The sequence below is a fragment of the Colossoma macropomum genome, unplaced genomic scaffold (assembly GCF_904425465.1).
Source record: "Colossoma macropomum unplaced genomic scaffold, Colossoma_macropomum, whole genome shotgun sequence".
Classification (NCBI taxonomy): Eukaryota; Metazoa; Chordata; class Actinopteri; order Characiformes; family Serrasalmidae; genus Colossoma; species Colossoma macropomum.
In genome coordinates, this window is record NW_023494799.1 from 13,398,939 (window position 1) to 13,543,117 (window position 144,179).

The following is a 144,179-nucleotide window of genomic DNA, read 5'->3' on the forward strand; positions in this document are numbered from 1 at the left end:
ATAATTGATACCTCTCTTTTTTCCATTGACATACTACATAAAGTCATTGAAACAGTAGGCAAAGCCATGTGTTGCCTATGAGCAGAATAACAAGCTTAAAATAGTCATAACAAAGGCATCCAGATTTTCCTACAGCTCGGATCATGGGGGATTTTCTGGAATTACAATTGTCAATTGTGTTTGGTGCCATCTACTGGTTAACTGTTCACTGTGCATTATACAGTCTCAGAAAAAAGGTGTGAAACTGTCACTGGGGCAGTACCTCTCTTATTTTAGGTTATAAAAAGGTACAAATACATAATTTTCACCTGGAAAAATTTATTTAAGGTTCACAATTGGACCTTAAATCCACTGTTGTACCTTTGAGGGAACATTTATATTGTTTGTACAAAAAAAAATGCATGTTCACAGAACCTTATTGAGACAAATCCTACAAAAATCAATAAATACATAAATAAAAGCCTACTGAGGAGGGATTTAAAAATAGATGGCTTTCCTCTGTATCCTCTAACCTACCTTGAGACTGTCTAATTCTAATGAAAGCAATCTTTACAGTGTTGTGCAAAAGTCAGAGACCACCCTACATTTATTTAACATAATCTACTTGCGTAAGCGATGCACAGAGAAATAAGTGAAAAAAACAGGGGTTTCCAAAAACTGAGTTAAATAATTGTTAAAAGTTATCCTGAAATGGGACTCCAAAAATCAAGCTCCACTTTTGCTTTAGATCTGAAAAAATCCACAGGTGTTTCTGTGCATCCTTCCACTGTGAGAAGCAGCTCAACACTATGAGTCTGAACGGATGTGTAGCTGTCAAGAAGCCCTTACTGAGAAAAAGAAATCAAACAAAGAAGCTGCTGGTGCTCTCAGAACAATGGACTGACCATCAGAATCTGGCCAGAATCCAGACCTCAACATCACTAAATGTGTTTGGGATTATTTGGATGGTAAGAAGCAGAAAAAAGCAACCAACTTCTGCGACTGAACTTTGTAGGTGTGGAAAAAATATCCCTGCAGAGTGTTTTGAAAAACTCAGAGCAAGTCTACTGAAAAGAATGGAAACTGCAATAAAATCAATTATATAAAAAAATGTAAACACAGAAGAAAGCTTCTATGTTTTTTTTCTGTTACATATATATATGTTTGTCTCCCTGGGCTGGTTCTGCTGCCACCCTTGATCCTATTTTGAGTTGTCAATTTACCAGATTAGCCTGTCCAAATAATTAAATGATGTGATCTGACAGGACTGAAAATAGTCCAAAGAATTAGCCTAATTTAAAAAAGAAAACAAAAATCCTGAGTCTTACAGTCCTGCAAGTTTTGTTTGGTGTTTCTCCATGGATTCAGTAGCAATGCATATAGGCATCACCAATTAGATAGCTGGCAAATTAAACTCTCACTGAGCCCAGTTGGGAGAGGAGTCAATTACCACAATCTGGAAAATATTGAAAAAAAAACAACGGCAATCTAACAGGTCACAAATTGAGGTTCGTTGTGATAATAATGTGCTGAAGATCTCAGAGATGATTTGGAAGATGTGAGACTTGCTCCATGATTCAGTGTTAATGTATTCAGTGAAGATAGCGATGCAAATACATGACAATAATGTAAACAGATTCATCTGATGTACTATGTCATGTGGTTTATTTAGCATTTGCAGAAGTGCTTTACTAATTATCATACAGGCTACAGTAACATCAGGACAAGCTCTGGTAGTGTGGTGTAATATATACATAAAACTCATTGCCCTATTGCTGAGATAATAGCCTTTTATCTCAAAAGAAGTGAGAAATATGATCCTCTTGTAGAGAAACAAGAACAGATGGTGTGTCATATAGACTAATTGTCACTGGTTATTTTGGGGGTAATCTCTCCTGTTGAGTTAAATTATGCTGAGGGGATGGGTGGAAAAGAGGAGGCAGCAGGTGTCAAAACTGCCTGAAGGAAAAGGAAAGAATAGCAACGGAAGGGGAAACAAAATAACACAGCAGTAAGTATTCATCTCAGGAAGAGAGGCTTTTAGTCTGTCATATAATAGGATCTAACCGTCTGAGTCCACTATAAAAGCTGTTTTCAATTAGTTATGAAAACATATACAATTCTTCTGCCAGATTCTTTTTCCCAATATTATTTTTTAAATAAATGTAAATGATTATGTAAATAATTATGTTTTTATTGGTTCATTCATCATAAAGTGTAAATGGCAGCTGGCATCTTCAAATGTTAGAATGATAATGATAATAACTATACAATACTGTAGAAAAGTCACAGAGCAGGCTTCATTTGTTTAATTTCCAGTCAAAATGGCCATCAAGTACAAGTTATTATTTTTCAGCATCAGGAAAAAAAATCAGAAAATATATTTAACAAAAAATTACACACGCTTTAGACAAAAAAATATCAATGCCAAAGTATGATGTATGATAAACACCACCTTTATTAGAGAAATTTGTTTTTTGACCAAGTGCGTTAAACAGCAGCTGTTATTCTTTTATAGACTGATACACTGTATTTTGTATTCTTCACCTCTAAAAATAAACTTAACAAGATTAAGTCAAGTTACAGGCAGCACCAACATAAAATAGGGTGCATCCTTTAGTCAGTGAGCATTTCAAAATGTATTACATGTGTTCAAAATCTGCACATTCTCAAGTATTCTCAAGTGTTCTAATTTCAGTTACAGATGAATTTTCTTTGGCTGTCTGCAATGGTATTTTTTGTTTGTTTACACCGCCTCAATTTGCGTTGCCGCTGCTTGAGACTTTTATTTTAAAAAATTAAAACCATTATTTTGAAATGTTTCTAAAGCTTGAGCTACATCACTGTCGTCCGCTTCATTGTGGTAATTCGGGCTGATTCATTGTAGAGCCGCAGAGGCTAAGCAGAAACTCTGAGGAGGCTTCATTCACTTTGTACAGGTACATTTCCAGCTAATGTCATGTGTAATTTAATGTTTTATTTGTCACGAATGAACTTTAATATAGACTGAAAAGATTGAGTCTTATGCTGTTTTTTAAACTTTAGTCAGTACCTCCACCTCTGAATTAGCCAGCTAGCGATCATAACATTGCTGTGTGGGGCTAGTTAACCTAGCTAGGTTAGCTAGCTGGGGTAGTTGGTGAATTAAATGAGATTAACTAGTCGGAGAGTTACCAACCCACACATAGGAGCAGCTGAGGCTTTGTGGTTAAAAACAAAATCCAGAGGCAGCTTGTTGTTTCGCTGTTTTTGAACATTTTACTGGTGAGTTTAGCATATTAGCTTCTGAGGCACTGAAACTAGATTAACGTTAGCTAGCTTGCTATCCTTTTCCACTTACAGACCGAAGCGTGATGATGCGGTATCTGCCGCTATCAAACTGGTTAGCTATAGCGTGTTTTCTACATTGACATGTCACTGAAACCTTGTTATATTCGTGCGATATAAGTTGGCTTGCTAGCGAACAATTTAAACTGAGTTACGTAGCCATTAACGTTAGCTAGTTAGCTTTGAATGGCAGCTGCATAGCTAGGTAGCTACCAAACGTCAGTAAACCTAACCGCAGTGCTCTTGTCAGGAGTATGGCTGCGTCCAAACCCAAATACTTCCACAGAAAATAGTATGTCATAAATAGTACACCGCCAATAGAAGTCCGTTCTTTAGTGTAGCATGTGTAATATGTGGTTTTGGACGCAGCCTGTGTCTCAGACCGCCTGGGAGGATGTAACTAATATACTTGGGTAAATTTAAATGAACTTTTATTTACTGTTGGGCGATGTAAATAAAATTCAGTCTCGTAAATATACCAGATAAATCACTTTATAAGATATTTGATGTTGTGTCAGTAAAATTAAGGAGCTTATTTTTCATGAGTACTGGTACTCTATGTGGGAACATTATCTTTCGAAGTTGTTATTGGGCTATTTTTCTTTTGTTTTGTTTTTTTTGTTTTTTTGTTTTTTTGTTTTCTTTTCCTTAACTTATGCCAAAGGTAACATTGCACAATATTGTTGACAAATTTCCAGAAAGGAGCCTTAGTGTTTAGGTTTTATGTTTTTATGTTGGCTTTATTTGTTTCTCTCAAAAGTGCCTGCAAATACGTTGCAGCTGATTAACTTTTTGTTTACCTATAAATGCAGCAAAAAAATGAAAAAACATTATTGCTGTGGTATGTATGATTTATTGCCCAGATCTGATATTATTAACTGTTTATTCTTTTATTCATGGGGGTGTTTTTGTTTAGAGAGACAAAATGGACCGGCTGCTGAGGCTCGGAGGTGGGATGCCTGGACTTGGACAGGTAATAATATTGTATTAATGCTGGAGTTGGAGGGCCACAGTCAGCTCATATACTGCAGAATTCTTTTGTACCATAGCTTATATCACATGTGTCATGTGATGACGTTTGCTAGTTTGTTTCTGTACAACGTACCACAGAGCTGATTTTCACACACTTAATACATTAGTTGTTTCTTAGATTGACTGATTCTGATGTTTCAGCTTCATGTTGGCCTAATTTACTGGCTTTGGATTACATTTAAAGGACTGTTAGTCCTACACAGTTCAGCTGATATGGACATATACACTCAGTGTCCCTTTAACTTCATACTTATTTTTCAATTTTAAGTCTATGGTGCTGTGGTGCAAAGCCAAAACAATAGAAACTATCACTGTCCAATTGCTTATGGATTCACTTATGTATATAGGGGGCTTCACACTTATCACATTTATTGTTTGCTTCTTTTAGACTAGCAGATGATTTATTTTAAAAAGCTGCACAGCAACAGTAATGAGGCGTATAATTGACATGCTCCATTTGATGTTAAATTTGACTATAGGATCTAAAGCCATTCTCTGAATCCATAATAGCTGCTTTCCGGTGCTGTGTGTATGGTATGCTTTGTCATGACATTTCTTGAGGTTTGTGAAAGCCAAATGTTTTTCTCTGTGCTTCATAGATACAGTATGTTTAAGTTGGAGTTCTGCTTTGTAACCCAGGGCTCCCCTTTTCATTATTTCCTCTTCTTTTCCTTCTGCTGTGACAGTAAGCTTCCTCAGGATAGTTTGGAAATGAACATTGATTAGTTTAGCATTCTGCCTTACTATGAGACCTTTTTCTGCTTTATATATTTTGCAGTGGTGGCCTGCCGCTGCTTCCGAATTTTATGCCATGAAGTTGCTATTACAAAACTCTGCCGAGGGCATATTTTCATCTCACTCACTCATTGTGACTGACGTTCAGGCTCTTCTACCTTTATAACAGATTAACATCTGTTGATTAAATGAAAATATTAGCTGCATTGTCTGTGTTTTATGTTTAAATGTCCCCATTACACTGTCACAACATACTGAAAATGTTGCCCCCACCCATCTCTGTGAGTCATTACGGCATGTTCGCGATAGAAAGTGGAGAGTAGCGTCCCTGAACCCCACAGCTGGTTAGAATTGGCAAAAGGTCTTCTCTATGATGAGCTATATGTATATGTTATTGATTGTGTCATCTGTATGACTATTAAACACATCACTCCTGGTAGGTCACATTCTTTTTAGTCTTATTTTTATTTAAACTCAGTTTTCTCCCCAATTTAGTTATCACACTTAGTTACCGCATTTTCAAACTGCTGCTGACGCAGCTTTATTACACAGCTCCACGTGCTTGGAGGAGAACGCTAACTGCCAATTCTGTTACGTTAGCTAAGAGGTGCCCGCGTTAGCTAGCAATGCACAGAGTTGTGGTGGAGAGGGTGGGCCATCTTACTCACCCAGAGCGCATGAGGCTAAGGCATTGCCGGCCGTAGATGCCTGTGGTCATTGCCTGTTTACATGAAGGGGTCAAACTTGTCAAAACCTAGACAGCACAACTCAGGAGCCCCACTTTAGTCTTTACTCAAATTAGCTGGCTAGCCTAGTACTGTTTTTCTTTGATTTGAGTTGTAGTTTGATTCACTTTTACAGTGCTTCCTTAGTATTTTGTTCTACCTGAGATATTTGTTTAGTCCTACTTTACCCCAGTCTTTGCTGGCATGTATGGTATGTGAGGCAGAAGTCCAACTCATGGTGTTTTTTGAAAGGGACTTCAGAGACTGATCATCTTAATCTCTGTCTCCTTGGGTGTTGTGTGTTTGTCGCAGGGTCCCCCCACAGACGCCCCTGCTGTGGACACAGCTGAACAGGTGTACATCTCATCACTAGCCCTGCTTAAGGTGATTATAGATGCATGCATGCACATACTTTTAATCTATCTTTTCCCATGCACAAGAATGCACTTTATCTATTGAGACCACTTCTTGCACAGTAAAATTCTCATACATGACAAAACAGTATTTTTAGATATGAAAACAGATCAGATATGTGTAGTCCTTTTTTGCCATGTGTTTTAAGTTGCTGTTTCTATGCAGATGTTGAAGCATGGGCGTGCAGGTGTGCCTATGGAGGTTATGGGTCTGATGTTGGGCGAGTTTGTGGACGATTACACTGTGCGTGTGATTGATGTGTTTGCCATGCCACAGTCTGGCACGGTGAGTTCCTGCAAGCCAATTACACTCACCTGCATACACACACTTATATACAACAATTAGTTATCCATTTATACAACAGTTAGTTATAACGGCACAATATGATTGGTTGAGAAGCATTTTAGCCACATTGTTATTTGTGATAACAGCACATTTTTTTCCACAACAACTGTACCATTCTGCTGAGCACCAACTGCTAAGTAACGAATGCTTCGCAGCTAACCATGCGTTTCTGCCTTACAGAAACAAAAATTAATACATTAGATATTTTCTGTAATATTTTGTCAGATTCTAAAGAAGAATGAGCTTTTTGATTGGCAACTGTCACAGCAGAACAACTAGACAAACTTAAAGAAGCCAGAAAGTAACACAGTTATTATTGTTATTACTGAATACAGTTAAGCAAATTCAAATGGGCTATCTAATGCTTTACATGTGGGTTGGAACAAATCATCATTCAGGTTAATCTGGAAAGTAACGAAAGTGTGAAAAGGCTGAACTTAATCTAATGTTGTTGGAGTTATCCATGACAGCACCATAAGTTTGGTTTTATATTGGACATGCAATGGATATTTGCCTTTTTCTCCTTGTTTTCTCATTAAATAAACATCCAAAATCTATGGTACTCTCCTTTGGCTTGGGTCTGCGACCATCATGATGGTTATTCATGATTACACACCCTCTTGTTCTATTGCTTAGGTAAACCATAAAGTTCTGTCACACTTTTGGAAATGTTCCATTTGTCACTGTCTACATAGTGAGTTTAAGGTGGTAGTGATTAATGCGAAATATTGCCATATCAGGTATGGAGATGCTTTTCTTGCCTGATAAATTGTTGTGTTGACAGGGTGTGAGTGTAGAGGCTGTGGATCCTGTTTTTCAAGCAAAAATGTTGGACATGTTGAAGCAGACTGGACGGTAAGAGTGTGAATACCAAAAGAAACATTTAAATGTAAATAGTAATAGTAAACTCATGTTAATTTACATACTACTAATGGCAACTTCTCAATAGTGCTGCACAGTGTTTTAGAGTTATAAATTCTGTTTGTGGCAGGCCAGAGATGGTTGTAGGATGGTACCACAGTCATCCTGGTTTTGGCTGTTGGTTGTCTGGTGTGGACATCAACACACAGCAGAGCTTTGAGGCCCTGTCTGAAAGAGCTGTTGCAGTGGTGGTCGACCCCATTCAGAGCGTCAAGGGAAAGGTAACACCAACCGTGAACAGATTTAACTAACAGATTTAACCCCCTGCTGATGCTGTCTTGAAGGTGGGAAGAACTGTTTGAAAAGCTAAAAGTAATACTCTATGACCGGGAGGGTGAGGTGGTGGTGTTTAATTTACAATTTTATACTTTTTGTTTTGATCCACCAGTGTTGTCTCACTACAACGCCAAGCATACATTATGCATACAAATGCCTTGCAAACATTCCCAGTGCATTCTGGATATTGTAGTGAGAGAACATTGATGGACAAAATTATGAAAAAGATTATAATGAATGTTATATAATATAATGAATGTTATAAAATATAATGAATGCTAAGTTCACTACAAAAATAGTGAATTGTGTCATCTGTGACACTGAAGCTTGCAGTGCTGCTTAAAAAAATCACAAAGCATGACAAATAATATTAAATACTAGTTTTAGGCCAGAATGATCCTTTAAGCACACACACGTTTACACTGGCTATTTTAAGTAACGTCTGCTTCTTGTAATCATGTGTCCTCTCCTGCTCTCTGCCTGTTTCACTGTTCTCCTCTGCTCTCTTCTGTCTTGCAGCTCTGTCTTACTGTCTTGCTTTTGCAGTTTTTCCTTCATTTGCTGTTTCACGTTGTTGGTTGTGTAAGCGCATGAGATAGAGAGAGAGATTTTCTGGTAACGGGATGTAGTTGCTTTTTGCATTAGCATTTTATTTGTTGTGTGATTAAGCAATTCCATCTCATTCTCGATTCTGTGTGTGTGAGGTGAGAAGAGGCTGCAGCATAATTACAGATGTGCAGGTTATTTTTAAGTGCAGAAAAATGGGCAGACAGGCTAAGACCAAGATAATGTTCTTTTACCTATTGAGAAAAGGTGTATTCATTGTAAACACAAGTTGGTATTTAATAAACCGCTTATGTAAGCTGTGCCATGTCAGATTTCCTCTTAAAATTGAAACAAGTAGCATTACTGAGTCAAGAGTATTTAAGGTCCAACGTGCATCTAACATGCTGCCCCCTCCCAAAACCTGCACTAATGCATTTGATTCACCCAATCAGGGACTTCTGAAAAAGTTAATGAGCTGCAGGTTCGAACTACGGTCCACTGGAATGTAGATCTACAGGACCAGGGTTGGTGACCGCTGCAGTGAAGCGGAAAAGAGTGGGTCGGGTCAGATTTGGCGGGAATATTTCATACATGATATTATATTAACATCATAGTAAAAGGTCCGGCTCTAGGGCTGGTTGAAAGTTCTCAAATACAAAGACAATATTATACTGATTTAAGATATAGTGACTAATGATAAGTATATAATTCACTTACATCTTTGAATGCACTAGCAATCATCACATTCATCCACTCGGTGAGGATCCGCACCACAACTGATTTAACAAAATGTTTCTCCACACATTTTGTGCAGTTATTTCCACCACTATTCCCCAGACTTAAATAAGGCAGCTTTAAATTGTCTCTCTAACAGATGTCTTCTCCTCTCATGGCATCACAATGATGTTTATATATCATGGATGTTGCCTGATTGTAGTCGCTCACTTTTTTCTCCTCTGCTTTTTTTTGGTTCTTCAAAACATGTCAGTTTCTCTCCCCATCTTCGTTTTTTCCTCTGTGTATCACTACACTTCAGTCCTTCTTTCAGTTGCTTTTTTAACTCTTCACCCAGAGCTTTGTGTGTGTACACTCAGCTGTCAGGTTCTCTCTCTAAATGAAAAGACATTGTCAAACAAAAAGACACTGTCAGTTTGTGACTGGATATCTCTTTGTAGCTGTACTTTATTTCCTAGTGTCAAGCTTGACCTGAGCGTATACATTGTGTGTGTGTGTGTGTGTGTGTGTGTGTGTGTGTGTGAGAGAGAGAGAGAGAGAGGGAAAGTGTGTACATGCTCAGTTGTCCTGTTATTGCATACCTGATGTGACAGCTCAGACCTTTAGCAATGGTCCCAAAGCTTACCCTCTCAGTTTCAGTCCTCTAAGTCCTCTGCTTTTTTCCAGAGAGTGACAGACTGCTATGCTGTTCTATTTGATGTTCTGGATTAGATCAGGCCACATTTAAGTACTACAGTTGAAATTTATCCTCTCAACAGCTAGAAAAAGACTGTTATCTGGTGGAGAAGTCATGGTGATCCTAATGACCATTTAACAGTATGCATTTATTTAAATCCTAGGCAAATATTGATAAGGAAAAATGTTGAATGGGGTTACTGTTCATATTTTCTATAATAGTGTGTTGAATATTCCTGATTGTGCCTTTTTTGTTTTAGGTTGTGATTGATGCCTTCAGACTGATCAATGCTAATATGATGGTCTTGGGACATGAACCACGGCAGACCACTTCTAACTTGGGACACCTCAACAAGCCTTCAATTCAAGTAAGAGCTCACACATTTGCACGAAGCCTGATATTCCATCTACTTTGAATACACTCAAGCATTGTTTGCAGGATGTTAAATCATAGAGGTATAGTAGTTTGTTTAGATGTAACTCTGATAACACTGGAATAATCCTGATTGGCCTCAGGTCTTTTGTAGCTTGCTGTTCTACCCTGCCTCTTGATGCTGTTAGGGTTACTCTGTCTTTACAGGTGAAAAGGTTGATTCACATCTAACAGAATTAAATAGTCTCTGTGTTCATCTTGTTAGTGAAATTACTGATGAAAATACTTGAATTAGGATTTTTTCAGTAACAGATGAAAAATCTGCTTGTGGTAAAATTAAAATGATTTTTATTTTAATGTTTTGATGATGATGACATGAAAAAACAAAAAAGCTCCATTTGGCAATGGCACAATGCAGATTTTGTGAAGTTTTATTTCACTGTAGCTGGTACAGCAGACAGAAAAAGTCGTATGCAGTTCTTTAAATTTGCCTCTACATCATCATAAACATCCTACAATATCTGCTTGAATTCTTTGAAGGGGGAGAACACAGCCAGTATACAAAGTCAACTTCAGCAACAACTTGCAGATATTTATAAAACATTACATTTTATAGATTAGCCAATGATGTGGACAAGATTAGTTTACATGGGAGCACCTCTAATAATTCCAGACTTCAAGAAATCCAAAAAGGAAAAAGCATTACACACAATTGCACAATTTTAACAAAAATGATGACCATTTGTCATTTTAGTCAAAGCAAAATTAGGCCAAACCTAATCACTATGATATAACTAAAATAGGCTAAAATTTTCACCAAAAGACAAAAACTGTGTCTAAATTAAAAATACATGAAAATTACTGCAGTGCTCTCCTCATTGAGCTTCCATTCCACGCTTTAAATAAATTGCAACTACTGCAAAATGTAGCTTTGCGGCTATTTACATCTACCTATGTACCTACGGCATCATATCACACCCATACTTCAAGATGTGCACTTGTTACCTGTGGCTCACATGATTACTTACAAGGTACTGGTTCTTGCTTATAAGGCAATGCATGGCACTCTTGCTTGTGGTATCAGCTCCCTGATGGAGGAGGCCATTTGAAGGCTGTAGTCTTTTAAATATTTCGTTATTTCATTAAGGTTTACTTTTAGGGACACATTGTTAATTTATTTGTGTACATTTTGGAATGAAACTCTTCCAAATTGTTATTATAATGTTTATAATGTCTTCTTCAATTGTATTATATATAATGAATGCTCACGTTTGTCTTTATTTTGTATGTATTATGGAGGTGTGTAAAACGCTTTGAACTCTGAGAATAAAAAAATTATATTATTGTTGATGTTGCTTTGTATGTAAACAAAGGTGTCTTGCAGCTTTTCATGTCTAAGCATGTTTTGTAATGGCTTTTGTTTTCCTTTGTTTTCTTTTAGGCCTTGATTCATGGACTGAACAGACATTACTACTCCATTACCATCAACTACAGGAAGAATGAACTCGAACAAAAGGTTGTAACTTTATATTATATTTGGCGTATATGTCTAGAATCATAAAGGCATTTGACTGTTTTTCGTAGTCTTGATGAAGTTTAAAGATACTTCAGTGGCATCTTGTCTCATGAGTTATGTCTCCAGATGCTGTTGAACCTTCATAAGAAGAGTTGGATGGAGGGTCTGACCCTGCAGGACTACAGCGATCATTGCAAGCTTAATGAGACCATCGTAAAGGAGATGCTTGAGCTGGCCAAGAACTACAACAAGGTAAGCAATATGAGTGGAAACAAGGTCTTGGCAATGGTCTGCCCTGATGGATTGGATTTTTTGTTCTAGAAGGTGAACCCTCTAGAATTAAGCTGGGGTAGAGTGAATGCATCTACACCCTGTGACACCTTTGTACTTACCAGGTGTGACAAAATTGGTCAAAATCTCGTTGTATGCACGTTGATCTATTATCCAAAACTCCAGTGTTTCACTTCTCTAGTTTTGCTTCATTTACACACACAGCATTGAATTGCCTTGTGAGCTGTTTCCATCTGCATTATTCACAATTGAACATGACTGCCATAAGTCAGATTTGCCTTAAGTCAGCTTTAATGTGGTGTGTTTGCCTTTCTTAAGAGCAGAGCTGTGGCCGTCTGACTGTCTGAATGCTGTGGCATCTCTGTAGACGCAAGAATGCAATTTGTGTGTAGTTCACGTGAATGGTTGCTTCACAACAATTTAGAATAAGTTTTGTTATTTTGCTGTTACAAATGTTGTTTATGTATTGTCACTGTAATATCTTCTTTATTGTACTTCCCTACTTTTTCACTTTTTCATGATTTGAACATTTCACTTGGTTTTACATTGTATCAGTATTTGATGATAAATTGACCAATAGAAATTGTCCAAAATACTTGAAAAATCATGTTCCATTAACTTTCATTACAAGTTAAAATAGTTTTTTATTCTCTTGTAAAGTGACCTTTACAAGATACAGGGTTTTATTCTGACAGCAACGATATGCTGATTATTAAGTGATTAACTTTTTATAGGCCATTCATTCATTTAAATTCCTGTTTAATTTGAGATTTCTCTACACGTCTTGGCTGTCCTGCTCCCACCCTACACTGAAAATTAGTCCTGTGGGACCACAATATCTGTTTGGCACAAATGCAAACCTCTACTATATACAGCACATAAAAACGCACACCAAATACAGGAGCTGTTTTTGGTATTTGTATATTTCTTTTGATAACTTATAAACAACGTTTATTGCTACGATTTAGGTGAGAGTTCTGTTTTGCTGGAGAGCATCAAAGTGGGCTTATGTAGTATCCATGGTAGTGTGATCATTGATATATCTATGGCCTATGGTAGGTATTGTTTGCCATTTTTTGTACATTTCTTTGTTGTTTTTCATCCTCTCTTAGGCTGTAGAAGAAGAAGACAAAATGACTCCTGAACAGCTGGCTATTAAGAATGTTGGAAAACAGGTTAGGAACACTTCTTTGGATACCACTTTGATTACAGCATTTTCATCTATAAAGATTGCTCATTCTCTGTCTCTCTCCATCTGCAGGATCCCAAAAGGCATTTGGAAGAGCACGTTGATGTCTTGATGACATCCAATATTGTGCAGTGCCTCGCCGCTATGTTAGATACTGTTGTCTTCCAGTAATATCTTTTGCTGTGCATCATTGTTCATATTCAACGTCTGTTTTGTCTTTTTAACAAATAAACCTATATAAAACCAAATTTTTATATCTAAGTGCATGTTCATGTACAGGAATACAGGGACGCTGCATCATTAATTTGACCTTTTCAAATCCAATCGTGAATATGAAGTCACATGTTTCATAACATAATAGCCTTGCTCTGCATTTACGTTACAGCAGAGCAAAGTGATTTATGTTTTGTACATTGATTTCTATGGTGACAGGCCACAGAAGTTTACAGATTGTGGTTACAGGTTGTGGAAGCAGAAGCAGCAGCACAAACGAGTAGAAGAGGGCAGTTTAACAAATTGAGCATTTCTCAGCTTTATGTAAATGAGAAGCCACGTGTTTTCTCATGCATCACATCTATATTAAAACCATAACTTTTTGTTTGATTCCACATAGACCTTTTTAAAAACTATATTAAGCATTCTTCTCTCCTGTGTTACAAATAGCCCAGAATTGTGCATTCATTTTTCTCTGGACAATTAACTTTTCAGGCCATTTTTTTTCAACATGGCAAGCGATTTACTCTGCTGTAATGTAAATGCTAAAGGTGCCTTGTCTCTTAACACTGATTTAATGGCACCATTAAAGACAGAAGACATATTTGTAACTTGTTCCCTTGCTTATCCTCATATATCTTTTCATGAGGAGCATGTGGGGCAAAGACCCATGAGAGAGACGTTCTTTTCTTGAATTTCCAACAAAAACATACATTTGCCATTGACAATTATGATACACAGTCGCATGCAAATGTTTGAGCACTCTGGGTTAAATGACATGTTTGTTAAATTTTTAAGTGGTAAGTTAACAACATGAAACATTTAAACCCAAATAAACAGAAAATGCTGTTTTTGAATGATCATTTCATTAATTGAAGGAAAAATGCTGTTCAGCCCTACCTGGCCCTGTGTGAAAAAGTAATTATCCCTTAGCTACTAAATCAACCAGTTAACCAAATTTGATTGACTATTAGGTTCAATTTCACTAGCGCTACCCAGACCCAGTTTGCTGCCAGGCCTGTTGAATCTAAACATCACTTAAATAAAACCTGTCTGGCAATGTGAAGCGGCTAGAAGGTCTCAAAAGTGGCTGAGTCAAAGTCCTGACTTGAATCCCTTGGAGATGCTGTGGCAAGACCTTAAACGGGAAGTTCATGCTTAAAGCCCTCCAATGTAGCAGAATTAAAACAATTCTGCAAAGAAGCCAGGCTCAATATGGAACCAATATTTTGTCTGACAATTTTACTATTATCAACATTAAATATGAAATGTAAGAGATGTCTATGTTCACCTGTCATTTTGGATAGTAAATAAAATGGCTTCAAATTTTACTTTGTATACATCATAACCTGTCTAACACTTCCACCACCACTGTAAAGAAAATCTGAGACAGTAAGTTTCTCTACAGTGAACAATTTTTAAACAATCAAAACACTCAGAATGACTGTTTACATCTGAACCGGTGAATTATGCAGAACTTTTTTTGGTCTCAAAAATTGTGGAATTCTCCTTTGAAGGGAGAATATATAATTCAGTGGTTGATGTGTAAACAAATATGGTGGTTAAGTGAAATGATTCTTCTGCAGAGAAACTTACAGACTCAAATTTCTTTACAGTGGTAGTGACGGGAACCAGGAGTCCTGATGTCTACAATGCAAATATAGCCATTTTATTTACTATCCAAAACCACCAGTGAACCTACATGTGTCTTCTGAGGTTTTGATGTAACTGATGATGGTAAAATAATGGACAGTCTAAAAAATAAATTTTCTTTGGGGACTTTTTAAGTCCACCATGAAAAGATTAAAATAAATTGATTAAAATGCATTTTAGACTAAAACGTTATCACAAAACTACTGAGAAACAATGTCTCAGACATCAGGCAGTGGATTCACAACCATTTGAGGCGCAAGTCCTTATAGTCACCACAGGATGGCGCCAGCAGCTCTGAATTGAGCTGCGGCTTCAAAGCGGCACAGTGCGACTGTGTCCTTCAACACGCAGTATAATAAAATATAGACCTGTGTGTGCGGTGGTAGGTATGGTAGAGAATACTTTAGTATTTGCTCTGCTGGGTGTCTGTTCTGATCTTTTCGATGTCTTAAAATATGTAAAACCGACCTTTTTTTCCTTTTTTTTCTTTCCTTCGTTTTTTTCATTTCTTTTTTATTTTCTTTAAGGCTTCTTATTACTTTTTTCATCTGTTGAGCCAAACGTACCTAGTTTACATCTTTCCATGCTCAAATACTGATATACTTTTTCCTTTTATTTTATTCACCGTCGGTTTCCCCGCTCTGTTAACTCACGTGCTGCGCGCGCTGCGTCACGCAAACACGAATTCCACGCGAAAGGAGCTCTGGGGTGCGCGAGGCACGAAAAACGCGCGAGGGTGCGACGACTCTTTAACGGTTGACGATGTAAATGTCCAGTTTTCCCAGCTCACAATTATCAGACGCATCCCTCCGGTCACTGAGTACAGCGAGACGCGCCGAGTGGAGAGTGAACTGAGCTGTAAGGCGACAGGAATGGACATTAAAGACCAAGGAGCGCAAATGGAGCCTCTTCTTCCGCCGGTAAGAACATGTTCGTGTCTTCAGCAGTGTTGCCTCAGTGTAGCATGTACGTTTCTTCAGCAGTGTTGTAATATACCACACAACAAACTGATACCGACTCCCTTTTCTGGGACAAAAAGAAAATGAATTCTACTGGGACTGAAACGTTGGCTCCTTCAGTAATGGTGCGGCGTACGGAAGCCATCACTTACCCCACCTCGAACAAAAGAACGTGTTTCAATTATTTATGCTCCTTTTACAATTGGCTGTAAGAAGCGTGGGAACGGTATCGTTTTCCGTCGTGTTTCGCCATTACAGCAGCGTTTCACACGAGCCTTTCATCCTCTCTCTCTGTGTTTATTGGCATCTACATAGTAGAATTTATTATACTGCAGCCATGTAATGTAATACAGGAATCGCCTACATGAAACAAGTGGCTTGAATAAATGGCAGCCTAGGACAGGCAGCCAGTCAGGATCTCCTCTCACGATTGGGAATACCCATTCGAGCAGAAAGAGACTCTGTTCATCTTCCTCTCTAGACGACAGAGACAGCACTCACTGTTTCTTTTGATGAGGCTCCATCACGTCAGCTAGAGGCTAAAATCACCCATGCGGTGGTGTCTTACATGAGACCCAAGTCTCTTGGACTGCACATGAATGTAGGGCTGGGCGATATAAATAAAATACACTATCGTGATATTTTCTAATTATATCACGGTATTGCAGTATCAGATCATATTCACGTTTATATTAATAAAGATAAAATTTATTCTCTCTGAATGCGGTGCTCAAGGCTAAAATAATTTCTTATGAACCTGGCAGAGCTTGTTTTAATTTGACTGTTTTGTTCCATTTACTTTTCTTAAAAATTACAGGCAAAATCAGATTTCCAGAAAGTATATTTGGCGACCCTTTTTTTACTTGTGGCCCCCTCCCTCTCTAATCAAGTCGAAAAATTCGGAAGTGCGCTCTCTCCTGGCGACAGCAGAGTAGTGTCGCTTTCCTTGCAGTAGAAAACGCCACCAGGGCTTTCGCTAGAACGTGGAAGTGTGAGAATGGTGTATTATATCGAACATTTATCGAACCTGTCTTATCACTCTATCGAGGAAAAGTTATATCGCGATACTTATCGTTATCGTTTTATCGCCCAGCCCTAGCTGGTTATCAAATATATTACTAAAGTATCGCTAAAACTGAATAGCAACATCACAGTAACCCACCACAGGTACAGCCTAGCTTCATGTTAATTCTCAAAATAATGCCTAGAATGTATTTTGGATTGTGAAGGCCTTGGATTAACTGAAACTGGCCAGCGATGGCATGAGTTCTGCAATCTGTAGCTTATTTGATGGCCATGTAAATTCATAGCCTCTTGAAGAAATTGCCTCTGTATCCCTGATGAGAAGCTTAGATGAGAGGAAAGAGCAGCCATTTTATTCCAGGCGACGTGTGTGTTATGAAGGAAAGATAGATGGTCGGTAGGCCGTGTCCAATGCCAGCTTAAGATCCGTTGTAGCCATTTGGATATCACCACAGCCAAGAGCAGGTGCACCCTTGCTCGAGAGTCTCGGTCCAATAACGAAGGAGCCAACAGACCTTTAGCTGCCAATTACATGACAGTTGACGGTGAATGTCACTTATTTGTCTTGTCCAGCCATCAGGGCTATGAGCAGAGGGTCAGCTTAGACCTCTGTGTAACATGTCAGACCCAAGTCCTTATTTGCTGTGCATGGAAAGTATAGACTAGGGACAAGTGGTTGCATTTGATGAAGGGGAATTCTACCTTTTTTCAAAATTCTGCACAGTTCAATCATTAGGATGTAAACAAAGTCATTCAGAGTGGTTTGATGTGAAATGGTCCTTTCTAGAGAAACCTGCAGAATCAGAATTGTTCACAGCGGTGGTGATAGGCATTAGACATCTGGTGAGTTTAGAGCCTCTAAAAGCTCTCTCACAGAAAGTTATTACATTAAATGCTAAAAATATGCTGCCTGATGTCTGAGACATTGCTTTACAATAGTTTGGAGATACAGTTTTGGCATAAAACATAATTTTTTTTATCCATTCACCGTGCACAGGTGCATCACATCAAACCCCTCTGAATGAATTTGTTTACATTTCAGTGACTGAACTATGCAGAACTTTTGAAAAATCGGTGGAATTCCCCTTTAATTACCTCTGTGTATCTGAAGATACATGGCAATATTTTAATTAAAATATTCTGTACTTAGTGACACTGAAACAAGGGAGGACAATATGACTATAGTTATTATTATCATCGTACTGGTACTTAGAGAACACTGAAACACTGCATGTTTGATTATAAATAGAGTGGAACTAGTAGTCTTGTTCAGTTGGATTTAGTGCAAGACAGCTTGTGAAATTTTGATTGCACATCACATAATGTGAAGAAGTCTTGAAGTATGGTGATGTTATATTTTTTGCCCTTTTGCCTACCTCTACTCTCATATATTGACAAATTCAAGTATTGTAGATTGACTCAGGAACGATTACAGGGTGGATGTATTTGTTTTATGATTTTTACAGCTTTTTAAATATTGGGAGTCGGTGCAAAGACGCTGAGTGGCAAGATGTTACAGTTTAGTGATAGAAGGGGGATTTTATTGCATGGCCCGAAGGGGGCAGTATATCAGATTGTACAGAATACAGCTCTAACCACTCTGCTTCACAGTTCTCTGCCTGGAGCACAGTTTTAATGTTTTGTTTGATGCAATGAATAACATTGTCATGCTTATTCAGTCATCCTGGGGGTTAAAAGAGAAGAAAATTCCTATGCACACGTTGTAAAAGGGTTTGTTCATGCAGGCTTATGCACAAATTTGGGTTTTGTTGTTTTTTTTTAAATTGAAAATATATATTATGTATATATAATACATGTACATAAATAACATTTTAATGCACAATTACTGATTATTTGCTGAATTTAACATATTGGAAAAAAATCGAAAACATATTTTTTTATATTTTGCATTTTTTTTATCTTGTGTGTTAATGTCAGCAAATAAATAAAAAATGTGCACTAGAATTAGCAGAAAATTGACAAATTTAAATGTATCTACTGTAGACTGTTTTACTTAGGAAATCAACCAGACATGCAGTCTGATCCAAGGTTGTTCAAACATTTGCATTGTATGTCTTCAGAATAAGGGGAGTTTTTCTGTTGAAAGGTGAGTTACACAGCTATTTGCCTTTGTTAAGGCATGCTGCTGAATGGTTGCTGCCTATTGCATCCCCTGTGATTGGCTGTAGCAGTCAGTGTAGGCTGAGTGCTCCCTGTGCTCTAAATGCCAGAGGGCTGTTCCTGACCATCGGAATCCAGTGTCTGTTCAGGGGCAGATCGTGTCCTGAATCCTGAATGATTGTGTTCCCAAATGTGTGTGTGTATGTATGTGTATGGTAAAACAGGGTCATGCAGAGTGAGTAATCTCTCCTTTTTCTCATCATTAGTGGAGAGAGAGAGAAAGACTTTTTATGGTCATGATATGAATCAGTGTGTTCCTGTTTCTACACGATAGTCCACTCAGTTTTGCTCTGACCTCAGATGGTTTGCTGACTCAGAATATTGACTGTTTGCATGGTTTAGGCTGCTGTCAATTGAACCTGGCTTGGATTCATGATAGCTGCAATGCACAAGTGATCAAAAGGTTCCAAAACTGAAGGGTTAAAGGTCAAATATTTGATGCTTGCGCTATATTTAAGTATAATCATTGTGCTGAGATACCTAGCCATAATCAGTGGTTATAGCCCTGCTTATCTCACAAATAAACATTATAGGACAGTCTGTGTAATATGCTCTTTGTGACCATACTAAGTGTATTTTGGGGATGCACAGGTTCATTGTGTTCCCTCTGTGTTCTTCTGCAGGTTCAGAGCCCTGTGAGCAGTGAAGGGGTGAGTCTTAATACTGATTACATCCATGTCTTGCATGGTGCATGCCTACTGTGCAAGGGGGAATGAGCTCATTTGGCTGACTGGGTCCAGTGTATCACATTCATGCTCTGGGGCTGGGATTCAGTTGAAATGAAGTGTCATTGCTAAGAGGTCAGTGGTTTTTGCACGGATACTGGTGGAGACAGATAATGTAAACTTGTCTCCTGCTGTAATCGTAAATCTGTGTCTAAGTGGTTCTAAGAACAAGATGTACCAGACAGACAGACACAGAGAGAGAGAAAGAAAGGAAGAGGAGAGCATTATGTGAATGTAATGGATATTTAACAGGTGGGAAGAAACAGCTTATGTGAAGTACACCCTAGTTGAGCATTTAAAGGGGAATTCTGCTAAATTTTGAAAGTTTCTAATTCGGTCACCGAGATGTAAAAAGTCATTCAGAGTGGTTTGATGTGAAATTTTAAATTTGTTGAGAGACTCGGATTTCTTGACAGTGGTGGTGATAGGAACCAGGGGTCCCAGTGTCTACAACACAAATATATACATTTTATTCCCTATCCAGAATAACCAGTGAACCTTCATGGGTTTTCTAAGTTTTAATATGTATAGTAAAATAGTGTTAAATTTGGAAAGGTATGTTTTCTTTGGGGACTATTGCATCTCACAACACCCTGCATGTACCTTTCCGCCAAGAGCAGATTTAGGCCAAAACCTTACCTCAAGTCAAAGTCTCAGGCATCAGGCAGAATGTTTATAACATTTTGTGTGATAACTTTTTTTGAGGGAGCTTTTAGAGATTTGAAGCTCTTCAGACATGTGGAATTATCTTTACAGTGGAATTATGCATTCCATTGTAAAGATGAAATTTTTTGTAAATTGTGGAATTTTGGAAAATTAGTGGAATTTAAGGAGGTTAGAAGTGCATGAGTGTAGAGAGAATAAGCTGATTATTGTCATAAACTACATGTATTGTAAGGAGCCATCACCGATTTTATATGGTCAAAAGAGTAGGAGATGCTATAAAATGCAGGTTTGTAAATGAATTGGGCTGATATGGTGTTTGCATGTACACGTCATGTATGTGTGGCAGAATGCGCCACCATAGGGCTTGGCTGATATATCAACCAGCTGTTATTAAGGTTCCACTTACTTAGCGTTATTGCCAGAATTCCATCTATAAAGCACTGATTTGAATTGAATTGATTTGGGTTTTTTTGAAGTTGCTTGTAATGAACTGAATTCTAAAATGGGGATAATTGCTCATGTCTCAGGATTGTAATTGTCTCATGGTCTTTTATCACTTTTTATTTACTCTTTTGAGTTGAATTTTTCGAATATATAAAATTGTGTTGGCTGACATTACCTGAATTTTTAGCTCCTATAAAAGAAATTGACATTGATGTAGGGGACAAAATGTAGAAAGCGGTCAGGCCCTAGTTGTGAATGTGGTGTGATGAAGTGGTTGTGATGTTGGTCAATGGTAGAGCTGGACTAGGGCCAGTACGAACAGATGGGCACACAGGGGAGGTGGGTGCTGCTTTTGTGGTTGTACTGATCTGAGATCTGTAGGGAAGCTTTTGCCTTTTCTTTATCACTCTGGCAAGGTTCTCACTCAGTTAGACATAGACATGGCTCTTTAAATCAGATCAGCCTGGCCTTGAATGTTAATGTGAATGGGGTTTACAGACTTTTTCCTGCTGAATTGTCTCTAGCCCATATTTTGTAGGTTCTGAAAGATCAAAGTGCCAAATGCATTTCAAAGAGATAACTGATGGTATTGTGAAGAGGCACAGCATGCTGAAGAAGCATAGTTATGATTTAATTTATTGTTGAGGAGCATTAGAACTACATCCCCCAGAATGCATCATTCTCAGTAATGAGGATGCTGAGACATCAGAAGGCTTTAGCTAGGACACAGAGAGGAGGGAGCTCAGAAATGCATATACCACACACACAGTTCAGACACTGTTTGTGCCAGATTCTCACACACACAGACAGAGCTCGCATCATGGTGTGTGCTCACAGAGCACATGAGCTTAGACAGCAGTCCACGCAGTCAGTGATGTCGACGCTCTAATCTCTCCTCCGATTGGCGGACGGAGGAGTGTCAAAAACACACAGGCTTCGTGGCTGGGTCTCACAGTCGGACTGGCTTGCCGTACGGAAAGCTTTGCCGTGGTTTAAAGCTCAGGTCCGCTGAGGAGTGCAGAAGACCCCCAGCCGAGCCCCAGCTCTGCCTGGAGCTCAGAAGCCCCCTCCTTCACCTCTTCTCCCCGGAAACAGCATGCAGCGCCGTGTGTCTGAACACAGCAGCTTTAACTGCCAGGTAGGACCCAGACCTTTGGAGCTCCACTGAACTTTTTACAGCCACCGAGACTCCCTGACCATTAGATCTAGCTGCTGTGTCTTTCAACCAGAGGGGTGTTTTTTGTTTTTTTATTGAGTGTAAGGTTGTACACTAAGCTGATGGAAGTGCATTGAAGACATTAGACTGCACTGTTAGTCTGGCATTGTGTTGTAATTATGTAATGGAACACTTGCTAATGTATCAGCTAGCAGTTCAGGCATCAGCACAGGTCATACAAATAATGTAGCTGAGCAAAAGGAACAAAGAGCTTTACTCCATCTCCTCTTCCTTCCCTCCCTCTCCTACTGTTTTCCTACTGCCTCTCGCTCTTTCACCTTCTCTCCTCCCTCCCACATCACTCTCTGTTTTCTCCTGTGCCTCTCTTCTCTTCCTCCCTTCCAACCCCTCTTTCTTCCTTGTCTTTCTGTCTCCCTCGCACTGTGTTGGGGTGAGAGAAGGCGGAGAGATGACTGACAGATGGGGTGCTCAGTTCGAGCTCTCAGAGGCTGAGGAGGATGGAACACTTCCTGCTGATTCCACCTTATTGATCTTCAGAGAGAATGAAAGAGAGCAAATCACAGCCGGGAGGTTGTGTGTGGGGGAGGCTGGGAGTGAGTGAGTGTTGAGAGAATAGGCTGGATATTGTAATGAGCTACATGTATTGTAAGGAGACATTACTGATCTTACAAGGTCAAAGGAGTAGGAGGTGTTTTTATTGTTATTTCAATTTGAACATTTTTGTAACAAGATCCTATAAATGCAGGCTTGTAAATGACTTGTACTGATATAGCACTGGCATGTACGCTGGCGAAGGCGCCGCGTCATATTTGAGTGGCGGAACGCTCTGCCGTCGGCTCTCTGGAAGGATACTGATGCTGATCCTGCCATCGCCATGGTAACCATGGCCATCTGTAGGGATCAGACCCACAGCTCTCCACCAATCACGTGGCTTTGATCCCACCCCCCTCCATTCCTGATAATCCACCCCTTGCTTCTCTTGGTTAAGGCTACTGCACGCTCACGCGGTCCAGGCGCACAAAACACTCACACTTTCACACAAACACACACACACACTCTCACTGGCACATATGGGAAGCTCCTGGACAGATGTATGTTGGTGGAAAAGAACGTGACATTATGCACTTTGACCTGAGCTGTGTTTTGTCACGTGCTGTGTAAATGTGGTCTCCCTGATGGGTTCCTGTGTTCTAGTATTGTAATTTGGTCCTACATTAAAGCTATCGTTCATGTATGGAAATTAGCTCCATGTACATGTTACTGTTCCACATGAGATAAATCTACAGAGCCGTGTAAAAATTAGGTCACAAGGCATGTGTGTCCTGGAAAGCTGTGGAACAATCTATGTTGCCTCCTAGAGAAGATTTGTAGGAACTGTTGGTGTTGTTGTGAGACAGATAGATGTAGGTATTGTTACAGAAATTATGGCTTGTTCAGAGTGACACCATATAAAAATGTACTTGCATCATGCAGGCATCAATAAAAGATATTCACACCCTTAGTATATCGTCACTGTCATGACAAAACCTTCTACCAAAATGGTAGCATTATAGGAGAACAAAAAAATGTCATTTTAATGCATGTTCATGTAATGAGATTTTATTCTGGAGAACTGTACCATTTTTATTGCCCTAGTCATTATGAAGTGTTTACACAGCATAAAGGACAGTGTTTCGATCTAAAAAATTAACAATGAAAAATAAAGTTAGGAGGTTTTGATATGATTCATGATCATATTTATTACCACACAGACCTCTATGCGCTCTTGTTTTTCAGAATTATTTGTTTGTTCTCCACTACTGTCCCAGATCTTGGTTGAGGTTTGTTGTGATGATATCATAGTGTTGTGTAAATCTCTGTGCAGACGTTGGCTGGCTGACTGTATTTTGCCGATTACTGTTTGCACTAAGCCTCTGTAATCAGTGCTGACTTAGCTCTGAATGTGGGCTCATTCAGCAGCTATCTCTGCAAGTGGTCAACATCAAACTGTATGCCAAATAAAAATAACATGGCTGACAGTGGCAGGGTTAGTATACACGCACAGTCTGGTAATGTTGTAATGAGAATGAATGTAAGGCAAAGCAAATTACATTTAAGCCATTTAACTGCTGTAATTTAAGACTGGATCTCATTAAAGGTCTTGCATGGTGATGACATGAATTTTCAACCATGTAAAGACAATATCAAACTCACAGTATTACAGCAAATGCTTGTGCTTGTCTTATTATAATATTAACAGTTCATAAGTACTTCCATCACTTTGCTCTCTTCTTCTTTTCTAAGGGCGATGAATTGACTGAGGTCTCCTTAGATACACACAGAAATGTGTAAGAATTTGTGGTTCACTGGAAACTTTCTCAGAGACACCTACACTACAATGAATGCAAGGCTGTAAGTCTTACTGTGGAATGTGGAACAGCTCTGAGATGCCTCATTCTTCAGGCTAATGTCTAGTGAGATCCATTCACATTCAGGGGGAGGTGTATATACCCACATTTAGACACACTGAAAGCTACATGTATTTAAATATGCACTTGGGTTTTGTTTTGGTGTATCACTTAGATTTAATAAAAACATATTTGCCAATATTCTCAGAAAATCTGCATTTTAGTCAGTGGATACACAAAATAAAGAGTTTATTTTTAACAAAATTTCCACTGTGGCTCTCTGATGTGTTTGATGAATAGGTGGAGAATGCGGGCATGGCTGATATTAATGTTCATTTCTCAATGCCAGAATTTACATCTACTTATTTTCCTTTAAGCACTTTCCTATTTGGATGAGTGTGTTTGTTTTATTGTAGATATGCACTTCATTTCTTTATCAGGGAGAGCAATGGTAGAAGTCAAATGAGTCAAATTGGTAGGGGAAAGATGGAGTGAAGAAAGCAGGAATGGTCCTTGTCATTTACTCTTGCACTATGCTTCCGTTTGTACTTTTTCTTGCTGCATTACTGTTGCCGCTGGTGGACGTTTCTATGTTGTTTTTGCCTTGGAAATGAAGGAACTATGTCAAGCATGCCAATGGAAGTTTCTTATTTATGGTAGTACAACACAAAAGGTAGCAATCAGAATAAAAAGCAGACTTTGGGTTTTTATGCTTTATGATTTTCAGAATGCGTTAGTCGTCCACACATGTTAGAAAGTTAACTTGCTCAGTCACACTAGTATGCTCGCTGTTTTTCCAGGTAATCTTAGAGCTTCATATCTATGTATAAAACCAAATATTTTTATTATTAGGCCAGAAATATACTTCACAGAAGTATGCGCACGCAAACGCTTTAAGCTATGCAAACGTGGTTATGTGCATTGTCGCATTTTGAGCGTTGCAGCAGGGGGCTCTATAGCAACAAGCCAGACCTGGTCAAGTTGTCGTGTACCACCAGCGTGCTTTTGTTTGTTCAACTGTAATGGCATATCACCTCGAGTCTCTCACAGAGGTTCACTCATATGAACATATATATAATACATGATTGCATTTTCACTTTTATATAAGCTGCACACACTCCTCTGCCGTCAGCATGTTTAGCTCTAGTGGCTATTGGAAGATTCTTTTCACAGATGCTATTATTTGTCCTCTGTTGCCCACTTGAGTACTGAGTTTGTACATAAGGACTGTGCGTTTGCAGTGTGCTGGCCGGGTGTTGTCATGTGCATTTGCATACTTTTTGGCCCTATGCTAAACTGTCATAGATTCAAAAAAATTAACGAAAGCCATTGTTTCCCCTGTTTTTCCTCAGAATAAGTTTTGTTTTATATGCTGTTTGTAGCAAAGGCAGGTCTTACTTGCATAAAGTTGAAATTTGCATAAAACTTTTTTGTAGCTTGCCGAGGCACATTTTGCCACAACACAAACCGTCATGCACCACACAATGTGGCAGAACTGTCCAGTGGAATGAACAGGATGTGGTGAGGTAAAAGTTGCAAGTGGACATGTACATGTAGTGCGCTGGAGAACTTACTAGGCCTGTTGGGCTTTTTAACAACTATATAGAAGCCCCAATCATTTTCTGTTAACCCATCACTTATTCAGGTCATATGTCCATTTTGTCCTATTTATATTACCTTGTCAGGTGCGTTAAGGGAGGCGCATACTAGTTTATTCTTAAGATCTTGCAGTGAGTACACAGTATATCTGACACAAAACTGTCTAACACATGCCATCTACAAAAGTGTTACCTTTCTTTTCATTCCTATGTTCATCACTTGAACTCTTGATGGTATTAAAGTGGATAACAGAACAATTCTGAGAAAATTGTCCCAGTAGTGCAGATCAGTTTAACCTGTCATGGTTTCCCCATAGGGATTGCTTTGATCAGACTACTTAAATCATAAAGAGTAGGATTATATAGCATTTTCTTGACTTCTTCATATGAGTGGGCAGCTAAAATGGATTAAAACAATGACAGATTAAAGACTGATTTTACCTTTTAATCCCCTTTTAATGCAATGTATGTATGCACTGTATGTGTGAGAGGAGAGAGAGTAAGAAATCTCTGTAAAATGTGCTTTGACATGTAAAAATAAGGGCAGTGAATAGGTCACGCTGTGCTGTGTGTATGCATGTTTAATGTTAGAAATGGGCAGTGAAATGCATAGCTATTTCAGCATGAATACACACACTGGTGCTGTGTGTTCAGTCTCCTGAACAGTACTTGCAGTGCTGAAACATGCATGTGCCACAGCATTTAGCTTGTACACAGTCAGTAGAATGGCCCACTGTTAGTTGTTACATTTTAATTGTTTTTTGCATAAGCAACACTGACATTAATGCAATTAAAAAACCTGCATCCATGATAGGAAAAGGTCTGTAGCAAGGAAGCTGGTCCCATATACAGCAACGACCCTGAATGTACGACCCCTCTGTTTTCTTCAAGGGTAATGAGTGTGAGTGTGTGCGTGCAGGCTGATGAATGTGCGTTCGCTTGTGTGAATCTGCTTCCATCATAATGCAGCCCTACGGGGTCCTGGTCACATGACGCTGAGCAGTGCAGTCTGGGTAGGACAAGTGGGTGCAGGGAGGAAAGGACAGAAGAAACGAAGGAAGAACAGGAGAGAGAGGGTGATGGGAAAGAAATACTTATAAATCTGGTTAAGTCCAGAGAGACAGAGGGCAAACAGCACATAGAGGAGCATGACAGAGAGAAAAGGCATATCCAGCATTTTTATTGTGTTTTAGTTTTTTCTCTGAAATGGATTTATATATCAAAAAAGTGAATATAGTAAGTTAATAATACATAAACAATACATAACCATTTCAGATCTTTCTTTATCTCTTAGAATTAAACACATTGTTTTTTTTGTTTATGTGCCTTTAAGAATAATATGTGTAAATGACCTCTGTTGTGATTGATTACCCTGTAATGTACCTCACTGACAAACCGGACTGAAACGCTGTTTATAACTTCAATGTGTGGGTGGACTAAACTGCTGTTGGCAAAAAGGGGTAGGAATCACTAGGCACCTCACAATTCAGGGTATACTATAGGCTATAGACATATTTTTTTGACATTAACAGGTCTGAAAATCTTTGATGAAAATAACTTATGAAATAATATAATATTGAGTAACAGCATTTGAAAACTGTTTGAATTCATGGTATTTCTTCACTTTAAATGATGTACTTTTACAACTAATCTGAATCATCTGGACACTTAAGCTGAAGGGAAAATCTGTCACACTCTGGGAAACCCTAGTATTTTTTTTACTTCATATGCTCCAAATTTACAGTTAATTTTTCATGAAACAGTTCTAGTTAAAGCCTAACTCTGAATATTACTGTATTAGCCTGTTAGCTGATTAGCATCTTGAAGGTCAGGTTTCAAACTTTTTACTTCACATGCACAAAATCTGTGACCAGTTTGTGACTGCAGACATTAGCTAAGAGCCAATAAATAAAATGCAGGGCCTATATAATAATCTGATTATGATGTTGCATCTTAGTTTCTAATGGTTTCCATGCTTAGGGGAGTGCATGTTTTTGAACCTTTTTAAATCTATGTTTACATACTATATTAAACATAGGAACATTTATTTTTTCCATGATATGGGGCCTTTAGGACAAAAGTCAAGATATGTGGATGAAAGGTCAGAAAAGAGAAGGAAAGGTAGAAGCAATGTGCGTGTCTGTACATGAGAGAAAAGAGGGAAGTGACAAGGCTTGTCCTTTCATATATAATGTCACATGTCAAGGTGCAGGCAGGAAGCTCCTCATTAATAGAATATTCAAACCTACAGGATGTGTTCTGAACTTTGAGTTAAGGGTGTATTTGAGTGTAGGTGAATGTGTGCTTGAGTGTTAATTTTAGTGTATTTACTCATTGGCTATGAACAGATGTCACCGTTCTTAACAGTAGCATCAGATCAGTGTTTTCAGTGTTGTGTATGTATTACAGCAGGTGTGCAGGAGACAGTGGCAAAAGGCTCTCAGCAGATCCATAAAGCATTACCCTTCATGTCCTTCAACTCTCCTCTGCCAGCTAGATGGAATTAAAGATAAGGTCTCAGTTTGATGATGTCATTCACAGACTGGAAAGAATTTCCCAGGGGTCTCGGGGGCCTGTGTTTCCATGGCAATCCAGGATTCTCATTTATGGCTGTGTCACAGACATGACAGCCCAAGCACCCACCGCCTCAGCCGGTGCGCAGACACACACACACACGTGCGCTCGCATGCAAAATCACACTCTTGACACAGTGCCTGAGAATGCTTCACATTTCACATCTGAGTCCTGCGTTTTAATCCATTTGCCAGTGAATCTCATTTCCCGCTAGCCTTGCAGGGGGGGATGTTCCCGAAATGGAGCACAGGTGTTATTTTAGGGACGATCTGGTTGTGTGTTTCGTCTATATTTGTAGCGTTTTTACAAATCAGATGACCAACAGACTGGAGGAGGGACTTTTGAAAAGCTGCTTGTAAAACAACTGGACCCACTGTGAGAAATGTTGGTCAGGGTCACGTAAAAAGATTGTAGCCGGTTTTACATTTAGTGCTTTTTGAACATAGAGCTCCTTCACTCTGCACCTTTTAGATAAGGACAAATGCAGTGTAAAAAATGGTACTGTGTATGTCATATACTTACCATTAAAGTGCAATTTATTTAGGCGGGTTTAGATCTGATACAGTATAACGAAGATGATGTAATGATAGTTAATGCTCAGATTTATTTATGATTTCCGTCCACAGTGTTTGATGCTATTTACGTTAGTATTAGCAAGGTTAGTGACCCAGTGTTCCATGATTACTGGTAATCTGTGTTAACAGTCTGTAATAGTTAATGTAGTCTGATTCAATTTTCTTCACCTAAAATGGCACTAAAAGAGGCCTTACACAGTATTGTAAACCATAAACAGACAGAAAGCATATTTCCATTGCATACGTTGAAGTTAATAGTCAGGCCCTGGATACTATGTGTAAAGCACTGAAAATATAATAAAAAACTGCTTTGCAGCAGGCACATCCTTCAGTTTTCCATCCTTCCATCCTTCAGTTTTCTAATTTCCAGTCAAAACATTAAGTTCAAGTTATTTGTTTTTTCAGGAGATGTTTCTGATGAGATTAGATATAAGATAATCCACTTGCATAAGGAAGGGTCAGTCTAAGGGAAATAGATGAAAAACAAGAGTTTCCAAGACTGCAGTTAAAGAGAAAAATGTAGAGAAAATTGGACTCTAACAACAGTGCAAGACCTGGTAGAACATTAAAATTGTCCCCCTTCAGATAAACAGCTCAAGGCCCATTCTTGCTTCTGATCTGAAAATATCCACAAGTATTTCTGTCCGTCCTTTCAGTGTGAGAAGACAACTCAACGCTGTGGGTCTGAAAGGGTATTTAGCTGCCACATAGCCTTTACTGATAAAAAGAAAGGAAAAAAAACGAGAAAATTTGCAAAGTAAAGAAAGTCACTCTGGAGTCCAGACCTCAACATTATTGAATGTGTTTGGGATTACTTGGATTATAAGAAGCAGAAAATGCAACCAAGACTGAACTACAAAAATATCCCTGCTAGTTTGGTCACAGTAATGAAATTTTCCTTAACCATAATTAATTGTCATATAAATAACTGTGATAGACAATTTTACTGTCTTTTTTGTTTACTGGATGCAACTATTGAAGTACAAGCCTAAGGTGGCCAAATTTGCTGATTAGATGTCTTGCTTCTTGCTGTCAATACATAATAACTCCCAAGTGATGACACAGCTAGAGCTCAAATGCTGTCCCCTACTGTCCCCTAAAGGTGTTATTACCAAACATCAAATAAACAAACATTACTCACTGCCACCCTCTGAAAGTGTTATAGCACCAGTATGTTGACATGTCTCCACATCTATGATTGTTAAATCTAACAACTGTGGAAAATAATTGGAATCGGCTCAAATATTTGCAATCAGGCAATTATGTAATAACTGTGATGGGCCTAATCCCTGCAGATTGCTTTGAAAAACTGAACACAAGTCTCCCAAAAAAGAAGGGAAGCTGTAATAAAGGTAAAGAGGGGACACACTACATACTGAAAAAAAATATTTCGTTATTTCTGTGTATTTCTGAGGCTTCTGTGTAATTTCCTGTTAAAATATTTGTTGATAAATATGAATAACTTGTACTTTTAAATTAAATAAATGAAGGGTGGTCTCTGTGTTTTGCACAGTACTGTTTATTGCGCTAAAAGTATTTAAACTAATACTGAATATCAGTACCACCATATGTCAGTAGCGACATATTACATGCGGTCCCTAATAGCCAAACAATTGTTCTGTTCTCAGTTCTGTCTGATCTTCTGCTGGTATTCTACATGTGTAACTGATATCATAGCAGCTTTGTTCCCTCACATGGACAGCTGTGTGCGTGGTTGTGATGTTCCACCATACTGTGTTAATCTTCCAGTGTGATCCACTCTGTACATCCTCACTTAAAACATACTTGTCATCCCACTTACAATACTACCATGAAAAAATTTATACTAGCCATAAAGTTTATACTTCCACAGCCTTTTATCATCCACATAAACTCTCTTCTTAATAAAGAAATGAGAGAGGCCTGAAAACAATACATGAATGACATGTTTCATGCCACTGGGCCTTAATCCTTCTTTGGATTATGGGATTCAGATTATAGCATGTAAACATTTCATCTAACAGGAATATTCAAAGCCAGTTTAGGGCAAATGCACCACAGGTCAGTGAATTAGTGCTTACTGGAAAAGAAGCAGTGACTCATGTTCTTAGAAGAACTTTTAATTAACTTTTGTTGTGGGGCAGATTTAATTTACTAATTGGGTTGTTGAATTTGCAAGTGGAGTTTGCAGGTGTAGAAATTTGGGCCGAGAAGTTTTTACTGGACTGGTCCCCAAAACATAACATTATTGGCTATATTGCATGAGGTGGAAAGTAACAAATTACATTTAACCTGTAATGGTACATTTTGAATAGAATTAAAGAATAGTACTTTTACATATACTTGAGTTAATTTCTAATAAAGTATTTCTACTTCGACTCTTTAATTTTTTATAATGTTACAGAGTAAAAATAAGTGTACAATTCAGCTCATAAACCAATTAGAGGAAAGTGTGGTTAAGTTTTTAAGACTCCATTTTTAAAGCCAATCAAAACAGAGCAGTTCCCAAAAAACACTTCCTGATGAGTTCAGAGATGTCAAGTTAGTGGAGAAAAAAAGAGGAGAACGTTACCAGCACACGTCAGAAATATACTTTATCATCTTCACCCTGAGCAAGCAGCCCTTTTTACTATTTTCTTTTTTTATGGTTTACCCTTATAAAGCACAGTTTTGTCAGAGTTTTGAAGGTATATGGCTGTATAAGACTGTTATATGTTATATGTGTAAGTTTCCCATAAATAATTCTGGTGCCATCAGATTTGTTTTCATTTTCTGTTTTTTTTTTTTTTATATGACTTACTGGCCTAAACAGTAATCTGATCAGAATGCAGGTAATGGAGCAGGTATACTGATATATGGAAATTCTTTAGAGCCAAGACATCTGGTCACTCGCCAGAATTGAAAAACCATTGAGCTGTAATAATCAGATCATCATTCAATCTATTTGTCGAAAATACTTTTAAAATTGCTGCATCTGGAGTGTAACTTAAAAATTCATGAGCAAAGATACATTTACTCCTTAAACTCTTTACAAGTGATACTACTTCATTAGAAACATTTTATTCCAACTCATCACAGAAGGCAGCCTCACTTTATGCTCTCTCTCTCTCTCTCAAAATATGCACTAGCAAAACATACTGTGATTAGTCTCAGGTCTCAAAACATTTTTTCTCATGTAATATCATTGGCTTTAGTCTTCTTTGTACAGATTATTTCCGGTGATGTAGCCAAGTCATCTATGGTATAGTAATATACAAAAAAGTAACTAAATTTCTCCAACTTAATTACTCTTGTGTGAGTAATTTTTTTATTAATACTTCTGCTTGTACTTATGTAAATGATCACTGCAGAAACAGTACTTGTACTGAAATATGAATTTTCTCCCCTTTATGTTATACCCCTGTATATTACAAACCTGGTAGTTAGGGTATAATCAGATAGTGATGTTTTTCCTAATAGTGGACATGTGCATGTCATATTAGACACTGAAACTGAAAGCTGAAGTAGCAGTATGTATGTTATTATACTCTGTGCTTCCTTGCATGAAACTAAAACAACGTCATCTGTGTTCTGGGGACAACTTGTGATGGGCCACACTCGTTGCTATGGTGACTGTCTGGAAATGTTAGCTTCATAGAGGCTGGCGCTTATTTTGGGATGTCTCCTTTCGGCTCCGGGAGAGGAAAGGCAGGGATCAGTGAGCGAGTTGATCCCTCGCTGTCACACTGCAGATGCCTTTTCTGATTATCTAGCCAGGAAAAACACAGCAGCACATGAAGTTAGATTAAGGCCCAGTGTCACATGTACAGAGTGCAGGCATGTGTGTGTTTAATATGTGATAGTTTGTGTTTAGAATGGTGGGTAGTTTATATAGATTATATGTTAGACTGAAGGGCTATCAAGTGTGTATATTGTCACTGTCAAGTCAAAATCTGTTATATGACTTATAAGTCTTGAAAGCTTTGCCTTTCAACATTTCTGTTGGTCCTTTTGTCATGAAGTATTTACACACCATAAAACACAGCTGGTGTTTTAAAATGGTGCACAAAAATACAAAATGAAAAGGTAAATTAGTAGATTTTTTTATGACAGTGAACATTTAAAAATGTTTTGGAAAATTCTGATGGATTTTCTTCACATCAGTGAGTTTAGATGGATTAAAACAGGAACTGGAAGACTGAAGACCAGTCAATTGCTTTAAGCATATGAAGAAGCTGTGTGTGTGTGTTTATTTGTATGACTGGGAAACCCTTAGGGTCTGAAATAAATAAAAAAACATGTACTTGTCTGTAATTTTTAGTTCATGTTTATTTAATATAATCTTCATGTTTGTTGTATTTAAACTCTACAAGTATTGTAACTTTTCTCTGGGGATGTTTGTATCCGGGTGAATACATCCAAGTTAGTTCTCTCACTGGTTAGGACTTCAGGAGAGTGACTGAAGGCCTTACATGTTAGAATAACTACCAGCATAATCAGGAGCTGACAGTGAAAGTATGTTTTGACTTCCAATGAGTAGGACAAATTTCATATGAAAAACTTCATTCTAGGCCTTTGAAAATCCTAGATACGAATACGGAGCCCTGATTAGGAAAATGAATGGTAGCCTAACCAGGTTTCAGTCAGCTGTTAGAAAAGAGCGGTGGCAGCTCTTTTTCAGAACTTACTGAAAAACTGACTTCGAAAACTGCAACGTTTAAGGTAAAATATATGTGAATCACAGTTAGCTTAGTGCTAACCAGGGATTGATTATTTACCGGGCCAGGGGGGCCAGTGTCCAGTGACTGCAAGGGTGTTGGGGGGCCTCAAATGCTTGGGATAATCTCCTGCAGATGTAAAAATTAGGTGAATAAATAGCCACTGAATATGTACAAATGATTAAATGAATTGAATAAACAAAACCATGTTAATTGTTCTCAGACCCCTCAAGTGTAATATTATTGACTTGTGAAATTTTGTGGTTGCCATTCAAATGAGAAGTTTTAGAAAGTGTGTATTAGTAGTTTTAGTGTTTAGAAATCATGATTGAGGTTTGTCTCAAGTTATTCAAGTCTTGAAACAAAGAAACAAAGTGTTATGATGTTGACATAATAGAATAATGCCAATTATGCCAAAAGTTTGTTGCTGAAAGTGCATGTAAACATAATTAATTGTTGTTAATGTCTTTTTTGCACTGTCTTGCACATTTTAGTGCAGTCTTATTATACTGAAAAAAAAATAAAATATAAAATATTCCATACATTTTGCACAGCCCATGTTTTATTTTTACCTTACATGTTAAATTCAGCAAATAAACAGTAATTATGTATTAAAGTGTACTCTCTGTAGAAGAATGGTTAGTTAATTTTTTTATGTAGACAAAACATGCCATTTGACCAGGGGTGCCAAGTCTTTTGACTTTGTTTTGACATCTATAGCCCAGACATTAAGGTGTAGCTTAATAGCGCTGTTGTGTCAGTAGAGGTCTGTAAAGATGCATAATAGAGTTTGAAATACTGCAGCTTCTCACTGCATATATTATACTTTAGGTTTGAGGTCAAGGTGGTCTCGATACCATCTGTCTTGATGTATTATGAGCATGGGATTTATTGAAGTGACCCTGAGCAGTTGACCCTGACAAAGTTTCAGTGACAACCTTGTTATGCCTCTGTGTTTTGTGTTTCACTTGGAGAAAAAGACTGGTATACTTACTATAGCTTGCATAATGTGATGTTCCTATCATATTCCCTTTTCTTCAAAAATAGAATGAAACAAGAATGCCTCGATAATGCAGTCTTCATTATCAAGTTAGTTTGTTGTTGCTTAATGTTTTATAAAGTTGTTTTTATGTAAAACAACATAATTACATGGCAGCATTATGATCCAATTTATATGATCTGCTTTGCATTTGAAATATAGGCTGAAGAATAATATATGATGCCATTGATTTACTGGGACATAGAACATTACATTTACAGCTGTATTTTTTGACCATTTTGTGCATGATCTCACTTGCTACAGTGCCTTTTACCAACATTCTGTGACTGTAAGAAAGGCTTTTAACATCTCTTTATTCGTCACTTCATAATACAAAATCCTATGTACAGAATCTTTTCTGTTGGCTTTCATTGTTGTTTAGCAGGATTGGACAAAAGTGATGTCAAGGAAACGCAGCAAAAAAGTAGGAAGGTGACTGCGTAAAGCAGAGTATTGTATAGTTCAGGAAAATATCATCTGTCCCTGGTACTAGTTTCTCAGTGCCCTAAATGAACAGTTTTTGGCAGGATAACCAGTTCAATAGGTTAGTCTCTGTCAGAATGGCACATCTGGTTACAGTTCCGCTATATAGCACCATCCAAAAAACTTTCTGCATTTGTATATGGTCAAAAGTATGTGCACATGCCTCCTGATTATTGAGCTTGGGCGTTTCAGACGCACCCATTGCTAACAACTGCATAAAAACAAACACATTGCCGTGCAGTCTTCATCACAGTAGAATGGATAGCACTGAAGGACTCAGTGACTTTAAACGTGGCACTGTCATGAGATGCCACCTTTGCCACAAGTCAGTTTGTGAAATTTTAGCCCTGCTGGATCTGCCCCAGTCAACTGTAAGTCCTATTATTGTGAATGGAAAGGGTCTAGGAGCAACAACAGCTCAGCCATAAAGCGGTAGACCGCACAAACTCACGAAAGCGGAGCTGTCGAGTGCTAAATCGTCTTCCTCTGTTACATCACTCACTGCAGAATTTTAGACTGCCCAGAAACTACCCAAGAACTGTGCATCAGGAGCATCATGAAGTGGGTTTCCATGGCTAAGCAGCTAAGCACCTGTGCAATGCCAAACAATGGCTGGAGTGGCATAAGGACTGTGGTGTAAAGCCACTGGACTCTGGAGCAGTGGAAACATGTTCTATGTAGTGATGAATCACATGTCACTATCCGACAGTTTGATGGACAAATCTTGTTGGATGACATGAGAGTGTTAGATGCTGGAATGCATAGTGCCAACAGTAAAATTTGGTGGAGGAGGAATAATAGTCTGTGGCCGTTTTTCAAGGGTAGTGTTAATGCTACTGCATACAAAGACATTTTAGACAATTATTTATGACAACAGTCTGGGGAAGGCCCTTTCCTGTTCCAGCATGACTGTGCTTCTGTGCACAAAGCGAGGTCTATAAAGACATGGTTTGACAGGTTTGGTGTGGAGGAACTCCAGAGGCCTTTACAGAGCCCTGACCCCAACCCCCCTGAACCCTTCTGGGATGAATTGGAGTGTCGATTGTAAGCCAGGCCATCTCATCCAACATCAGTGCCTGACCTCACAATTCTCTTTTGACCAGATGGGCACAAATTATCATGGACACACTCCAAATCTTGGAAAGCCTCCCCAGGAGAGTGGAGGCTGTTATTGCCGCAAAATGTCAGGAGAGGGACACTTTATAATTGCCCATGGTTTTAGAATGAGATGTCCAACAAGCTCATGTGGTGTTATTGTCAGGTGTCCACATACTTATGGTCACATAGTGTATACACATAATAATGTATGACGTATGTGAAAATTGAAAGTGTAAATAAGTGTGCACTCTGCTGTTGAATTTGCATGTGACTGTCACATGAAACCATCAGTGCAAGTTTTGTGTTTATAAGTATATGAGCTGTGGCTCTGGTATTTGTGTTTCTCTGTTTGTGTTTGTGTGTTTACCTGTAATCTCTGATCAGTGTGTACGTTCTTATGCAGAGAAATGATGAGGAGGCAGTGTTGGACAGAGGCGGCACCCGCTCAATGCTCAACACCAACTTTGAGAAAGAGGAGTTGGAAGGTACAGAAAATATGTGTCTTTCTGATATTCATCCTGAAACATTGATTGAAATTGCTTCATTAATACTGCTTTAATTGACCGTGTGTACATCTGAAACAACAAATTCACCTTCTACCAAAACTATCATAAAGGCCACATTAACAGCTAACTACTTATTTTAATATGTTTCATCCCAAGTTCATCCAGTACACTGCTATAGACGAAGCTCTGCTTTGACAGAGGTTAAAGTAAATGTGAGTAGATCCTGACGTCAGTCAGTCCTAAGGAAATATTCCATTTTGAGAACAGTCTAATCTTGGCTCAAACACAGCCAGAGGAACATGTCTTCACATTATTTTTCTGATTCCAAAACCTTGTCCTTATTCGTCCTCATCAGAGTGAAGAGTATCTGGATTGTGTACAGTCTACGATGCCTCTGACCTTGATAATATTAGATTTTTCATTTTCTTTTTAAATTATCTTCTTGAAGTATCAGTCCAGTTCTCATGTGCATCATGAACAGTCTGCTATTGAGGCTGCCTTGTTGAACTGACATATTTACAAGTGACTCATGTCCAGCCTTACCATAGGGGCCACGTACGCACCCAAACGCACATAAACATTCAGAAACAAACACGCACACAGCCTGTACCGAGGTCAAAGAGAGGTGATGTAGGTAACTGCAAGTGTGTGTGTGTGTGTGTGTGTGTGTGCAAGCACATGTGTTGGAGAGCCCCTAAAGGCCTTAAAACTACTATTGTAATGTAAAATTTCAATCTGTGGAAGCACTGTAGAAAAAACATATTCATAAACACAAAAAGCACAAAAATGGCTGCATTAAGCATCCTTAAGCTAAGCTAAACATATATATATATTTCTAAAATGCAGTTTGAAAGATAGTATGTTTTGCTGACATTTCGTATCCATTTGGAGTGTTAATATGTAGTAGAGAGGCTGCCATATAGTTCCAGGGGCATCTGTCAGTCACACTTTAAATCATCTCAGGACTTGGTGTTGAGAGCTTCCATATCAGCCATGTCAGCTCCTGCCATGACTTCCAACTCTATATGTATATATAGCACAGTGTGGGACTCATTCGTGTTTGATACAACCAGTAATAAAAAATGTTCACTGCAGAATATGTAACAGCAGTATTTAGAGAGGAGGCAAAAGTAGTGGGCAATATCCAAATAAGCACAGATAACGCACTGTACAAACAGTGCAAAACATGCTAATGTTAGCTTAGTCAATCATCTCTTACCAATTCTTCATCTCCTGCTGTGTGGTCAGTTGTAGTTTGAGCTAATGTTAGTCCAGGTTGTTATCAAGAGTCTGAAGAATAGAGAGTTGTGTATAAGGAATAGCTGTTCTCTTGGTGTACTGACAGTCTTTACTTTATGATTAAGCTTTAGCATTGAACGTCTGTCTCCTTTAGCATCACCTATGCAGCCATCTCTTTGGTCAGCAGCATCAGACAAAGCTGTGCTCTAGGGCCTGGTCCTTCCATCAAGCCAAGAATCTGAAGCTACGCAGCTGCTACTGATAGCGTGAATGACTAATATTTACCATTAATTCCTGCACATTCAACTGTGTCTTACAGTTATAAATGTAACCACAAGTGTACACCAATCAGACATAACATGATGACCACCTCCTTGTTTCTGCGCTCATTGTGCATTTTATCAGCTCCACTTACTATATAGGTTCACTTTGTAGTTCTACAATTACAGACTGTAGTCCATCTGTTTCTCTGCATACTTTGTTAGCCCCCTTTTACCCTGTTCTTCAGTGGTCAGGACCCCAATGGACCCTCACAGAGCAGATACTATTTGGGTGGTGGATCATTCTCAGCACTGCAGTAACACTGATGTGGTGGTGGTGTGTTAGTGTGTGTTGCGCTGGTCTGAGTGGATCAGACACAGCAGTGCTGCTGGAGTTTTTAAATACCTCAGTGTCACTGCTGGACTGAGAATAGTCCACCAACCAAAAATATCCAGCCAACAGCGTCCTGTGGGCAACGTCCTGTGAGCACTGATGAAGGACCAGAGGATGACCAGCACAAACTGTGCAGCAGCAGATGAGCTATCGTCTCTGACTTTACATCTCTAAGGTGGACTGACAAGGTAGGAGTGTCTAATAGAGTGGACAGTGAGTGGACACAGTGTTTAAAAACTCAAGCAGCACTGTTGTGTCTGATCCTTTTGTACCAGCACAACACACACTAACACACCACCACCATGTCAGTGTTCCTGCAGTGCTGAGAATGATCCACCACCCAAATAGTATCTGCTCTGTGAGGATCCATGGTGGTCCTGACCACTGAGCAACAGGGTGAAAGGGGGCTAACAAAGTATGCAGAGAAACAGGTGGACTACAGTCTGTAATTGTAGAACTACAAAGTGCACCTATATAGTAAGCGAAGCTGATAAAATGGACAATTAACGTAGAAACAAGGAGGTGGTCATAATGTTATGCCTGACTGGTGTATGGGGCATATGAGACATTTGACTCGAGAAATTTAGACCTGAAACAACATTTAGCACCATTTTTGCTGACCTGAAAAAGCTCCTGCTCGCATATGCATATATCAATACTATTAATAAAATGAATAAACATTTATAGGTGCTAATTGAGTAGTAAGATTAGATAGAGCTGGCTTGAGTATCAGTACTCGATATCTCTACAGGATCAGGTATCGGTATCAGAATGGAAAAAGTGGTTTGGTGCGCTGCACCAAAGAAAATTAAACTTCACTAATTATGCTAATTATGCTGTTGTTGCAATGACGGTTGGTCGGTATTCTTTAAGTACTGATGATATCCACAATATGCTCAGAAAAGCCTCTTTCTTACAATCCAGGAGCAACACCACAACTTCCAGCTAGTACATGTGGCTTCAGTTTTGATTCTAACCTTGGTCCAGTACTTCCTACACTAAAGTTTGTGCCGACCTAAGATGGAGGATTGGCCACTGGTTCTCAGTGTGAGTGCCTGAGGCCATCGTCAGTACGGATTACATCCATACGCCCCCCTACAGACACACCTTGTCAACCTGCATCCTTCAGACAGACTCAATAGTGTTGGAGTCAGGCATGAGTGCTACAGGGCTCAAAGAGAGGGAAGCTGACTGGGATTGAAACGGAAGCTGACAGTGATTAATTAATTTATTCTTATTGACAAGGATGGACGTCTGTCATATTTCTTGGTTTAGTTGTTAAAATGTACTAGCATAAAACTTGTCATGTTATTTTTGATAAACATCCAACATGTTTCTTGACGACTGTATTTTGGACTTGTAGGCCACCGCACTCTGTACATCGGAGTGCATGTTCCTCTAGGTCGGAGATCACATAGACGACACCGTCACCATGGACACCGTCACAGGAAGAGGTCACGAGAGAGAGACTCAGGAACTGAGGACGGCAGGGAATCTCCCTCATATAGTATGAGTATAGCTGAATACTGTGTTGAAAATGTCACAGTACCTCAAACCTTTCTCCACTCTTTCATGTGCTTCTATACTCTCTCTCTCTCTCCAACAGCGGACACTCCGTCTCAGAGGGTGCAGTTTCTGTTGGGGATGGAAGACGAGGATGAGGAGCACATACCTCACGCACTCTTTACTGAGCTGGATGAGATCTGTCTGAGGGAGGGAGAGGATGCTGAGTGGAAAGAGACTGCTAGGTACACAAAACCACAAAAACCCACATAGACCACACACAAAAACACATTAATTGCTTCCCATAAGTTTTTAAAACATCATTTAAAAACATCACCTGTCCTTTTACTTCATGTGGACATTATATGATGAGAAACTGAAAATGGAAACAGTTTATGGTCCAGAAAAAGTCTAAAATTACACAAAGTTTTGTTATGACAGCTATTATGTATGTGTTGAAGTCATGCTAAGGATTTCAAATATGTGCTGCTCTCAAGTCATGTCGGAAATATTGTACCTGGGAGATAAATGCAAATATCATAATCTGTAGTCAGAAACCTTTTCCATGAGCCCTTGTTTTCGAGTATCAAAAAAGCAGTAGTAGCTGCTGATAGTTATAAACTAGTTTGTATTTAACAGATGAGCATGAATATGAACACATAAGCATGCTCTAGTAATTGTACAAGCATACACTTATCTATAGTTATATAATTAAAAGTGGCTTAAAAGTAGTACATGACTTTAAAACTGAGACAGTGCTCCCTATGCGCTCTCCATTATTCTTTGGAAAGTAAACAGTGTTGTCATTGACCCGGTCTGAAAGATCGACTGGTGCGATGTGCTAGTTTCTGTTTATCCTGGGCTAACCCGTCTGAATGTAGACCTCCTGGATTAGAGCGCACAGGCCCCTGCTCTACCAGATGCACCTAATGAAGTGAATTCATTAAAGGCTTTTCTACAGAAAGACCTGCATCCCTCAGTTGTGGCTATGGGTTTAAGGGAATTTGGTCATTAAGGGGACACACATGTAGGTTAGGCAGGTTATGAGCAGAGGCTGATTTCACATAAAAACAAAGTAGCAAAAAGGCTGCTCATTACATGGAATGTTTCACACTGTAGCAGTAGAGGTGGTGTAGTACTGAAATGGCATGACAAATGAAGAATAACAGAGAAGTTTTTGTCTGGATGATGATGCTGAAATGTACAGTGCTCCCATTTCATTGTGTTAGGAACATGACCTACATACTGCACGCTTTGTCTCTCTCTCTCTCTCTCTCTCTCTCTCCCTCCCTCTGTCTATCTAACGATTGATCAATCAGTTTCTTTTTCCTCTCTGTTTCTTACTCCCTCTGTATTGTTATGTGTTTGCAGATGGCTGAAGTTTGAGGAGGATGTAGAGGATGGAGGGGAGAGGTGGAGTAAGCCCTATGTAGCCACACTCTCTCTGCACAGCCTGTTTGAACTGCGTAGCTGTATCCTAAATGGCATCGTCATGCTGGACATGAGAGCTAACTCACTAGAGGAGATTGCAGGTCTTGTATATTAGCACTTAAACTGCATTACAATAGACTTTCATACAAGCTAGAGCAATAAAAACATGTATGTTTTCTGAATATACAGACATGGTACTAGACCAGCACGAGACGTCGGTTGCTGTGGGAGAGGAGGTGCGCAGGAAGATCCGCAATGCTCTTCTCAAACAGCACCACCATCAGAACCAGAAAAAACTAGCCAATCGCATTCCCATTGTGAGGTCTTTTGCCGACATCGGAAAGAAGCAGTCTGAACCTCACTCAATGGATAAGAACGGTAATGCCACCCAATGCTCAAACTTGGCTATAGTTCCTTTATTTAATTAATTTGTGGCATGCTGGAGTGTGTACATAAAAAATTATGTTTTTAATCTACTTAAAGCTGCACTGTGTATGTTTTCTGTTAAAATTGAAAGGAGTAGCGTTGCTGAGTCAGGATAATCATTTAAGAGTCAGAGGTGTTGGGTCGGATTTTGTGGGAGTTTTCCGGACCACATCATACGTCTTTATGTATTAATGTCACATGCACAGTTTCAAAAAGAAGGTCTGGCTCGATGTTTAGGTCTTAAATTCAGAATCAACATTATACTGGTGTGTACTGGAGATGAAATGATATTAAAATTTCATATCACGATTATCATGACCAAAATTATCACGATTATCGGTATTATTGCGATATTGTTCAAATGTGTTGAAAAGTAAAATAAATAAAAAAATAAATACTGATACACAAACTGAAACTCGTTTAACCAACTTTTATATTAACACAAATAGAATTGGCAGCAGTATGCACTTTTTGTTTGCATAAACATTAAAAAATAAAGTCAATACATTTTTAGTATTACTTTTGTATTACTTACAATACTTGTAATACTCTGTAAACAAAAGAATAGCAAATGTATTATTATTACTGTTGTTATTATTATTACTGTTGTAATAATAATAATAATAATAATTATTATTATTATTATTATTATTATTATTAATTACAATAACTAGGGATTTCCCTGCATAGAGAATTAAATCTCGACGAACTCTGAGGTGGGTCTTAATGGAAAATTACTACTTCTAAGAAGTGCTGCACTCGGGGGATTTCTGTCCGAACTGTAATTGCAGCATTATTGTGCTGTTGTGGCGCTGTACCCCTAATCAATACAGTGCACCAGGAAAAACAGCCAAATCACAGAGGAATTCCGTGACAGTGCTGTGAACTGCACACAGTGTAGAACTCACACAGTGTGTCTTCACCTGTGGAGCCGCTTCTCTAAAAGCATTTTAAAACTAAAACATAACTTAAAATTAACATGCATCTGAGCTGCGACAGAAACACTCCTAAAGTTTCATCTCTGAAACTCTCTTTTCCTAAAAGCAGCATGCAGCATTTACTCGCGCAAGGTCCTGTCTCAAAGCACACTATCTTCCCTATATAGTGCACTTTGTGGATCATGAAATAGCAAATTCTTCAACCAAAGAGTGCATGAAACGTTCAACTAAGTCATCTATAATCAGCATTAACAATAGGTTACAAATTCCCTATTTAAAACTCAACTGCTTGTTAATGATGATCATCTTTGTTTGAACAGTAGCGCACTATGTAGGGGACATTGAGTGATTTGAGACAGTGTTATTCTCCTCTCAGAAAGTAAACACTGCAAGTGAGACGAGAAAGGGGAGCTGTGCAGATTGAACTTTTACTTCTCGTTCCAGAGCTTGTGTGACTGATAACTCAGAGCTCATTTTGGAGACTCTGCTCCACAGAAATATGTGTTAAAAGCTTTAGTTTCGATTCACAGTTGATGCTAAAAGCTTCATTTTATATTATTAACGAACCATAAGCATAAGTTAAACCACACAAACCATGACATTTCGTCTATTTCGAAGTCCCCACGGACTTCTACGTTAAAGTTAACCTTGCATTCTTGCAAGTAGCGGGTGGTGGTCGCGAAGATGACTCGTAAGGTTTGATGTGTTGCCCCCTTTCACTGCTATTTTCTTTCGGCATGTTCTGCAGACAGGGTGGTCATCTTCAATTAACTTTCCTTCTGCATCCTTATAAAACCCAAAATATGACCCAACGTCAGACTTGGTCTTCTTAGAAGGCTGAAATATCTCCGAATCTCCGAGTTTTTCACACCGCTGTAATCAACCGCGGTTTTAACGATACTTTAAAGTTCAAACGGTACTGCTGTCATTAATTTTACCGCGGTTTACCGTGAAACCAGTAACCGTTTCATCTCTAGTGTGTACACGATGAAAATAGTAGATAATTCACTTACATTCTCGGAAGACATGTCAGTTACCAAGTTTTTGATAATTTCTCTTTGAATGCTATGTCAACACGCTCGCAATCCGATTCATGACTTCGTGGAAGTCCGAAGGACAACTCAAGTCATTTTCCAATGCACTGGCAGAATGGCCACTAGGGGGCTCCAGAAAGAGGCTATTTCAAATGTTTACATCATTTTCAGATAAATGAACACCAACACAGTTTTGTCTTTCGGTTTATTTACTTTCAGCAGTTATTGTGGCAATTTTTTCTATGTGGAAATGATGTACATGTTTGGTTAAGTAAATTCAGTGCATCAGTTATTTTTCAATGTATCTGTACTTTACTTTTTTAATTTATGATCTTGCTGTTGCCATGTCTATATTTTCATTCTTGTTTGGTTTGTGTCATGTGTGCTTGTGTGCATGTTTCCTATTCAGCCATGACCCCCACCTACCACCATCCCAGTTCAAAGGCCTCATTCTGGTCCTCTTTGAAGGCAGGCTGTATGAGAGACACACAATCATCCTCATGCAAAACATGGCCCTTCTGCTGCCCTAAGTGTGTGTCCCCTCCCTCTAAACGCTCTCATCCAAGCAGTGCCTCTACTCCCCCAGAGCCTTCACTCTTCCGCCCCAGCAGGCCCCGATTCCCCCTAAGCAAGAGGTTCAGCCCATCCTATGGCATAGACTACCATCCCATCCCCTACCAGGACCCATTGGAAAAGCTACTATCAGGCAACTCTGATGGAAACTAACATTTAACTAAAACACAGTGTTAAGGTCTTTACACACCGAAAACAATTTATTTGTGCAATTTATTCAAAATACTTTTTTTTTCAAATATAAATACATCATTTGTGACACTTGTAAAGTTGTTTGCAGAAGCTCAGGTCCTCCTTGTCAAATTATTTGCACACTTCTGCACATTTTAATGCACAGTTATGGTTTATTTTCTGAATTTAACACATTGTAAAAAAGTAAAACATAAAATGTGGCCTCTGCAAAATTATGGCATATTTTATATTTTATGTTACAGTTTTTTAATATGTTAAAGTCAGCAAATAAATAGAAACTGTGCACTTAAATTTGTAGTCCGACCATGGATGAAATTTTGCATACCAGCTACAATTTTAAACTGGTGAAAATTGTTTATTTGCCTCCCCTGTTTGATTTTTGTAACTTTGCTAACCACATGAACATGACAAGAAGACATTTTGTCTTTTCTTTTTGAGGTATGTACATATTTGGCCAAATTCCAAAAAATTGCAATGCGTCTGGTGTGCATACTTTTGGTGCAGAAAAAAAAAAGTTTATGTTCTGTGTTGTTAATTCACATTGCCTTCAGTGTGTAATGGCCTTTAGACTGCTACAACTCCTGAGTCTACAGAGCTTTGAATCCGAACAGGAGCTGTCCAGGGTCTGGTGCTGAAACCAGAATGCTTAGTGTTCAGAGAATTGTAGTGAAACAGAGAGCCATTTAGTCTTGGGAGCTGTAGTTTGTTCAGCCTCAATAACATCTATGTAGTTCCTTCAGAATAATTATGCATTATAATGCTACTAACTCTACTGGCCAATGGACCTTTAGACATATCACTGATACCGTTCATATGCTACTTCAGGAAAGCCCTCATTCATTGCAATGCTAACATGAATAGCCTCTTCCTAAAGCATTACAATTATTGTTTAACTTCTAGGCAGTTGCCTGCTTTCACCACATTATTTATCCAAGCACTGTTGCCTTAGGGATAAATACGATTGCCAGGGAATTTATGTGATGTGATTTAGAGGGTAGCCTTAAGACCTGGTCTTGTAAGACTTAGTGGCATGTCCTCTGCTGTTCACAGGTCAAATGGTGTCTCCTCAGTCACAGCCCTCCTGCACAGAGGCTCGAAGTGATGGCAGTCGAGAGAACAGTGCAGTGGACTTTAGTAAGGTAAAACCAATTCTGACATACCCTTAAAACTGTGGAACCTGTCATATCACTAAATTTAACGTATACTTTGCCAGTTGTACCACACTTCAGTAAAAAAGCTTTAAAGGCATTGTTTTACCAAAAAAAAAAGTCCACAATTTCCCTTTACTTCAAAAAGGTTGACCAGCCAAGATATTTTCTGCAGTGCAGCTATGCAGCTAACATAGCTAACAAGTAATGAAATGGTATTACCAATTATCATTGTGTAAACCATATGCGTAAATCATCCCACACTTGCCTTAAACCAGACTGAGTTGTCAAGCAGATTTGCTTATGTGGTTTCTGGCACTGTATGACATACTACGCAAGCAAAAAATATGGCATAATAATTACTATTATAATGATCAATAATAACAAAACAACATCACTGCTAATAAAATTGATATCATTATCATCAGCCTATTATTATTATTTTATTAATATAGCCTTTTACAAAAGGAAATTCAAGCTCAAAGTGCTTTACCCTGAAAATAACATGAGAATAACTGTACGCAAATCCAGTAGAAAAGCATGAACTAGTAACACGACTAGTTGAATGCTCCTAAAAGAAAAAAAAAACAAATAAAAAACAATAAAATTAAAAATTAAAATAAAATAAATCAAATAAATATTTTTGCCAAGCTCCGTAGTTTAAGTAGACTGAAATTTTCAAGAAAGATGTATATGTTTCCAAAGATTCCATAAACAACACAGTGAGTTTTAATAATTTGGTGCATTTATATAGAATTCAGTTAATGTTTGCTGTCATCTGTGTGCAGGCCCGGCATCAAGGAGTCATTTGAGTAGCCAATCATCATGCCCAACTAAACCCACTTTTTAATATATATTTCTGTAATGAAAAGAGGCAAAAAAGAGTTTAAACTGCACTTCACATGCACTGTTGCCATACTTATCAATACTTTGGCTTTGGATTTGGATACAATGTATGTTGCAGGAACATTTTCAGGCAGATTTTCTGATTCTCTCTTGAATGTGTGAAGAAAAATGCAAACCCAATTCCAAAAAAGTTGGCACTGTAGGTTAAATGCAAATAAAAACAGAAAGCTGTGTTTCATAAATCCATTTTGACCTTATTTGGTCTACTACTATGTCTGTATAAGCAGTATAAAGATGAGGTAATAAATGTTTTATCTTTTCAACTTAATTGTTTTTTGTAAACATACATTCATTCTAAAACCAATGCCTACAACATTCCAAAAAAGCTGGAATCTAAGAAAGAAAGTCCTTTATGAGCAAGAAATCTAAGAAAGGCAAAGTGCTTTAAGCGCAAGGATGGGTCGAGGCTCACCACTTTGCCAAAAAATGCATCAGCGAAATAGTCCAGCTGTTTAAAAACAACATTCCTCAACAAGCCAATAAAGATTTTTAGCTATTTCACTCAATATATTGCGTAATATTCTTGTCAAAAGATATTATCCAGAAAAAACACAGCAGAATGCCTATGAGCTTTGACCCCTCAGAATGCACTGCATTAAAAACCGGTATGCTTCTGTGATGGATATCACCACAAGCGCTCAAGAGTACTTTGACAATTTTTGTCAATAAAAACAGTTTGTTCCTGCGTCCACAAATGCAATGGACTAAAAACAGTAGTAGCAGCTATGTTTCATATGTTTGACCATTTTTATGTTCAAAAATGTCATACATTTGTTTTTTTTTCTGAACAGTAACATTGACATTGTCAGTGATATAACTCCACATTGTTCGAAATGCGCAGATAGATCTCCATTTCATGAAGAAGATCCCTCCAGGGGCAGAGGCCTCAAATATCCTTGTTGGTGAACTGGAGTTCCTAGAGAAGCCGGTTGTGGCCTTTGTGCGTCTCTCCCCTGCTGTGCTCCTCAACGGTCTGGCTGAAGTTCCCATCACCACAAGGTGAGAGGCAGGAGGACTGTACAACATTTAAAACAAAACTCTTGAGAACACTTACCGATTGGTGAAGTAAAGAACAAATTCTAGGCATTAGAAATATCTGACTCACACCATCCTGCACAATTTTTCTAACTGCTTCCTTCATATCTAGAAATGTTCTTCAGGAAGACTTACAAAACTGAATGTAGCTAAAGTGTTTGAGAAATTCATGATGTACAAGAAACAAGCATTCTTCAGCTATTTTACAGTATAATGTCTGTATTCTCCAGGTTTCTGTTTATACTGCTGGGGCCTCTGGGGAAAGGGCCACAGTATCATGAGATTGGGCGCTCCATTGCTACGCTCATGACAGACGAGGTCAGCATCATCCCACGCTCTCTTGTCCTGAAGAACCCCAGTTTGCCTCATCTATATCCACATCTGTTTATTGTTTCTAACTGTATGTCTGCTTACTCTCTTCTTCTTAGGTGTTCCATGATGTGGCATATAAGGCAAAAGACCGCAGTGACCTGGTTGCTGGCATTGATGAGTTTTTGGATCAAGTGACAGTGCTGCCACCAGGAGAATGGGACCCCACCATCAGAATAGAACCGCCCAAAAACGTGCCCTCTCAGGTGCAGCACTCACACTCTGCCCTCTCAAGCAAAAAGTTGATTTTCCATTATACAGGCCCTTTAAGTTAGCTGTTGTTATCCATGCAAGTCTCTCCTGATATAGACAGATATGGTTAGCAGGCAGTAGAGTGATGAATTATAAGGCTGTATTAGTTTGAGAGTGTTGAATGGTGATTGAGGTTAATGAAATTGCTGTATGATGTAATTCTTCAGGAGAAGAGGAAAATTCCTCCCTTGCCTAATGGAGTGACTGATCTAGGAGAGGCAGAGGCACATGGAGGCCATGGAGGACCTGAATTACAGCGCACAGGAAAGTGAGTATGTGTGTGTATTTGAGCATGGGAAAGTTAGGCTCTGCCTGAGAGATTCTCAGTTTTTCTTGTCTTCCTTCGTCATCTCTTTTGTTTGTTTTCTCTTCTCCTCTGCACTAAATCTAGTCAGTCTTACTGAGGGTAGACAGCCCCTTTACACAGGGGATCACACTGTGGCCTGCATTTGTATTCATCAGAACATACACAGACACTTCTATAAATCTTTTTTCTTTCAGTTGACCTGTTTACAATGAAAAGCTCTCATTAATTCAGTCCTTTAGACTTCATTCAAAGAGACTGGTAGTAAACGGTTCTTATTTAGGTGTTTTCAGTTTTCAAGGTTAAACATGCATTATTTTACAGATTCTAAAATAGCAATGGATTTGGCTGATTTCATTTCCCCATTATGTTACATCTTACAACTAATGTATGTGTTAACAAGGCTGTTGAACACTGAATGTTCTCTTGGTAAACATCTTCTAATGCATGAGTAGTTAACAGATGGATGTCAGATGCAGTGGTGGTGGTATGATCGGGTGGTATAAATAAGCTAAAACTACAAATAAAAATGATCGGGCAAAATTTGTGAAATATTTGAAATTCTGTTTTTGATATTGACCAATCAAAATTACAGTTGAACTATGAGCTGTTTTCTAAGCTTTTTGACCTTGAGACAAAAGCTTGTCAAAGAAAACAAAATCCTCTTCTAGAACCATCACCACCGCGTATGGACTGGATTATTCAAAGCATGAAACTATGCACATCATAAAACGTTACAGAAATACAATAACCATAAACAGTTACTAAGAAAGTGGCTCATTATCTGAACACATAAATGCCTGAATAACAGAGAGCAGTCACAAGCAAGTTATGCTGGACATTATTGCTCAAAGTAAGTTTAGATTTTTCATTGTTCTGTTGAGAGTTCTGAGGTTTGTTCCTGTTTTTTCCTTTTCCAAGTTTAAAAAAACCCAGACGGCTCCTAGTTACAGTTAAGTTGCCACTTTGTTGTAGCCACCATCTTTGGCCAGAATAACTGGACTAATGTCTTGTGCAAGGTTGTGAACCAGCTCCTCACAAGTTTTCCCTTATTATTACAAAGTCAGGCTTATCTGTGATTCTTCTGCTTGGTCAGTAAGAATTCTTGAACCTCCATTCTTCACGGCAGCATTGCCTTCTGTCTTTGATAAATGGCACTTTGCAATAATTTTCTCACATTTGTAACTATCAAAATGTGTTATCCTCGACATTTACAGCTTTTTAAAAGTAAAACAATAAAAACAAAGTCATCTTGCTGTGAGATGAAGTACTGATGTTTTGGTGTGGTTGCCAGGTTTTTTGGAGGCTTTTTTTTGGATATAAAGCGCAAGGCTCCACACTACCTGTCTGACTACACCGATGCCATCAGCCTGCAGTGTCTGGCATCCTTCCTCTTCTTGTACTGCGCCTGCATGTCTCCCGTCATCACTTTTGGAGGCCTGTTAGGAGAAGCCACCGAGGGTCGCATAGTGAGAACATGATTTATATGCTATAATCTAAGCACACAAACATACACACATACACTTAAACAGACACAAACTGTAATGCACTTTCTGTATACTCTGCTGTAATGTCACCCATGACCTCTGTCTCTGTGATTTTCCCAGAGCGCAATAGAGTCTCTGTTCGGTGCCTCTATGACTGGGATAGCGTACTCTCTGTTTGCTGGACAGCCTCTCACTATACTGGGCAGCACCGGGCCTGTCCTGGTCTTTGAGAAGATCCTTTTCAAATTCTGCAAGTGAGTTTTGTCATTGTTTAACCCTGTTCTTAACTAATGTCTCATTGTGGATGCATCAGCATGTGAAACTGGAATTTATAGTTTAATATTTCTAAGCAATTAAAGGTGCAACTTATGTGTTTCTTCAGGGAATATGGCCTGTCCTACCTCTCCTTGCGTGTGTGTATTGGGCTGTGGACAGCTTTCTTCTGTCTGCTGCTGGTTGCCACAGATGCTAGCTCACTAGTGTGTTACATCACGCGGTTCACGGAGGAAGCCTTTGCCGCACTCATCTGCATCATCTTTATCTATGAGGCTTTGGAGAAGCTGGTGCATCTGGGAGAGATATACCCTTTTAACATGCACAGTGACCTCAACAAGCTCACACAGTACTCGTGAGTACACACAGAAGACATATTTTTGCTCCGTCAAATTTGTCAATGCCATCTTCACATCTAGTTTTTTAATATTTATAAGACGGTGGCATGATTTACTTCACTGTGATCTAAACTGATGGTGTGCATTTTCCCCTCAGCTGTGTGTGCACAGAGCCAAAAGAACCTAGTAACGCCACTTTGCGTTATTGGCAGGAGAAGAACATTACCAGCTCTGAAGTCGACTGGTTAGGCCTGGATGTCAAGGTGAGGAGAGGGCAAAAACATGGTAGTGGGCGGAAGCTTGGTCAGCTTACTGATGACTCACAACATGTATTTTGCCTTAATGCTTTTTGGTGTACGATGCTGAGTGCAATGTCCAGGGCAAACTGAAAATAGACAAATTTGAAAGGTTTGTGGACTGGCCAATAAAACCAAACTGTAAAATTTTTTAAAAGGGTAGACTGTAACGGCTATTTAAGTCACTTCAGCAACTTTCTTTTCACCAATAGTCAACTGTCATTAATCAGCGATTAATTGTTAACCGACAAGCCTAAAATGAAGCACTGAAGTCTGATTGACTGAGCCGCGTTCGAAGCCATTGTAAAATACTTGTTATACACATGCTTATGAGTGCACACTGCGCACTGAACTAAAAACGTTGACAAAATTATTTGAATATTTAATGATGGGCTACTGAAAGTTCTGTATTCTAAAGTTCTAAAGTTCTATTTACCAGTCATTAATAGCCCAAGTTCAAAAGAATGCAAGTCCACCACATCCTTCTCTGCAATTTTGCACACCCATGTATGCATCACACTTTCTCTAGGAAAACGTGAATGAAAAGTTGTCTGTCTTATTTTATGTAGATGTTCGCTTTCAATGTGGTACTTTATTGTTGTGCTGTCATCTTCTTGAAAAGTGGTCCTAAACACCATTTTTAGGTGCACACGTCATTTTTTTATAGGCCTATGTAGTAAGACCATTTCCCATGCGTACAGTCCAAAAACTTCCCTCAACTTGAATGTGGAACCCAAGTGGCAATACAAGCTTTGATCTATTCCATCCACGTTTATGTATGTGGTTGTAATGAAAGCAGATCAGTTAGTACCAGATTATTTCAGGTGTGTATGCTTCTTTACCTTTGATTGATCATCAGTCTTACAGTCAAGTCCAGTCTAGAGAGAGAATACTCAGCTGCTGGCACCTCCCAGAGGAAGAGGTGCTAAAGCTTTCACTGGATTTAGTAATCACTGAATTACAGAGAGAGATCGAGGAGAGAGAGAGAGAGAGAGAGCGATAAAGTGTAAATAGAGAGAGGGATGGAGGAACAGAAAGTGTTACACTGCATCCCCCCTCATTACTCTGCTACGGACATGTGTTTCCCGCTGGCTGAGAGCAGAAACTCAGAGCTTAAAAGTGTAAATCCTCTCCTGGTTCACTCTGGTTCATTCTCACTCCTGCTGCCTCATATTTTAGCTGCTGCACACACACACACTGCAGTAACACAGGAACTAATCCAACAAATCCCTATCCCTCCCCCTTTATTTCAGCACACTATTGTCATGATTTCATGTCTCTGTAGACAGGCACTCTTTTACTAAAATTAGTAAAGGATGTTTTTAACAGCAGTATGGTGTGGATCCTTTTTGCAGGGTTGTGTGCAGCACAGGGGAGAATTTCAGGGCAGTGCTTGTGGCCATCATGGCCCTTACATCCCTGATGTGCTCTTTTGGTCTGTCATCCTCTTCTTCTCCACTGTTGCCATGTCCTCCTTCCTTAAGGAGTTCAAGACCAGCCGCTACTTCCCCACAAAGGCAAGTGAGCATTTGTGAGCATTTTTTGCAAAATACAGTGTCCAAGTGAGCATGTTTGTGCTTTCTCACTTGCGCATGTCTGTCTGAGTCAGGCCGTGTCCTTCCACAGGTACGGCAAATCATCAGTGACTTTGCAGTCTTCATCACCATCGTCTCTATGGTGGGAATCGACTATGCTCTGGGAGTTCCTTCTCCCAAACTGCAAGTCCCCAATGAGTTTAAAGTGAGTTTACATCACACCAAAGTTGAACATGGCTGCAGTGTTTTCTGTACTGTGTTTTTCCATAACATGGTGCAGTGGGCCAGGGCCCACTGACTCGCCCAAAATGACAGCTCAAATGTACTTTAAATATTAAAGTCATATAAATAAATAAAGCAAAATCACAAATAAAAATGAACTTGTTTTATATTCATCTAGAATTCAGTTTTTGAAACTGACCAATCAAACCAGTTTTAACCAAAAGCCACAGCTATGAATGTGCTTGCTAAGCTTTTCAACGTCTGACTAGAACTAAAGTATGCAATAGGACAAAAACCTCTTCTAAGACCATATGCATTTAAAGCATATAAACATGACTTATTCAAAGCAGAAGGTTACCAAGTGGACCATATAATGTTGTGTAAATACAATAACTAGAAACAAGAGTTATCCACCTCTGAACATGGCTCCTTAAATACGAAAGCATTTTTGCAAAAATGTAAATGACGTTGGACATTTCACATCATAGATATAGTTAAGTTACTATTTACTATTTTGACCTCCTTATACTCCGCAGCCAACTAGAGATGATCGTGGCTGGATCGTCAGCCCTCTGGGACCAAACCCATGGTGGACAATAATCATCACCTTCATCCCAGCACTCCTCTGCACTATCCTTATCTTCATGGATCAGCAGATCACTGCTGTCATCATCAACAGGAAGGAACACAAATTAAAGGTAATTAAAGGTTAGTCTCATTCTTAGGATCCTAACTGCCTAACACGTCCTTAGTATGTTTACCCTCTGTGCATTTGTATATCCATAGAAAGGCTGTGGGTACCATCTGGATCTGTTTGTGGTGGGCGTGATGCTGGGGGTGTGCTCAGTAATGGGCCTGCCTTGGTTTGTAGCTGCCACAGTTTTGTCCATCTCACACGTGAACAGCCTGAAGCTGGAGTCAGAGTGCTCAGCCCCAGGAGAGCAGCCCAAGTTCCTAGGCATCAGGGAGCAGCGCTTTACTGGTCTTATGATCTTCGTCCTCATGGGCTGCTCTGTCTTCATGACCTCAGTTCTAAAGGTCAGTGATCTAAAATGTGAGATAGACATCTTTTTTTTTCACAAAAGGAATTTAGTGTGGTTCACTGAATTTGTTTTGTCTCTAGTTTATTCCAATGCCTGTGTTGTATGGAGTTTTCTTGTACATGGGAGCGTCCTCTCTCAGGGGGATACAAGTAAGTATTACTAGTACACGCACAGAACACGTCTTTGTTTTGTTGTTCAATACAGCCTTAAACATCAACAACCATAACTGAATAACCCCAAAACACATGCCATCAAAATAGCTAGAATTAATGTAGTCAGTTTTTAGTAGTCAGTAGTCAGAGTTTTATGACATGATATAACATATAACGTTTCCTGTTGTGCACAGTTCTTTGACCGTCTGAAATTGTTTGGGATGCCAGCAAAACACCAGCCTGACTTTATCTACCTGAGGCATGTTCCTCTGAGGAAGGTCCATCTTTTTACCATCATTCAGCTCAGCTGCCTGATCCTTCTTTGGGTCATCAAAACCTCCAGAGCTGCCATTGTTTTCCCCATGATGGTAAAGCAAGCTACTATTTATGTGTTGAGAGAGAAAGAAAGAGAGAAGAACAGGAGAGAAGTGAACTCTGATTTTAATGTAATAATTTTGCATGCACTACTGTGATGTCTGTGTAGGTGTTAGCTCTGGTGTTCATCCGTAAGCTCCTGGACTTCATCTTCACTAAGAGGGAGCTCAGCTGGCTTGATGACCTCATGCCTGAGAGCAAGAAGAAGAAACTAGAAGATGCACAACAAGAGGTACTGTGTCCTTTCTTTCCATCCACACTAAGATTGGCTGCACCCTTATAGCCTTGTCCAGTCACAGTAGAAAATGTTTAAACAGACTTAGTTTAAACAGATCCTCATGTTCATTCTGTTGTGTAAGTACCTAAAGTAGGCACGAAGGCAGGGATTGGGAGGAGGGAGTTATGATGAATATGTACAAGCTGGCATTCAGTTACTCAAATGTATGGTTTATATTAAGCATGTTCATTTTTATGATTTTACCAAACCAACACTAATCTCTTACTGAGGGTTTTGAATGACACTGTATGAGTGCAACACACCAAATCCAGCTTGGTGCTTACATAATTATACACTCAATCATCACATAATTTAGCCAGCTTGACAATATTACTGTTACAGTAGGCCTGTTGCAAACATGGCATTTTAAAAACTACCAGAAGCAAAATGAAAATATTTGTTACTGTGACTAGAAATAAGCAAAAAAGCTGTCTAAAGAATTTACCAGTCCTGACTTCACATCCAAGGTTGAAACTGATAAATCAAGTGATTGTCTGTTCCTTCTTAGGAGAATCAGAGTGTGATGGTGGAAGATGAGGGGATTGTGCAGGTGCCACTTGAAGGACATTACAAGTAAGCAAAAGGAACACTTTCTGGCAAGGTCTGGGGAATGGCCTTTCTGGCTTAAAACCATTTTTATGCTAGTTTCTTTGGACTAGACTTTACAAGGGAGCTCTAGAAAGTGTCTTCTGGAGTACATGTCTTTAGATGTTTTGAGACTTGAAACTGGCTCTGGTTGTACATTTCCTTGTTCCTAAAAAAGGTGGAGCAGTCCTTTAATCAGTATGCACTGCATTTTTCTGCTGTTTTAGAGATGACCCCTCAACAGTCAACATTTCAGATGAAATGACCAAGACTTCTTTTGGAAATGTCTGGAAAAGCCTCAACACAGACGATGGCAAAAAAGATCAAAGCGCAAAAAGGTTTGAATTGAGAATTCATTTTACTGTGTAATAGCAGGTTAGCAGTAAACAATCGGATTTCTTCAGTGCTGTAATCTAGGTCACAAAAACACTCTGGCACATGGTAGTGCTATTTTATCTATGTTCATATCCACTTGTCAGAAAATGATTATTTTAAGTTATCTTTGCCTTAACCTCAATATTGGAATGTATGAATAAGATTCTGAAATAGTAGTTGTGCTTTCTTGTACATCATTTTATGCTAATTTAGAACCACATTTTCCATTCAAATGAAGTCTTGCATTTTCAGTCTCTGTGCTGCTTATGTGTGAGTGTGAGAGCTAATCTGGAGCTTTATTCCCCATAAAGTCCTCTGAGCTTCCTTACTCACTCCTTGCTCAAACTTTATAAGCAGTTTCCCCAAGTATCTCTGGCATATCTTGACTGAACTTCTCATCCCATGTTACCCATTAGCTCCCTTTCCTAACCTCTCAGCAGCCGACTCTCCTAAGGTAAGGCTTGCCCCAAACTTTGTTTTTGCCCATGTATTCCTGGTCACTTTTATCAGCATCTTTTTTAATCACAATTTAGACTTTTTGTTATTTTTTCAGTTAATAAACTACTCCATACAGCTGTCCAACCCATCCAGAAGTGTGACACTGTGCTGCATTTATTCCTTTCCACCCTGCTGCGGCTGGCTGTGATTTATGTGTGGGTGTGCGTGTGTGTGTGTGTGTCTGTGTGTGTGTGGGTGTGCGTGTGTGTCTGTGTGTGTGTGGGTGTGGGTGTGGGTGTGTGTGCATGTCAAAAGTGTGTTGAGAATGTTACATGCAAAGCATGGAGAGGAAGGTGCATGAGTTTAGAGTCTAAGGTGAAGCATAAACTGTCACTCACTGCATTCATTTACTCTTAAAGGTTAACTTACCCTCCAGTCTTAGTTTATATCTCTATTATATAAAAAATACACAATGTTTTGGCTATTGCTACTCCGGGAGCAACAGAGACAAACACCAGTGTTAATTTCAGTATTGACACTGACTGACAGTTTGGTTCAGGGTCCTTGTCTACAAACACAACACTGGGGGTAGTACCTGATCAGCACTGTTCTGTTCACCAAATACAAGAAAATCCCAGACTGCATTAGCAGGGCTAAACCACAAGAGGCCAAAAACAGACAAGCTAGATGCTCAGCCAGAATATTCACATTCCAGACTTTGAATCCAGTTTCCAGTCCAGTAGGCAGCTGCCCCAGCATGAATGTAAATTTAATCTTAAGTTAGGGTGTAAAATTTAGCCTAAACCATACTGTGAGAGTAGACAGTTTAAAACTAGGTAAGGACTGGTACTACTGGCTATTGGATTTTATAATCACAAGTAGTCTGAACTGTTGATGTAACTGTTTGATACATGATACCTGACCAGAACATCAAATGACATGTTCTGCACTTAAAGCCTAAAATGTTTATACTTTTCATGTAAAAATGAATGAAAATTTGGGGTAAGTTAATCATTAAGTTCATACAGGGTAACAGGGAGCATCTTTTCATGACAATTTTGTTTGTATGTTTATTTGATGCTTGTGTATTTGAAAACGATTTTGCCTTTTTGTTTCCAACTCTCTGACACATTCCAGTTCTCCAGTGGAAGACATCAGAAGACCTGAGAAACCTGAGGAGTTCAAGGACAGGGACCTGGATAGGGAAACGAGCTTGTGACGTTTCAATAGCGTCATTTTGCTTTTTGAACACAACATAAAAGTATTGTGCCACAGTATAGCACCACTCTGTGTTTCACTGTATGTCACTTATGTTTGTGTGTGCCAGTCTGTGCTCAGGCACTTGCGTAACATTACATCTTTTATATGTACGTGTGTTCAGAGTGTTTGGAAACGTATGTATGCCAAGGAGAGGAGTGTGAGTTATCTTTATCCATTTTGATGATCCGATCCTGTGTCACCTTTAGGAATTTTACATTTTTGAAGTTACTTTTGTTTTAAAATAGTTGTATTTTGTATGTTTTGTATTTTTGGACAGTAGATTACTATCCTTTTCAAAATCCTTGTCTTACAGCATGAAAGATACGAATTGATCTATAACAGTATTTAAAGAATTTTCATTAAAACCTCATTAACACTTAGGATAAGCATTGTAACTAAATGTATTATTATTATTATTACAGTTGAAATCAAAGTTTTAAAAAAGGCTAAATCTAATATTCATTAAAAAATTATTTTCTGAGACGAAATACGTCGATATCAAGTAATTACAGTTCATGTTAATAACTGTGTAACGTCTGTCTTTGTGAATATGTTGAAAAATGAAACCAAGAATTTCGTTTACCACATTTTTTTAAAGGTATGTTGACCGATTTCTTTGTAATACCTTCCACAATAATGGTGACCAATATTTTTAAAAGTACTTTTATGAAATACTACTGTATGTTGTATTTTGTGATTTTTCTTGTTTTTTTAGATTAATGGTCTAAAATACTAAACATAATACTTTACACGTTTTGAACACCACGTAGGAGCTGATGCTGCATTAACATGCAAATACTGAGTAAACCTATATTTTGTTTAAACACTGCTAACTAGCACAATATTTAGTTATATATCTGCATTTTGCTCTTTTCACACTGGTTTAGTTTTCTGTAAAGCCATCATGTTGACGCTAAGAGGAACTTTCATGTCCTGACCAAACTGATTACATAACTGTGCAGGCAAGAGTCATACAGACGAGATGCAATAATCCTTTTCATAAGAGGGGCATTATATCATGTGTTAACTAGAGACAAATGACTATCATCTGTACATGCAAGTATGTATTTTGTTCACATGTAATATGTAATATATAAGAAAGTGTCTATTTAGTGTATAGATAGAACTAAAGTAGGGTGGGAGAGAGTGAATGTGTTGATGTCAATACTACTATAATGTCACTTGCCATTTTCCTTTGTTTTGCCATTTTTTTTTAAAGTTTTGTTTAAATATTGTCACTCACTTATGAAAAGAATCTGTGCAAATTGGAGTTAACTGTAATTAGTTAAATTACTACAAATTCAGCCTCATGTATTTATTCATTAAAGATGTATATGTATCGTTACAACTGTGGAATGTTCAGTTTTTCGTAAAACTACTTTAAGTTGAAGCAGGGGGAATGAGGATGTGCATGTCCTCTTTCTGAGGCAGCAGGAGTGCGAAGGATGTCATGGCGCACCTCTAAGCTGAGGTCTGTGAGGGCGAAGCAATACTGAAGAAGGTCTTTTGGGTGAAGCTTCACTGCTTCTTCCCAGCTAGGCATGCTTAGAGTGGCTGTAAGCCAGTCCACTGGCCTCTGTGTGCACGCTCCAGACCAAGTGTCCTGAGAGAGAAACAATATACACAGACTTCTTGTAAATTTACTACATCTATTTTATAGTGTTTTTTAGAGATTTGTCTTAGAATCTCGTGTCATAACTAAAGATGGCACCAGTCTGCTGCCAGGTATTGGTATCAGGCAGACATCAGCAGAAAATGCTGGAACAGATATTAGAGGGAAAAAAAAGAATGAATCCAATCCAGTCCTGTAACAAGTTTCACCTGAAACAGCACATATTCACATTGTGATGTCAGGTTGTTGGCTGAGTATTTTGTCCTGTGGGGCAGTAGAGTATTTGAGTAGTTTAAGCATGATAGCCTACTTTGAGGTGCTCACCTTAAATGAAACTCTTCCATTAAAAATGGCTCATTTTAAAGCTTAGTGATTTTAAAGAACAAATACTGGATCTATTGAACTTGTGTGTGTCTGTACACTGATCTAACCTGGCTCTGCCTGATCCACCTTTGGTCCAGTAGATTGCCCTGTTTCTCACCCAGCAGCAGAGCTTGCTTGAGGATGTTCTCTGCTAGCATCTTATTGCCAACCAGTAGGAACATGAAGGCCTTCAAATGCAGCACACGTGGCAGGAAGATGCAAACAGTGGCATAGTGCTGACTGAAATCTGAAAGATACTAAATGAGAAAACACATAAACATACATCTTTTTAAATATGACTAGGGCTGTCAAGATCATAGAATTATAGTATTTTAATGTGACCACATTATATGTCTCAATGAATGCATTTACTGCGTTCGTTTATTTGTATTTATTTGCATCATCCCAACCCACCTAATTCACATTTTGTTTGTTGTGAGATAAACTGATTGAGAAATCCAATGACTGCAAAATTATTGCAGTCAGTTTAAATAACTGCGATTATCTCAATTAAGTGCTTAATAATTTTGACAGGCCTAAATATGACATTTAATGATTGTTACTGAAGAATCTGTATCATCTATAAATAAAGATCTTTATCTTTAGATCTAAAATCTTTTTGAAATACAGTTCAAAGTACATTATTCAGTTAGGGACCATATAGTGACAAATATAAAAGTAACATAATACACAAAAAGAGTGACCATACACCCTTAAAAAATGATTCTCCAAGGTTTCCTTAGTAAAGGTAACAGTCATACATAAAGCCATGAACACAAAAAAATGTATACATTCTTTACATTAAATAGTTCTCGGTGATGGAGAACCTGTTGTATATGGTTTAAAATGATTCTATATAGCTATCATTACAACTTGAACCTTTTTTTCGGTCTTGTATACTCTTTGTGTAGATTTAGGTCCAGGTCATCTGCAAAGATTCGAACACTCCTTGTGAAATTACATGTTTAATTGATTTTCTAAGGGAAAATCATTTTTTATGCACAATTACTGTTTATTTTCGTAATTTAACATATTGGGGGGAAAAAAAAATTCCAATAAGGCCTGTGCAAATGTTACAGCACACATTATTTCACTTAGACAATCAACAAAACATTCAAACTTTTGCACACAACTGTATATTGCAAAGACAATGTTTACAGTCTGCCTCAGGTGTGCTGTCACTCTATAAAATTTAAATGACAGTGTGAGAAACCTTCATTGTTTTGTTGTAGATGGTCTTTGTGTGTTTGTTTTGGTCACTCAAGGCTTTCTTCAAAAGCAGGACACTGCACTCCAGGAACTTGACCACTCCACTGATGGAATGAATGGAAGCTGGAATCCCAACATAGATGCCATACGCTTTCCTATAGAAGTGTGCAACCTTCTCCCAATCGGCCAGCCGTGCATACCTGAACATCCACACACACACCTCACTCTATCAATAATGTTATCTCATTCAGCACTTCTATATTATATCTTTAAGATATTGCATGCATCAGAATGAAATGAATTTTATCTTTAAGGCTAGTTCTGAATGCTATCTGCTCATATCATATGTGAGTGTGTGTGAGGTGTGAGTTCTGACCACAGAGCAGGTGCAGAGTACAGATTTAACATCAGACTCTTGTCAGCCACCATGGTAGGATCTGACTCACACTCCTTCACGAAGGCCAAACACTCTTCAAATGGCCTGACAGCCAACCCTGAAACACACATCCACACACCTAATTACACCAGAGCAAAGAAAACATACAATACTAAAAATGATATATAATATATATATATATATACACACACAAACATATATATATATGTATATATATATATGTGTGTGTGTATATATACCGATCGGACATAACATTATGACCACCTCCTTGTTTCTACGCCCATTGTCCATTTTATCAACTCCACTTACTATATAGGTGCACTTTGTAGTTCTACAATTACAGACTGTAGTCCATCTGTTTCTCTGCATACTTTGTTAGCCCCCTTTTACCCTGTTCTTCAGTGGTCAGGACCCCCATGGACCCTCACAGAGCAGGTACTATTTGGGTGGTGGATCATTCTCAGCACTGCAGGAACACTGACGTGGTGGTGGTGTGTTAATGTGTGTTGTGCTGGTACGAGTGGATCAGACACAGCAGTGCTGCTTGAATTTCTAAACACTGTGTCCACTCACTGTCCACTCTATTAGACACTCCTACCTTGTCAGTCCACCTTGTAGATGTAAAGTCAGAGACAGTAGCTCATCTGCTGCTGCACAGTTTGTGCTGGTCATCCTCTAGTCCTTCATCAGTGGTCACAAGAGACTGCCCACTGGACGCTATTGGCTGGATATTTTTGGTTGGTGGACTATTCTCAGTCCAGCAGTGACACTGAGGTGTTTAAAAACTCCAGCAGCACTGCTGTGCCTGATCCACTTAGACCAGCGCAACACACACTAACACACCACCACCACATCAATGTTACTGTAGTGCTGAGAATGATCCACCACCCAAATAGTACCTGCTCTGTGAGGGTCCATGGGGGTCCTGACCACTGAAGAACAGGGTAAAAGAGGGCAAACATCTGCTAGGATATTTTTCCACACCTTTAAAGTTCAGTCTTATAAGTTGGTTGCATTTTTTGCTTATAATGACCGAAGCTTCTTTGTTTGATTTGCGAGTTTTTTCTTAAGAATAACTTGTACTTAATGGGCATTTTGACTGAAAATTAAGTAAATGAAGGGTGTTCTCTGACTTTTGCACAGCATAGTCATTTCCCTTTTCACCTGTACTAATTACTAGACACACATTGGGAAGTATGAGCATGTGTTGGTGATACACTTATTACAGTGCATACCAGCATAGAGCAAAAAGTCAAAGCAGGCAGCATAGAACCAGCCCTTAGCTACACTGATGGTCCCTGGGCGCTCCAGATTCTGGATCAGCTCCACACACTCTTTGTATCTGTTCACACACACATATGCCAACACAAATACTGAGTGGACATTTCTGCATTAATTTTTTTTGTTATAAACAAAGCATACACAAACACACACACACCTGTTTGTGAGGAGCAGGGGCATGTACAACACTGCGGTAGCCCACATGTCCAAATCAGGTCTGTTCAGCACCTTGATGACCTGCTGAGCTTGCACAGCTATCAAACACAAACAAGACATTAATCTTGAAGGGTGTTGTTTTTATTACCTCTTAGCTACATTAGCCTGTGACTTCAATACAAAACTAAACTCATGCCAACTCATTTAAAGCCTGTCTTGGGTCATAATGCATTTTAATGACAGAATTCACGGAATTAACTGATTTTATTTTAGTAATTGTCCCAAAAAACAAAAACAAGTGTAGGAAGTTAACTTACTGTAAGGTGTGTTTTTTGTCAGATTGTGCAATATTTCATCTTTTGAAATGTAATCATAATTTCTGAATTTCTGAATATCAATTTCAACCTGAGTTCAAAATGGCTTCACAACAAAAAATCCAATTGTTATAACTTTTTGACTCTATATTGCCTTACAAGATTTTTCCTACTTTCTTCAAGCTTTTTTCCTGAATAAGAGCAGTTATGTCTGATTAACATACCCAGAAATTTAGATGTGCCTCCTTCATAGTTTAATCATTTTTTAAACATGACATACTTGATTAAGAAGTACATCACTATAAAACAGTAAAATCTTAAACACAAAATAGCCAAAATAAGTTTTATAACACTCCAGAAGTTCTGTATCCTTTTTTGATATATAACATGTTGCTTTATTTCTTGTTGTTGGGGACCTATTATATACAGAATGTTTTGCAGCAGCAAGAAAGACTTTGAAAGTAATAAGAGCGCTTTTCATCACCCAGATGACACTTTTCAGCACTGAAGTTTTTGTTTCAGTTTTTTCATGCCTTTCCATGATGTGACCAAACGTGGCCAGGAAGTTTTGGCTAATTGATGTTTGTGATAAGATAAAAACTGTGTAAATCTGATGTTTCACTGAACTATAACCTTAAGAAAAGCTCTGTGGTGGAGGGAGGGAAGGGTTTGTGCTCACTATACTGGACAGATTGCTCCAGGTTCCCTGCACACAGTTTGACGATGGCAACACTGCGGGTGAAGTAGAAGATCAGCTCAAGTTCCTTGTCGCAGTATGGCTGTTGAGCCAACCTTCTGTACAGCAAGCGTTCATAGCGGCTGCACTTGACCTCATCACCCACCATCTGACTGTACTGAAAACAGTCTACGGTCGAGAAGAGCACCTGCCCAACACCACGGAAGAGACACATCACTTTTGGTGAGTTTAACATAATAGAAAAAATAAAACTATATAAAATGTACCATAACTTTTGCACTGGCCATATTTTATGTTTGATTCTTTCCAAGTATAAGACAAATAAACAGTAATTGTGTGTTAAAATGTGCAGAAGTTTGTTCTCTGCAGAGGAGGGTGTGTTAACTTATTTTCAACAAGAGGTGTAATTTGACGAGGCGTGTCCATTTCATCATTTACCTCCTCTGTATTTACCCCTCTGTTTTTCTGTGTATTGAGTATTTTTACAGTCAATCTGACCTTGAACTTCTCGGCACTGCAGGTGGCTGAGTTGGTCTCCATGGTGAAGGCCAGTGAGGCTCTCTTGGGCAAACGGCGCATGCAGCTGATCTGCCACAGGTGGGACAGGCAGCAGACATGCTCCTGCAGAAAGGCTTGCTCTCTCTTCCTTAACACGCACACACACACACACACATATATGTAACACACACACCAACTTCTTTCTTCAGATTCAAAATCTAACAAAATATGGTAACTCAGGGGAAGAAGCCCTCCAGTGTAATATGTTCTGCCCCTTATTTTCTCTCCTGATCAAATGATGGGGCCATTTTTTACTTAAAACATACAGGCATACATATAGGGCATATTCCAGCTTGAATGCAGAAAAGAGTATCTTTTTTTCTTGAGACAGCAGGTGTGGTGCAGTCCACAAATCATGCTGGATAGCCACTGTTTTTTTTTCTATAATAGCAGCTAATTCACTGCAGATCACATTCTTGATCTAAGAATGCTAAGCATTCTGGAGCACTGCTGTAGCTTAGCATGCTACAGATTCACAGCACAGGTTCATTCCAGCTCACTGAAAGCTTCACTGATGCAAGTTTAGAGAATCAAAAATAAAATTTTAGATTTTTTTCTGGTTTTATGTGTGTCGTTAGCTTAAACTACTTTTAATTACTTTTAGCACCAGAGGCCAACCTTAGCTTAGCGAGAAGGCCAAACCAGCAATTCCGGCTGACTTGAGGCAAGTTTAGAAGACGACTCAAATCTAAGCAAATGAAATCGAGTGGCCGGTGCTGGTAACAGAATCTTTCTGATTATTAACAGTTACAGTGCTAACTTTGTTCCTGTCCTGCCTTATCTGTTTAAACAGGGGTGGGGCAAGGAGGCATTTATAATTTGCATAATTGTGCATATTTAAAGATCTTCACGTTCTTAATGAGTGTTTAGGTTTAGGGATGATCCTATGCCACTTAACATTTTCCTGGACATAACAATGATTCATAAAAACATTTAACAATTTATTATTCAACATGAATTAGTGTGTTTTAATTTATGAGGTACTTAATTTAAAGTATGTTATCGTTTTTTCATTACGTGTCTTATTTATGTCTTGCCTCTCCCAAAATTTTTGGATCAACATCACATCTTGCATGATTTTATTCAACGCATCATTTGTAAAGTTTTACATGGCATGTTTTATATATGATATTATGATATTACTGTGCTTAGGCTAGAGATTAATTCAGTAATCACAACCTGTAAGTACACAATAGATAAATACATTCAAACGTGACTTTGATCAGAAACAACCAGTAAGTATTTATAGGCTTATTCACAGTTATATATTGGAGCAGTTTATTGATTCATAGACAGTAAAATTCCACAGCCTGTGTATGAATGTGAAAATGTTCTTATTAATTCAAACAACTGCTGGGTCTTACAGCTTTCGATTCCACTGCTCCATTAAATTATGCCTACATACAGCCTATGTTTCTGTCAATTTGTTGTAACCATGTCATGTTTAGTCATCTTATGTTGGTGTTAGAGAGTGAAAACGAAAACGTTTAAATACTGTTTCTGCTTGGAACAAACTGAAAGATGTTTTTGTTCTGTTTCTGAGCCATGATTTTTTTAGTATTTCATTTATGTAACTACCGTTTGTTCGTTTATGGTACTAACCCAGTTTCGCATGTTTACACGTATTAATACTTAATACTTGCAGACAATTAATACTTCATTAAAAAATAAAACATGCGGTCACTCTTCATTTCTGTATCAGAGGGAACGTGTGCTCATGTGGGACTGGAATATGGATTCTTACTGCGGGATCTCTAAGTCTTGATGTCTGTAGTGCAGATTCTTCATTTTCTCATAAATGTACTTCATGGAAAAGGCAACAAGGTTCCTAGGGAATCTCCTATTGAGGAGCCTCAGAGCTTTCACAAAATTCTTCTCTGCCTCTAGAATCTGTCCAGTGTTAAACTGTATCTAGGGAGAACAGGAGACAGAAAGATACCTGATAGAAAAGGTTCAGCAATACAGTTTGTGTTTGCATCAGTTATTATTTTTGCACAACTCTGTATAAATTCTGCCTTTATGTCACAACCCCTTATTCGTATATCAGAGTCTTACTAACCTTCAGTATCTTACCAGAAATATACAGAAGACAGTATATGAGCATCACATACCTCTCCTGTGAGGCGAAACACACAGGCTTTCTCGAATTCACAGATTTTAACCTTCACTTTTGGGTCTGCAGTCTCAAATGCAGGCTTCCCTGTCTTCAGATTCTTCAGAATGATTTTGGCCTCATTCAGAAAGGACAATGCCTACAACAGATTAGATTTTGTCACAGTTATGTCTAGGTTTGTAAAAATGCATAGATCTGAATGTAGTGATTCACCTGCACAGATACTGGAATGTTATAATTGGCTACAACTGACTAAAGGCTAATAATATTCAATGAAGTATGCCCTGATTTATAAACAAATAAAAAAAAATGTCAGGAAATTTTCAAATGTAAAAAACTCACTGCTTTTAATCTTCTGGAAAGGCTTTAAATTACATGTTGGGACATTGCTGATTGCATTGCATTTGACCACAAGAACATTAGTGAGGTCAGGTACTGATGTCAAATAGAATGCAGCTAAACACAGCTCCACAAGTGCTGGGGGACTATAAATCCCTCTGGCCGATAATTGGCATTGGGCATGGTGACCTTAGGCTCACGTGTGGCTGCTCCAGAGCATCCCATTCTACTTATAAAGCTTTTCTTTAGAGATTATACAAGCTACATATAGCATTACAAAGTATTCTTAAGCATATTGCGTGCAGTTTCATGTTTCTACGAGAGGGGTGACACAGTTGTCAGTACATAACACTACTTAACCCCCCCACAAAACAATATATAGACATACCCCACAGGGACGTTAATCAGCTCACAAACCTTTGGTCCAAAATTAGCCTTTCAGAGGTTTTAGCTAGACACACAATCTGCTCCAAGAGCACTAAACTATAGTTATGCTACCAAAATAAGAAGCTGACCCATGACTAAACAGTGGTGGGGTAGTTATGCAAAAAATGTGACTTTCTAATCTTTTATTGTTTAAAAGTGATCTTACCATCTCATAAACTAAATCTAGTGTGAGAAGGTGAAAGTAAAACACCGCTAGCTGGCTGCTGGGTGGAAAAACAGGCTACTTAAGTGACCGTTAAACAGGGAGTGTATTACTATGCAATGCAGAAATCACTACCATTTGTTGAAAGTTCACTTAAATCGCCAATAACGAGCCTACTCTCAATATTTACTTATGCGTCGCTTAGTTTAATGAACTTTTTGTACGCAGTTTTAGATAAGAAGTTAAAGAAATTGTTTTCTTGTTGATATTCAAATACTTCGCATAGAATAAAAAATGTCTCTAGTGATAAAACTCTGAAAATAACAATATGTTAAAATATGGTGTCTGTATAATACTATATAATACTCAGTCACCCTGTAAGGCCTGAAATAATAATTTGTCGGGACATTTTTTGAGGGAGTTTTTCAGACCACATATTCTGAATTTAACCAAAGCATTAAACTCCAATTGTACCATAGTGAAATTCAATTTAATATTATTGTTCATTTGTAGTAAACAGGATCATAGGAGTATCTTGAAGGTAGGAAATCACAGTACAATACAAACATACACACATACCCTCAGGTAGTTAGAAAGGTATACGCAGGCTGCCGCAGACTCCAGTAGGCAGTAGAATGCCTTGGACACATCTCCTACACCCATCCACTGTCTGACTAAGGGGATGAGCACACACTCCACCAGCTCAGCGCAACTGCAACTGCCCGTGCAGTCTATGCTGGCACGCCGCTCTGCCACCATTGAGTCCATCCTGGCCAGAAAGTTTTGCTCATCATTCCTGCCCACAGACACACACAAAGAGAGCCAGATTAATGATCCAGCTAGGACAATGCTTTTCTATCTCTAAGGTTCTCAGTCATTATTTACAGTTATCCATGTATATTCATTAATATGTGGGATGCGTTGTATCTTTACCCATTTTCTTCCATTGGGCATATCTGATTTGAAGGGACACTGTCTACAGAAGACATACGGAAACAAGACACAGTTATGTAATTATGCAATGTCAGATATGTGCAGTTAGCATGGTATTATCTAGAGGTTAGCTTGTTATAAACTCTATGCGGCTGAGTTGTGTGACCTCTGCATGGTCTCAGTGAGCCTGAGTTAAGCAGTATTATCTCACAGGATTCTTGAGTAAGATCATCATTGCTGTCAGTGATGATGCCGCCTACGGCTGCCTTATGTCCACATATGAACTCATCTCTGGCGCACTGATGGCAGCGGTAGGCCTGCTGCTGCAGGTATGTGGCGCACTTTGAGTGGATCTCTTTCTTCTGTTCCTTCAGCCATAGGTCATATGCTGTTTCCTTTACTAAAGATGTGCAGAAACACACCACTTGACACTTCCACACACCTGCAACTGAGGCCGGTTTGACCACATCTGCAAGATAAAGACTTATTTAGAAGAGACGAGGGCAGGACAGAGGCCAAATGAATGATACTAGAACCAGGCATATTTCATTAATTATTATTGACTACAATTGGATACGATCCTTTCTTCAAGCTATTTTACCCATAACCTGCAGAAGTGAGGAGTATTTTATAAGGTTAAAAAATATTGTAAATATATGCAGCGTAAAATTAGCCACCTGTGAAATTTAAGTTAACACACTTAGTGGTAAGAGTAACGTCTTGTTTAAAGATAAGATAAAGAAGTGGGCCTACTTTGCTCATGTTAATGCAACTGAATTCTCACACACTAATCTTCAGCTCAAGACCTCTGACCTGTGCTGCTGATGTGCTCGTTGCCTGCACAGTAGCAGCTGAGAATGCTGCAGCACTCTGCCTCTTTGCTCATGGGCAGTGAGAGATTCTTGTGCCTGGAGGTGCACTCAAACGTGCCAGATTTGAAGAGTGATACCAAGGACAGGTTGAGCTTCTGCTGAGTCATTTCGGGCACAATGTCCAGCAGCATCTGGGTGGTAAAGGTGTGGCCAATGATTGCAGCACACTTCACCAGCATCTGCTCGGGTGGCTGTAATTGGTCCAGGTGGGCTAGGGCCATGCCTGCATGTACAAACACACCACAAATGAAAGATAATAGACACACAATCCACCTTTTTTCCCTTCAAAATAAAGGCCTACTGACACTAGGGCTGCAACTTTTCCTTTTCAAATATTCTATTGAATATAATCTTGAATATTTAAATAGTCTATTACAATAAAAAAAGCTCAGGGCATGTTTTACCTTCAAATGAAAAAAAAAAAACATTTAATATTGTTGTTCTAGTTGTTACTAATTAATTATTTTTTCAAATACTGTAAACACTTATTATTAGTAGTAGTAGTAGTAGACTAATAGTAACATTATTGCACATTATTGCAATTATTGCATAATCTGTTTATTTTTTTCCATCTGCAATTAAAATGAATTGAAAAACTACAAGGTAATGACAAAATATTACTGATAAATAACTATTTTCACAGTTGCATTAAAGTGCTAAACTTGGGATCCTGACAAATCTGAACAGGTTGCTGTCTCTGTCTGAACAGCAGTCAGCGTCACAGGAAAACAGAGGAAACAGCGTCCTTTTAATGATCCCCTTAGAATGTAAACAACTTTTTTGGTTTACTCTTGTCAGTGAACAGAGGAGTTGAAGGTTTTTTAAGCTAAATGCTCAGCCAAGTCAGCTTTAACACCTAATGCAGTCTGAACAATTTTCCTACACCTCTGGACAGCTAGCTAGCTAGCACGTCCCATTTATTCTCTGTGATACATTCAACTGAGTACATGCTAGCTAGCAATCTGGAGATGTAGGAAACTTTTTTGGACTGCATCTGGCATTAAAATCGGTTGTCTCTTCAAACTATGAGAGTCAGTTCTGGCTTACATACTAAAGAGATCTGAACACAGCTCTGCATTATTTGATCTGTATGAGATACCAAGACCTAAACTGAGATTTAGTCAGCGTGGTTTATCTAAGACAGTTTCTCTGAGTATCATGAGCCATACCTTTTAAAGTGAGAGGGATTGGAACCTCCGCAAGTTTTGCAGACTTTCCCACTAAGCACACAAACGACTGTTCAGCAGGTGATCCGTCCAGTGCCAGGATTTTCCTTGTTTTCACAACAGAACATTTTGGCTGACCTACAGTGAACACATTTTTGTGAAAACACATTAATTATTCAACCACAAATGAGTGCATTAGGAGAAGCTTCCACATCCTGCTCTTTTCCTGTACTGCTCTAAAAAAAGTACTGAACAGTGATAGGGCAGGCTATGAAGTTGCAAGGACAGAACGGTGTTGTACTTGACCCTGAGAGAATGTCATCCTCCTGGACCTCCTTGTCCTGCCACACTTGGCTGGATCTGGAGTGATCCTGTGGGAACAGGATCTTCATATCTTCACACTCCTCCTCCTCAATGGCCTCAATCACTATCATCCTGCGCAGGTAGAGGCTCTTGAGTAGCTCTTCACAGTAGTACGGTACTCCATGACTCCTCTCCACCAGAAACCTGCACACACACAAACATACGCAAACAGATGCAAACTGTAAGATTTTGAATTTTATACTGTGGGTGAGGATCTCAATGCATTGCGTTTTGCTTTTGATGTGAATGGTAAGAGCTCTGTTCTTTTTTCGTGGGAATGCCATTTGATTTAATGCAACATTTTCCCAGGTTTGTAACTCAATCTTCAATCTTCCCTTTTTTTCCTTTCCCTTTTTCTGCTGTTCTTCTCATTTGTATTGGGTTTTCAGAGGGTTTCAATAATATCAGTGTTTACCAGGTCAATCCTTTATCAATATACAGAATCTGGACAAGGCACATGAAGGAACAGAAGAAGAAATATCCATTACAATAAAGGTCCAGTGTTTAAATACCCAGCACTCACTATGTAAGCATCCATAGCACTCACTATTCACATTCTCCAAAACTGTGGTAGACTTGTAATGCAGATTATATGTGAGTTTCTCAAAGGGTAGTAAATTATCTACCTGTATGAGCCACATCCTGCTTGAGAGAACTTCTAGCTTTGACTATATCAAAAGTGTCTACATCTAAGATATACATATACATTCAAGATATTCATATACATATTCAAGAGACATTGGACATGTCAACAAATTCTTTGTTACTCATTTGTATAATTTTGTGAACCTTTGCAATACGTTTGAATCTTTTTTCTGCTGTTTCTCTCAATACCTACAGTTTTACTTCGTTTGGGATGTGGACCACACTGAGTGCCTGGCAGGCGAGCTGGGCGATGACAGGCGGTTCCAGGACCGGCAGTTTAAGGTAGACAGTGTGAGGCAAGCAAATGATACGCTCCATGTCAGGGAAAAGACCATTGGGGCTGGCTTGAGGCAGCAGAGCCATGAACATTAGCAGAGAGGCCTGCTGACACACCTCCAGCAGAAAGCTCCATGATGCCTGGTCCACAAAGTGAGCCTGGTCTATCACATACACACACGGCTCCTTCTCCACCAGCTGACAATGAAACAAAACAACACATACGTACTTTCACTGTAGAAAAATTTTTGGAGAAAAAAATGATTTTATGTGCTTCTTTTATCCCTTCAATTACTCCTCAGAGCAAACTACAGATGTATTAAGGATATCTTTTTGTTGATGTTTCTTTTCCGTAGGCCGCTTTCATAAATGTACATAAATTACATATGGGTCATTCCCTGAAAACAGTGGCATTTGGGTCCACAATATGCCCTATTTTAGGGACATAAATCTGCTAATAAGTGTTTTTTAACTCTGTGGGTCATTGTGAGTTGCAAAGGGATTGGAACCCCTGGTTTATACAGTCATTCAAATTCCATCTCCAATATTACTAAATAAACTTTTCCTTTTAACATCAAACCTTTGACAGGCTCAGATGTATATCTGTTTCCACATAAACAGTACAAACAGAAATTTAAAATAAAACATTAATTTGAAGTAAAACGTAGTACTAATCGGTGTCCCTGTGTTTTGCTTTCCACTCTATCACACCAACTTATAATTAGCCATGAAAATAACCGTCACATTAAATCAGTAAATGACATCTTTTAAGTCTTCAGGTGAGCAGAGTAAAATGCTTTTTTTCAACAGTGATACTTGTTGATAGTTGTTATTTCCATGCTTGACAAAGTCTGCCAAGCATAACAGGTCTGCCTCATCATGCAAAACAGACAGAGAATATTAGTTTTCTTGCAAAATTCACAGTAAAATCATGTAATTGAATAACTATTCAAATACTGATGTTTGGAAGCCAATTTGATATTTTTACAATACTGACCAAATTACTTCAAAATCCCTAGTATCGAAAAATTCAGTCTCATTCAATGCCAAATCTTAAATAACTAAGTAGGTCATTTTATTAATGTCACAGACCCAACAAGCAACTTGTTGCAAAATCTAGACTAGTGATTGGCTGTCTAAATTACATGCTGTAGGTATGGTATTAACAGCAGTACAAAATACAAATACAAATAGCAATTACCCCACTACAAAATGTTCCAACACTTCCAATTACAACACTTCTGGCTATGATGCTATGACTGAAACTTTTGGAATAGATTTTTGTGACCTATTTGAGTTACAAAGGTTTGAGTTACAAAGAATTAATGTTAAAAAAGGAATTAAAATTAAGATAAGTCCAAAAAAGTGTATGTGTCATGTAAAGCCTTTTGCAAACATTGAGCTGACCTTGCAACATAGCTGCAGAAAGTACCTCCTCATCTCCTTGCTCTTAGTTTGACTATCCATGAGTGACACTGAGAGTGAGAGTGGAAACTACAAACAAAAAATTTAAAGAATATGCAATGTGTAAAAGGACATGTAACGCTATGAGTGATTATTTCCATCCAAACACAGCACAAGATTCAAAATGCAGCCCATTACAGCATTTAGAGGCTCTAGTCAAGAGCCCTCAAACATCTGTGACTGAATTGCACCCACCTTGACTTTAAGGATGTCATTAAGAAAGCAGACATTTTCTCTAAGCTCTGGATCGTGGATCTTTGAAAGGATGACCCTTTCTCGCTCTGCATAGCCCTTGCAGTCCTGAATAGCAAGCAGCAGAGCCAGTACTGTCTGAAGTGTGTAGTTTGATCGCTTGATGTCTGGCTTTGTCAGTTCAAGGGACATTACCCTGAGGTGAAAAGTATTTGTACGTGGCATCTAAAGTGCTTACTTCATACTATAACATAATCATACTATAACAGCTATCACGCTATCTTAAGAGTTAAACATTAAACTCCAAATTGTTTACAAACAATAATCCTCAAATTACAGTAGGGTTAAAAAGTTAATAGATAGACTGAAATACAAACCTAACCTTCTCCTTGGAGGCTCTGTGAACTATTTCTGCCAGCAGGTGGCTCTTTCCATAGCCAGTAGCTCCTTCAAAAATGATTACCTTATTGTAGGTCTTAGCTACAGAGCTCCTTGCTTCCAGGAAATCCTTCAAACCTTTGAAATAAACTTCCAGCTCCTTCTGACGCCCTGATGACCCAAAAGATGCCATGTCATGTGTAAAGTGGAATAACATGCTCATTAACAATGGTATTCCTGAAGTCAAGCCTGTTTGCAAAAGCAATGTGCCACAAGAGCATGTTTCACTCACCCAGGAGTGGATAGCCCTCTCTTCTCTGGAATGACATGGGTGCCTTACCGACAAGCCTGTAAAACAGTTCAGGTTTCTAGGTTATACTGTTAAATACTTGTTGTTACTTTAATACCTTGGTTTGCCACTCTTGAGTTCTCCATTTGGAAAAATACACGTAAGGCCAAGTTTTGTGTATAAAATCTCTGGTATAGTTAGCTTCAACGCATTACAGAACACAGGGTGTCTGGAATCAAGAATGCTAGTGGACTGATTTAGTTTAAATCATATTGAAGATGGATTAAAGAAAGGAATTTTGTAGATGCCTTTGAATGAGTTTTCCTACTTATGTTTTTGTCAGGAAAAAAATAAACATCTATTTCTGCTTTTTAATCAGCTCTTCTCCTACAAACCACCAATTTGAGCAAAAAAAAAAACAAATGCATAGCTAATATACTTCGCACTTCATTGTTCTTTTATTGTTGCTCTGATAAAGCAAATCAATAATACTCTTAGCAAATCCAAATTCTGTGCTGAATGTGCACAGAAAAAATCATAGCGCATCCAACAACCAAGTCAGTGTTTTGCTTCTTTCTTATAGTGATAGAAAATGCCAAAGCTTTTAGTAAATTCCAATTCCACATGCTGATACATTTTAACACGTCCAATATAGACCACTGAAGTCATGCATTATTCTGTAGTTGGCTTTATGCCCATATTTGGAACTCCCGGCCTAAGCTCTAATTCTCTATGGCAAAAATCAATGGGTTTTTCTAGAAAATTTCTCTATCTCGCCCTGTGGTAAATAAAAACGTTCAGAATCCAATACGTTTTGTCCTGTGTATGTATTCCTCCTCTATATCACTGGATCCTCTGAATTACAAGTTTGTTAAAGACTGTAATACTAATACTAATATTGCTATATTTATAGGTAGCACTATACATAAAATTTCTAGGTAGGATATTCTGATAGCTTAAATCCCCTTAGCAAAAAATACTATGAGCATTAAAACTACAAAGCTGTCAGCTTCTTATTTGCCAGCTTTTTGTTTGAATTTTCCCATTCCACCTTAAATGCTGTAGCAGTTATTTTTATAATGCCTCAGGCACCAGAATATAACTTCTGCACCATTTAAGGTGGAATGGGAAAATTCAAACAAGCAGCTGGTGAATGTCCTTTTCAGAAAATGTTACCAGCATTAAAAGAATTAGAATATTTCGATACCCTAAGTCAGCTTATCAAGGGGTAAGTAGCAATATTAGCCTGGGTTTGTACTAAATTAACATTAAAACACACTAAAATGTTTAAAACACAGAGTTACTAAACTGTACTAATGATTTGTTCATGCTTGACAGCACCACTGGATGGCTAGGGCAAACCATTAGAACATGGGCTATGGTGGTCGTTTCACTCTGTAGTTTGTCAGCCTTCTTCAAGGATGACCAGACGAACAGTAAAAAAGGTAAAAACCACTTTCAGTCTTACCACACTAGCAAACTGTGCTGGTTTGCGCATTTTTAAGGTGGCTGCCTGTCTAATGATGTCACTTCAGTGTGCAGTAGCTCTAGCCTACATGTAGAAATATTCATATTTCGACTCTTTGATGACCTTGTAATTCAGAGGATCCAGTGACATTCAAGAGAAAACTGTTCATACGACAAAATGTATCAGCTTTGAAACATTTTTGATTACCACAGGAGGAAGATTTTTGAAAACTCAAATTCATTTTTCTCATAGAGAAGTTCATTTTAGACATGCCAACTAAAAAATGAAAACATGATGTCAGTGATCCATGGCACGCAAGGCAGCAGTTTTAATGTGTAGGAGAGGACTTCACTAAAACCTCTGAATGTATTGCTGACAAGTAAGCTCATTTGGCTATGCTTTTGGATCTCTATTTATATAAATCTGTATCAGATAGAATGTACAATCTAATATGCTTACGTCTGATGTCTGCTGCCCATGAACTGATATATGGGCCCCGGGCGGCACACACCCTTCAGTGCTTTCCTGGGCAACTCAGTGAAGTAAAAAGAAGGCAGTCTGGAGAAGACGCATGTCTCATTGTCACATGACACCAACCCTGGGTAATACATCATCAAACGGGCTGCCAGATTTACTTTCCGTCCAATTACTATGAGGAACAAGAGGGACACAAGAACAGAGTTTAGATTCAGAGGCCAGAGAGCATTAGGATGTAGGGGACGTGAGGTACCTTACCTGTGTATTCATGCCTCAAAGGATGGCCCATCACACCACAGAAGACTGGACCTGTAGTCACACCTACTGATATAGTCCTATAGCAGGGCACATAGGAGAAACCAAATATATTCTTAATTTTAACATATATTAGTAATGAAAAAGTAATCTTGGGATACATCATGACATGTTTGCACAATTTAAAGGGCAGCTGTCATTTTGAATTGGCGTAAATAAAATTAAGAAGTGAAGTCATTAGGTTTTTATATGACAGCAACTATATACAAGTGTATGAAATGAATCATGCAGTTTGCAATTCGGTTCGAAGCTGCTTGCTATGCCTTACTTGAGGCTCTTGATTTCTTGGAGGCAGGCTTGGTGTATGCTGTAGGCAGCCTGCAGCGCATGAGCACACTCATCTACTCTCTTATCTCCAGGCAGGCCAAACAGACACAGGAATGTACAGCCCTAAAAGCACATAACAGAACCCTGATAAATCAGCACTTGCAGAATTTAGATTCAGCTTTAGAGAATGACAAAAAAATGGCATGTGTCTTTGTAGGAACTTTGTGTCTTTTTTTTGTCTGTGAGGAAAAGGGAACTCTGTAAGCTCAAATGTTATGTACACTTTACAGTAAAATTAATTATGCTCAACTTCTTAAACTCCAAAGAACCTGCATTTCTTACTCCTATAACTTAAAAATACCTCAGCTAGATCACATGTAAATTTTCCAAGTAATTACTAAACAATAATTACTACAAATAATTATTTTTATTGTATTAAATGGTATACCATTTATATGGTATTATTAAAAGGTTAAATAAATAGTTTAACAGTTTACCTCTTGAGTTTTTAAAAGTTGATTTTGGTATTTTTTTGTTAATTATCAGTAATGTAAAGGCACCAGTTGGTCAAATCTGGAAAACTTGCCTTATCGAACATGAAGACCTTGTTGATTCTCCCGTGGTGGAGGAGCATCTGTTGGCCGATGCTGATGGCTGCTTTGTGAATGGCGACACACTGTGATATGAGCTCCATGTCGCATATAGCATCTTCAAACTGCAGATTCACAAATACAATAGTGGCAGGCCGCATCTCTGACAGGTATTCCAGTGGCTGGTTGTCATCTATCTAATGGCAAAGGCAGAAAAACCATATCCATGTCACATGAATATTACAGTAATGTAATGCATAAACTTCTAATGTATTAATCATGCACTCACCTTTGGCAAGACAGTTTTTATTACATATTTCCGCATGAAATTCTCCCTCTCATCATTAGGTTTTAGTGTGGATGCTTTTCTTAAACAACCTAAGAAAATAAAACAGTCAGACTCATGGATGCAGCATGAATGGAAACGCATGTATGTTGCAATTGATATGAGTAAGTAAAATCTGTTTTACTCCTTTGAAGGATTTCATGTTCCACATTTTTGCCCAGCTCTTGTAGATAATTTTCCACTGAGAATTGAGGTACTTGCTTGATGTATCGCACCTGTATCAAAATTTTAAGCATTGGTAGTAAGTACAGCTGGGAAAACTGTTTAGAAATTTATGTCTTGAATCCAGAAATTATTTCCTTATTAGTCAAATACGGGTGAAGACCAACCTTGACAGGTCGTTCATTCTCAATGTGGTCAATGGCAAGGTTCTGTCGGTTGCAGAGCTCCCATGCATTCGGAGAGAGAATAACTGTACCAGCCACTGCCAAACTCTCAGCCAATCGAACCTCATCCACAGCTCGGCCAATCACAACATAGTACTGACTGGTCTTGTCTCCTACAATGACTTTGGAAAGTTTCCCTGCTGAAATGCCTATAACAGACAAAGAAGGTAAATGCTAGATTAGCATTTCGTCACATCAAATAGAAAAAAGATGTGTAACAGTACACAAATTTCACATACATATCATAGTTCTTGGGCGATGATACATTTTCGACACAGAAGTAAAAAAGAAACGCCAACAAGTTAATATGCATATTGTGACATCCCAAATGGAAAGGCACTGCTGTCTCTGTGATGAACTAAACCAGCACCTATTTTGACACGTAGCTGGCAGCCAACTTCTGTCTCCCGGATCCCACACTTGTCCTGAATGTTGAGACCACATCTGATGGCCAAAGTTATGACCTCACTCAGCTGCGACCTCTCCACTGCCCACAGAGCCAAAATAGCATCACCTGGAGATAATATCATGCAACATCCATGCACTGCCATATGTACGAAGACAGTACTATGCAAAGGTTAGAGACCACCCTTCATTTATTTAATTCCCAGTTAAAATGCCCATAAAGCACTTATTTATAGTAATTATTTATTTATTACAAGATATTACTGAGGAGATGAGATAAAGACAATCCATAAGCACATGGGAAAAGCCAAAGGGGGAAAAAAAAAGGAATTTCCAAAACTGAACTCAAAACAATTATTAAAAGATACAAAGAAAACAGAATTACTAACAACCGTACAAGACTTTGTAGACCAGCAAAACTGTCCAGAACTGTCCAAAAACTGTCCAAACGAGTCCAGACCTCAACATCAATGAATGTGCTTGGGATCATTTGGATCGTGAAAAGCAGAAAATGCAACCAAATCCAACTGAAGCAAAGGGTGGATGCCCTAAATAGCAAAAATGTTTATTTAGTAGTTGAGTTAAAATACATTTGAAATTATTCTAAAAATATTTCATATTTATATATAATTATGAACATTTTCTTCTTTTTTCTTGATGCTGGAAAGCGAATAACTTGTTCTTAATGGCTGTTTTGATGGGAAATTAAAAAAAATCAAGGGTGGTCTTTGATTTTTGTGTAGTACTGCATGTTTTCAAAAGGTTTCTTTGTTAAAATACAGATCAGTACCTGCATAATTTAGAATGTCACCCCCGTCTGCAAGGATCTCTGTAACAGAACGGTGTATGGCAGAAAGACAACTGTGTCAAAGCATATTATGAAATCATTAATAGAAGCAACTACTGCTGGGGATTCATTGTCTATTCCAGTTATCAGGTTATTCACATTCTGTGATACTGTTTCTCAGTTTTAGCAAGTTTTTTAGTAAATTATTTGATAGATACATATATACATACATACATCATCTAAACTGCTTATCCTTCTGGGTCGCGGTGGGGTGCTGGAGCCTATCCCAGCTGTCATTGGGCGGAAGGCAGGATACACCTTTGCATGTTCTCCCTGTGTCTGCGTGGGTTTCCTCCGGGTACTCCGGTTTCCTCCCACAGTCCAAAAACATGCGGTTAAGCTAATTGGACATGCTAAATTGCCCCTAGGTGTGAGTGAGTGTGTGAATGTGAATGTGTATGTCTGTCTGTCTGCCCTGCGATGGACTGGCGACCAGTCTTCCGCCCAATGACAGCTGGGATATCTGATAGATAATGAACAGTATATCCACTAGTTTTCCTGTTGCTGAGCGGTTTGTTTTTAACTTTTTAAATTATATTTTGTGTGCTTTACACAAAGTATCCAGGACCTGACAGTTACCTGCAAGGTACATCATTAGCTGGGTGCTCCAGATCGTTTTGAAAGAATAGTTCAAAATACATAAGAGCTAAATAAATAGTGGGTTTCCTTATTCAGGGGTTCCTTAACTTTATTATTGCAAACTAGATATCATCTGATACACTGACTTTTTTGGAAATTATTGTGATGTTAAATATTAAACACTACCTGCTGCCCAGCAACGGAAGAGAGCATCAAGTCACGACTTACGGCTAACAACGTCTCCAATGTAGCTGTTGAGTGTATGAGTCAATTCATCTGCCCCGTAATCTTTCTTACTGCTGAGACTGAACTTTTCAGTTAAGGCAGTGAATCCTAAAATGAAAAAAAAAAGAAAAAAGTGTTGCAGTTTTTTTGTCATGCACGAACATGTACATAAACAAAATCTTGTAAATAAACAATCCCTACAAACCAAATTCAACTGATTATAATGAGTAGTACATCATCACTGTCCAAACAAAGTATCTCCAAAATGGAAACTTTACAGAAAAAGGCAAACACCTGCATTTTTAATATAAATTAATGTAAAGAGAATTTATCCCAAGCAATTTTGGACCATTTCTGTTGGTCCAATCGTCATGACATTTTCACACAATGTAAAGGACAGTTGCTGAGCTCAAATGACAAACCTGGAGTTGATGATATCTATATTACTGCCTTTTTTTTGTTGCTGTTGTTTTCCACATAATTTAAAAAATACCAGCTGTCTGTTACATTGTGTGAACATTTCATGATGAATTGACAAACAGAAATGCTTTACTTTTTACAATGATTTCAAGAAGAATGACCAAAAAGGTGGAGCGCCTGCTGGGCATTACTGCCTGTAGCACATAGTTCAAAAAGACAGTTCTTCAAGGGCTTTAGCAAAGAAAATGGTTCTATATTGAACCATGAGCACTCAAAGAACCTTTTGCATGATTAAAGGATTCTTTGCATCATGAAAGTGTTCTTTAGATTGATGGAAAATGTACATAAATGTGCTACAGATGGTTCCATATAGAACCTTTTTGAAAAGAGTTCTATATAGCACTAGAAAGGGTTCTTCTATTGTTACAAGCTTGACATCGTAACAATAAAAGAACCCTTTCAGGTGCTATATAGAACCCTTTTCAAAAGGGTTCTATTCAGAACCATTTGCAGCACAAGATCTCAAACCAAGCAGTAATGTTAATCATTTTAAACAGACCATTCCAAGACTGTAATTTCCTTTTGGCAAAGTATTCTCTCAAACAAGCTGGTATGTTTTACATTATTATCGTCTGAGCAGTTTCTTTGCAGATTTTCTGCACGTTTACATCCAAAATGCCTTTGTATTGCCCTCCTGATCCCACCAATGAACACAAACTTACCAACAACACTAAGAAAAACAGCCCCAGACATTTCTACCTCTTTGCTTTTGCGACTGGTGTGCTACAAGCGTTTCATTGATAGCTACAAAAATATTTTTAAACATTTCATGAGGTAAATGGTGAAATGGTTAGCTAGCTAGCTTAGCTAACTAACGTATCCAAATACTTTCGAGGCCACTGTATGTTTGAGTTTAAACAAATTTATCTAAAACAATTCACTATCACCTGTCTAGAACTTTGAGCATTCAGTCATTTTAGCTGAACGGTCATTCACCTCACAAGACATAGGACTTACCTGGCATATAACCTGACATATAACTTATAACCTATATAACATATAACATTATCTAAAATTACAATCATATATGACCGTACAGTTTATAATACTATATTGATAAACTGACCATCACCAAGAAATACAGGTGTTTTGTTTAGCATCAAGTAATCAGACGGCTAAGCTCACAAGCTAGCTAGCTAGCTAATCTCATTAAAACTAACCAGATATATCTGCAAATAGCAGGACGCCATTGAACCGTTCAGCATAGGGGGTCTCCCTGTCCAGAGAGCTGTACACAACGATATCGGGGACGTGTGCGGCTATTCTGCCGATTTTATGCGAACTTTGTACCTCTTCTTTTACTTTTAGCATGTTAACGTTTTCAGTCAAGCTAATAAAATCCCAACGGTCGTTTTTTCAGTAACCGTTCAAAACGTTCAAACGTTCTAGAGCTTAGGAAAGCGCTCGCGCGTATTTTTTATATGCGCAGTAACATGTTTACTATTGACTACAGCAAGCTTAATTAAGAATGTCTGTCCGATCATATAAGATGGATTTATTTTTAAATGAATGATCAACGCTTATATTTACGCAGCCCTGAGTTCTTTTTAAACTCCACCTGACAGGCTGCTTTGGTTAAACAAGCGCCAGTGTTATTCTCCTCCAGCCTGTGGCGCTCTCTGCACTGCGGCTGGTTGCAAACTTTGTGCCACGAAGAAGTCTGACACCAGAGATGTTTTAAAGAGGTCGAGACAGGTGCTGCGTTCAAAATCACAAATTACCATACTAAATAGTATTTCGAAAGTAGCAATCCTCTGAAGTCCATTCATTTGTTTAGTATGTATAGTACAGTACAGTAGTGTGTCGTTTTGGACGCAGCTAAAGTTTGTAAATGCTTAAACATTTTTTATATAGAACAATGCGTTCATTTCCTGAACACAGAACAACACAAAACATGTTAACATCGCTGTTATATTTTGAGCACTTTTAACTCGTTCAACAGTGCCTGTCGCTACCTGACCTGTATCCCTTGTTGGATTTGCGCAGCACATGTGCACGACACGTCTCGTATGTCTACACTGCTTTATATTTACAACGATAGAAAATATTTTAACTTTTCGTTTTTAGCCGTTTCGCTCCATTCACTCCCATTCATTGAGGACTCGTTCGGGGGCGCCTTCTGGCGTTTAGCAGTCATTTTTTTTGCGGCAGAAATAGGAAGTGGCCAGGCTTCCCTTAAACCAGCTTTGGTAGAGATACAACAGCAACCTTTCCCCGCTGATTTAGCTTAAATATACTGAAAAATAGGAAATTATGTTAAATACTACGTATTCTTTCAACCTCCGTTATAACTGTAATTTAGCACAATCGCGTACTTTCGTCAGAGGAAAGCTTTTACTGAGGTCTGCAACTCACTCACAGTAGATAGACTGGATTGAGTCTGAAAGAGTACCATCTCGGTGACCTGTTTATCTTTGCTCAAACTCCAGTTTTCGCGGGGTGTGTTGAAAGGAGTGCTTTCCGTTCTGACTTCTCAAACAAACTAAAAAAACGATAATATACATGTGCGAATATTCGTGTTCGAGGAATATAAATGCCCAGCTTGATAACTCAACAAGTGCTGACGATGGACTTGATGGAACAAACCGAGTATAAACGTTGTGAGACGAAGTAAGAGATTTGCTCAGACCAAGACCTCCCAGACTATCTGACTAGCAGTGTTAACTGTTTGGATATGAAAGCTGTGAGTCAGAGTAGCTTAATTCATTTAACGTTACTTGGATTTAAGGAAGTTGTATTTGAGGAGAAAGGATTAGACGTTTTTTTCGGTTTTATTTAGTCATTCTCAGTTCTTTGTGTTGGATTTTATTCTGTTGGTGACAGAATCTGGACTGCTTTACTTTTACTTTCGAGCTTTAGTATTTAACTTTAGACCAAACTTTAGCTGACATCTGCGCTGATGTTAACTAGGTGAGCCAAGATGTCTAAGTAGCTATGTTGTTTTTAAAGGGGAATTGCACTAAATTTTTTTTACAAATTTCTGAATAACTCAGTCCTTGAGACGTAAACAGAGTCATTCAGAGTGGTTGGTGTGAAGTGGTTCATTGTAGAGAAACCTGTTGACTCAGAGTTCTTCACAGTGGTGGTGATAGGAACCAGGGGTCGCCATGTCTGCCACACAAATAGAGCCATTTTATTTACTATCCAAAACAACCAGTGAACCTATACGTGCCTTATGAGTTTTTATTGCTATATAATGTTGATGATGGTAAATTAGTAGTAATTTGAAGAAAAAAGTTTTCTTTGGGGACTGTTTTGCCCTAAATCTACCCCTGTGCCATAAATGGATTGAAATAAATGGATTTAAATAAGTTTTAACGCAAAACTTTAACACAAAACTATCATGAAACAACGTGTCAGACATCAGGCAGTGTATATCTAACCATTTCATGTAATAACTTTCTGTTAGGGAACAGAGGCATTAAACTCTTCAGACAGCTGGTTCCTATCACCACCACTGTGAACTATTCTGACTCTGTAAGTTTCTGTAGAATGGGGCATTTCACACCAAGCCACTTTGAATGACTTTGTTTACATCTCAACCATTTAATTACATAGAATTTTTGAAAGGTCGGTGAAGGTCCCCTTTAAGCTGATTATACTGGAGCTTACATGTTACAGTAAGTTTTACTTGAGGATGGCTTTAGGCCACTCTACCCACCTCTGTCAGTCTGCCATGTTTTAAGATGGTCATTATACATTTTTAAGTTATTCAAATTCTAATTGATGTGTAATTCCTGGAATAATGTAGCTTTGTTAACAAAGAGATTTTAAAATCTATCCTAAACCAAATTAAAAGTAAATAACCAATTGGCACTGCAGTTTTCAAGCTTTATTTTACAGAGCCCACACAAAGTGTGTGTGGTAAAAAAAAGGAGATTTTGTATTCACTTGAAATAATTTTGCAATTTTTTTGCATTACCTCGCAGTAATTCTGCATTGTTTTGACATAGTTTTGCGTTCCTTTGCAGTTATTTTTACATTCCGTTGCAAATGCAATGGATTTTACAAGATAATGCAAAACTGTTGTGAAGGAATGCAAAACTATTGCTCACGAACACAAAACCTGTGCAAGGGAAAGTAAAAATATTGCAAGGGAACACAATGTTGTTGCAATTTTTTTTCTCCCAATGACACTTTCGGGGCTTACTGGTATTCTGTATAATTTCTGGGTGAAAAACTCGATTCCAGTTTTGAAAAGTTATTGTATCACTATATTTCAAATCTTTGTTGCCTAAAATGCACTACTTTACCACTGTACTGAAACTGCATGGCAGATTATGTGTTTTTGTATGCTGCAATTGTGACTTAAAGGTTTTGGGGAAAAAAATAGATTTGGGAATCTTTCACTGAAAAATTTGGTGTCTGAAGTTTGCTTTAATTTAGTCCTGGAGTGAAGCGTCTCTTGGCTTATTGACTACATCTGGGTAAGGAGAGGAAATGATGTAAATTAGATTTTTGGATGAACGGTTCCTCTACATTTTAAGCGATCTTGTGGTATAAATGCTCCATGTTTTATATGTGTGTGCATATATATAAAATTGGACATTCTCATGCACTTATACCATGAGAGGACTTAAAATGTATAGGTTTTAGACAATGTATGTCACCTTGCAGGGATAAGTACCTTGTAAAACACACTGAAAGGCAGGAATCAAGACATACTGTGAAGGTAAAGTCAAAGTAATGTATCTGAAACCTAGAATTAAAATTACTGTGTTTATTATTATTCTGTTTTTTAGAGAACAGTTAGTTATTCAGCTACATGTTTACAACTGTGTTTATTGATGGCATTGACTTTTGACGTTTGATTTCTGCAACCATCAGGTGGAGGTATTAATTCGTAGTAAGTTGGAGTCCACCATCACATCCTTCTCTATGAAAAGGCGGCAGGTCGTGGCTCGCCACAGGCGAGAGCAGCACCTGAAGAAGGACTTGAAAGTATCACCCAAGAAAGATGTGATGACTAGGACCAACAGCCGATCAAGGCAGCGTAATGTGGGTCAAGGGCAACGTACCCTCAGCTGGGATCCTGACACTTTCTGCTCCGATAGTGACTGTTCTGTAGTGAGCAATGATGTTGACAAGGCAGGGACCACACCGGCATCTGTTGTTGACCTCACTGGCAGTGTCAGCCCAGCTCAGAGTAGTGAGGATGTTGTTGTGTTACTGTCGGCTGGTGAGGAGGACAAGGTCCATCGTTCGGAGTTGGAAAAGTTAAGGCAGAGCTCACTTGCTCCTGTTCCGGTTAGAAAAATATCCTTACCCCTGAAGTCAATGGCTGAAGACACTTTGCAAACACTCAGACTAAAGAAAGACTCACCAGGACAAAAGCTGATTTCTTGCAGTCCTTTTAAATCTCGCACTGAGAGCCATGAGTGTTTTGACAGTCGGTTGGAAACCATTTCTGAAGACTCTGTGACGTCAGGTCCCAGCTCTCCTCACACTGCTGATACTTCTCTCAGATGTACAGAGTGCAACAAGCTTTTTACCAAAATGAGGAGACTAGGACCTCCAAGAACCAAAAAAAGGGACAAAGGTAAGCATTTTAAAAAGACCCATTTTTAAATTTTTATTATGTAAAGCTGAGAATACATGTCTGGAAATACTTTTTCTAGTGCTCTTTTGTTGTAAACGTGTTACCATAACCCACTGAACCCAGAAATTCTCAAAAATTTATTTTGAAAAAAGTATTTAAAAAGGAATTTTTCTGATTTTTTCCATAGTTTCTGCATTACTAAATGGTTAAAATTAAAATTATTTTATGTCATTTAGAATGGTTTGAAAGTGCTTGATGCTAGTTTTAAACCAGACGTTTAAAACATTCAGTGCCACAGAAAGCTATTACATAAAATAGTTATGAATACATAACTGAGGCCCAAGACGTTGTTTTATGATAGTTGTTTTCCGATAGTGGTGTGATAAGTTTTTGACCTAAAATATTGCAGTGTTTTATGTGCAGGACATTGGAAGCAAAATAGTCCCCAAAGAAAATTTATTTATTTCTTCTGATTTACCACTGTTTTAACATTATCAGCAATTTGGAAAATCAGATGAATTTCCCCTTTAATTGTATGTTTACTTTTGTTGGACAGCTTAGGTCATTAGACACTTATTTATGGGTATATAGTACACATGCCAATTACACACATACACATTATCTAAGCAGCTTATCCTCCTGGGTCGGGGTGCTAGAGCTTATCCCAGGGCTCAGTGGACAGAAGGCAGAAAACGCCCTGGTCATACATACCAATTTCATTACTAATTTCATTGCCTCTCTACTTATTCTTCCTAGATCCAACCTCTCTATCATGTGATGAATGGTTGCTCAAAAAAGCATGGCACCCACAGAGACGACGGCACATGAAAGGGTATGTGTGCATTTAAGAAGTATATGCAGAAATGTTATAATTTGAAACAAATTGAAAAATCTAGTACGTAACCAGGAGAAGTGTGTTTTAGCTGTCCGCTGTAAAGAAACAAACTGGTTCTTGCGTTTGGTTAAAAAAACCCAAAAAACGTTTTTATTACAATTTTTTACTGTAGAAAGCTATGGGTGCACTTGAAGCGAATTAGGATGCTTGCTCTGAAGCATTCAGCTGCTGAAATGACAAATGTATGGCCGCTGTGCTCTAGACCTCACGTCTTTCTGCAGAGGTAAGTCCACAAATTGTGACAGTTATATACATTGATTGCATAGTATTTGATAAAATGTAATAAAGATATTATATAATTGCCTGTTTTGTTGTCTACAATTGGTAACAGAGTGTAATCCTGTTACAGGAAAGACTGTATTTCAAAACTTAGTATGTGTTCATATGCACAACCAAGAGCTTCTATCATAAAAAAAATGCTTTACAGGAATTTGCGTCGCTGCAGGGAAATGTCCAGCATGCTTGATCAGTCTGAGAGCAAAGTCAAGTCACGTCGCCGTAGACTTAAAGCAACAAATGCATGGCCTCCACTCTGTGCAAAATATCAAAGGCAAAAAAAGAGGAAATCCTCTGAGAAGGACAGTACATCACAGCATCTTTCAGCCCTGGACTTCACCATCGTCACCAACTCCATGGAGAACAAACGGCCTGCAAAGCATGATGCTCACCATACTGGTTCACAGCAGCAGAACAAAGTTCTAAAGAAGCAAATCTTTAGTGACAAGAGTGACGTCCTGGATGAACAGACAGGTTGTGATAGCCTAGAGGGAACTCGCAGGGTGCTGAAATTTGATGACTCTATATGTAAATTGGCCATGGACCCACGGAAACCAAGACAGGGCCTTGCACATAAACATGCAGAAAGAAAACTACATGAAGGCCAAGCAGATTTCACAGGAAAGGATTGTACCGGGGCAGAAAAAGTTCTTCGTGAAGACCTGGAAGAGTTTAGAACCCCCCCAGACATCTGCAGTGTGGAGTCTAAGATTGTCAGGAAAAGTCGTCCGTCGTTCTTTTCCTCAGGCCATCCGCCACATACGGCACACAAGGACAGTTTTAGGTCCATGTTAGCTGCATTTGAGAAGAGTCACAACAGGATTATTAAAGAATCCCATAACTGAGGGTTTTGCAGTGGCTTGTGTTGCCCTTGTTTGGAAATATTTGGTGAGTTACTCTGTCCTGTCATGGAGCTAGAAAAGTTATAGATGGACATCTGATTCCTGTATTGCCTGTGAAACATTTCAAAACTTTGGAAACCAGCGTTGATCAGTCTGTATGATGTGAGAAAGCATACCAAGAGTTGTTGTTTGTATGTTGTTGTTTTAACTTTTGAAAATGTTAAGAACATCAATTTGGCATTGCCATTGTTTTGTAAGACGAGATAAGGGGGATGTTACATTAGTTTGGCATGGTCTTTGTATGTTCAATAGAGGGAAGCCTTTTGTTTTTTCAAATGGACGAAGCAAAGTTTTGCTGCCACGTTTCTAGTGTTGCTGAAACTTTAGGTCATTGTCCTTTTCACAGACTTTTTTTTTTCTTTGAAGAAAGCAGTAACACACTATGTTAATAAAATAAATACAAATAAACTGTATACAGCACAAAGTAGCAAGTAACATTGTTTTATTAGTATTTTGGTTATTAATGTCATTGTCAGAAAAACAGTTTTGTTAATTTCTACTTATAATGTGATGTACATGTTTTACAGCTTATTTAGAGCTTCTGTTTGCTTTATGTTCTGCGTCTTCATTAATGCCCACAGTTTGTTGCTGTTAACGAATAAATGCAGCTGACGTTGACGATGAGAATGGCTTTCATACGATTTCGCAGTTTCGACCACACGGGGGCGCAAGTGGCACATAAACCATAAGAGTACCATAAAGTAAGTGGGCTGGTTGTTTGGTAGACTGGGACCAAACGAGTATAGCTTTATTAAAATGTTCGTAGAACTGCGTATAGGAATAGAGGTAAGACGTGAAAGTCTGCACTCAGACAAATAATTTAAAGGGGAACTCCACCGTTTTTTTCAAGAAATCTACATAATTAAGTAGTTGAGATGTAAACAGAGTTATGGTTCGTTGTGAAATGTTTCTAGAGAAACTCGCCGAGTCAGAATTGTCCAGTGGTGGTGATAGGAACCAGACGTCTACATCTAAAAGCTCCCTCACAGAAATTACATCAAATGGTTAGATGTATGCTGCCTGATGTCTGATACACTGTTTTATGACAGTTTAGTCATAAAAGTAATGGCTTAAAATGTATTTTAATCCATTCATGGCAGAGGGGTTGTAAGGGAAAATAGTCCCCAAAGAAAACTTTTTTTTTCCCATTTTTATAACTATTGTATCATCATCAAGATTACATATAAAAAGAATACGTGTAGATTCACTGGTGGTTTTGGATGATAAACAAAATGCCTATATTTGTGTTGTAGACATGGCGACCCTTGGTTCTTACCACCACCACTGTTAAGAAATCCGAGCAAGTTTCAAGTATTGGGGGAATTCCCCTTTAAGCCCCAGGTCAAAAGACGCTGCTATTCAGCTAAGCTCAACTTTTGGCTAAAGTTACCCCGCTTTTGTGATAAAGTCCTGCATTGTGGAAATAACACCGCGATTAAAACATTACCTCCACACTGTTTATCTATGGAGAAGTTTATCTTGAGGGGAACAAACCGCTCTTCTTTAAAATCGGCGAGGCGAGTTGCTCCGTTAGCGTCTCCTCATCAGCCATTGGTCGGACCGTTGAAGGGAAGGCGCGCGCGCTTCTCCCGCCCTCAAAACTCCAAAGAGAAGGGCGCGAGCGGAGCGGCGCTGCAGAAACGGAGCTCGGGCGCGCGCAGTAGCAGTTATAAGACAGTTACGGACCTGTAAACTTGTTATAGCTTTATTTTTTAAATAGATATTTTACAGTACAAAAGGCGCGCGTAGCCAGATGTGGAGTGCTAAGAGGATTTTGACGCTGGCCGCGAGCCGTACTGTCCGACAGGGCGATTGTATCGAGTTTTTTTGAACACTGCTCACTTTTCAGCTCGCGCCGCGGTGCCGGTTCGTTCTGGGCCAAAAAGGGTTTCATGCGCGCGACGAAAGAGGATGCGCTCGAGCTTGGCACAAGCATGCACGGAGGCAACTCTTCAGTTGGAATGTAAGTTCAAAACCTGATCAATGTGCAACCTGAGAGCAAGTATCGTGTGTAGTAACATACTTTGTTACGTTTGAAGTTAACTGGTTTATTTTGCACTTATTGGAGATCTTGCTATCTTGCCATTGTTAAGCCATAACATTAAAACCATTAAAACCACCAGTCGTTGTCCATTTTATCAGCTCCCCTTACCATTTATGACCCCTCCTATATAGGAGTTATATAATTACAGACGGTAGTCTATCTGTTTCTCTACATACTATGTCATCCCCCTTTTATGCTGTTCTACAATGGTCAGGACCCCCACAGGACCACCACAGAGCAGGTATTATTTAAATGGTTGATCATTCTCAGCACTGCAGTGACACTGACGTGGTGGTGGCGTATTAGTGAGCTGGAGGTTTTTAACACCTCAGTGTCAGCCAACGTCCAGCCAACAGCACCCTGTGGGCAGCATCCTGTCACCACTGATGAAGGACTAGAGGATGACCAACAAAAACTGTGCTGCAACAGAGGAGCTACTGTCTCTGACTTCACATCTTCGAGGTAGGAGTGTCTAATAGGGTGGACAGTGAGTGGACACAGTGTTTAAAAACTCCAGCAGCACTGCTGTGTCTGATCCACTTGTACCAGCACAACACACACTAACACACCACCACCACATCAGTGTCACTGCAGTACTGAGAATGATTCACCACCTGAATAATACCTGCTCTGTGGTGGTCCCAAGGGTCTGACCATTGAAGAACAGGGTGAAAGGGGGCTAACAAAGTATGCAGAGAATTAGATGGACAGTCTGTAATTGTAGAACTATAAAGTGCACCTATATGGTAAGTGGAGCTGATAAAATGGGCAAACAGTGTAGAAATAAGGTGGTTTTACTTGAGTTTATTTTACAACTCAAAATCTTTTATCCTTTTCTTTTTTGTTGTGCTTGGCCCGCAGACTGACCGGGCACAGATTTGCCAGTGGATCTGCTTTTTAATAGGCGTGTCCAAGTGAAAAGCACAAGAGATGTCAAAGTGTGTCTCGGCTCTGCTTGTGTTCTGCGTGCACATGGTAAGGGCTTTCTTCCCCTCTTTAACTTAGTGTGCGAGGCAGCGTGACACAGCTTTTATATGTGGAAATGAAGAAATGTTTTGCACCACTTGACTTTGGCACAGGTTCAAAGGAAGAAACTGCAAGAAATGTCTTGGTATTGGTTTTCACGAAACTACAGCTGTGTTATAATGTGGCAAACAATGCCACGATAATAGGCTAGTGAAAATTCTTCATGCTGCTTCATGTCACATTTGTATATTTTACATTGAATAATTTAACAGAAGTTCAACTGCAGTATACAGAAAGTAGTCTAGATATTCTTAAGAACTCAGAAAGCCCTTTGTGAAGTGCTTTATATAGGACGCTGGGCTGACTTTCCACGCACAGGTCAGTATAGTCTGAATCTTCACTGACAGTGTAATTACGTCCAGTCTGTGGAGAACTGTCCCACAATCTTTCCTACAGATTAAACAGAACAGATAGCAGTTGGATGAAACTACGCAGAGCTGCAGCTCGTTGCATTTCCCTAACTCGCACAAAATCCATCTCCCACACAATCCTTAATCCACCAATTTCACCCAGCAAGTTATTTCTCAGAGGAGAAGCAAATGCGTGCCTTTATTTTCAGCGATTAATTCAGAATGGTAAAAATTGACTTGAGGAGGCCCATGTGCAGGAAGCATTGAGGTTTTAGTCCGAGAAACCAGTTAAAGTCCAAATGAGAATCCGTGTAATGGCTTGGCCTTAAGTCCTTCTCCTGGGACCCCCTTTGGCCAAGCTCAATCCGCTTTTACCCTTTCCAGTATATTGTGCCTTTTTTATCTCTTAAACTGTAATAAAATGTGTTTACATCGGATTAGGAGCAGGTCCCAAATCCCATGATTTGTGAAAATACCACAAAGACTTATTGATTGGTTTAATGTATATTTATTTATTTTTCAAAGGATGGCTTAAGTTACTCTTCTCACATTCCTGGCCTTGATGTTTTTTTTTGTTTTTTTTTCCTTAACCCAATACATTCCTAGATGAATTGCAGAATGCACATTAGGCATGATAACAGATATAAGATGAATACACTAATGTCTTAATGGGATGAAGATACATTCTTACTCTAGTCGTGGTCAGTTTTCACCTCAGTATGCATTGTCCATTAAAAGGTTCAGACTAGGCTAGACTAGGTTCAGATTAAGCTTGATATCCCTAGTCACTCCACAGTACTTGTTGTATTAACCTTCTTTAGAAGGTCTAATCTCTGTGGCCTCATCCTGTATAAGAGTTTTTCTGAACTGCTGAACGTGAAAAATGGTTATAGATGGCAGAATATGGCAATGCAATGTATCATTCCTTAATTCTTCTTGCAGCATCAGCCTTCACAATGCTGATACTGCAGAAGCATGTAATGAGCCTCTAACCAATCACTAATTGTTTTATTGAGTGCTGTAAGCATCCTGGCATTCACATGATCCAGCAAACATAAATTATTTGGGTTGAAAAGAATGCAGGCCATTCTTTAACAACATCACTTCAGTGTACTTTCAGTATACAATACTGTGCAAAAGTCAGAGACTTTTTCATTTATTTTGTTTCCAGTCAAAACAGCAATTAAATTCAAGTTATTCATTTTGTCAGGAGATATTTCTGAAAAGATAATATATAAAATAACTCGCATAAGGAAGGGGATGAAAAAAGAAAAAAGTCAAAAGAAAATAAATGAACAGTTTCCAAGTCCGTAGTTCAAAAAATGATTGAGATACGGAGAAAATGGGACTCATAACAACCATGCAAGACCGGGTAGACCACCAAAACTGTCACCATCAGATCAACATTACTTAAAGCTTTCATCTTTGAGAGAGAGGGGGAAAAAATCAAGCTCCACTCTTGCTTTAGATTTGAAAAAATCACAGCTGTTTCTGTCCAACCTTTCACTGCAAGAAGACAAGAAGAAAAGGAAATTAAAAAGAAGCTGCTAGTGTTTGCAAACGGACTCAACATCATCGAATGTGTTTGGGATTACTTAGATTGTGAGATGCAGAAAATGCAACCAACTTCTAAGACTGAACTTTGGAGGTGTGGAAAAATATTACTGTGAAATTCTTTTAAAAACTGAAAGCAAGTCTCCTGAAAAGAATAGAAGCTGTAATAAAGGCAAAGGTTACTCTAAATTCTGAAAATTTTGTGTAATTTCTGTGTAAATTTCTGTAAAATATATTTTCTGCTTTTTCTTCCTGACAGTGAAAAATGAACAACTTATATGACAGAAGGAGGTTTTTCCTTCTCCTGTAAAGCTAGTATTTTGGAGATATAAGCTTTTGGCCTTACAGCAACAATATTGTAAGATATACTGCAATCACAATATATATAGAAAAACAAATGTAGTTAGATTGTCCTTATTGTGCAGCCCTAACCTGAACGTTCTCCCTGTAAATGGGCAATATTCTATTGCTAGAGTGATAATTAGCTCCATCTTGGAATATCGTTCAGCCCTGCTGTGGAAGTATGAACTTTGACCTCAAACGTAGTCATCGATCTCTTGCTTCTGTTAGGCAGCATGCTTGCTCATATTTGGGGTTATAACCATTGTGTGGAAATACATGTTCCAGGAATGACCCTGGGAAGGCATTTTCTTTGTAGAGTTCCATGTTATTCATAAGACCTGACTAAACCTTTACATCAGTAAACACTTAGAGTGACCTGTCTTCCCTCAGTACTCCTCCATGGTTACTATAGCTGTGCTTTTAAGTTGTCACTGCTGTTCTCCTCCAGCAGCGGAGGCATATCAGAGGGGCTGCAATTGCTTTGTGAATTGTGGCAGCGCTTGTACAAAGTGACTGGTGGTAGATGTGTGTGCACATGCGAGTGGATATGCGTAGTTAATCTCTTATGCTCTGTTTATGTGAACATTGCCGTTTTGTTTGCGATGGGAAAATGACTAGTCATGGCTGTCGCTCAGATCATGACTGCTTAAAAGTGACTGGTTCCCTTGTTTCCAGTTCTCTCTATAGACATAACATGATGTAGCATCAAATGCACTGTACTGTGTAGGGATTATCAGGCCTTTAGGGACTTGCGCATGAAAATACTGATTCTCTCTGTCAAATAAACTACATCAGATTAAGAAGCTGCTTAGAGACAGAGCAGGAAAAGGCATTGGGTTGGGACCACAGTAGGGCTGCGCAATATATCGGTTGTTAATCGTTATGATCTTGATTTGATGTTTTGATTAATCAAACATTCAGTATTATGCAGAAGTCACAGATCATCCTTTATTTATTTAAATTTATGTGAAAATGGCCTCTAAGTACTACAAGTTATTTATTCTTCAGGAGGTATTTCTGAAGATTAGATATAACTAAGTATAAAATATTTAACTTGTATAAGGAAGTGGAAAGTTAAAGGAAAATATAAGATGTTACAAAACTAGAATTCAAAAAATGAAAAGATATAGAGAAAATGGGGCTCCTAACAAGACCTGCTACACCACCTAAACTGTTGCTGTTGTATAAACAATACTTAAAGGGGAATTCCACCATTTTTACAAAATTTCTGTATAATTCAGTGGTTGAGATATAAACAGTCATTCAAATTGAACAACAACTTAAAGAACAACTTTTCTTTGGAGGTTGTTTTGCCTTAGAACACCCTTCATGTATCTCTCCACCATGAATGGATTAAAATAAATTGATTAAAATAAGTTTTAGACCACAACTTTATCACAGAACTACTGTAAAACAATGTATCAGACATCAGGCAGTGTATCAATAGCCATTTCATTTAATAACTGTCTGTGAGGGAGCTTTTAGAGGTGGATGTCTGGCTCCTATCACCACCACTATGAATAAGTCTGACAATAAGTTTCTCTAGAACGGAGCATTTCACACCAAATGAATGACTTTGTTGACATGTTAACCATTTACTAGGCAGAAATTTTGAAACATTGCTGCAGTTCCCTTTAAAAGTTTTTATCTTTGAAAGAGAGGAGAAAATCAAGCTCCACTCTTGCTTCAGATCTGAAAAATTCCACATAGGTTTCTATCCATCCTTTCTCTGTGAGAACTTAACGCTGTGAATCTGAAATGTGTTGCTGTGAAGAAGCCATGTGAAGAAGTTGCTGGTGTTCTCAGAACAATGGACTGGCCACCCCAGAGTCCAGACCTCAACATCACTGAATTTGTTCAGGTTTACTTGAAAATGCAACCAACTTCTTAGACTGAACTTTGGAAAAATATCCCTGCAGATTTCTGGAGAACTGAAAACAAGTCTCCTGAAATAAATGGAAGCTGTAATATAGATAAAAGGTGGACACGCTAATTGATGAAAAAATATAATATTTTGCTGTTGAGGCTTCTGTGTAATTTTTTGTTCAATATATTTTCTGTTGTTGTTTTTTCTTGGTGCAGGAGAATGAATAACTCATACTTGATGGCTGTTTTGCCTGGGAATTAACTAAATGAAGGGTGGACTGACTTTTGCAGAGTACTGTATAAATCATTTTGACCAAAGTAATGTGGACCAGTCTTAAATGATATCACATCAATGGTTCATCAGTGAGTTTATTGCAAGGAACATTCTAAATGTTTGAAAAATTGCCAAATATCTCTCATATCTTACTGATCATAAACACTGTCTTATGCCAGAAGACTAAACTAATCCAAAGGTAAGCAGACATTTTTATGTTATTGTTTTTCCCCTCTATTGTAGCCTATTATAAACATCTTACTGTTGAAACAGCTTAATGCTGCTTTATGTACATAAACAACTTAAGAACACCAAATTTCTCTCACAACTTACTGGCCATAAACACTGTATACTGGCAAAGGGATGAATGAAAGAGCAAGCTGGAATTCTTTGCATTTTAGTACATTAAAGGGTCCTCTAGGTCTACTTATGGCTTTTTTGTGGGTATATGTACCAAAAACAGAAATTATACATTTTTTACAATATTTTTTTCCAACCACTTTTTCATCCCATAGAATTAAACAGGCTGTTTATAGGCTGATACCTGATGTAAATAACCTGATTCTGATTGGCTGCCCTGTGTTGTGCTTCGCTGAAAATGCAGTCCAGGCTGAAACACTCCTTATAACTTCACCATGAATGGGTGAGTTAAACTGCTATATGCTGAATAATCAGATATAATTAATGTGTTGCCTTTCATGACACCAGAGAAACAGAATTCAAAACAAGGTGTTTTTGCAATTTGATTTCCTTATATGGACGATGAAAACGGGACTGAATGATATGTTTTGAAACTCACACAGTATCAAACTTTCTTGTTTCAAAAATCTGAGGAAAATAAATTTTTCCTTGACAAAGGCCATTTAAGCCGTTAAGTTATTTCCAGAAATGGGTTTTAAAGGAGATGAACAAGCTGAACATGAAAGTTACTTTCATTGCATTGTATTCAGATCATGCTTATGGTGGTGAACAGTGTTTATTGCCAGTAAGGTGTAAGATGATAAATTTAGTGGCTTTAAGTCATTGTTTTATCATATTAAAACCACATCAAGTTGTTTCTTTTAAAGGGTTTTAATGAAGTTTTAATAGAGAGAAAGAAGCTTAATGTAAAAACTGAAGATGCAATGATATGTGAACTGTGGACCGAATTATAAGGGATATTATACTTATCTGGTGATGCTGATGTGGTACAATGCAGGCATTTTGGCACAGTAACCCTAAACATTCTGCTCTTCCACAGCACAATAAATCAAATCAAATCAAATATCAGTTTGAAATATCGGCAACATGAAAACTGTCTGAGACTGACATTTTTTTTTACGTCTTTTTTTTAGGTTAGGCTGACACCAAACTGATGCCAGTTTCTTAAAACAGTAATGATTGTTTTTGCATGTTTCAATTATAGTTTCATTTCTTTGGCATAAGACAGTATTTATGACCAATAAAATGTGAGAGATTTGATCTTCCTAGGTTTTTGTTTTGGTAGATTAAGCCATGTTTTCAGCATTTTTCAGTTTTAGAATGTACATATTGCAAGGCATATCACAATCAAAATATCTAGCAATATAATCACAATGGTGCACCAAAATGAAAATTCTTGTCCAAAAGCACAGAGTATGTGGCTGAACACCAAATGAAAGAAATTAATTCATGTAATGAAAATGGAAAAAAAAGAAGAAAACTGCTTATTATACACACCCAACTCCAAGGAAGTTTAGACAGTATGTGAAATGCTAGTAAACATGAAGGCTGTGATTAGTAAATGCTGTTGGACCTGCATTAGAAACAGTATGAAATTCCTTGTTTTTTGTGAATATATGCTCATTCCAAATTTGATACCTGGAACTCTTTTCAAAAAAGTTGGGGCAGGTGCATGTTTACTGCTGTGTTACATCACCTTTCCTTTTAACACTTAATATAATCCAGCTGATTTTTACCATTCTTCTGTTCAGTCTTCAGCTGTACAGGGTCTTTGTGTCCAGAATTTCATCTTAATAAGACACATGTTTTTCAGTGGGAGACAGTTCTGGACTGCAGACAGACCAGTAGAGCACTCTGATTACACAGCCATGCTGTTGTAATATGGGCAGATTGTGGCTGGCGCTGTCATGTTGAAATAAGCATGGACGTCCCTAAAAAGACAAGCATTTAAAAAGTAGCACATGTTGCTTCAAAATGTGTTCAGTGCTAATGGTGCTTTCACAGATGTGCAGGTTACCCACTAATACCCCCAATTCCATAATAGACCCGGGGTTTAGAACTTTATGCTGGTAACAATCTGGATGGTCCATTTTTTTTTCCAGAGAACACAACGCCAGACCACAATACACATTTCCACTGTGCATCAGTCCATTTCAGAAGAGCTTGAACTCAGAGAGTTGACAGATGACTTCTGCAGTGCAAAATACAGTCTTAAAGGAGAATTCCATCAATTTTTCAAAATTTCATAATTTAGTGTTAGGATATAAGAGGTTCCAAAGTCTACAATGGACATATAGCCATTTTATTTATTTAGTTCTTCTCAGCACCACTGAACAATTCTGACTTGACAAGTTTCTCTAGAGCGAAACATTTCACACCAAACCACTCTGAATTCATTTAATTATTTTTTCCCATTTTCATGTTAATTATTTAATCGTGCAGAAATTTTGAAAAATCGGTGGAGTTCCCCTTTAACTTGCATTTGTAGCTGCAGGGAGGAACAGTGAGTATTGATGATGGTTTTTCAAAGTATCCATTCAAGGAAATTAATTCTGTTATTTATTTTTACACTTTTTTTAATTGTGATTGTTTTGGCATTTCATAAACTGTGGTTACAGATGCCATCAGCGTCCGCCTGCCTGCAGGGACTTTCCTTTCTGCCTGTTGTTTTGATGTATTTTACATGTTGAGCGGGATGTCATTTTTTCAGGTGCTATCAAACCTGTAGTGGAGAAGTTTTCGGGCATTGTTGTTCCTCTTTTTGATAAGTGTTCTTTGATAATGTATTTATTGTAATCTGGAAGAGCAGAAGGTTTAGATAGTGCTGAGCTACTGCACTAAAATGTCTTCATTTTATTAATTTTACTTCATTATTAGCCTTAGTGAAATAAACCATCGCTGCAGAAAAAAGCTATCTCTGTTTTTTGTGTTTTTTAGTTTTCTGCATAATTTGAGCTCAGCAGCTGTCCTTTACACTGTGTGAATTTTATGATAATTGGACCAATAGAAATGCTCCAAAATTGCTTCTAATTATTTTTTTTACATTAATTTACATTGAAAGTAAAGAATGTTTTTGCCCTCTCCTGCAAAGTTACCATTTTGAAGGTACTTTTGTTTTTTGGACAGCGACAAAATATTACATTTCTCTGGAATTTAATGGAATTTCTCAGGAAATTTAATCCTAATTTCTACATTTAAAATATGTTTTTGCATCTGTATCAATATCAGCAGATACGTTCACAAAAACTATTGGATATCGGCATTAGCCCACAATTCCTATACAGGTGCATCTCTATTTTAAGGTCTTTTTCACTCATTTTTATTGTTCTATCCTAAGTGTTTGCATGGTGCTAGGTTCATTTCATCCCAGGCAGATACCTGTGAGTCTGAAAGCTGAGGTGTGTTGGCTCTAAGCTGTACTGAGCTGGCTGAACATCATCAGTGTCTTGGGCGTAATCTGGAAAACGTGGCTGCTTTCTCTCTCTACAGGAAGCTGATCTCGTGGTGGGAGCTGAGCTCGAAGAGAGGAGATGTTACGTCCTGCTTTGCATCATTTAAAACATGACTTGTCTTTTGCAAATAGCTTCTTATGCCATCTCTCACTAGCAGATTAGACAGTGCCTGTCCTCTTCAACTCACTTACGCTGTAACATGCAGTTCTCTGTCTGACATGCACAAATATGCCAGCTCTGTGTGGGTCATTCATATAATGATCTTAAGTTCTGTCTGTGGTGTGAATGAGGGTTATTTTTGTGCATATAAGCATTGGGAAAACTGATGCAATGCATAATTTTTTTAGTTTTATTATTCTCTTCACCTCCAGCGCCCTACCGCAACCCAGAAGGATAAGCAGTTTAGATGATGTGTGTGTGTGTGTGTGTGTGTGTGTATTCTCTTCACTAAATCAGGCCTTGTATTGGCACAGTGAAAATGGATACAGTGCATAATTTTAGACTGAAATCTGAAATCCCCTCGAGCTAACAGCGCTTTTCTCCGCCTTTGTGTCTAAAGGTCACATGTGGCGGTGAGCCCAACGCAGTGGCAGGGCCGCTGGGATGGAAGGAGAGCGATAAGGATGAGAGCTTCTCCCTGCAGGGCCCGCACTCAGGCCTCCTCAAACCCCTGCGACTCTTCGCCCGTACATCCCCATCCAGTGCCCGGAGGAATGAAGCCCCTCCCCCTCAGCCTGAAGTAGTTCAAGATCTGTGGGCATGGCTGTCCAACCGCACCGATAACGAAGAAACTCTGGCCAGGACCAAGAGGCGGCCCATCGTGAAGACTGGCAAGTTTAAGAAGATGTTCGGCTGGGGCGACTTCCACTCCACCATCAAGACGGTTAAGCTCAACCTGCTGATCACTGGCAAGATTGTAGATCATGGAAACGGAACGTTCAGCGTCTACTTCCGCCACAACTCCACCGGCCTGGGGAACGTGTCCGTCAGCCTGGTGCCGCCCTCCAAGGTGGTCGACTTCGAGATCACCCAGCAGGACACGCTGGACGTTTCCAAGGACGGCAAAGCCTTCAACTGTAGAGTGGAGTACGAGAAGACAGACCGCAGCAAGAGGACGTCCATTTGCAGTCACGATTCCGCCCGGGTGTGCTTCCAGGAGCAGACACAAAGCCATGTCTCCTGGCTCTGCTCCAAGCCCTTTAAAGTCATCTGCATCTACATTGACTTCTTCAGTGCTGACTACAAGCTGGTTCAGAAGGTCTGCCCAGACTACAATTACCACAGTGACACACCCTATACTTCGATGGGATAGTGTTCTGCTAATTATTACACATATTTGAGGAGCTGAGATCCTCGCAGACCACCTTACCTTGGTTATCAGTTTTTTGCAATGACTGGAAAGCAAACAAGCCAGAGGTACTACTGTTTTGCGTGCTGTGTTAAAGGGGAATTCCACCGATTTTTAAACATTTCTTCAGAATTCAGTCATTGAGATGTAAACAGTAATTCAAAGTGGTTTGATGTGAAATGCATTATTGTAGAGTAACTTACAGACTCAGATTTCTTTACTGTGGTGGTGATGGGAAGCAGGGGTCTACAACACAAATATAACCACCAGTGAACCTACATGTGTCTATACATGTGTTTTTATATGTAATGCTGATAGCTGTAAAATTGGTAAACCTGAGAAAAAAATTCTCTGGGGACTACTTTGCCGTATAACATCCCGAATGTACCTCTCCACCATGAATGTATTTTTAAAAAATTGTAGCCAAAAAGCTATTAGAAAACAATGTTGCAGACATCTGGCAGCTTATTCATTATCATTTCATGTAATAACTTTCTGTATGGGAGCTTTTAGAGGCGTTGACCTGTTTCAGATGTTGTTCCTATCAACATCACTTTGAACAATTCTGACTCAGCAAGTTTCTCTAGAATGGAGCATTTCAAATCCAACCACTCTGAATGACTGTTTACATCTTAACCATTTAATTATGCGGACAATTTGAAAAATATAGGGAATTCCCCTTGAAAGCTCTTGATGCAGGCAGGATAAGGGGCAGGGCTAATGTTAAGGCCCTGCTGAAGTCTTGAGAATATACCCTTCATGTGGCATAAAGCAGTAAAACTGCCAAACTACATTCTGTCTTTGTCATGTTCCACATTTGCACCTTCGCATTAGTAGTTTTGCATGTTCTAACAATTGTAAAATGTTGTCATAGCATTTGTAAATCCAGCCGTAAATAGTATTAAGGTGAGTCTGAGAGATGCATCCAGGCATTTCTTCAGTGACCTATTCACACTGATCTCAGTGATGTTGTAAGTGTAATGTGCACCCCAAATATCACATTAACTGTTGCAAAAATCTCCGTTATCAAAAAATCTTTAAGGAAAAAAAAAACAAATCCATTTTTGCAGTCCTTCGTGAAGTTCTCTCTTACATGCCTTGTTAATGTTTTCATGTTTATGGCAACAAAGCAAGCTGTGACTAAGTGATGAGTTCTAAATCGTATTGCATTCCCCTGTCTCCTTGATTCACTCTGTACCACTCATTTTGATCATTAAACAAAAGGGAAAAAAACACAAGATCCCAAAAAGAACTGAGGAGTAACGCTGCTCTCATTCTTATTCATCAATGACATATTTAGCACAGTTCTGCCTGATTAGGGACAACAGTACGGTTTAAACTACAATGGAAAGTAATGCAGAAGGGAGCCAAAGACAAACACAGTCTTAGGTCTTGCAATACTCTGATAAAGGAAATCTTAATGACATTAATATGGCAGTGATTCCACTATGGCTTGGACAGTACATCTGAAATATCATATAGAGAGGTATGAAATTGATCATGGGGTATCATTTTCCCTTACCGTAATGCTTTAAGCAGGACTTATTATTCATTTCATTGTAAAATGTGACTTTTTTTCTAAAATACAGTTGTAAGAGTGAAATATGTGCCAAGATGCATTTTCCATGTGACTACAATGCACTTAAAACCTGCAGGTTCAGTCATTAAATATATCTATTGAAGTCTCAGTACTCATCATACACCACAAGAAGTTATATCCAATGAAAACGTAACATTTTAGAATCTCAGGAAGATCTTAATTAGCTGGGTCTGGTCTTGGAACGACATGCTGAGGTCACAGATCTGTTGATAGTTTTGTGTTTGGAATCTTGCAGCACATGCCACTCTTACACGAAAGCAAAATTTCAGCAGTTAAACCTGGACACACACATAAACTCAACTTTCTGCTGAAGGTCTCTGATGTAGACCCGCTTCGTGCATTTGGTCTGTTTGCAGGTAGACAGACTGCTTGCATTAGCATAGAGAACAAGCATAAAAGATGTCTGCTGCTTGTCAAATGGACCTGCATGACTTTAGGGCTGGAGGCTCAGATCAAACACGTACACACCCGGTGCTGTGAGCTAATCTGATGAGTAAATGAACATAGCTGCTCAGGATTTATGCTTTAGTCACTTTGATCACAGCTTATAGGCGCTCTGAAGATTTAGGACAGAAAGCAGCCCTGAAACGGAACTTCAAAAGTGAATTCATCGGCTTACACCTAAATTCACAGAACACTCTGAAGAGACGATCGTAGTGAATTACATATTTCATAACAGTTTGATGATAACCCTGTAAATAGTTTATATTAGAAGTGGCATGATATCACTTTCTTTTCTGATACCAATATTGAAACCCTAAGTATTGACCAATATCAATCCAATATTTTTATTTGAAGACTACTAAGCTTTAAAGCTAAGCTATATAAGGGTTTTTTTAAAATTGAAAAAAGTAGCATTACTGAGTCACAAAAAAACAAATGAAAATACAGTGTCCCTGTGCTGCGGCTATCTTAAAAAGAGTCTGGTCAGATTTTTGGTCAGTTTTCAGACCACGTCATATGTTGTTACATATTAAAAGCACACACAGACAAAGCTCCAAAACAACTGGCGTTACAAAATGTCCAACACGTTGCATGCAGTTACACATTTCCTCCAGAGAGGTCTCCAAATTCCCAAATCTTTCATAGTGTAGCTTTAAAATTAAGTATTTTTAAATGAGGACATTAGAAGCATGTAATAAACATTCAAGTGGCATATTCTTTACTTTTTAAGTTGCAGTTTTACAGGGAATCCTTCCATAAAGCCGATGTGAATTTAAATTGGACTAGCCTATTAGCTGTCTACAAAGCCTAAGGCTAGTTAAACAAAACCTTTTAATTCATATGCATACAATTTGTAACAGGAAGCATTTCAGTTTTCATTACGTACATGAAATGTGTAACTATAATCAAGTGTGCAGTGCAATTCTGCTGGTGTGGGTTTCCTCTCAGTAATGAACACAAAAGTGATGTGTGCTATTAGTAAGTCTATTCATTGAGAATGTAAATTTAGCCAATTCTTTTTCATTGTAATCATGTTTAATTGAGTAATCGTGATAGCCCTAATTAATTTTCTGATACTAAGATTATAAGGATTCGTCCTCCCCTATGCAAATGTGAATTGATATTTCCATTCCTTTTCCTCCTCTCCAAAAATATGCAAAAACATCTTGTGCTTTTCTCCATTTTAATTTTGAAAGCAATAAATCAAAGTTCTTTTAAACCACAATACATTTTCCAAACACAAAGAACTCTGCCATTTGATAGAGTAAGCAAAGCTGCTAATCATGGAAAATAAACTCCATACGACTAAAGTCAAAAATAAGTCTGTGTGAAAAGGGAAAAAAAACGTCTTGTAAACAATATGGTAAACAAATCTTCATATTTACCCAATAGTTAAGTAGGTGCAAAATATCAACATTTTCAGTTCTGTTTTCATGTAATACTCATAATTATACTCAGAAAGAATGCATCACATTTCACCAAGTATTCTAATGCAGAATCTCAGTTAATACTTTATGCCCATATTTAATGATGTTAAACATACTAGGAAACAATGTTTTTTTGCCAACAACATGGGCAACAACACCATTTTAAAAAGTGTCAGTGGAAATTATTTTGCACTTGACGTGTAGATGTGTTCTGGTGAGTTCACACTATCTTTATTTTCTTTTCTCTCACTTTTTTTCTTTTCTTCCTTTTTTTTGAAATGTCAAATCACAGATAGGGCTCAACATCCTGGATGTCAGCTAACGTGCCCTGGGTGAAAACACTTAACAGACAAGGGTCCTAAACATCACTTTAAAACTACTGCGTTATGAGAGAGTTAGTGCAATCTGGACAGGCCTGGGTAGAGGCGCAGCAGGCACACAGTCACATGGAGAGACACCACAGCGGAAGGGGCGGGGGAGGCATGTCCTTTAAGGCCATTTCTCAAAAGACACGTCACTGAGCGGAGCTCCAGGAGCCCGGAGTGAAGGCGGCTTGGAGGCAGCCATTTTGAAGTGGGTTCCTTCATCCTCTGCAGTGAGCAAAGAACACTGTGGGGCCAGTGTAGTCCACCAATGGAGCTCTGAGGGAGCTTAGGGTTGGGGTAATAAGGGATAACAGGGCTGGGTGGGGTGGTTGCCTCCCTACGTGTCGTGTCTTTGTAAAGTCTGTGGTGGCGAAGGTCAGGACTGCTTTAGCCGTTTCCTGGGGAGGCCGAACGGAGGGCACTGGGCGGAGGCGAGCGCGCGGAAAGCTTCAGCCACTAGGTGAGGATGCGACTGAATCATAGCCTTCCATCCTGCCGTCTCCATTATGTCTGCTGCATGACTGAAAAACAACAAAACAAGCAAGTGACTAAGGTTTCCTACAGAGTGATGATAGCTGCTAGGAAATGGCTTGTATGAGGCAGAATACTGGCATACATACTTGCTATTCCAGTTCTTTCCATCTTTGCAGCCCAACTGTCTGAGAACACTGCATCTGGGGATGAATTAGAAGCACAGTGTGACAACAACATTACTACTACTTGCGGCATGGGTACAACAAGTACAAACATCACACATTACGTGCTTTGCAGCAGAGTCGACTTGAGAGTAAAAATAATAGCACACGTCTGTGACTTGTTCTTTATCACATGTTAATTTGTTGGCATGTGTACGCCTGTGTGAGAAAATGACAAGAGTGTGAGTGTCATGCTTGCCTGTTGATGAAGTCTATGGCTTGTGCTTTGAGTTGCTCTGCGCTGTGCAGGTCTGCCAGAATGAGGATGTCTGCCACATTCTCCACAGACAGACTGTTACACAAAGCCTCCTCACACATCACCTTCAATCTCTCCAGAGCATACTGCACAAAGGGAGGGAGCAAAGGAGCGAGAAAGGCAACATATGATGGGATGAGATTCATGTAAAACATAAGAACTATTCATTAGTAATTCACTTACATTCAGTACTGGTACAACTGCCTTTAGTCTTACCTTGTCTGCTGCAGCTAACAGGTTATCGGCCATTTTCTCCAGATTTGGAGCTTTGCCTGTGTATATGAAGACCATCATCTCCCTAAACACGTCTGGTTCAACATCACTGATGTCAACACGATTCTGTGGAAGTGCGACAAAAAATATGATGTGCTAAGACTCAAATATCTGCTAGGGCTGGGCAGCTTACCCTCTTTTAATACTTTCACAAATATTACCATACACAGTATTACTCAGAGGGTTACAAATGTAGAAAAATATTTGACACTTGTTTGCTGTCTCATCGTTATTTCAAAATTAAAAAAAAATAATAATAATAATAAAATAAATCAAAAATAGTCTGCTTACAAGGTTACAAGTGAAAACAGAGCATGTTTTTTGAGCCAACATTTAATAACTGTCAACCTATGTAACAACTGCTAAAATGTTAAACAGTGCAGCTAAAAAGGAGACAGGAGCAGATTAGCATTAGCTTAGCAAACATGATAACTGCTCACCACAGAATAGGCTCAATTCTGGCTAACTAAAGCACTGGTACAATTTTAGAGGACAAGGATTCAAATCTGAGGCAACTGTTTGTGATGTTTGGATCTGTAGCTTGATCAGCTAATTAATGTTGGCTTAGCAAGCAGGCTACAGACCACAGCATCACACACAGCATCACACACAGCATCACACACAGCATCACACACAGCATCACACACAGCACAGGAAAGGTTCAAGTCTAACCAACTATTGCGCTGTTGACACAAGTTTAGATTATATAAACTAATGTCTGAGACAGCAGAGGTCAAATGACTGCGGTTACAGTGACAGAAAGCCGAAATCGAACATTTTCAAGGGTGTTTGGGACTGTAGCGTTTTGGCTAAGCTAATGAAATATCTTACCATACCTTTTTACTCTCTTCCATTTTGTGTTCAAACATGGCGTTGAAGACCGGCGACCTCGCTGCAAAACAAAAGGATGAAAATTATGCCAGTGGTAGACTTAAAAAAAAATAAAATAAAAAAAATTTAAAAAATTAAAAAATAAAAAATTAAAAACTGACTTAATATCATTCAACTCTTTACTCAGGCTAAGCATAAGTGGCCACACCTGCTAGTATTGATTTGTGTGCTTTGAACTCTTGTCCTCCAACAAACAGGCTGCAGTCAGTGAACCTGGAGCCTTCCCACAGGTTGCCTAGGTCATCGGCCAGCTGACACTCAGGCACCTTCAGCATGTTCATGTTAGACTGGCCCGAGATGTTCACAGAGTCCTGCACCACACTCACCTACAATGATCAATAAAACATCAGTCACGTTAGCATCCATTTCATTACCAAAAACTGCCAGTTAGTTACTGTGTTTCCTGACAGAAGCTTTGATTTGGTGATTTGATATCACATACATATTAAAACAGAGGTTGGGGTGGGGGCGCTTCTATCTTACTAACATCAAGTACACTTCCATCATATGTAATCTTGTTGGAAAATTATTTTTTTCAAATGTATTTTTATATACTGGGTACAATACCTCACAGAAAAGAGTAAGCTTGTCGTCTGGCAGAAGCCCGTTTGCTTCATCAAGCAAGAAATCCCGTCTAATAAATTTTTTGAAGCCCCAGTCCTTTCCCTGTACAAAGCGATAGGCTCTTTGGCTTTCTATAAAGTGAGATAAGCATAATGTCAATAACAAAAGATTGGTTAGTAACCTACAAATAATTACATTTAAGTTTCTTTTTTTATTTTAGGAGAGCTCACCCATGGCTTTAGTTTCTTCTCTTTTGGCATTCAATAGGGAGAACTTGAACTTTGCTCGTACTTCACTTTTTGGACAGTTCACAAGCAGTAAGTAGAGGGAGAGATAATCTTTACTTTCGTCATCCAGTCCCTTTGGGTTCACTCTTAAACACCTACAGAGAAAAGACATGGAATGTGGAGTGAGGAGGAGGGCATTATATTTCACCTGGCTTTCACTGTGGACACATTTTAAAAAATGGAGAGTGTAATTAAATGAAACAACAGTGACTTAAGGTGAACTTAAGAGATAACCTCACCACTTCATTTTGTCATTAGGACCAGAAGAGAAGGTGGAGCTCTTCAGAACTTCCCCCATCTCCTCTCGGCAGAAACTGAAGTTGTTTATAGTCCACATGTAGGAGAACTTCACGACTTTAACCTACCAGAGAGCATATCAGAGGCACCGTATGTGACAGTCAGTCTTTCAAATAAAAACAGAAAAACAAGCCCAAGCTTCTCTTTCCTCTCTCACCTGTGTGTAACACCAGCTCTCTGCCACAGGTCCTGATGTCATCTCCCCCGGGGGAGGGGGGGTTGGGACCCGTGACATGGCCAGCTTTATCCCCTCTGACGTCCCTTATGAAGCTTGACCTACACACATGATTAGACCATTAAGTACTGCAGTCAAAACAAATGAAAGATGTCAGCGGGTCAGGTCTACATCATTAGACTGTTTCTGGACTGATTCCATGAATAACAAGGCATTTTTTTTGCTTTACTTTTTACATTTCCTAGATTACCATAAATAAGACTGAAGTTAATATGACTGACTGCTAAGGTCATTAACTCTGTTTCTCACTTACCTTGTGTTTGGAGAAGGACTGATCACTCATGCCATCCCTAAGGAAACTCAGCACTCCACACAGTGATTAGGTACAGCTTTAACACTGCATGCTGATCTCAGACTCCTCATAGCCCATCCTACAGAGACATACAGACACACACAATCACAGATCAATTATGTGTTTTTTAAGTTTTGTTTTCCTGATCTAATGGCCCTGTCAGATTGAGTTGACATTATAACACTCTGCTCTGGACCACCAAGCCCAATGAAAGCACACCATTTCTGTAGCTACTAGGGATGCACTGTAATATCGGTCATCAAAATTTTCAAAGAAAAATGGTCAAAGACTGCAGAATAACAGACGTAAAATTTTGACAAAGAAAAAAAAATGACTAAAGAAACCTACAACAAAGTGTCAAAATCTAAGTCTTTACAAGTCATTTAACTCATTCATGTTCATACTAGATTTTAAAAAATTTCTTACTACAGTGCTTCTCAGAACTACACTGAGCACAAACTGGTCAAACGGTTTGGCTACAGTGTCTGATTTTCTTAATGTACTTTTTTTTGTTTACCACAATTAAATAATTTTTCATGAAGTGATAAAATGGGCAAATATCTCAAAAAATCACCATCAACATTTTAATTACCACCTTACAGACACACACACACTCACACAGCCACCTCTACCTCATTCATCACTGGTCAGTTTCTGACCACTGTTGTCCAGATTATTTGGGTGGTGGACCATTCTCAGCTCAGCAGTGACACAGCAGTGTTTGTGGTAGCGTGTGTTGCATTGTTACGAGTGTATCGGACACAGGGGTGTGGCTAAGGTACCACTGCTAGGTTCAGAATGGTCCAACATTCAAAAATATCCAGGTAACAGTGGCCCAGCAGCCAGAAACTGGCCTAAGCTATACAATGCATAAAAATCCCAGCAACACCGCTGTGCACAATACACTCCAGCACAACACACAACCATGTCAGTGTCACTGCTTTGTTGAGAATGGATTGCCACCGAAGTAAGATCTAACCAACAGTGATCCTGTGGTCAGAAACTGACAAATTAACTTCAAATACTGGCCCATATCAAATTGTGATAAAAAGAACATGAAAATATGCTAAATTTACAAACAAGTAACCCTACATTACCAAAGACTAAAAAGTACAATACAATAATAAGACAAAATCTACAAGGGAGCTGGAATCCAACAAAAAAAAGGTACCGTCTGATTCAGAACAAGTCAAAAGACAATAATATACGGGTAACTTGTGGATATGAGTAGTTATTGCACAAAGTTATTTTTTGGAAATTTACCTTGTTAATATTAAGTATAAGAGTTATTAAAATGTTCACATATTGGTTGGACAGGCAGTGCCAAAAAATTTCTCCAAAAAGAAAGAAAGAATGAAAGAAAGAAAAGTGTGGATATTGGGCCTCATTAACCACCTGTTCTCAAGAAGAAATTTCGTTCTGAAACCCACTTACGCAGTTTCACAAAGATTCTGACATTAACCAAAGCTTTCTTATTTGGGACACACACTTAAACAGCACAAGGGCGCTAACAATTCTGCAGGTAAGGACCCGTCATGAAGAACAAATTTAAGATATTGGTGAATGAGGCCCATTTTTCTTACTGTACTTTAAATCTTTGGGTGTAAATGGGTTACAATAGTAACAAAAATGAGAAACAGTGATTAAGAACGCTGTTTGATCCTTTCACTCACACCAGCCAATGAGCTCAAACAGTTTGAGCAGCCACAGAATACAAAAACATTGACTGTGTGGAACTATTTCCCGGTTTCCATTAGGGACATTAGACAAGCAGTAATTTGTAATTACTGTTCATGTCAAGTTTTGAGCGACTTTTCCACTACAGGTATGATACCTTGTGAAAGCACAACATCATGCTTGATATGCAGAGCACAGCAAAACAACAGCAGCAGAAAGTCCCTGCTACCACACCGCTGCCATTTGAAGCCACAGTTTTTGACATGATGAAAACATTCACAAATGACATAGCCCAAGTGCAAAGACCAATATATATACATACATATATATAAAATCAAAAAGAATTTATTGTCTTGGATGACCAATTGTTCTCTGTTGCAGAGAATGCTGTATTTGGTGCTGCAAATTTTGCCCTATATACTGTAATATTTTCTACTTTTTAATGTAAACCAATTTTATTAATTGTCAGCTTGTTTCGATTTTCAGCCAAGGGTGTCTTAAACTCTTGGCCAAAACAAATTTTAATTTCAATGCATTAACAGAGGCCACAACAATAACAGTCGCCAATAGTCATTAAACTTTTAAGAATGTCCACTAAATGAAATTTCAATGAAGTAGAAATTAAAATTACTATGCTAAACTAAAAGAATACATTACATCCAATAAAATGTTTTTTTTTTTTAGACGCCTACCACTTTATGTTACAACTGTCTTATCTGCCTCAAAACAGGCTAAAACTCATCACTCTAACAAATCCATATGTAAAAGAGCTAACACTGGTTTTGTACTTTTTTTATTCAATTCAATTTTTTTTCTTTCTTTGATGGAATGTAACTTGTACAAACCCTTTCTGGCCTTTCTATGACTTTCCCTGCACATTCTTTTTGTTCATAACGTTTTGTTTTCTCTATTGTACTTAATAAATAAATAAAAACAGACACATAACTAAAGACCTCCTGCAAACTTAACACTTAAATAAATGCATAAGAAAATTTAAATCAATATAGAAATATAGAAAACTGATTTCCAAGTTAGTTAACTAGTAGGGGTGTAATGATACATTCAGCCCACGATTCGATTTGATTCAATATACTGAGTTCATGGTTCAATATTCTCACTATATTTTAACAAAATTCAAAATCAAGGAAAATGATGACTATAATCATGTACAACTTACTAACTACACTAGAGCTGAGAGCCAGGATGACCACTGAAGCGAGTTCTTGAGTGGTGATGAGTTTGTAGACTTTGGTGTGCAAACAGAACAGAATTCGATGGCCTAATAATTAGAATGCTCATTCTCTATGATGCACACTGTCACAGCTCTACACTGCGATATCACAACGTCAAGCAACACATAATATTCTTTTTACTAATCATGGATTGTAGCCAATTCTCAACAGACTAGCTCTCCTGTATATAGTACTACCAATTAGGTGGAGTACCTCACTCCTCAGATATACATTAACCCTTCCACCATATCTTTTTAAACTAGTCACACAATACCATAAACAATGTGACTTTGCCATGGCACCAACTGAGGAAAGAGTGGCCTTGCCATGTGTCCCCCAATACGAATTTGGCAAATTTCCATTGGTAAGGACAGCTAAACCACATTAAATTTATTGACAAGCTGTAACACTGAGTCTGCACTTGTACCACTGTAAACTGTGGAAAAAACATTGTCTTCTGTAACCAAAACCTCTCAAATACAAGATATTTTCTTTTAGTACCTGAAGTATCTACAACTCTAGAAAGATCCAGAAGTAAATGCTAACATGAATTCAAGCTCATGTACAAATAACCTCTGAAAAATTAGTGTTTCTTTAAAGGAGTCTAAATGCATGAAATTAATTTATAGAAAGATATTTACAGTCAACTTTTTATTTGATCATTTCCACCATGGGCTAGATTTTCCCAAAATGAAAAGGTGGAACTGCTGTCAAACAACAACGCTTTTCAGCATACACTCACCGCATTTGGAGTGTGAAACTAATTAGAAGAGGTAACTCGTTGAGGATTTCCAGAACCGAGCACTTGGCAGATGCGTGGAATTCTGTGGGATGCCACTGCCAACAAAGGCCGAGTGAATCCTGGCAAGAGCAACACTGCATGTTAACATAAAACATCTCCCAGTGAGTCTTAGACTTATAATAAACCACAGTACATACGAACAAATTTATGACAGTTATTAAAAGGAGCAAAGTAATTCTAAATAACAATTCACTCCTTTTTTTTAGCAGATGAGGCCCCTTTAAACTTCACATTTGACTAAACTATAGCTGTCATGAGTCATGTTAGACGATGTTCTTTTTTCCAGGCCCTGAAATCTGTACTCCCACACACTGAGGTGGGAGAAGGCAAACAGTAAAATGGTGATTAGTTTGCTTGATTGCACCATGCAACGAAACCGGAATTTATGGAACTTTCTGGAAGCATCTACAATGCAACAAAAAAAGGTAACGGATACAGGCAAAATGGATGTATGATGAATAAGCAGTGCACCGTCATGCTGTGCATGTTCACAGAACACACATCACAAAACTACTAATTTCTCAATATCCAGATAAGAGTCTCTGACACTTGGTCTCCTATTCTGCTGTTCCAGTCTGAAAATGACTCATGAAATTCTTTAGGAGGACACAGAAATGATCTAAAGGCAAAACCAATACACACTGAACACTGATTTAAGAGATAAACACTGGAAAAGGTGAATGAAGGTGCAGTTTCATTTCGTGAGTAAATTCAATCTTAAACTGTCACTTAACACAGAACTCAAACAACCTCAGGCCTGCACATAAAGCACTAATGTATCACAGAATTCAGAGGTAAAACTGAATGGCTTACGTAGCTAGTTTTCAAACAACAAAACAACTACGAGCTCATGGGATTCAAACTTTAACATTAAAGGCTAGGGAGTTGAAAAACTGACGTTCATGAAAGTAAGTCTGGCAAGCAACCCTTATACGCCTTTGCCAAATTTCCGTTCATCTCTAACGTTAGTCTGTCTCCTGCCATAGCATGGTAGGACGGCACAACAGTACATCAAATAAAATTAATACAAAATCACAGTACAATTCTACTCCACACCTGAATCACGACTAAAAAAACAAGTTACATGAAGCAACTTCATCTTAAACAACCCCACAAATAAAAATCACTTCCTTCATTCTTGCTAGCTGAGACTAGCTTGGCACCAGCTGACGGCCAAGTTAACTTTTATGCAGCAGGATGGCAGGCAGATTATCTCGCAAGCTAATGTGCTAAATTCAGTTAGCTCCATCCGATTAAAGTTCACAACATAACTCTTAACACGCTTTCTACGAAATGAAAACATGAAAATATAAAACAGGAGGTCGGCACTGCACCCGTAACCTGTCGTTTATTCGCTTGGTTGGCTGATGAGGTAACCTAACGTAATTTCTGAGGAAAACAAGAGTTACAGAGTAGGGAAAGCACCTAGCCAGCCAAGCTAGCTAGCTCGGCCTAAATTTCTCGCTCGGCCCAAAACAAGTGAGCAGACGAAAACAAAAGGCAAGCCCTCAATTTCGACATGCTTCGAAAGAAAGAAAAACCTGTCCGCGAAGGCAAACGGTATCTGGTTTTAATCAACACGAAGGCGATGTAGTTTGAGGAAAATGAGAAAGCTAACCTGTCTTTGTGTATCAGCGAGCAGAGCGGTGTTAAAAAATGAAAATGAAAATATCTCACAAACCTCTCAGTCACTCCTCACAACAGACAAAGAAAGAACTGTGACACTTTTTGGCCGCAACTAAACCTTTAAACAAACTATATTGTGCTGAAAGAGGGAACTTTTGGTCCTTTTTAGGAGAAGGGGTGCCTTTCCAAACAGCTTAGCGCGAGCGCATAGCGGCTAGCGATGTCCGACTCGTGAATGAATCGTTCTTTTGATTCGGTTCCTTTCAATAAATCCGTCGAACCGATTCAAAGTCCAAATGAATCGAACTTGTTTTAGAGCGTCTGATCCATGTTATAGGCTTATTCGGGCAAAACACATATGAACCATAACATAAAATAGCGCATTGCGCCATATAAACCGTTTTAAAATTACCTTTAGGTTCTTTCTGTGGACTACAGCCGGTTTCTTCATTCTGGTCTATGATTTCGCTTTGTGCATTCCAAGTCTGACTCAATTAGTCATTCGTCTGGCTATCGACACGAGCAACACGAGACTCATTGGATGAACACGAGACTCATTGGATGAATCGAATCTCATTGTATATAGAGGAGATGACAGTAAAGTTGGCTTGGCTTGTGAATCACTGAATCTTTGTATCGTGCAACGTGCGATTCACTAAAATGGAAAGAATCGGTTCGGTAAAACTGAATCGAGCTTCCCATCACTAACAGCGGCGTCTACGGTTCGGTTCTCTCGGAGCGTAACGCGCATGCGCCCCAGGGCCGGCGTTCAGAACTTCCTCCTAAAAGGCTCTGTCCGTCCCGTGCGATTGTTGAGCGCTGACCGCACCAGGAGGGCCATTTTTATTTTGACGTGCAAGCCTCTGAAAATGGTTACTGAGGTAATTAAATAAGCAACATTGATTTAAGTAAACCTAAAGTTAACCTCCGCACTTCGTTTTGTCATTTCCCCCAGAGGAGAAAGGTGGAGCTCCTCAGAGCCCCCTCTGTTTTTCAGTCTGCCACTTGTGGATCAGCATATACTAACCTCAGTTTAAGAAGTGCTGCTCGAAATGAGTCCTGTAACACTTTCAACTTTGATGGATCAACAGGTCATAGAGACATATTGTTTATGATAAGCTGCTACTTTTCAGACCACTCTCGCCTTCGTTCAGAGAGGAAGCATTATTAGATTTTTTAATTGATCTAGTCAAAAAAAGTGCTCTTCTTATACGTCTGACAAAAACGACTTTTCTTTCACCTGTTTTTTGTTTCATTTTCTTTTTTGCAAACTTTGTTTTTTTTAAAGAAATATATCTTTACAAAAAATGACTTTAATTAGTCTGCTATGGGGCACAGAGCAAGGCAACACAACTTGACTACACGAAAACAGCGACACAATATTTGTCAACAATTTCTGTTTCATGATGAGCTTGACAGCCAACTGATCACAAGCAATCTTAAAGGTACAATGGTCAAAATGAAGAGTTAAATCATTGCTACATGTGTTGTATACATGCCTATTGCCTCTAAGACTAGGAAAACCTACTTCTGATGATGTATCCTGTAGGTGGGAGGAACGTTTGGAAAACTCCAAGCAGATTGAGGTGGATACTTGAGGGCAGGGTGTTTAAAATGCTTTTCAAACTTTTCCAGATGGCTAACGATACTGTTTGAGTATCACATCTTTAGTTTTTTAGCCTCTACGTCAGTGGCTAGCAGTTAGGATTTCTTGATCACTGTAGGGGAGATTCCCAATAGTTATATGACGTATTTCTGTAATGCATGCTGGACATGTAGAGAGAGAACAGTAATAAACGAAAAACACAAAAAGGATACAAAATCGTGAATTCTGTCAAACTGATGAGGCTGAGGGATGCAGTGCAGTGCTAAACAACATAAATAATAATTACATATAATTACATATTAAATGCCAGTTTTAGACTAGAATGACCCTTTAATTTTATTGCTTCATGCCTGTTTGAATTTTGTAGGTATTAATGCCTTCATATACAGGGTCACATATAAATGAAGTAATGCCAGTAATAAATATGAATAATATTGGACTATTTCTTTAACCCATTTATGTCCAGCAACATAATTGAAAAGCATGAAAAGTGCTGCAGAATAAGTTCTGCTTGGTTTAAAGTGATGAAATTTTGGATAGTTGGATGAACATGTGAAAGTGCCTGTTACATGTAATTTTCAAACTATTATTCACAATCAAATTGAGATCTTTTGGAATATTAAAAAAAAACTAAAAAAAAAACTAAATAAAAACACTAAAAATCTGTGTATTACCTGATTTCTATAAGAATATTACAGAACAAACCACACATATTAGACATTTGAAGCTTATAACTGCTTGTGACATTAAGATAATATATTTTTTACTTTGTATATCTTCTTTACAGACTCCTTTAAACTTGATCTTGTCATGTTCTGTTCATGTTGTAGTTGATAAAAAGGACAATGCTGCTGTGAAATATATGAGTCTTCAGTTAGCTTGCTATAGCCATTTGGTAATAGTACACATCAATATTTAAACATTGGAGTGCGGCCTGTAGCTGGATGGCTCATTTCATTGTTTCATTGCTGTAGCTGGGAAGGGACTCTCAAATGAGATGATACAGTGTGCGAGCTATTGGAAGGTGCAACAGACCTCTGAAGTTGTGTTATTCTGTAGTCGGTGCCATGACCTTATCAGGAACTCCGGATCTAAGCTGATTTCTCCAAGTGTTCCAAACTGTTCCAAACTCATTGATTTAGTGTAGTTGTCAAGACCACTAGATGCGAGTCCAAGTCAGTACCAAGACCTGGAAAACATAGAGTCTGGGACAAGGCCAAGACTTTGTAGTAGTGGAGTCTGAGTTGAAACTGAGTCCAGATTAAGATTTTTTTCTTCAGAAAATAAAAATAGAATGAGAAAACAATAGAAAGTGGAAAAAATGAACTTCATTTGTAGTTCATTGTACATTCTTTATCATTAATTATACATGATACATATTAATAAATAATGTTTTATGTTATATTTTATAAAACATAGTGTAAAATATAAGATTAAGTAATATATCTCCTAAAACATTCTTAATCATTATTATGTTATAGTCTTATAGTCCAACTTTGCATTGTAACTTATAAAAACAAATGATGGTGAAGGTGTTCTGTAATAACAACATTCTGATCTGCTCTCAGAGATGTTTGAACTTTGGAACAAATGACATCATATAATTAATACTCAGTTAAGACATCATGGCAAGAACGATTTCTAAAAAAAGTTGCAAAATGTAAATAAAAACTAAATGCAATAATGTGCTAAATATTTAAACCCTATATTTAATTGAAAACAGTACAAAGACAACATTTCAAATGTTGAAACTGAGGAATTTTATTGTTTTTTGAAAAATATTTGCCCATTTTGAATTCAATGCCAACAACACGTTCCAAAAAAGTTGGGATGGGGGCAACAAAAGGCTGGTAAAGTCGTGTAATGCTTAAAAAAAACCTGGTGGTAGATTGGCAACAGGTCAGTAACATGATTGGGTATAAAAAAGACATCCCAGATATGTGATCCGACAAATCAACATTTGAATTTCTTTTTGGAAATCATACACACTGTGTCCTTCGGGCTAAAGACTACTCAGCTTGTTATCAGTGCACAGTTCAAAAGCCAGTATGACATGCACATCTGTGAAGGCATCTTTTTCAGGGAAGGCCTTGCTTATTTCAGCAAGACAATGACAAGCCACATTCTGCATGTATTATAACAGCATGGCTCTGTATTAAAAGAGTCCAGGTGCTAAACTGACCTGCCTGCAGTCCAGATCTGTCACCCACTGTTAACATTTGGCGCATTATGAAATGAAAAATACGACAAAGGAGACCCTGAACTGTTGAGCATCTGAAATCCTATATCAAACAAGAACGGGAAAACATTTCACTTTCAAAACTACAGTAATTGGTCTCCTCAGTTCCCAAATGCTTACGGAGTGTTGTTAAAAGAAGAGGTGATGAAATACAGTGGTAAACATGCCCCTTCCCAACTTTTTTGGAACGTGTTGTTGGCATCAAATTTAAAATGGGCATATATTTTTTCATCAAACAATTAAATTTCTCAATTCAACATTTGATATGTTGTCTTTGTAGTATTTTCCTCTAAAATATGATTTGTACATCACTGCATTCTATTTTTATTTACATTCTGCACAGCGTCCCAACTTTTTTGAAAATCGGTTGTAGATCCTCAACCAGCAGCAAACAGATTTTATTTAAACATGTAGAGTAGGGCTGTTTTGTTCTTATTGAAGGTTTTGTTGATATTCAATAATGATAGAAAAAAGATTCTAATTATCTTAGACTGAGGCATTGCACTTGAATGGTCTTGAGAACAATTTCCAAGTCCACCTTACCCTGAGACCGAGACAAGATAGAGTCCAAATGATGTTGAGATTGTTAATTTACGGTCTACAACACTACCAAAACATTTTGTCCCATGTCCCCTGAATGTCAGTAGAATCTCTGAATTATGGGGTCATTTATTACTCAAAATACAAATGTTACACACGCTACTCACAAGCCAACACTCTTGCACACCGAAATGACGTTGCACAATTGTGTTTCAACACAATTATATACCAACACCAGCTTCTCAAACTGTAGACTACTGCTGCCAAAGCAACTTAACCACCACGTTTGACAAGTCTTTTTAGCATTTATGCATATAGCATAATGCAAATTTTTACTCTGACAATAATTTTATATTTTAATGGAGCCAGTGAAATCAGCTTAGATCCAGAGTTCCTAATCTGGGCCTGACACTGAAAGACATCATGGCTTTAGAGGTCTATATTATGAACTGTTTCATTGCACCTTTTGACCAAAGCCTTTAAACTCTTAAGATTTCTTTTGCTCAGGCAGGCTTAGAGAACGTATACAATTTCATACATGGACAGTAATGGGTTAACAAACGCAGCTTAGGCCTAATTCAGTGCATCAACCATATTGCTGAGTATGGTATTGTAAGAGACTAGCCCATTAAAGATGAACTTTTTTTATTTAATATGATGGCAGAAGATGTTATTGTGTGCATTATTTTTATCATCATTGTCTCGGTATTCATCAAGAGATCCACCATCTGTCTGAGAGATTTAATAAATGGTTTCTAAAGGCAAGAGGAGATATACCAGAGGACAATAGAAATGAATGGGTGACTTACACAAATCTGAATGGCTTTTAAAAGATCTATTATTTCTGACTGAAGACACAGTGTCATCTGGCCTGAATTAACAGTCATCTCATATTTCTTCATTTCCATGACAAAACCCCAGTTTCTCAGCTCTCTGTGAGGCTGTATGGATAATATGGATTATCGATGCATAAAAGTGAGAGGATTATGAACGAACTGAAAAAGAACAGCGTGAATAACTACATATTTGTGAATATTCTTCTTATATCAGAATCACAGCTCATTATAAGAGATTTTAATCACCTTTGTTACAGCAAATGTACAATCATTATGTGGACAATCAGTATATTAATATGGAAAACAAGGCAATGCTGCAATGTGCTTTTTTGTTCTTGTAGGTAACCAGGCCTTAGTTGAGTTTTGTGGTTGGTTATGGTGGTTTGAGAGAGAGAGGGAGAGAGAGTGAGAGAGAAAGAGAGAGAGAGAAAGAGAGAGAGGGAGAACACAAAGCTCTGTGAAGTTTCCGTTCTCAGCTGAGTTTACCCCTCTGGCTTCGAGTAACCCAATTAGAGAACAGGAGTTTTCTGTCAGATATGGAGGTATATGCCTAGAGCTTCCTGCAGACTGACAGGTCAATGCATGATCTTGTTTTTTACTATGAAAAGGCATCAGCGATGCGAACACAGTGCTAATATGCAAGCTTGAAGTTTTTATTGACAGACCATTTCTGATTTTTTCCAGTTGGACATTTGCAGAGTATATTTGCTGCACCGTAAAAGTTACTGCATTGAATTGACTTGATCCAAATGAATGAAGTATATTACATCACGTTTGTCCTACCCTTTACTTCATTTTGGTGATGACTGTGTTAATGTGGACTTGACGTACACATTGAGTCAAGTAGATTCAGTGGTTCACTTTGTTTCAGTGTGTAACGTTGCATATGTAGGTCTAAGGAAATATTTAGTACTGTTCAAAAGTCTTAAGCCCTCTGAGAAAAAGGCTATAAAATGTTAATTCAAGTGTTGCAGCCACACCCATTGCTAACAGGTGTATAAAACCAGGCACATAGCCATGCAATCTCCTTAGACAAACACTGGCAGTAGAATGGATCATACTGAAGAGCTCATTGACTGACATGACACTGTCATAGGATGCCACCTTTGCCACAAGTCGATTTGTGAAATGTCTGCCTCACTGTAAAAAATGTCCTTAAATTAGCAGTATTTATTTTATAATGAAATACTGTTCATTTTACAGACTGGACATTTAGAGCTGTGCATGGGTTTACAGTAACATACTAGACAACGCAATGCAAAGTGGGGAGTCTGCACTGAAAAAAAATATAGTAAATTTACAGTAATTTACTGGCAGCAGAGTGGAAAATCAGTGTAGAGCACATATACAGTAAAGTACTGTAAACTATCTAACCTGTAAAATGCACTACAAAATATCTAACCTGTTAATATTATTAATGTTTTACAGAGTGCTCCATCACTCCAGAGAACTCAGTTCCACTGCTCTACAGCCCAGTGCTGGGGGGATTCATATCCCTTTAATTGAGCATCGGCCATGGTCACGTTAGGCTCATGCGTGACTGCTCTGGAGCATCTTATTCTTTCAGCAGTGCTTTTCTGTGGAGATTGTATACTGTGATCAGTAATGCACCCTAAAGATGAATTCACTCATTAGAAGGGGTGTCCAAAAACTTTTGCACATACAGTGTGTTAATATATGTTTGTATTTATTCTAATGTGGTATAGTGTTTTACAGGCAAAAACACACTCACTGCTGAGTTATTTAAAACATCTTTCATCACTTTTGCACAATACTGTACATTTAGGGGTGGCATTTTTCCATGAAATGGAAACTTTAAACAGCCCAGATAAAGAAGCAGAGATGGAATTCCTGTGCAGCATTAATTCTATTTACTAACTGTTGGTAAATAGCATACTCACCTGATTGCAATGATTTGAACTGATTGCATTTTTTTAATGTTTGTTTTTTTGATGTTTGTTTAATGTTAGTATGACCTTTAGGGGCGGCGGTGAGTAATGTTTGTTTATTTGATGTTTTTTTCATTTTTTAGAGGGTGATGGTGAGTAATGTTTGTTTATTTGATGTTAGTATCGCCTTTAGGGGGCGGTGGTGAGTAATGTTTGTTTATTTGATGTTAGTATCGCCTTTAGGGGCGGTGGTGAGTAATGTTTGTTTATTTGATGTTTGTTATTTTTTAGAGGGTGATGTTGAGTAATGTTTCCTTATTTGATGTTAGTAACATTTTTAGAGGGCAGCGATGAGTAACGTTTGCTTGTTTGATGTCAGTTAGTAACATCTTTATAGGGCAGCAGTGAGTAACGTTTGCTTGTTTGATGTCAGTTTAAAAAATGTTTATTCGCTGTTAGTAACATCTTTAGAGGTCGGAGGTGGGTGATGTTTGTTTTTCGATGTTAGTAACATCTTTACAGGGCGGCTGTGGATGATGTTTGTTTATTTGATGTTAGTAGCGTCTTTATAGGGCGGCGATGGGTAATGTCTGTTTATTTGATGTTAGTAACATCTTTATAGGGCAGCAGTGAGTAATGTTTGTTTATTTGATGTTAGTAACACCTTTAGAGGGCAGCAGTGAGAAATGTTTGTTTACTTGATGTTTGTTATTTGCACCTTTAGAAGGCAATGGTGAGTAGTGTTTGCTTATTTGCGCTCTAGCTGTGTCTTTTATTAGTTGGGAGCAACCAAGTATGGACAGCTAGGAAGCAAGCCAGCTAATCAAGCCACACTTGTCACTTTAAGCTTGTAATAGTTGCATATAATGATTACAGAAGAGAATGTAATTGTTAATCACAATTATTTGTATGGCATTTCAATAGCAACTAAAAAATTTCATGAATGTGACAGGCATAGGACAGCATAGAGTAGTTGTTAAGGGTCATTGACAGGATGGACTGACAGGTTCAGTGCATGATCTAGCACTGAGACTATCAGACATCAGTGATGCAAACATAGCACTAACATGCAAATAGCAAGTTTTTATTAACAGGTCATTTTGATTCTTTCCAGTCAGATGTTTGCAAAGTACACTTGACCTGACCTTTTTTTCTGAAACATGCATGTCTGGGGAGCATTTTCTTACAAGTGTTTTTTGTGTCTGGGAAAAACAAACTAGCTTCAGCATATAGCTTCACTTGGTGTGTCAGAGTTGGCCCCCCAGTGCCTCAACTCTTAAGCACTGCACAGCTCTCAAACAGTAATAATTATCAGTCTTAATTAACTTCATTGTTTGAGTTCTGGAGTCTAATCCGGGAAATGGTAATGAGTTTTAAAACCTTTGGTGACATACAGAAAGAGAGAGTGAGTGAGAGAGAGAGTGAGTAGTGAGTGAGGAACAGAAGGAGGTGGGGTGGGGAGAGAGAGAGAGAGAGAGAGAGAGAGAGAGACTGAAAGAGAGAGATAACAATGAATAACACCCAGAATCACTGACAGATTCCACAAAGTCAAATTGCAAACGCCAAATGAGGAGAGAATGCAGGTCTATGGAGACATCTTTCATTTCTGCACATATTTTCTCTCTCTCTCTCTCTCTCTCACTCTCTCTCTCTCTCTCTCTCTCTCTTAATGTTAGATGTATTTCTCTTTATCTGTCCCTCTCTCATTTCTACATATATTCCCCCCTCACCCTCTCTTTCTCATTTCTACAAGTATTCTCTCTCTCTCTTTCAATTTTAGATGTATTCTTTCTCTCTCTTCTCTTTCATTTCTACAGGCATTCTCCCTCTCTCTTTCAATTGTATTCTTTGTCTTTATCTATGTCTCTCTCTCATTTCTACATCTATTCCCCCCCCTCTCTCTCTCTCTCTCTCTCTCTCTCTCTCATTTCTACATCTCTCTCTCACCCTCTCCCTCTCTCATTTCTACATCTATTCTCTCTCACCCTCTCGCTCTCTCTCATTTCTACATCTATTCTCTCTCTCTCTCTCTCTCTCTCTCTCTCTCTCTCATTTCTACATCTATTCTCTCTCACCCTCTCGCTCTCTCTCATTTCTACATGTATTCTCTCTCTCTCTCTGTCATTTCTACATCTATTCTCTCTCACCCTCTCGCTCTCTCTCATTTCTACATGTATTCTCTCTCTCTTTCTCTCTCATTTCTACAAGTATTTTCTCTTTCTCTCTCATTTCCAGATGTGTTTTCTCTCTCTTTTAATTTTAGATGTTTTTCTCTTTATCTATCTCCCTCTCTCATTTCTAATTATTCTCCCTATCACCCTTTCTAACTCTCTCTCTCTCTCTCTCTCTCTCTCTCTCTCTCTCATTTCTACATGTATTCTCTCTCTCTCTTTCTCTCTCATTTCTAATTATTCTCTCTCACTCTCTCTCTCTCCTTTCTACATGTATTCCCTCTCTCTCTCATTTTGACGTGTTCTCTTTTTTTGTATTCTTTCTCTTTATCTATCTCCCTCTCCCTCTTTCTAAAATTTCCTACATTTTGAAAAACAAACACAAGTTGAAAAATTAAGAACTACTTCTGGAGAAGGACACTCAGCTCCCCTCACTGTGAACTATTTAACCACATGTCACCACCTAATAAATAGTGAATGTTAATAAATGACATACCTGCTGTCGGAAGAAAACCTCATATCTCCATTTTTGTTGTTTTTCAGTTTTTGACATAATTTGAAAATGCCTGTTGTTCTTAACATTATATGTAAATTTCATGATGAATGGACCAAAAGAAATGGGCCAAAATCACTTGGAAAAAAGTCTGGTTCAATTGACTTACATTATAAGTAAAGTAGGTTTTTTCCCTCTCCTGTAAAGTTACCATTTTTGAGATAAAAGGTTTTGTTCCAACAACTGCGATATATTTCTCTGTAATGCTTATACATGTAGATTCCAATTCCTTATTTTATAAACATGTATTTATTGGCATTTATTTATCTCATTTTCACATTCTCTCTCTGTCTGTCTACATGAATTCTTTCTTTCTTTCTCTATTTCTGTCTTTCTCTTCTTTACACATGCATTCTTCCTCTTTCATTTATACATGTATTAACTCCTTCATCTCTTCATTTCTTCATGTATTCTCTTATTCACTGTCTAATTTCCACATAGATTCTCTCTCATTTTTACATGTATCCCCTCCCCCCCTTCATGTTTCTCTCTCTCTCTCTCTCTCTCTCTCTCTCTCTCTCTCTCTCTCTCTCTTAGGGTCATCTGTGTTACTTTTCCCTCTGTAAGACTGGTGGCATAAACGGAATGAGTAAACTTGATCCTGTTTAATCCCTAGGCTGTCACACTGCTGGAGTGTGTGTATCTGTGAGCGTGGGTGTGTGTGTGGGTATACAGGCGCATCTGTGTGTGTGTGTTTGCATGTGTAATCTTATTAGACAGAGCGTGGCGCTGGGTGTGTGCAGCAGGAGCAGGAGCGCAGTGGAAGTGAGAGTTAAAGAGCTGACTGATTAATCCCACCCTGAGCAGGTCTCTCTGCTACAAACAGCTAATGCTCAGCTTCACTGATGACCCTGCTGGAGTGAAAACGCCCAAAGCTGCTCAAAGTGTCCTTTAAATGGCACAGATAAAGAAACACAGAAGTTAAATCTCTACGCAACATTCATTTCATTATATCTCCTAAATATTAGGGGTGTAAATATCTGAGCACACGACTTGTTTAGATAGTGATTATTTAGTGAAAGATTCAATACATTATAAAAACTCAAATTTCACAATAAACCAATTAAATGTTATTGTTCTGGTACAAGTCAGCTGTTCTTAATAATACACTGAATATACAAATGTGACTGGAGGAACTATTTACACTGTAGAGGAATATAGACAATTAAATCAATACACCAAGCTTTTTACATTCTTTTCTCAATTATCTTTCTCAATTAACTTTCTCCTTCAATTTTATTGAAGATAGGCAAAGTATTTTATTACACGTGTACATACAGTACTGTGCAAAAGTCAGAGCCCACCCTTGATTTATTTAATTTCCAGTCAAAATGGCCATTAAGTACAAGCCATTCATTTTTCAGCATCAGAAAAAGTATAGATGTATATATATTTCTATTTACTGCCTTCACCTTTTGTCTTCATTACAGCTTCCATTTTATTTTCAGGAGACTTGCTTTCCATTTTTCAAGGAAATCTGCAGGGAAATTTTTCCACACCTCCAAAGTTCAGTCTTAGAAGTTGTTTGAATTTTCTGCTTCTCATGGTCCGAGTAAACCCAAATGCATTCAGTGATGTTTAAATCTGGACTCTGGGGTGGTCAGTCCATTGTTTTTTTTAAAAAAAAACAGCACCTTCTTTATCTTTATTGCAAATTTTCTTTTTTTTTCTCTTTCCTTTTCTCAGTAACGGCTTCTTGACAGCTACACATCCTTTTAGACTCATAGTGTTGAATTGTCATCATGGAAGGATGGACAGAAACACCTGCGGATTTTTTTTTCAGATCTGAAGCAAGAGTGGAGCTTGATTTTCTACTGTTTATCTGATTGTCAAGTTCTCGCCCGGCTGTTAGGAGTCCCACTTTCTCTGCATTTATTATTATTTTTTATTTATTTTTTTGAACTCCAGTTTTGGAAACTCCTGTTTTTTCACTTATTTTCCTTTGGTGTTCCCCTTCTTTATGCAAGTATATTATCTTCTAATTAATCTCCACAGGAATATTTCCTGCAAACCAAATAACTTGAATATTGGTTGCTATTTAAATAAACGAAGGTTGCCCACAGACTATTGTACAGTACAGTATTTTCCTGAATATTTTCATATAACATTATTATATTACATCATTGCTCCATTGATGTAGCTGAACTCTTACTTTAGATTGCTGCATTTTTAAACAAGCCAGTAAGCAGCACAACATAAAGTAGTTATTAAGGAGGTATGACACATTGAGAGGGCAGGCCTACGTATGTGTGTCTGAGTGTGGAAAGGTCAGCACGAAGTTCAAGCGTTATTAAAAGAAGCCTCCCACACTAGCTGGGTCATATGACCAAAGCTGATTTACACCAGTGTTTGTGTTGCCCTTTACCTCTATGGAGCCTGAGGGATTTGGACTACAATACAAAGTACTGAGAAAGAGGGGGATGACATAACAGGTCAAGGAGCTTGACCTTAGACCCCAGCAGGCCTTCTTTTTTCAAAAGTTAGCCTACTTAGCTGCATGGGCACATTTTTTGAGGCCCTAATGCAAACTGTGCAAACACTTTGGCCAGAGAGGGGAAGAGAGTGAGAGAGAGAGAGAGTGAGAGAGAGAGAGAGAGAGAGAGAGAGAGAGAGACAGAGAAAGAGAGAGAGAGCGAGAGAGACCCCTTTGAAGTGTGCCTGCTTCGTGCTTGAGGACAGAACTCTTGACAGACTACCCATTTCAAAACAAGCAATTATCAACACAAGCACAAAGCTTGGAGATCCTCGGCTGGTGTGATTAATTAAGAAGAATTAATTGGAAAACACCAACCACATAGTATTCAAAGAGAGCTCTCTTTTGAAGTTAATCAGCATTTAGCCATTAATGATAAGCCGAACAGAGAAAACACATACATGCGCTGCAGCGAAGCGCGGTGCCTGTCTGTCTGCCTCCCAAGAAAACATCCTTCATCTCAATCTGAGTTTCAGCACCTTTAGATTCGCCTTGTAAAAAAAAAAAAACAACTCAGCGTCCCTCACTTCCTACTCTCTCCTGCTGCTCGTCAGAAGAAAGGACAGCGGCATGGCTCGCGGTGAAGAGAGAGAGAGGGAGAGAGAGAGAAATAGAGGCACAGGAGGCGATAAGGCAGCGCTCCTGACAGGCCTCTGCTAGCTCCTGCCTTTCATCACAGAAACTGACGGCAAGGTTTAAAGCCTCTGTTTTATTCATGTCTAAATTTGTGTTTTGGGTTGAGGAAGGCAGCAGGGAAAGGCGCCGTGCCGTTTTTTTTTTCACATTGTCACGTTCAATAGAGGTGCAGCTGGATGAAGAAAGAAGGAAAAGCAGAGCTTCACCACACGCGCATTTCTGTGATGTATCTCGACTAGTCGTAAGCTAGACATGAGTTAAAGTGAATAGTATGGGTAGCGTAGTGTACTTGCCTCAGATGACGGTGGTAGTAGGAACTTTAACACAGCTATACACACACAAAAAGTATGTAGCGTTCAGGTGTTTCAGCCGTACCCATTTTTAACAGGTGTATAAAATCAAGCACATAGTCATGCAATATCCATAGATAAACATTGGCAGTGGAATTGGTTTTACTGAAGAGCTCAGTGACTTTAAATGTGGCACTGTCATAGAAGTCAGTTTGTGAAATTTCTGCCCTCCTAGATCTGCCCCAGTCTAATGTAAATTGTGAAACGGACGTCTCTAGGAGCAACAACATCTCAGCCACAAACTGGGAGACCAGAAACACGCATCAGGTGTTGAAGCACATAGCATTTAATAACTGCCTCTGTAAACAACATTATAGAGATGTGCATACACAAGCATTTAGACAAATCAGAACTCTTTTAGAACAATGTAGTCAGATGGAACATAAACATGGCAATACTTCAGCTCGTGATGTTTGTAGAAAGAAGGGTTTAATCCTTAGAACACCACACCCACAGTGAAGTATGGAGGTGGGAGCATCATGATACGGTTCTCTGCAAACAGTGCTGCAAACAACGACCCATAATATACAGTCACAATAACTCAAGAATGGTTTCTAAAAAAGATGAAGATGCTTGCCACCTCCTGATGTAAATTTATGAAGGATTTTGCAATTGCAAGTCCAACAGAGGGACCCCCAGAACATTTACCAAGAGGAAGGGGCCAAAACTGAAAACCACAATGCTCCAAAAAGCTAATTACTTCTTATTTTAGATATCTTGTAATTGTAATTACCAACAGTGGTTTAATGTTATAAATTTGTGGTGTTTGGGTACTTTTTCCGCCATCTATTTATTTTTTAAACCTATCTTTGTTTTTGCTTATGAATACATACTTTTTGTTCATATATATGGTACAAAGTACAAAGTCAAAAGACATGTGGGTAAATTTGAAGTGGATATATGCACTGGAAGTTTATTAAATAACAAAAACAAAAGTGTCTGTATATTTGTTTCAACTCACTATAGTCATCACCAACAACGCAATACAGTCATCACCAATATTGCCATTATCAACTTGCAGTCATCACAAAGACAGCATAACCATTGCTCAAACCTATAGTGAAAACAAAATGATCATCACCTACATAACAATCATTAATATACATTGGCTCAGATTTACCAGATTTACAAAAAGAGGCGCTAATTGCGAATAGTATTCCGACACTTTGCGCCGGTGGGGGTCCCATTTTAGCAAGTTATCTAATAAGACCTTCAGAGCAACTTCATAATAAACATATGACCAGTGCAATATAACCATTTGTTGGCTCATGTGCTTTTTGTATGAAACAAAACAATCATCAGTACACAGTCATCACCAACAGAAAATAGTCATTAGCATCACACATATTCTTACCCACAGCATAGACGTCACCAATATAGCCAACACGAACACACAAAGACACAACATAGTCATAATAAACAAGCATATATTCAACACTCATCCCCAACACATCACAACGTAACATATAGTCATCACCAACACATCAATCACAGTTTAAGGTAGTGGTTATCAACTCCAGTCCTGAGGACCCACTGCCTGCACAGTTTCATTTCCTGCCTTCAACACACCTGGCACACTGTTCTCATGAAAAGTTTGGTGATCACCTTTAAAAGACAACGCGTCCGCAGAAGCAGGTCCTATAATACATGAGAATTTAGTGAGTTTATTATGGTCTGGGACAGAAAGCATACTGAAAAAATGGATACGTCCATGAAACAGATGATTGCATATATTATAGCTGGTAGTAGTGTCAAGTTTCATTTAAAAGTGTTTTCACACTTTCACTCAGATTTTATGACACATTCGGTAATTGTATCACTTTTTGCACACCCCATTTTAGGGCTCCAAATGATTTGGTTAGGCAAATAAGTTTAGGCAAATAAGTAAAGACATGGTTCATACTTAGTGACATCCTCAAGTTTGCTGATGCACACACAACGGATGCTTGTGGTCTGTGGTATGTGCTGCTTTTACTGACTAAGGATTTTCTGTCAAGATGTACCTGCTGTTTCAGTGCATGCTTTAACTGCATTGTAATGTATATATGCACTGTTAATGTAACAAGGGTTGAGTCAGTTTGGGCCATTTCTCTTGCTCTGTTTGTCATGAAATTTTGACACAGTGTAAATGGCAGCTAGCATCTTCATATTATGTAGAACAACAGTGCAAAAATGGAGAAAGCTTTTTTTCCCTACAGTAACAATATATAGTAATTACTAGTGCATTTATGTATGACATATAGAAGTATTCCTTAAAGAGGCTGGTGTTGACTAGACAGTATACCAGACTTGTTACAGTCAATCAACGTATTTGTCATTCGAACAGTAGTAGCAAATTAGATATCGGACAAATAATAACTGGTACATCTGTCAGAATTTCTATATACCTAATAAGACATCTAATGAATGGTTGGGGTGGGGCGGTAGGATCGCTGTCCCTCTCCACCATTACTCAGCGCAATGCTAGCTAATTGGTAGTTAGCATAGCAGAGTTGACAGTTCCAGTACCAGCTTTATATCACCTTGTGCACCTGACCTTGCCATTTTCCTTCAGGGAAATCCCTGATGCCATCTGAGGGGCTGTTCCATTACTGTATTAGCTCAGGTGAAGGCCACGAGTGTCAGCTTCAGCAGCAGAACTCGCACAGAAACCATTATGACCTGCCACATTTTCCTTTCGAAACCCAAAAAAGGTGGACAAAGCTGTTCATAAGACATAATAATAAACTACTTTAAAATACCTAATATTTCAAAAGCATTACATTCAATTTGTTGGTCTTATAGCCACAAAATACTCTCTATTACATGACTGCTGAGACAATGAACTATTTTACTCAGCTAGCTTGATTTCGCTAGTGACCAGCTATACTGGTTTAAGCTGTTTTTTCTAGCAGGGTTGGCAGTCAAATGCAATGTCTGTCATTATGTGAGTGCTTTAGATGGTAAGTTTCCTTTCTGGAAATCTGGATTCTGTCTGGTTTACATTTACAATACTGCGTAAAGTTCCTTTTGGTGTAATTTTGAGAGAATAAAACAGAACAAACCAGTCAAATTAAAACAAGCTATTTCAGACTAGTAGGGATTTCTTTTAGTGTAGTGTAGAAGAGTGTATGAAGCTTCATTAACTTCATTAATGATTACTTAAATGGTATTTTATCCTGTGATACTGTGATATATTTGGTAAGTATTGATCTTGAATTTTATCAATACTGCCCAGCACTATGTTCAATTACTTAAAAATTGCAGTATAAATGCTGTGGAGCCTCTGAATATTAGACACAGGTGTGCTCCATTGGTGGCAGAAAATAAATCCTGCATGTCTGCATGCGGTGTGTGGTAGCTGGGGTGTGTGAGTAATTGGCTGTGCTCTCGGTGGGAGAGAAGAATAGCAGAGTTCCCTTCTCCACACTGATGTCTATGAGATTACCAGCCTAATGCAACATGGGAAGTTACTGATGTGTATTGTGTGCACGGTAGTTCAAGAAGGTGACTGGATTCAGAAGAAGGTGTGTGCCAGCTTCCGTTGCTCCAGACTAGTGGTCTGTCACACAGTGGGAACTGGCCATGCTTGACATTGGGAAAAAATGGCTAAAAGAAATGCAGCAGTGAAGGCACAGGAATAAAAGAAGCATCCAATCCAAAAGAAACATCCATCCAAAATCTCTGTTCTCATATGACAAAAGCAGGGCTCTAATTTATGCTCTCTCAAACTGCCTGTAATTACACCCCTTTTTGATTTGTATTTGAGTGGTGTTAACAATATGGTCAGAAATAATATCAAAGCTGTCCACAAGGTAACACCTATCATCAGTTGCAACCAATTGTTTCAGACTTTTACAGATTTGAATAATAACACCAAAGAACATCGCTGCGACTGCTGACAACTTGAGAAGCAGCTATTTCTCACCCTGGAAGGATTTAGTGTCTGATTTCTGGCAAGTGTTTTCTGCATGTGAAGGAATAAAGAATGTCAGTGTTTTTTGTCTTTCTTGTGTTTTTTGCAACTTTTACAGTGATGCACATTTATTTTTACTATTATTATCACTACTACTGTTATTATTATTATTATTATTATTATTATTATTATTAATAATAATAATAAATAAAATATTAACACTTTATTACTGCACACATTTAGTTTCATGATCCCCTCAAAAATAAAGGTTAACTTAAAAATGTTCTTGCAAAAAATGTTCTAGATGGGGAATCAACCACAGAAAGTATTGGGGCACACCTCTTAATTATTGAATTCAAGTGTTTCTGCCACACCCATTGCTAACAGGTAGATAAAATTAAGCACATAGTCTCAATAAACAAACACTGGCAGTAGAATGGGTCACACTGATGAGCTTAGTGACTTGTCGTGTGTGAGTGGTGTAATACATGTTGCCACTGGACTCTGGAACAGTGGGAGTGTATTCTGTGGAGTGATACATCACGCTGGCAGTCTGATGGACGAGTCTGGGTTTGGTGAATACCAGGGGAACATTACCTGCCTGACTGCATTGCACCAAGTGTAAAATTTGGTGGAGGAGGGATAATGCTATGGGGTTGTTTTTCAGGGGCTGGCCTAGACCCCTTAGTTCCAGTGAAGGGAGATCTTAGTGCCTCAGCATACCAGACATTTTGGAGAATTCTATGCTTCCAACTTTGTGGGAACAGTTTAGGGAAGACCCTTTTCTGTTCCAGCATGACTAAGACCCAGTGCACAAAGCAAGGTCCTTAAAGACATGGCTGAGTGAGTTTGGTGTGGTAGAACTTGACTGGCCCTCACAGAGCCCTGACCTCAACACCAATGAACACGTTTGGGATGAACCAAAACAGAGTTTGTGAGCCAGGCCCTCTCATCCAACATCAGTGTCTGACCTCACAAATGCTCTTCTGGATGAATGGGCTGAAATTCTCACACACACATTCCAAAATCTTGTAGAAAGCTTCCCAGAACAGTGGAGCAATAGATACGAAGGGGGGACCAACTCTAAATTAATGCCTATGGATTTAGAATGGGATGTCATGAAAGCTCCTGTGGATGTAATGTGAAGGTGTTTCAGTACTTTTGTCTATATAGTGTATAGAATGTCAACAGAGGGTGCATTACTGAAGCCATCACTTGTGTTCTCCTAGACTTGCAGTGATTTTTGCTCATTTTCAAAATATCTTTTTCTGTAAGACACATATCATAATGTAATGTATTTTTTGTTTTCCACAGAGAAAAAACATCTGATTTTCCTTAATATAATGCTTTTCTTGTTTTTCTTTGTTCGATTTCTATAGTTACCATAATGCTAATTTTTCGCTAGTGGCTCTATAGGAACTAGAGGTCTGCCTGGGCATGAAATTGAAGCTTGAGCTCAACCAGCACCAACAAACTTGAAGCCTGACCCGAATCGTACTGCTTAATTTGCGATCCGAACCCACAAGGCCGTTGTTGGCTTCTTATTTGCTTATTTGATGGATTATTGCAGATCCGGTGTTTCAGTGCTCTGCTTTGTTACTTAGGAGTTGCTGGGATGAACTGGTATTATACAAATCAATAATACACTAATAGTTCATAATTCATTAAGGAATTGTTGTACCTAGCAGAAAACAGTGTCCACCCTCCTCTCATAAACTAAAATGTTCCTCTACTGGCTACTGCTGCTACTTTCAGGAATGCTTACACACTTTGGGTGTGCTCAGCAAGCAAGCTGAAAATCTTTCCACCAACCCAACACATCCCTCTCATCATCTATGGTGTGATCGCGACTGATGATTGAGCTATTCTGAATGCACGAATGCAACTGTAAAGCCTGCACACACATGAGAGTGAGAAAAAGACTGCAAAAGTGAAACGGCGTGCGAGTGTGCAAAAATCTACTACAGAAATAAAAAAGTGGCTCATCAGAAAATAGACCCAAGCCTTATCCATTTCCGATGGTGTACACGAAGATACAGCCTGAACCCGGCCCAAAGCCTGTTATTTTATCGTCCCCATTGTGCTTCTTTCAGTTAGCAGACTTCTAATAGAAATCACCATATGTCAGCTATAAGCTAAATGAAGTTTACCTTTAGTTCTCCAACCTGGATTTAATAGTACTAATGGAACAAGGACATGCAAGTTTTTCATTCTTTATTCAGTAAATATTTTAACTTAAAGGTTTACTATGAATATTATTGAAGGAGCCTCTTAGCCTGATAGGTATCTGAAATATCTGCTGAGCTGGTCAAACAGAAGCCCATTCTTACACAGAGTATGTTTACCTTCAGACATTTTACTTCATACAAATGCAGTTACATGCATACATAAGTTACATACATTCATGCATTCTCAGTAGTTCTAGGTCATACCTTCTGTCAAAAACTGAGAATACACAATTATTTTTTATTCCAAACTACACATGCCTTTTTCCGATACAGAAAAATAGGAATACTAAGGTGAGTTGGATATACATATACTATATGGCCAAAAGTATGTGGACACCTGACCATTACACCCATATCAGCTTGCTGTACTGATTGCAAAACTGTACACTTTAATAAGTATTTAATATGTTGCCCCCCCTTTACAGCTGTAACAGCCTCCACTCTTCTAGGAAGGCCATCCACAAGATTTTTGAGTGTGTTTGTGGGAATTTGTGCCCATTCAGTCAAAAGAGCATTTATGAGATCAGGCACTGATGTTGGATGAGAAGGCCTACCTTGACATTCTAGTTCATCCCAAAGGTGTCAGTGGGGTGGAGATCAGGGTTCTGTGCAGGCCACTGGAGTTCCTCCACACCAAACTTGTCAAACCATGCCTTTACGGACCTCACTTTCTACACAAAGGCACAGTTATGCTGGAACAGGAAAGGGCCTTCCCTGTTGTTGGAAGTTGGAAGCATATAATTGTCTAAAATGCCTTTGTACGCTGTAGCATTAGCACTATCCTTCGTTAGAACTAAGGGGCAGAGCCCAAACAGCAACAGACCTTAAAACTCAGCCAAAAACAAGGAACAAAACATCTCTGCAATAAGGCTAATTTCTGCTAGCACAGCAGAAAGGTTAGATTTTTAGTTTAAAACATTCTAAAATGGACTAAAATTATCAACAGAATGTGAAAAAATAACAGTTTTGACATTATGTTAAAGACATCTATGTATCATGTCGCAGAGACATTAACTTAAGTTTGTATGCTAACCAGTTAGCCTCGGCCTGTCCTCTCTTGTAATACCACTTTATAACTCAAGAGGCAATTGTGAGTCACTGTAGTATCGAGTCTACCGTCAGTCCAACGTGAGAGGAGGAAGAAGTAGCATGCCTGCTCTGGGTGAGAAACCACATTCAGCAGCAAAGAAAAGAAGTGACATAAATAGAAGCAAAACAAGAGTTAATATTGGCGTTGCTTTCCACCCCCAGAGACAGCTCATGGTGAGTAAAGTGATAAAGTTTGACATTGAACTCATTGAACAAGGTTTCTTCTGGACTGGTAAGTAAACAGGGGGAGGAGTGAAGAAGGAGGAGAGTCTGGGTGGAGTATGAATTTGACAGGTTGCATCATCTTAAATATTGCTCATATTGGATTTTAACAGTTTGTTAACACTAAGCTAACAGTGGCTCATGTAAATATTTTTTTGGCCATTCTACATTAAACGTAGACATTTTAAATGTGTTAAAGACTGTTTATTTTGAAGCTTGTAACAGATATAAATAACATATATTTTACCCTGAAGTAGTTTCAAGTGACTCTTTCAAAGCCCTGACATGGAGCTGCCGCTGTTTTCCTTCTGACTAAAACACATTTGTCAGGCCTAGAGGGCCTTGAGGGTAAAAAAACAAACTGTTAGGTTGAATCCACTCTCACTTGCTACTTATGATAGTGATTAATCTGACACATTAGGACTTCAGTTCAGCTCCTGAAGTCCTAACCAAAGGCAGAGCTTGCTTGGCTGTATCTACCCAGATACCACAGAGAAAAAAATCTTAATTGGATAATTTTCCCTAGGAAAAGGATTGAACCCTTTTGCTTCCAACCAATATTTGACATTGAAATAAGGAAAATATTACAATACATATAGGGTTTAAATACAAGTTTAATGATTATATCAGAGAAAAAATGAGAATTATAGATGTGTATTTTTCATTAGGCCTTCTCTGAAGACCGAGAAGGCATTGAGGGTTCTCCACTGCATATATTTGAGTACCTACATCCTTCTGTCAAGTGATGGATCAAGTAGCCTAAATTAGGTTATATTAGTCATGAAAAAACGTTCAAAACATCAATGCTTACCCATGAAATGTCTTGACACAGCCCATAAATTGGATATTGTTGCAGGAAAGCGCAGTACACCATAGCATTTTGGTTATATTATCATTTTTTGGAAATATGTTGACATGTTCACAAACATTCATTTTACAGTGTACTGTGGTAACAGTATCTTGAAAAACAAGACACATTACTATATCTATGTTACCAAACTATATTTGATCCTTAAGGTCTACTGCCCTGCTGTAATCAATTCCAAACCTAATCTAACACCATAGATTCTCAAGGGCATATTTACAGGCCACAGCTGCTAAACAAGATCTGAAGGAGCTTCTGAATACTAGAGCTAGGTGTGTAATATTAAGCCTGGATTAAAATTCAGCAGAAAGAGCAGATCTGCAAAATGTTACAACATATGCTATTACTGAGCCAATGAGCTATTGTAGTTTTGCAATGTGTTCAAAAGGCAACCAGCAAAAATACATATTTGCTTATTTTGGTATGCATGCATAGTAAGAGCAGACTTTAAGGGACATCCTGGCCTAAAACTAGAGTTTAATATTTTGTTTGTTGTTATGCAGAATTCCGTAGCGCAGCATTATATCCTCCAGTCTCATTGGTTTGTCAGAATTCATGATTTTATGTCATTTTTATGTTTTTGTTCATCACTGTTCTCTCAGTACAGTAACCAGCAGGCATCATGCAAATACATACAGCTATTGGGAATCCCTGTGGTGTCAACTAATCCTGACTGCTAGCCTAGCCACTGATCCAAAGGCCAATAAACACAAATGTTGTATTTATTAGCTTATAGAAGTGTGTCATAATGCAACTTTTACCTTAGTCGTCGAATAAAATCATAAGAAAACAGTGACTCTTCATTTACCCTTCAGCCAGAAAAAAAGAAGAGAAACCATGGTAAAGTGTAGCCAGCCTTGCAAACTTTAGCTTTTATTTCTTTTTCTTTATTTCTGCCTTTTGAGTAATTCATTCTCTTTGTTGTAATGATGACTAATCCATTCTCTCGATTGTAATGACGGTTTGAAGACAGTTCAGATATATGGCTGCAATAGTATTTCTTTACAGCTGTCAATCAATCAATCAATCAATCAATCAATCAATACATAAATAAATAAATAAACCAGCCCACCACTACAAACCCACCCTAAAGCAGGTGTAATGTTTTAAAACTCCCTCCCACCTTCAACATACACATATAAAAATGGTTAAGGGTAAAGAGTTCTTCAGAATGTGTTGTAGATGGTTCTTCATAGTACCTTTTTGAAAACGGTTCTATGTAGCACCCAAAAGGGTTCTTCTGTTGTTTTAATGTTTAGCTTTAACAATAGAAGAACCCTTTGCATCATCTGCAGCACATTCTCCATCAATCTAAAGAACGCTTTTATAATGCATAGAACCCTTTAATCGTGCAAAAGCTTCTTTGAGTGTTCATCGTCCTCCAGAATACTTTTCTTTACTAAAGAACCCTTGAAGAACCTGTTTTAAGAGTGTACATCATCAGAAGGGGGTTTTCGCAGTGCTTAAACTGGAAAATGTTGCTGTAGAGACTACTGAGGCACCTCTATAGGATGCAAGTAAGCATGTTTATAACAGATGTTATTTTTCATTTTGGCTGGAGTATCACTAGTTTGGTGTATTATTAGTCCATTAAACTTCAATCTTTGAGGCTCATCTAGAAGATTCCTTTACATTGGCCATTTTATTCAGTGTACTCCAATGTTCTATTGGATAAATAATTTTTTAGGAATGGAATTTTATTCATTTGCTTAAGTATAAGTAGGCTATGTTATAAAAAACTATATAAAATCGAATGTACAGTGTTAATGATAGGCAAGATGTTATTTTTTTTTTCTTTATTCTGTCATAAGTTGCTTCAACATAATGAATAATAAAAAAAGTAAAACCGCACAGTATACTTTATTAATTTTCAGATGATGCTGCTTAGTGTTTTGGCCAGCAGTCTACATGAGCTGTGTACATGTGAATAATAAAGCCACTCTTTATTCCACAAGCCATTAACACATGCATGCTAAAAGAGCTTTCAGCAGCCCTGAGTGACAGCAACGCACACCGAAGCCAATAGAAAAGAAAAGCTTTTAGCATTTACAAGTTTAAAGGTACATAGTGGAACTGTATTCTGTACTCCTTTGCTGTTCAAAGGCCACCTCTTCCAGCACTGTTGTTTAATCAGTACTCACTGACCTTGTCACCTGTCCGAATCTCCAGTGTGTTGGCATTAGTAGGGGTCTGTATTAAAATTCAGCCCCCCGGTGAAGGTAAAAGCCTTTTAGTTTCCCACTGACATTAAGACACTGTGGCTGCGGGGCATTCTCTGGTGTGCATGCAGCACTACACAAAATTGGAGCAAGTAACAGTGACTCTGGCCCTCTTTGAATACTCAGCGTTACCTCAAAGAGAAATATGATATGGAGAGTGCTTTCCACAGAATCTTATATCAAACTATTCTCATATAGCTAACTTTGATCTAATCTCATTTATCTAATGCCGTCTCAAGAACCATCACGACGTTTACTCTCAATCATCCCTCGATCACATGCGATTATAATTCAATTACCGTTGTCACTATGCAAAGATGCAATGCTTGGATGTAAAGTTCATATCTGACAATCGTTTAATTACAATCTAAAAATCAAATGAGATGGAGAGAGATTAATTAATTGGCATTTGCGTGATGCTCTGTGATTGATTTGGAATCCCAATAAACATACACCTGTCACTTCCACCCCCTTTATAAAAGCACAATAAGCTGACAATGTTATCACTCAAGGGTCTAATCGCTCGTTAATAGTCTGTTCAATTCAAAAATGCTTCCTTTGTAGACTGGAAAAGTATCTGCTCATGTCCTTCCTTTACTCAGTAGCTGGGAAAGAATGACAACATCTGCTGGTTTTGAATTTTACTTCCTTTTTAGTATCATACAATATGAAACATTTTTCTTTTAATGTTAAAGGTTTGGTTTCTATCATTTAACATAACCATTTCTTCCATTTGAATGTGTTCAAATTTACAGAAAGCTATGTCTTAGAATGTCTTGGGCTTGAATGCAAATATATGACTTGTGTTCTTGTCTTAAAGACAAGACAGTGTTATTCATTGTTTTGTACCATAGCAAATATTGTTCATTACATTCAATGTTCATTTTTAATCATTCAATACAGCATTTTCTCTCTTTTGAATATGTTCAGATTTACAGAAATCTGTCCTCTTTTAGGCTTTAGAGCAAATATCGTCACTGTCAGGTGAAATCATGTTTTTCTATTTTCATTTTATTCATGATGAGTGGACCCATAAAAAAGGTCCAAAATTACTTCAAATAAGATCTTGTTACATTAACGCAGTTATGTTCATACTGGAATTTTTAAATTTCCTTTAGTACAGCGTTTCTCAGAGCACCACTGAGCACAAATCTGAAAACAAAATCAAAACTGGTCATATAGTTTCGCTACAGCATCAGATTTTCTTGTACTTTAAATTTTATGGCGTAAACGGATTAATTATCATTATAAGTTATGACTGTAACGATATATGATTCTATGTTCTACATTCTACAGCAAAGGTTTCAAGGCTTAAAGGAAAGGTTTGGCAAAAAATCAAATGTATGGAATTTTCCACTTATACCCCAGAAGTAACAACCCAGACATGTTTGTTGTCCAAGTTTTGCTTCTTTATTTTAAAAACTGGAGCTACAAAGCTAACATTGCTAACAAACACTAGAGGTCAATAGTCACCCATTGCAAGCTTTTAGAATAAAAGACCTCCAAATATATATACAAGTTTTTTCTTAGAGCTGTACTTCCAAGTTTATGTGACATACTGAGTTCTAACCAGTACCGTCTTGGGAGTAATGATATACCCCACATATTCTGTATGCTTGTTGTGATGTCAGCACTCATCAGTACTTTCAGGTGTTTTAAACCACCTTAGAGGTAAAAGATTTCCACACACACTATGTGTCATAACCAAGTTTTATTTTTTAAAAATATGGTAAATTCAGCAAATAAACAGTACTTGTATATTAAAATATAGAGTAATCTATAGCTGTATGCCTACATAACATGCATGCACGTAACAGGCTTTCAAAATCAGAATTCACCTCAACACCTGTTTAAGATTATAGCTCACAGTCATGTGTCCTTAACCAGTGGTTTTCACGTCCAGTCACCAACACGCCTGATCTAGCTCATCAGCTAATTATCAAGCTATTAATAAAAGAGTGAAACTGTGCAGGACTGTGGGTTCTCAAGACTGGAGGTGAAAATCATTGTCCTAAATCATCTTGACAAGTCTGCGCAACTTTTTTGGATGCAGTTTGAGCTGGTTGAGAAATGTCTTGGGGATATTTTTTTATAAAAGATTTGGGTGACTATTGACTTCTAGTGTTTGCTAGCAATGTCAGCCTGATAGCTCCACCACTAAACTAAAGAAGCAAAATTTGGACACCACATGCCTTGGCAGATCAACTACGTCTGTGGTGAGTAGAAAATTGTATTAATCTGATTTTTCTACTGAACCACTCCTTTAAATGTGCCATACGCTGGATTGTATCCAGTATGTGAGTATGAGAGAGAAAAGGCTAATGAAAGTTTCCCTGAGGTGGGAGGGGTCACTGTTAAAAGGGTTCAGGTTTTAGGTATCACACTACAGAACGTGCAGATGGGCTATGGTGACTGTGCTGGCTCTAAGGTGTGTTTTCACTGGGAGAAAGAGAGTTTAGCATAATGCCTGACAAACGGGAATAATAGCTTGCCTCTTATCTGTGTAATCAGGGGAGAATAGATGGTGTTGTCAAATTCCAGCCAGAGAAGAACACAAGGACTTTTACCCAGTGTAACACCAGCCAGTGCTTATTAACTCTTTGACTCTCACAGTCCAACCACTGATACATGAGGTTCTAGCACTGGACCCTATTCAGTGTGAAATAACTACAGTGAGACAGTGTCAAACTCTAGTTAATTGTGATGCCAGATGAATGGCACTTCCAACCATTATGACTAGAGAACGTGTTCTAGCACTCAGACATCTACTGTAATAATGACATAATATGCATTACAAAACACCCTAACACCTTGACTGTGGTAATGGTTGGTAATTGAGTATTTTAAGGAGATGTATTTTACTTTTTTTATTTGAATATAGTTTTCTGTGCAACCTTATAAAACAAATGAAACTTCCATTGTTGTCCACTGTGAAGAAAAGAGAATTTTCTGGGTGTTAAATTTGGATGCTAATCACCACTGCTGTCTTTGACTGTGTCGTTAAGGAGGATGGGAACCCACCTCCTCTACTGAGACAGCCAAAGACAGCAGTGGTCATTAGCATACAAAATGTGTAGTGATGTACAACAATTTTTGGAGTTGCCTGTGTCTCTCGATTCTTGCCACTAGAGTCTATGGAGTCGATTCCTTGACTCTGCTTTAAAAAAAAAGACTGCACCAGAGCCATGTAGCGAAAATGATAGCTTCCTGAATGTAGTTTATTCACTTATTAACAGATTTGTAACAGATCATAGAGAGAAATACTTTGGCTGGATGGCAGGCTAACATTAGGTTTTATTATTAGATTTGTAATGTTTAAAATAAAATATAATAGAGCTTACAGAGCAGACATGCAGAGGGAAAACATGATGGAAAAATAATGCAGGAAGACAAGGGCAATGTACTCAGTGTAGTCACAATTTTATGAATATTAACCAGACCAAAATAGCATTATTTGCCAATTAACTATGTTAATTGTCTAATCTCTATTTACTGTTAGTTGTCTAATCTCCCTATTTATTACAGCCCTTTACGAAGAGGTAGATTTTCATAGCAAGAGCTGCGTATGCAGGTGCTTAAGGTGAAGAGTTCTAGACATTTTGTGACCAGAGTTTGCACTTACAGTGGCTGGTGATTAATATTACTCGATTATTTAAGCAGGGTAGTGTTCTTACATGCTCGCCAAGCCTGAAAATAAAAAAAGAAATGCTACACAAACCCAAGCTGTTTACTGAATTCCACATGCTGCTTCATCAGTGCTTAATAAGCTTTGGGAATACTGTTTACTCCCTTGAGCCGATCACAACGTTATGTTTGAGATGAAATGGAGTTGACAGAGTTGAAGAGTCGAGTTCACCAGAGTTCATCAGGCTCACCAGAGTCAAAGAATCGACTGTTTTGGAGTCAACTCCCAATCGCTATCATGGTGGAGACCCCAAAAATGGCTGCTAAGCACAGTATGGTGCAGACCATACATGCTCAGCTCTTTAATCTTGTTTACTCTAAGGGGCCATGTACAGTCACAAATTCATTACCATGTGCCAGCCAAATGCAGCATTACACAGCAGTGTTTCATGCAAAAACCTTGTAATTCACTTTGTAAGGAGCTTTTCTTTACATGTTTGCCTTTCCTAACATAATGTTAACTTCATCTTACCCTGGTAAATGTGTTTGCAATGCTATTTTAGCACCAGGCTAATGGTGGTCAATTTATAGCAGCTCTCTACATTAAACACAGCCATAAAAAAGCTCATAACAGACATCCAGGTAACACATTGTTTACTTTAGATGTTACACTTTGGATGTTGACTCATTCAGTGATTTAAAAATAGCCTGTCTTTTCCATGCTAGTCTAAGCTGGTTTACATTGCTGTAGTGCAGGTCCGGTCCTGGTTTAGCTGGTCACCATGCATGGTCATGCTGGTTGACTATCATACCAGCATCCAAACTCAATATATGATGGCTTTGCTGGTCACCAGCATATTAACTTCCATTGCTTCTGACCAGTATACCAGCATCCAAAACACAACATATTCTGTTTTTTTCTGGTGACCAGCCATGGTGGTCTAAGCTGTTTTTTCTAGCAGAGTGACCGTTACTGGAGTCTGTTAGCTTAGCAGAATGCTCAACTTACTTTAGTAAGGAGAGAATGTGGTCCGGTTAGCCCACAGAAACCCTGTTAACATGAATGAAAAAGAGTCTGAATTAGTTACGAATATAGAGAGATAATGTTTGTGATATGCCCCATTGCTGTTTTACATACGTGTAAAATATGAAGACTGGGTTAGTGGGCATGTTTGTTTGAGCGGTGTGGGACACCCTAGCAACCTGTAGAACACACCAAAACTGAAACTTCATATTTCCCAATTTCTTGAATAGTATACATCATTCAGACATAACATTAAAACCACCTTCTGTAGACATAAACACTATGTCCACTCACTGTCCACTGTATTAGACACTCCTACCTTGTTGATCCAACTTGTAGATGTAAAGCCAGGGACAGTAGCTCATCTGTTGCTGCACAGTTTGTGTTGGTCATCCTCTAGTCCTTCATCAGTGGACACAGGATGCTGTTGGCTGGATATTTTTGGTTGGTGGACTATCCTCAGTCCAGCAGAGACATTGAAGTGTTTAAAAACTCCAGCAGCACTGCTGTGCCTGATCCACTTAGACCAGCGCAACACACACTAACACACCACCACTGCATCAATGTTACTGTAGTGCTGAGAATGATCCACCACCCAAACAGTACCTGCTCTGTGAGGGTCCATGGGGGTCCCGACCACTGAAGAACAGGGTAAAAGGGGGCTAACAAAGTGCGCAGAGAAACAGATGGACTACAGTCTGTAATTGTTGAATTGTAAAGTGTACCTATGTGGTAAGTGGAGGTGATAAAATGGACAATGAGTGTAGAAACAAGGAGGTGGTTTTAATGTTATGGCTTATTGGTGTATACAGTGACAAGTAATGTTTATGTGAAGCGGCAAGCAAAGTCCAGTTTTGTTTACTATGTGTCCTTTAAAGATATAATTTGATGAGAAATCAAAGTTAAATGGTTTTCTCCCTTTCAGCCGGACAAGTTTGGTCTTTGCTTCTATAGTTTTATGCTGGAGTTACAAGGTTAATTTAACTTATGTGGTATAAAATGGACAAAGGTTTATTGCGTAGAAAATAGCAGTAGTAGCAGAAGCTATAGTAAAGCCAGAATCTGTATTTTTGCTCATTTTTATAGATCAGAGCATGCTATACAATGTCAGAAAACACAGGTTACTTAACAACCTGTTGATTTAGTGATGATCTAGGCATGCAGTTTATACAATGCTAATTAGTGGTTATAAGCTCCTGTTAAATATTAGCTAAATTACCCTTTGTGCAAAAGTAAAGAAGCCAACAACAGACCCTAAACGTAATGCCTAAGTGACTACATTTTGGATCAGGACATAATTGTGTACATTTAATCATTTGCTACAGCTTTAAATCAGTATTCAGTTGAAAACCTTGTGATGCTTTTTCTTATGACACGAACATCCCAGTGTGCTCCACAAATCCTGGCAATGCTACAAATGGACTCAAAGTTACATCAGTCACTTCCTGTCTAGGATGCTGGACTTGGATGTGATTAGCACCCAGGTCACGGCGCCATGACGACGGTGAGTTGGAGTGGTAGTTGTGGAGACGGGCGGCTGAGTGACAGTGATGTATGGCTGCTGTTACAGCACTGTCTTTGCCTGTTGATTACCCAGCGACCGGCGGGCTGGAACTCCTCAGCTGTATCTGCTCCAGGAAAACACTGATAGTTTTTCTAATTAACCTTAAGAGCATCCGCCGCTCTCCGCTGGCACTAAAGGAGAGGATCCATAAGCTTCGCTTTCTGTTTCTTGGATTTTTATGGCCATTGGTGGCAATGGTTTGGAAAAACCAAAGATAGTGGCTGTTAGTGTAGATTGGGTTTTTGTGTCTGAGTTCAGCTTGGCTCATTCTGGTCAATGACTCAGACGTTCATTTGAGTCAATGAGGTTGCAGTTTTCAGTAAACGCTTTTCAGTGAACAGCATGCTGCATCGTAAACACAGCTTTGCCATAAAGATGTCTTAGCGTGACATAGCGACTGGCTGAGTATGTTTCAGGCCCAGATGTGTTGGCATCCTCCGCTCTATGCTAGCACTGAAAAGGAAGATCTATAAGCTTCACTTTCTGTTTTTTGCTTTGTCACAGGTGCTTGCCAACCATCACAAACAAAAGAAAACAAAAGATAGTGGTTATTTCTGCAAAATGGGCTTCAGCTTGGCTCAGCCTGGTCACCCTATTGGCATCCTCTGCTCTACGCTAACACTGAAGGAGAAGATCTATAAACTTTTCTTTCTGTTTCTTGCCTTTTTACGGATTGCTCACTAACAGTCACAATGGTCCAGAAAAAAACAAGACTGTTGTTGTTTCTGTAAAATGGAGTTTAGCTTGGCTAAGTTTGGTCAGTGACTCAGATATTCATTTGATTCAATAAGATTGGAGTTTTCTGAAAATGCTTGAC

The 144,179-nt window shown here is 38.5% G+C and overlaps 6 protein-coding genes across 10 annotated transcripts; 4 read left to right on the forward strand and 2 right to left on the reverse strand.

Annotated features, from left to right (window-relative positions):
• The first annotated feature begins 2,807 nt into the window (after positions 1 to 2,807).
• psmd14 (proteasome 26S subunit, non-ATPase 14) lies at positions 2,808 to 13,336 on the forward strand. 2 transcript variants are annotated; one of them, XM_036587100.1, is made up of 11 exons: positions 2,808 to 2,918; positions 4,223 to 4,279; positions 6,111 to 6,182; positions 6,378 to 6,497; positions 7,342 to 7,412; positions 7,549 to 7,699; positions 9,971 to 10,078; positions 11,525 to 11,599; positions 11,726 to 11,851; positions 13,003 to 13,061; positions 13,149 to 13,336. In XM_036587100.1, the coding sequence occupies exons 2-11, from the start codon at positions 4,232 to 4,234 to the stop codon at positions 13,189 to 13,191; spliced, it is 873 nt and encodes a 290-aa protein (XP_036442993.1). In that variant the 5' UTR covers positions 2,808 to 2,918; positions 4,223 to 4,231; the 3' UTR covers positions 13,192 to 13,336. The 2 variants fall into 2 exon arrangements, with proteins under 2 accessions (XP_036442993.1, XP_036442992.1); XM_036587099.1 differs by having other exon boundaries at positions 13,003 to 13,065; positions 13,152 to 13,327.
• Positions 13,337 to 15,645: 2,309 nt separating this feature from the next.
• Positions 15,646 to 59,061, forward strand: slc4a10a (solute carrier family 4 member 10a). 2 transcript variants are annotated; one of them, XM_036586404.1, is made up of 27 exons: positions 15,646 to 15,865; positions 19,732 to 19,758; positions 36,954 to 37,035; positions 40,313 to 40,456; positions 40,556 to 40,697; positions 41,824 to 41,984; positions 42,073 to 42,261; positions 46,097 to 46,185; positions 47,942 to 48,099; positions 48,366 to 48,453; positions 48,564 to 48,710; positions 48,924 to 49,024; positions 50,355 to 50,529; positions 50,668 to 50,801; positions 50,930 to 51,175; positions 51,316 to 51,421; positions 52,810 to 52,971; positions 53,081 to 53,194; positions 53,748 to 53,909; positions 53,998 to 54,249; positions 54,335 to 54,403; positions 54,601 to 54,774; positions 54,891 to 55,013; positions 55,567 to 55,631; positions 55,871 to 55,981; positions 56,435 to 56,472; positions 57,594 to 59,061. In XM_036586404.1, the coding sequence occupies exons 1-26, from the start codon at positions 15,818 to 15,820 to the stop codon at positions 56,445 to 56,447; spliced, it is 3,282 nt and encodes a 1,093-aa protein (XP_036442297.1). In that variant the 5' UTR covers positions 15,646 to 15,817; the 3' UTR covers positions 56,448 to 56,472; positions 57,594 to 59,061. The 2 variants fall into 2 exon arrangements, with proteins under 2 accessions (XP_036442297.1, XP_036442296.1); XM_036586403.1 differs by lacking the exon at positions 56,435 to 56,472.
• Positions 59,062 to 59,091: 30 nt separating this feature from the next.
• On the reverse strand, positions 59,092 to 82,444 carry LOC118819301 (adenylate cyclase type 10-like). The gene is made up of 33 exons (XM_036587030.1): positions 82,410 to 82,444; positions 81,468 to 81,637; positions 79,831 to 79,935; positions 78,967 to 79,005; positions 78,142 to 78,285; positions 77,715 to 77,920; positions 77,510 to 77,600; positions 77,329 to 77,417; positions 77,036 to 77,236; positions 76,451 to 76,572; positions 76,126 to 76,202; positions 75,850 to 76,039; positions 73,926 to 73,981; positions 73,633 to 73,804; positions 73,259 to 73,451; positions 73,007 to 73,093; positions 71,517 to 71,797; positions 70,617 to 70,822; positions 70,319 to 70,453; positions 69,091 to 69,372; positions 68,489 to 68,746; positions 68,278 to 68,320; positions 67,924 to 68,140; positions 66,415 to 66,555; positions 66,048 to 66,214; positions 64,244 to 64,391; positions 63,728 to 63,932; positions 62,781 to 62,832; positions 62,533 to 62,639; positions 61,277 to 61,394; positions 60,905 to 61,100; positions 59,760 to 59,948; positions 59,092 to 59,319 (listed from the first exon to the last, which is right to left on the reverse strand). The coding sequence occupies exons 1-33, from the start codon at positions 82,442 to 82,444 to the stop codon at positions 59,092 to 59,094; spliced, it is 4,950 nt and encodes a 1,649-aa protein (XP_036442923.1).
• Positions 82,445 to 82,738: 294 nt separating this feature from the next.
• Positions 82,739 to 88,334, forward strand: si:ch211-227n13.3. 2 transcript variants are annotated; one of them, XM_036586608.1, is made up of 6 exons: positions 82,739 to 82,917; positions 84,925 to 84,979; positions 85,135 to 85,846; positions 86,603 to 86,678; positions 86,854 to 86,964; positions 87,169 to 88,334. In XM_036586608.1, exons 1-6 carry the CDS (start codon positions 82,841 to 82,843, stop codon positions 87,860 to 87,862), a joined length of 1,725 nt encoding a protein of 574 aa, XP_036442501.1. In that variant the 5' UTR covers positions 82,739 to 82,840; the 3' UTR covers positions 87,863 to 88,334. The 2 variants fall into 2 exon arrangements, with proteins under 2 accessions (XP_036442501.1, XP_036442502.1); XM_036586609.1 differs by lacking the exon at positions 84,925 to 84,979.
• Positions 88,335 to 89,425: 1,091 nt separating this feature from the next.
• On the forward strand, positions 89,426 to 100,510 carry nxph2b (neurexophilin 2b). The gene is made up of 3 exons (XM_036586557.1): positions 89,426 to 89,882; positions 90,825 to 90,938; positions 99,588 to 100,510. Exons 2-3 carry the CDS (start codon positions 90,894 to 90,896, stop codon positions 100,338 to 100,340), a joined length of 798 nt encoding a protein of 265 aa, XP_036442450.1. The 5' UTR covers positions 89,426 to 89,882; positions 90,825 to 90,893; the 3' UTR covers positions 100,341 to 100,510.
• A 3,073-nt stretch (positions 100,511 to 103,583) lies between these two features.
• spoplb (speckle type BTB/POZ protein like b) lies at positions 103,584 to 113,562 on the reverse strand. 2 transcript variants are annotated; one of them, XM_036586881.1, is made up of 13 exons: positions 113,395 to 113,562; positions 111,654 to 111,772; positions 107,964 to 108,081; positions 107,633 to 107,751; positions 107,418 to 107,539; positions 107,122 to 107,273; positions 106,895 to 107,022; positions 106,476 to 106,653; positions 106,273 to 106,328; positions 105,380 to 105,502; positions 105,107 to 105,249; positions 104,833 to 104,886; positions 103,584 to 104,733 (listed from the first exon to the last, which is right to left on the reverse strand). In XM_036586881.1, exons 4-13 carry the CDS (start codon positions 107,708 to 107,710, stop codon positions 104,589 to 104,591), a joined length of 1,179 nt encoding a protein of 392 aa, XP_036442774.1. In that variant the 5' UTR covers positions 107,711 to 107,751; positions 107,964 to 108,081; positions 111,654 to 111,772; positions 113,395 to 113,562; the 3' UTR covers positions 103,584 to 104,588. The 2 variants fall into 2 exon arrangements, with proteins under 2 accessions (XP_036442774.1, XP_036442776.1); XM_036586883.1 differs by having other exon boundaries at positions 113,332 to 113,562.
• Between the last annotated feature and the right edge of the window lie 30,617 nt (positions 113,563 to 144,179).

Bases quoted from the DNA above. Each gene is read 5' to 3' on its own strand.
- psmd14 (XM_036587099.1), top strand. From the start codon at position 4,232: ATGGACCGGCTGCTGAGGCTCGGAGGTGGGATGCCTGGACTTGGACAG. The intron at 10,079-11,524 runs GTAAGAGCTCAC...GTTTTCTTTTAG, and splicing joins TCAACAAGCCTTCAATTCAA to GCCTTGATTCATGGACTGAA. The intron at 13,066-13,151 runs GTTAGGAACACT...CTCCATCTGCAG, and splicing joins TTAAGAATGTTGGAAAACAG to GATCCCAAAAGGCATTTGGA.
- slc4a10a (XM_036586403.1), top strand. From the start codon at position 15,818: ATGGACATTAAAGACCAAGGAGCGCAAATGGAGCCTCTTCTTCCGCCG. The intron at 42,262-46,096 runs GTAATGCCACCC...TGCTGTTCACAG, and splicing joins TCACTCAATGGATAAGAACG to GTCAAATGGTGTCTCCTCAG. The intron at 48,711-48,923 runs GTGCAGCACTCA...GTAATTCTTCAG, and splicing joins CCAAAAACGTGCCCTCTCAG to GAGAAGAGGAAAATTCCTCC.
- LOC118819301 (XM_036587030.1), bottom strand. From the start codon at position 82,444: ATGACTGCTAAACGCCAGAAGGCGCCCCCGAACGA. The intron at 81,638-82,409 runs GTCCTCAATGAA...GGATTTTATTAG, and splicing joins CAGAAGGCGCCCCCGAACGA to CTTGACTGAAAACGTTAACA. The intron at 79,936-81,467 runs GTTAGTTTTAAT...TTTTCATTTTAG, and splicing joins GCTATTTGCAGATATATCTG to GATTCACTGCCTTAACTGAA.
- si:ch211-227n13.3 (XM_036586608.1), top strand. From the start codon at position 82,841: ATGCCCAGCTTGATAACTCAACAAGTGCTGACGATGGACTTGATGGAA. The intron at 84,980-85,134 runs GTAAAGTCAAAG...TGCAACCATCAG, and splicing joins AATCAAGACATACTGTGAAG to GTGGAGGTATTAATTCGTAG. The intron at 86,679-86,853 runs GTATGTGTGCAT...TTTTTACTGTAG, and splicing joins AGACGACGGCACATGAAAGG to AAAGCTATGGGTGCACTTGA.
- nxph2b (XM_036586557.1), top strand. From the start codon at position 90,894: ATGTCAAAGTGTGTCTCGGCTCTGCTTGTGTTCTGCGTGCACATG. The intron at 90,939-99,587 runs GTAAGGGCTTTC...TTGTGTCTAAAG, and splicing joins TTGTGTTCTGCGTGCACATG to GTCACATGTGGCGGTGAGCC.
- spoplb (XM_036586881.1), bottom strand. From the start codon at position 107,710: ATGTCACGGGTCCCAACCCCCCCTCCCCCGGGGGAGATGACATCAGGA. The intron at 105,250-105,379 runs GTAAGACTAAAG...CCCTTTGTGCAG, and splicing joins TGTTAGCTGCAGCAGACAAG to TATGCTCTGGAGAGATTGAA. The intron at 104,734-104,832 runs GTATGTATGCCA...GTTGTTTTTCAG, and splicing joins GGAAAGAACTGGAATAGCAA to TCATGCAGCAGACATAATGG.